We start from the raw sequence: 140,750 nt of genomic DNA, 5'->3' as shown, positions 1-140,750 counted from the left end.
TCACATCGGGCTCCCTGCTCAGGGGGATGTCTGCTTCTCCCTCTGCCCCTCCCCCTGCTCATGTTCTCTCTCCCCACCAACTTTCTCAAATAAATAAATAAAATCTTTAAAAGAAGAAAGAAAGAAGTGGGCAGAAGATATGCACAGGCATTTCTCTGAAGAAGACATCCAAATGGCCAACAGACACATGAAAAAATGCTCAACATCGCCCGACATCAGGGGAATACAAATCAAAATCACAATGAGGAGCCACCTCACACCGGTCAGAATGGCTAAAATTAACAAGTCAGGAAACAACAGATGTTGGCGAGGATGTGGAGAAAGGGGAACCTCTTACACTGCTGGTGGGAATGCAATCTGGTACAGCCACTCAGAAAAACAGTACAGAGGTCCCTCAAAAAATTAAAAATAGGGCTACCTATGACCCACCAATTGCACTATAAGGTATTTATCCAAAGGATACAAAAATAGTGATTTGAAGGGACACCTGCACCCAAACGTTCATAGCAGCAATGCCCACAATAGCCAAACTATAGAAAGAGCCCAGATGTCCATTGACAGATGAATGCATAAAGAAGATGTCATACACACACACCCACACATATACACAAAATGGAATTTTACTCAGCCGTCAGAAAGAATGAACTCTTGCCACTTGCAACAATGTGGATGGAACTAGAGGATATTAGGCTAAGCAAGATAAGCCAGTCAGAGAAAGACAAATACCATATGATTTCACTCAAATGTGGATTTTAAGAAACAAAACAGATGAACATAGGGGAAGGGAAGGAAAAATAAAATAAGATGAAGTCAGAGAAGGGGGTAAACCATAAAAGACTCTTAATTCTAGGAAGCAAGCTAAGGGTTGCTGGAGGGGAGGGGGACTAGGGTCACTGGGTGCTGGGCATTAAGGAGGGCACGTGATGGGTGTTATATGAGACTGATGAATCACTGAACTCTACCTCTGACACTAATAATACACGCTATGTTAAAATGAATTTAAATTTTAAAAAACAGATAAAAAATTAATCAATTAAAAAATAAAGTGTTGTGCAGGGGCGCCTGGGTAACGCGGCTGGCTAAGCGTCCAACTCCTGCTTTTGGCTCAGGTCGTGATCTCAGGACTGTGAGATCGAGCCCCTTGTCAGGCTCTATGCTCAGCAAGGAGCCTGCTTAAGACTCTCTCTCCCTCTCTCCTGCCCCCCCCCAAATAAATAAACTTTTAGAAAATATTTGAAAACATAAAAGGTTGCAGAAATGCCCTCAGAAAAGTGACACATGGGCCCTGGGAATAAGAAATAAGAGACAAAACAATAGGGTCAACAGTAACTAGGCTCCTGCAGGTGCGAGACAGCAGGTGGAGGGAGCAGGGCAGGTGACTTAGAAGGCCACCTGACAGGAGCTGGGACCTCAAATAGGAGGAAACAACCAACCGGGCAAGGACAGAACAGAAATGAGTATTCTGACCTCACTATCCTCCCCTCTCCCTTGTGGCCCGGCCCACTGGATGCAAGAAAGTAAAAGAGAATGGATCCAGCCATCTGTGTCAGCCTCCAGGGTCCGGCAGGGTGGAAGGGACATCCCTGTCATTCAGACAAACAACAAAGGCATTTGGGGTGGGAGTTAAACCACCCACAGCTCTGCATTAACACGACCCTACTATTCCATTGTCTTCATCAAAATAACTTTACTGGTACTCCAGAAGATTCTTGCCCAGGGAGACAAAAGTTGAAAGGTGCGGGGTCGGGGGGGAAGGGGGTCTGGGTGGCTCAGTTTCTAAGCCATCTGCCTTTGCCTGGGGTCCTGACCCCAGGGTCCTGGAATAGAGCCCCGCATTGGGCTCTCTGCTCAGCAGGAAGCCTGCTTCTCCCTCTCCCACTCCCCCTGCTTGTGTTCCCTCTCTCCCTGTGTCTCCCTCTGTCAAATAAATAAAATCTTTAAAGGGGAGGGGGGTGCTGGGTGGCTCAGTTGTTAGGGGCCTGCCTTCAGTTCAGGTCATGATCCCAGGGTCCTGGGATCAAGCCCCTCATCAGGCTCCCTGTTCAGCAGGAAGCCTGCTTCTCTCTTCCCACTCCCCCTGCTGTTTTCCCTCTCTCTGTCAAATGAATAAATAAAATCTTTTTTAGGAAAGGGAAGTTGCGAAGGACTTCACTGTTCATCCCAGGAACTTCCTGAAAGACAGATCATCTCTCTCCTAGGAAGCATCAAAAGACAGTTTATACCCCCAAGGCTCTTTGAAACCTTGGCTGGAAATCCACACTTTGCTGTATCCACCAACCCAACAATTTATTACATCGTAATCCCTACTCCTCCTAACCAAACCCATCACATCCCCCTTGAAACAGCCGTCTTAAACCAGGCTTTGAAGTCTCAGTAAATACCCCAAATCTATCCTCCCTGGGAGCGACACAGAGGCCTTGCAGAGCGGTGATCCCCCCTGCCACAGTGATCACGGAGCTCGGTCCCACCGTCTCACCACACTATTGGGTGAGGTAGAGGAGACCCCATTCAACAGCAGGAAAAGCTATTTGGAGGCAACTGTATGTGAGCCTGAATTACTCAGGAAGATGTCCTTCCTGCTCTAGTTCCGTGGGATGATGGCAGAAATACTCTTTTCCTTTTGCCTATGTGGTGCAAAATCAAGAGTTTGGAGGCTGGCAGGAATTCAGACCATGATCTAATCCCTTCCTTCCCTTATGGATGAGGTTGTGGAGAGGTACAGAGGCGGTCAGCCAGGACACAGTCTGAATCCAAGTCCTACGGCTCTAGGCCAGCAGCCCTGCACATGCAACTTCTCTCCCCAGCCCAGTCACTTTGAACAATCACTTCCTGCATGCTGGGCTCTGTGGCTTGGGACATGCACTCAGGGGCCAGGTCACAGTTTCAGATTTCTGCCCCCTTTGCCACCTGCCCCTGGGAAGCAGATCCTGAGCTCCACATTCCTTCCTCAAGAAAGCAATGAAAGGGCAGAAAGCAGAGACCAGTCTGAGAATTCCCAGCTTCACCTCTGGTCGCTCAACCCTTGCAAACAACACAGAAGCCTATAGGTGACAACCGGACCATGGAGCAGAGGTCTTTCTGGACAGGTGCTGGAGGGGAGACGATGAGAACGAAACAGGTCCCCATGCCACAGAGCAGCAGAGAGCCCCCACACCTCCCAGGACCACATGGACGAGATGGAGGGACTGCTCAGGAGTGAGCTGGGGGACCATTCCCTGGACCAAATGGCCGGGCATACATAGGTCCTGGCACCATTACGACCCCAAAACTTTAAAAAAAAAAAAAAAGTGGGAAGTTGTTACTATCGATAGAGGAGCAGACAGTCAGAGCTGACAAGGCTTTCTCCCCAGAACTGGGTCAAGAGGACAGCGTCTCTTCCCTCTCACCCTAGACTGATCAAACTCCTGACCAAACTCCTGGCCACTCTAGAGGGTGACTTCCTACCCTGGGGTTGTAAGGAACCCTTCCACAAAGAGCAATCCGGAGCAAAAATGATGCAGGAATGATGGATGCCCTCATTGCATTTAAAATAAGCCCTGATCTCCCCAGCAAATGGAGGGGGTTAAGCGGGGGGGTCTTTTGGAGGGAGGGGGGCAGGGAGCACACACAGCCTCACTGCCTCCACCCCCAACCCCAGTAGCTGGTTGACCCTGGTCTGACTCCACAGGTGTTCCCTGCCCCCTGCTGGCTGCCCTCCAGATCTCAGACTCCAGACTTTCAAAGGGGGGAAGGAAGGAAGGAAAAAAGGGGAGGGTAAGAAGGGATCTAAGAGAATGGAGGTGGGAACGGCGGGGAAGGAAAAACCCAAGAAGAGAAAACACAATGAGTAACTAATTATGAACTTGTGGCACCTGTGTCCTCAGGGCTGTGGGTCGACTTTTGCCTGGCTGGGCCTCTCACAGGGGCTCAGGAGGGCAGCGTGCATGATCCCCTCAAATTTAGAGCTCCAAATGAAATGCTGAGAGGCACAGACCTGTGTTTTGAAGACAACGCGCCACCTTCAACTTGAAGGGTGTCGCCATCTTGAACGACTGCAGCCGTGACGCCCTTCAGCTGGTACCATTCACAACTTCACTGAGGACTATGGCCAGTGTTAGTGGCCTAATCTGTGGAAGACAAACATTTAAAATAAATCACAAATTTTATAGTGCTGTTTGAGTTCTACTCTGTTTTTTTAACTGACAGAGGACCTTTAAAAACAGAGGTGACCCAAGTCTACCGCAATCCCTGAGCAGCCCTGATGCCACCTCTCCGGTCTCAGACCCTGGAGGACACCCACACGAACAAGGAAGGCCCCACCAAATGCTTTGGAAGGAAGTCATGGCACCATAACTGCTCAAGAAAAAATTGCTCTGGCACTTGTTAAAATGGTAAGGAAGATTTTATTTAAGGCTGTCGTAATAGGTATCAAGACTGTTACAAGAGGGGAGAGAGATGGGACTCAGCTCCAAACCCAATAAGAACAGGTGGGGTATATAGTCAAGGAGCAGGTTGGAGAGTGGGCATTTCTAGGAGGAAACCTCAAGGCCAATGGGTTCTTGCTTAACCCACTTCATAGGATCCTTGCTGAAGGCAACCTGGGTGATCACACATCAAGCGTGGGGGGATTCTCTCCAAACTGATCTGGCAGGGTTCCTGCTACTGTAACTGGGCTATGCAGGCCCAGCAAGGACAGGGCCAAGGTTGAGGCCTGGTCAAGAAGAGTTCTCAGAGAACCTGACTCAAATATGATCATGGAGAGCCTTTGTCCTTCACAGCCATTTTGTCCCAGGGGGTCCCCCAGCTACTGTGACCCTCCAAGAATTGGTTTTCCTTCATGAGAGACGATAAAGAAATGAGAAAGGAGACAATCTGGATCCCAACTCAGGGAATATTTTGAGTCCTGGCACTGTACCCCATTTGTGGTGGCCCACCCAAGAGGCCGGCCCTGACTCCTTCTTCCCATGAGCTTGCCTCTCAAGGGAGGAGACAAGATGCCAAAGACTTGCCTTCCCAGCCTTCCTTGTAGCTGGAAGCAGCCTTATGATCCAGTTCTGGCCACCAAAAGAGAAGGACAATTCTCCCAAGTAGCTTTTGGGAAATGTCTTCCCATCTGGATGCGGAGTGGGAAGATACCATGCCAGTTACTAAGGCAGTCACTCCCCACCATGAGGTGGCAAGCCTGAGGACAGGGAGCGTGGTGATGATGGAACGAGGGGAGCTGGGCCCTTGGTGACATCGCTGAGCTGTTCCACCAAACCCTGAACTGTCTGCACCCAGACTTCTTAATGAGGTGAGATAATTAGGTGGCTTTCTGAAGCAAGCTCTTCTTTTGTAGGTGTTCTACAACTCACAGTCCCAAACATTTCTAATACCCCCACCCCTGCAAAGCTGGAATCTGTAAAGGATACAGAGACATCTAAGCCTTGGACATTATGCTCAATGTCCTTCAAAATTAAACAACTTAGAATATAAACAAGTCTGAGACTAAAAGTAACAGCAACTCCACTCATGGGAGTTTTTCCTCAGAACATCCAAAGATATCTACTTAATTATAACACATGATAGAGAAAATACAGACATACCCTAAATGTTCCACAATAAGGGTTGACATTACAGCCTGCCAATATATATTGTGAAGTCATTAAAGATGACACTGCACTTAAGAAAGGAATTCTCTAGGCAATAATCAGAAAAAAAAAAAAAACAGGTGGTTATCTTGATATTACATAAATTCCGTCTTGTGCAGAAAAACATCTCCGAGTCTAGGTTATGTGTAAAGCTATCAGCAGTGATTATCACTATATGGTGGAATTATTATTGATTTTAATTTTCTTTACACTTTTCTGTACCTTTCGTATTTGGTGCAATGAACACATCTCTCTTTTACAACAGTTCCACTAAGAATGTTTCGAAATGCAACCGATTGGGAAGACTAGATATCTAACAGAGCACAGTGGAGAGCTTTTAAACATCTAATAAGTATTTGCAGAACAGTATAGTATGAGGGGGTAGGGTGGAGAGTACCAAAAATAGACCCACAGTCCCACACATAGTCGTGGCTTCAAAGACCAAGTGCCTACTTAGGGGAACTAAGACATATGCAGGTGAAATGACCTCATCTACTTCTGCAAGCTATAGAATATGTGTCACATAGCCCATCCTCCCCAATGACATGATATATATCGAAGTGAAACTAAATTGTGTTTGCCTTTTACAAAAAAACTCTACACAAAGATTTTTGTATTATATCTAGTATGGACAGAATGTAATTCAGGCATTGAGTAAAGCTTCTAGGAAATGCTTTCAGGCCTTTTACATTTTGGGGTTTTTAAAAGATTTTTATTTATTTATTTGCTCATTTATTTATTTATTTGACAGAGAGGGAGCATGCGCAAGCACAAGCAGTGGGGAGCAGCAGGTAGAGGAAGAGGGAGAAGCAGGCTCACTGCTGCGCAGACAGCCTGATGTGAGACACGATCCCATGACCCCAGGATCATGACCTGAGCCGAAGGCAGACACTTAACTGACTGAGCCACCTAGGCGCCCCAGGCATTTTAAGTTTTGCCTAAGAATTATTTGCAAAGTCTTTATTTAACGCTCTGTCTGAACCTAATTCACAACAAAGCCTCTTGTATTTCTTCGAAGCATAAATATGTCAGAGAATCTCTCAATTTCTAGAATACTTCCAAATCATAGTGTTATCCCCTTAAACTCTGTCACGCTCTGATCATCGCTTACTCAGTGCGACTCTGATCCTCCCCCAGCAACATAGCTTACTTCCTGAGTTTGACCCTCTTTGCCAGCTTCCTAGTAGATTCTAGCTAAATAAGTAGTCTTCTAGCACCCCTTAGATTGGAACAGCATTGAAGCAATCAAGATTACATTTAACATTTGAGTACGGAAGAAGTTGGTGAAAACCGGCGGAATACATTACCCCAAAATATGCCACGATGGTGTAAGGACTATTTTGAGCTAAAGACACCTGAAGAAGAGCAGATGCAAAAAAGTCATTCTGACCTCCCCTTTTCCGGGAACCAGAAGTTCAGACTCTCATGTGAAAGCTGCCCTCCCTAACCCCAGGAGGAAAGAAACGTGATCATCCCCAGAGACAGGGAATGGAGGCAGAAAGAAATCTGTACAAACAGATCTTTTTAAAGTAACTTATCTTCCTCTAGTCTCCCTGTGTGTTTTAGTTACTTTTCCATAATTACTACTCTCTGATCAAGCTAGTTTATAAGCACTTGGTCCAATCTGCCCTTTGGGTCTTCATTTTCCTCTGGGGGCTTCCATAGCCATGCAAAACTCTGTATGTTTCTCTCCTGTTAATCTTTTTTATGTCAATTTAATTCTCAGGAGCAGCCAGAAACCCTAAGAAGGTAGAGGTAAAGTTATGCCTCCCCGACTACGTTCTACGTTTATTTACTAAAACTGTCAGTTGGGTTCACTGAGCCACCCAAGATCCAGATAGTATTGATTCATCCTGCTCTTGGGGTCACCTCTGGCTCTGAACTGCTTCTGCTGAATTCCTTGACTTTACAGATCATCCTGCCATCCTGTCCCTAGGGCCATTGCTCCACATACCCAGTCCAGGCATTGGCCTCAGACAATTTCCCCCATGCACACAGGGGTGGGCATTTGTGTGTGTGTGTGTGTGTGTGTGCGCACGTGCACATGGGCACACCTGTGTGGGAAATGCTCTGTTAAAAATCAAGGCATAGCCCTCTCACCTCTTTCCTCCCACCCCCAAACGTGGGAACTGGGTTCTCTGTTTGGTCGCTCTGGCACCCTTTGGCCAGTACCTTTGGCATCTCAACTTCTTTTTTATTCATTCACTCAACAAATATTTATTGAAGACCTACTGTGTGCCAGGTACTGCGCTAGGGAAGAAAACCAGTCATGATCCCTAACTTGAGAGCTCACAGTCTCTGGTGAAAAGACAAACCGTATTCAAAGAATGACCCCATCAAGTATAATTCCTCTAAGTGCTTTTTCCTAACTTGGTATTTTGAAATACTTTAGCCTCACAGAGTAATACTATAGAATATTCCTGTGTATCCTTTGCCCAGCTTCCTTCAGTAAAAACATCCTATATAATCATGGTAGATGATCAAAACCAAGAAATTTACACAGACACAATACCATTAACTAAGCTATGGCACTTACTGGATTTCTCTAAGTGCTGTTTATGACCTTAATTCTTCAATCATTGTAACAATCATAGGAAGTAAATACTATCATTGCTCATTTTATAGATGCAGAAACTGAAATTCAGAACAGTTAACTTAGCTTGCTGAAGATTCCAGCATGGAAGTGGCCAAGTGAGGAACAGAAACACGGGCAGCCCAGCTCTAAGGAACCTGCTCCTCCCACTGAACTATATACTACTGGCTCTCAACATGACCCTGGCCAGCCAAAGCAGCTGTCCTTGCTCAAACCTGAAAAAACTTACTCTCATCGCACTACAGTGAATTACGCTAAGGAGCCAGAAGAAGTTATAATCCTTGGATGCCGTCTTTAGAGCCCAAACATTTGCTTCCAACATCAAAGTTTGCTTCGATAGGCTTCCGGAAGGAAATACTATTGCAACCACTGTGGACAAAACAATGTTCTTTAGGCTAACAAAGGCTGACTTGCAAACATTTCCCTCCTGTGGAACATAACTTCAGTTGATACATTTTGACTCTCAGAAGGAAGTTGCTTTGTAAGAAACTGTAAGAAATGCAGATGTAGGTCAGACACTGCCAAAACAAAGGCTTCAGAAAACACTGGCTTCCTCTCAACATCAAACCATTTCCAAGAGTCTCTCTCCCGCGTAGCTCAATCCCGAATGAGACATGCCTTCATGAGTCCGTCTGCACCAGAATCATTTGAGATTAACTTGGGTTTGCTCTTCTCCGTAGCTGCCCTTCCTCCGCTTTCTAGCAGAGAGCCAGGCCCTTTGGAACTGCTTGCCTTCTGGATTTTGGAAAGCGGAATGCACAAGAGCTTGTAGTCAATGTCTCCTTCACTATTTGGGGGGTGAGGCATGTTGGGGGCAAAGAAGTAAGGGAATGCAGTGAAGAGCGGTGTGCTACATCAAAAGGGGAGCGAGGATAGCAAAGGGCAGAAGAGAACCCCCCAGCCTGCAATGTGGAGTCATGCACCTCTTTCTGGCAAGATCTGAAGCAAATGGTGGCTGTCAGGCACACCTTGGTGGGCTGAGTCCTGGGCACCAAAACTTCAAGTCTTCTCAAGGGTCCCTGGCCCCAGGGGCGCCTGGGTGCCTCAGTCATTAAGCGTCTGCTTTCAGCTCAAGTCACAATCCCAGGGTCCCGGGATCAAGCCCCACATCGGGCTTCCTGCTCAGCGGGAAGCCTGCTTCTCCCACTCTCCCTGCTTGTGTTCCCTCTCTCGCTGTGTCTCTCTCTGTCAAAATAAATAAAAATCTTTTTTAAAAAGAAAAAAAAAAAGAGTCCCTGGCCCTAAATGTGGCATAGGGGCAACAGTCTAAAGGGAACTTGGAACCAAGACACAGGGGTCTCAGAGTGGCCAGTGGGATCAACACTGGCAGAGTATTTCAGATGAGGCTTTAATGCTTAAGGTGTTAAGATATTTCTATAACCTGGAGGAGGCAGAGTGCTGTGGGGAACAACCAATAACCACTGAAACTTAACTTCCCACCAATTCAACAGGTGAGAGAAACCCACGTTGATTTAAAGAATACAGAGAAATGTAATAGTCCCGAAAATCTGAGTTTGCAGACTAGCACTCACACCAACTATCAATCCACCCATTTGTTCATCTGACAAAGAGTTACCAAGCTTCCACACAGGTCTCGAACACAGAGATGAGACCAGAGGACATGGTAGTTCCCGAGACTTCCAGTGCTCACACACTCAGAGATGTCCACCCTAAACCAAGGAGAGGCCACTACAGGGTCACTAATGGCTGGAGAAGGTGCCAGGATGAGTTAAGGTATGATAAATGACCCATACCACACTGGTACTCTTGCACTGTGCAGTTATGCATAATGTATCAAGTTTCAAAATTATCTATGGATTTATTCCAATGGAAGAATCACAGATGAAGGCAATGATCTTCCTAGAATTATGGTCATCTTACTGTTTTAATAGCAAAACCCTACAAACAGCAAAAAATAGTTTAGTTAAATATATTACAATATATCCACTCTTTGGAACACTATACAGACATTAAGAATGGTGTTATGGGGACGCCTAGGTGGCTCAGTAGTTAAGCATCTGCCTTTGGCTCAGGTCATGGTCCCAGGATCCTGGAATCAAGCCCCACATCTAGTACTCCTCTCGGCGGGGAGCCTGCTTCTCCCTCTCCCTCTGCCTGCTCCTCCCACTGCTTATGCTCACTCTCTGTCAAATAAATAATTAGAAAATCTTTTTTTTTTTTTAAAGATTTCATCTATCCATTTGACAGAGAGAGATCACAAGTAGGCAGAGAGGCAGGCAGAGAGAGGGGGAAGCAGGCTCCCTGCTGAGTGGAGAGCCCGATGCGGGGCTCTCTCCCAGGACCCTGAGATCATAACCTGAGCCGAAGGCAGAGGCTTTAACCCACTGAGCCACCCAGGTGCCCCTAATTAGAAAATCTTAAAAAAAAGAAAAAAAAGAATGATGTTATGGGTACTACTTTTTTTAAAGATTTATTTATTTATTCATTTGAGAGAGAGAGCGTGCGCCAGTGGGAGGGGGAGAGAGAGACGGAAAGGGAGAAAGAATCTGAAGCAGACGCCATACTAAATGGAGAGCCCCATGCGGAGCTCGTTCCCAAGACCCTGAGATCACAACCTGAGCTGAAACCAAGAGTCACATGCTCAGCTCACTGGGCCCCCCAACAGCCCTATAAGTGATACTTTTCTAATTAAAAATAAAATACTGACAAGTACTTCAGAAGAATATTTGATAACATGGAAAGACACGAGCAATGTATTACTTAAAAATGAGCAAATATGCTCAGATTTTTGTAATAATGACATAAATATATGTATATATATTTGAGGAAATATCACATTTCCGTAATAACGACATAAATATACATATAGTTTAGCAAATATGATCACGTTTTTGTAACATTGACATAAACATGTATATGTCTAAACATGTGCTGCATGTACAGGATATAGGAACCGTGGGAGGATATACAACAAAATATTAAAAGTGGTTATTTCTGCCAGGATTGCATTCTGATTTTCATGGGCCTTAAGCACCTTTGCTTTCATGGTCCTTTCTGCCACAAAAGAATGTTAAAAATTATATTTCATAGTGGCATTGGTATAATGATAATACGGTCCAGGCTGGATTCATTGTTCCATGTTCATTATTATTATATTCACTTTTTTCTTCTCATGTTAAGAGAAATCAAAATGAGGGCACCTGGGTGGCTCAGTCAGTTAAGCGTCTGCCTCAGGCTCAAGTCATGATCCCAGGGTCTTGGGATCGAGTCCCACATCGGGCTCCCTACTCAGCGAGGAGCCTGCTTCTCCCTTTCCTGCCTCTCCCCCTGCTTGTGTGTATTCTCTCTTAAAAAAAAAAAAAAAAAAAAGAGAGAGAGAGAGAAATTAAAATGAAAATATTCGTGGGCGCCAGGCTCTGTGCCTCCAGGGGCACAGACTTGGCCCTCATTTCTGAGTAATGGGATTACTGGATTTTTATTTCCTTTTGGCTCATCTGCATTCTCTAAATTTTCCATACCCTAAGGTTTATTCTACTACCGTAATGACAAACCATTGAACAAGAGATGGGTAAACATGAAAAAAAAAAAAAAAGTCCATTTTATGCAATGCTTACACATAATACTGAGAGTAAAGGCAGCTCCTGGGGGCAACCTGCTCCAAGGGCGTTAAAACCTCCCCAACCAGACCACCCAATACAGCCTGGCATTCATGGCCCTGCTGATCCAACCCATCCAATGATTTCCTTCGAGAACCAACCAAAGAGACAAAACCTCTAGTTTTCAGAACAAAGTCGCTCTCTGGCTTACCAAAGAGAACGGGTTCATGCCTTGTTCTTTACACCCAGGGAGGACATGATCAACCCACACTGGCTTTATTTCTCCAGGGGCACACATGGTTGGCCGTGGTCCAGCTACGCTCTCTGGCCTGGTCCAGGAAACATTTAGACAAGGACAGCAGACTTGGTAAATAGGCAACTAGCCTTCTACAGCCTCATCTGTGGCCCAGGACATCGTAAACCCGTGCTCTTTGCCAAACTGTGAAGTTTGCCAAAATTTAATAGGTTTGATTTTATAAAGTCAGCCTTTCGAGGATGGATTTTTAATTTATACATTCATTTATTTATTCATGTGTTTAATAAATATTGATTAGGCATCCACTCTTTGCCAGGGATTATTCTAGCAGCAGGCGACACAGTGGTGAGCGAGACAGACACAGTCCCTGTTCTCATGCTGCTGGAAGGAGAGATTCTGAACAAGGTGCAGAGTGGCTTGAAAAGGGAGAAGCCATGGGCGTGTCGAGAATGTGTGGCTAGGGGGCGGCACCAGTCTAAGGAGCTGGGGATCCAGGCTTCCCAAGGAAAGAAAAGGTAAACCCAGACCTGGAAGGTAAGTAGGAGTGGATGGAGCAGGGAAAGGGGAGGGTCTGGAGGAGGAACAGTGTGCAGAATAATGCCCAGAATCTATGTTTAGAGTCTAGGAGTCCTAAGGAACTGAAGACATCCAAAAGGGTTGATGAGTATGGCAGAAGGCTGGGTTAGAGTAGCAGGCAGGGGCCAGATGTGAAGGACCATCTTATTTAAATCGGTTTGGGAAAAAAAAAAAATCGGTTTGGGAGCTGGGACTACATCCTTACTCCAATAGGAAGCCATCTCAGAGCCTTAAGCAAAGGAGGGCTTTGGTGCTGTATGGAGAACGGATTGCCTAAAACTCCCGCAGTGGCCCTTGGGTCACGGGTGACGGGTGTTGTATAGCATGAACCCAGCTGTTAGACTTACTCCAGCCTACTTGAAACGACTGAAAGAACCAAAGAAACAGAGATGTACACTGCACCTCTGTGCTTCCCACTGTCCCCATCCCAGCCTTCAGAATCATACAAACAAGGAAAACTTAAAATAAAGGGGGGCCATAGGAGGAACACCTCACTGTCCTATGTACTAAAGCTTTGTAATACTTGATTCTTCCTGCATACATCTTCCAGCATTTGCTTCTTCTAGATTATCTTTATTATTGTGCTTAGCTATTTGAATTTCCATAGGAATTTTATTTTTTTAAGATTTTATTAACTGGGGCACCTGGGTGGTTCAGTGGGTTAAAGCCTCTGCCTTGGGCTCGGGTCATGATCTCAGAGTCCTGGGATCACTTTGTCAGGCTCTCTGCTCAGCAGGGAGCCTTCTTCTCTGCCTGCCTCTCTGCCTACTTGTGATCTCTGTCTGTCAAATAAAATCTTTAAAAGAAAAAAGAAAACAAAAAAAAAAAAGAAAGAAAATGAAGTCATATAGATGGCAAATACATCTTCCATCCAAGAATTATTAAATTTAAACTGATTCCATTCAAAAGTTAGACAGGAAAGAAAGACTTTATTTAAGATGATTGCAAGATGCCCAAGCCTGCTTCGCTTCCTCTCTCTCTGCCTGCCTCTCTGCCTGCTTGTGATCTCTGTCAAACGAATAAATAGAATCTTTTAAAAAAAATTTATTTACTTATTTGACAGACAGAGATCATAAGCAGGCAGAGAGGCAGGTGGGCGGGGGCGGACTCCCCGCTGAGCAGAGAGCCCAACTTGGGGCTCCATCCCAGGACCCTGAGATCATGACCTGAGCCGAAGGCAGAGGCTTAATCCACTGAGCCACCCAGGCACCTCTCCATTTGAATTTTGGAATCAGCTTGTCAATTTCCACAAAACATAACCTGCTAGTATTTTCATCGGGTTTACACTTAATCAAAAAAGTGACTTGGAGAGAATTGACATCTTTGCAGTACTGAGTTTTCCGATCTATGAACATGGTCTAGCCCTCCCTGCATTTAGGTTTCTTCAATTTCTTTCCATAATGATGTGTTCTTTCCAGGGAAGAGGTCATGCACACACTCCATTAAATCTAGCCATGGATATGCAATGTCTTTAGGTGATTATATGGGTAAATACTAAAAAGAGTAATTGGGGCACCTGGGTGGCTCAGTGGGTTAAGCCTCTGCCTTCGGCTCAGGTCATGGTCTCAGGGTCCTGGGATCGAGCCCCACATCGGGCTCTCTGCTCAACAGGGAGCCTGCTTTCCCCTCTCTCTCTGCCTGCCTCTCTGCTTACTTGTGATATCTCTGTCAAATAAATAAATGAAATATTTTTTAAAAATAAAATATAAAGATTAATTAAAGGAAATAATGTCTAGTACTTTGCAAAATGTAAAACACTATATAAACTTGAGATATTCTTTCTCACCGACATTACTGAACACATCCTTTTGGAAAGCCAATCTACACACCCCCTTAAGGCATTTTTCCCAGTGTCTATTGATTAGCCAAGAGGCTAAGGCTATCCAGCCCGAACGGCCAAAAAAACAGTGACATCAGAGGCCAAGAGGAGAGTTACTGACCTGGAATAAACTCTCAGAAAACAAAACAAAACAACAACAACAAAAACGAGTTCTCAATCTGAATTTTAATTTTATCCAAGAGCCACCAGATGGCCTGGGGGTGAAGGGGCAGTTTTTCGAAAAAGCCCATCGTTCAATCAAAACTCAGGGACTGGATACCCTCCATACCAGATCTCACTCAATCTCTGAGCTCCTGACACTGTTGCCGAAAATTGGCCTAGACCATTCCTCAATGGGAGCTGAGGTGCTGTATCCCCTCTTCAAAGAAATTCTCATCTGCAGAACAGACAAAGGCCAAGCCTGGCCTCTTCCTGGGACCTGGCAATGCTGATACTCTCACTCTTAGTGCCTGAGTCTGAACTAGTGATTCACACCCCCTTCTCTGAGCCCAGCCTCAGAGGCTCCCTCCTCCACCTGCCAAGCCCTGCCTGCCACCGACACAGGCCCATGGCTCACCTCTTTCCACCAGTCTAGAGGAGAAAATGGCCAGAATGAACCAGAAGGAAGCCTTCAGGACACAAACACGGTTTATAAAACACACAGGAAAGAGAAAGACCTTGCTGTGATTTACCCCCACGTCATTCCACTCCAGTCTCTTGGATCCCCCCTTGATCAAGGTAGCAATGATTGGTATTCATTGAATCAGCAAACATTTATGGAGCACCGACCATGGGCCAGGCACTGTTTTAAACACCAGAGACCCCGCAACGAACAGCACAATGAAAGGTCCTGTCTCCTTGCAGCTTGCATCTCTTGGGGGGGAGGTGTCTGTGCCCTCGGGGATGGTGGGGAACAGCAGGCAACAGGACCGTCAGCTACAAATCGAAAAGATTTTAGAAGCCTGGAGGGTCCCCAAAAAGGGGACCTCAAGATAAGGACTTGAGAATAGCTTGCTTATTGAGGAAGTGATCCCAGGAAGCGTAGGTGAGCAAACGGGGAAGTGACAGCGAAGAAGGAAGGCCATAGTTTGTTAATGAGACACTTATCACTGTGGGCAGCTGAGGCTCGGTCCTGGGAGACCCTCATAGAGACTGTACAGAATGTGCCTCAGAAGTACCCTGCCCCCCGAGGGGCAAGGAAGCTCAGGATTGACCCATCCACTCCCATCCTCATTAGCTGAGGGTCCCACCAGGGTTTTAAAGCCCTGGCTCCTCAGACAGAGACAAAAAGAGTCCATCAGCAGGCACGGAAGTGTCTAGCGGCAACCTCTGAGATGAGGGACAGGGACGGAGAAGGCACAGGAGGCATGGGCTGCTCCCAGTCAACTTGTTCCCTGTGATAAGCCCAGAACCTGGTGGGGTTTCAGGGACATAGTAGGCAATAAATGTTTGTTGAGTAATTAGATGTTTTATTATCTGGAGATGTCTTTAAGGCTAACCTGAAGTCAGCAGAAGAAAGGGCCCTGGGTGCAAACCTAGAAACAGTGGCCTCAAAGCATATTAAGCTGTGTTATCCTGGGCAAGTGCCTTCCCCTTCCTGATCGGTCTTCACATTCATAAAGCAGAGATGGACACCTGCTTTGCCTGCTCTGTCAAACTGGGATGAGGCGCCAACCAGAGAAACTCTGCCAAAGTGCTTGGGAAAACCAGAATATGTTAGAACGATTTTTCTTGGGCAAAGAGCCTGGAATAGGGAAAGAGATCTGCAAAAGGAGATTCTGGTACAGTAGATTCTGAGTCTGTTTCCTCAATTATAGAAGAGGCACTGTGATAACCAGGCCACAACACATCCCAGAGTGCCATTCGGGGGCTCCAGAGGCAAGATAATGGATGTGGTGTGCTCCGTTCCCTTCCGAAACTACACTAAAATGACAGTAAAGGGATGTGGGTTTTTAAAAGGGGTGGGGGGAGGATCATAAACCCATGATGACAAAGCAACTGGAGAGGAAAGGATACCTACAAAATTTTGGAAGCAGAAGAGTAGATGGCCAATTAGCAAATGGCTTAGCTAGTAGGGAAAATGAAAGACTAAAATCACGCTGGGGAAATCCAAGAAGAAACGCAGCTTGCCCCAAACATGAGGCACCAACACCTTGGGAAGTGAGGGTGGAGGTGGGCAGAAACAGGAAGACTGGGTAAGGCTTTTTAAGAAGTTAGAGTTCCAGATCCCCCACTCAACCCTGGTGGAAACCCTGAGGGGTGAGACTAACCGTTTGTGTGGCGAGGAGCCCCCGGGTTCTGAGACACACTCACGTTCAAGAAGCACTGCTTTAGGGTACCCAGCAAACGCTATCAAGACACTGCTCTATTCCTGACTCTCCTGCAACCTTGGACCCTGACCTCATGTGGTCTGTACCACAGCCTGTCTGGGATGGATGAGAGCAGGTCAGGTCACCCTTCTCTCTCATCTCCAGGGACGCCTCAGAGCGTCCTGTCCCATCACTCCCTCCCTGTCTCTCCCTGCAGCACAAAGGGTTGGAACAAGGGTCCTTTGTGAACTAGAAAGAACATGGATGTCAAGATATCTTAAAGATAGAGTTTCATCTAGAGTCTGTTTGTACCCGCTGGTCTGACTCGGTGGCAGCTAAAATGCTCAAGCTTCAAAATGAATGGTCCTGGGGCGCCTGGGTGGCTCAGTGGGTTAAGCCGCTGCCTTCGGCTCAGGTCATGATCTCAGGGTCCTGGGATCGAGTCCCACATCGGGCTCTCTGCTCGGCAAGAAGCCTGCTTCCCTCTCTCTCTCTCTCTCTCTCTGCCTTCCTCTCCGTCTACTTGTGATCTCTCTCTGTCAAATAAATAAATAAATAAAATCTTTAAAAAAAAAAAAAAGAATGGTCCTAAAGGGACCATGACCCCCAAGAAATGGGAGGACACAGATAAAACGACCTCAGAACCCAGCCCCAAATATTGGGGTTATTTATTCTGTGCCTCCTGCAATAATGGAGTGTTATTTCATTGCTGGGAGATGCAAAATAACGAACCCATTGTGCGTTGATCTAGAGTCCATATGTCCCCCATTTGTCTTGCAGCCTGACTGGGCGCTTTGCCCAGTTCACAGGAAGCCCTCTGATAGCCAAGCACCATACAGACCCAATAATTGCCCTTTGCTAGGGGAGGATCCACCAGCACCACCAGAAACACCGTCCTCCCTCCCACAGCCTTCACAGCCCTCACCACACCACGCCAACCACCACCAAGCATTCTGGGGCTGGCTGCTGCCCATGGTTCTCCTGGGAACTCATCCCACGGGCCCATAAAGCCCAGTGGGCTACCAAATGAGGGAAGGACATTCTTAGGAGGCAGTAGCATACAGAGGTTAAGAGAGGCGACTCAGCAAGGCCTGGGTTCAAATCCTACCTCTGCCACTTTGCATAAGCATGAACTAGGGCATATTGCTTCCCCATCGTCTGGCTGGCTGCCATCTCCCCCAAGGAATGGGGATGGTAAGGAGCCCTTCCTCTTGGGGTGCTGTAAGAGCTAAATGAGTTAACCATTAGAAAACCCTTAACACAGAGCCACAGTCCAAATGAGTGCTGGAGGAGCATAAGTGCTGGTGGTGATGGCTGATGGTGCAACAGATTCTCTAAGAGCCCCACCATGCACCCAGCCCCGGAAAGGGAATAGGGGCCAGAAGATGAAAGTGAGGCATTCACTGCAGGCTGAACAAACAGAGGCCAGGAAGGACCCGGCTCCCCAGGACACCTGCAATCCATCCGGGGCCCCCTTGTGCACCGCGGTCCAATGGCAACCTGATGTGGCTGTTTGCTTTGTGTGCTCACACAAGCAAGCCGTGGGGCCGGGGGGAAGAACAAAGTAGAAAACCCACGTGGCAACTCTTTGTCCAATGGAAAAAGTCATGAAGCCAATGAGTGTTTTCCTCCTGTCTCCAGTTGCCCAAATCCTTGTCTTACCTACAGGATTCTCATAGGCCCAGGTGGAAGACAATTTCTCTCTTACAACCTGTGATTCTGTGCTGGGAGTCACAACAGGGGACTTGCTACTGGTGTTTCCTTGGGAGAGGCCCCGGAAGCTGCTCAGCCCCCCGCCAGGCACAGGGCACCCCCCACAACACAGGACCTTGCGGCCCTAAGGGTCCACGGTGTCCACAGCCAAACGCTGTTGTCCAAATTAAAATGAAGCTCTCTCTTCTCTGTGTTCTGCAAACACCCTGTTTAAGCTTGTGCTGGGCCACCGGCCTGACTCCGCCAGGTATCTAGTTAGCTGGTGGCATCCCGGTACAGTGGGAAGGGCCCAGCTTCTGACCCCAGGCTCAGCCACCAGCTAGCTAAAACCCAGAAATAGTCATTTAGCTTCTCTGAGATCATTTCCTCATTTGAAAAATGGAGAATTAGAATCCTTATTTGCAAGCTTAAGGGCAGGGTTTACATAGAATGCTGTGCAGAACCCGTGGTACGTGGCAAGTTCCCACCAAGTTATCGGGACACATCTTGCTAGATACAACCCAGAAGGTCAGGTAATGTCCTGCATATGTCTGCATCTCAGGCTATACCATGCACGTAGCAGGTGCTCAGAAATTTTTGGACAAAAGGTGAAGTCTTTCCTGGAAGCCAAGGATTAAGAAAGGAACCCAGCCCATCTCAAGGACCTATACATGGCCCCACCACTTTAAATCACTTTTTTTTTTAAGATTTTATTTATTTATTTGACAGACAGTAATCACAAGTAGGCAGAGAGGCAGGCAGAGAGAGGAAGAGAAGCAGGCTCCCTGCTAAGCAGAGAACCTGATGTGGGGCTTGATCCCAAGACCCTGAGATCATGACCTGAGCCGAAGGCAGAGGCTTTAACCCACTGAGCCACCCAGGTGCCCCTAAATCACTTTGATTTATACTTCAGGATATACCATCGTCTCAGCCTCTGTGTCTCCCTGTCACCAAGTCTCAGGCCCTTCCATTGAGTGCAGAGGCTGACACTGGCCTTTTGGTTCTTTCTGGGACTGCCAGAGTCTTGGCCACTGCTTGGGAGCAACATCCGCGGCCCCAGCCATTCCTTGTGGACCAACTCAATAATCCGCCACCTGCCAAACACCTGCCCTAGGGCACGCAAAAGAAAGTCAAAGGAAATGCCAGTTTCCGAACGGGAAGGACACAAGTTTGGATGAGTGTAATCTGCCTGAAAAATGAGAAGGGTCACCCTCCCATCCTTCAGATTGGATGGAGACTTCCTAAACACACACCCAGTCCACACCCAGCTACTGACACAGCCCGGCCACACCTGGAAGCAAATGTGAAAATACAGTCTCTACCTCTTGCCACCCCAGAGCTTTCAGAAGTTCATCTACTACCCCTTCTGCTCTGCTCATGAAGACATTAGGGAAGACATACTGGGCCACGAGAGAGACCTGACTGTGTGATCCCTGCCTCTAACTGGCTGTAATTCAAAGTAAGTCCTATTAGCTCACTGCGCCTCAGTTTCCCATCTGTAAATGAAACCCGGAAAGATCTCTAAGAGTCTTTTTGGCTGTGACATTTTATGCTCTTTCTATGGCCAGTCGTGGCTTGGCTCCCACAGAGACCTGCTGAATGCCACACAGACAAGCCCTGAGGCATTCCAAGGGCAGCCCTTCCTATTCTCCAAGGCCTGGAGCTCCTATTACTATATAAGGTGGCCCGCAGAGAATGGCAGGGGAGACATATCTCCTCCACTATTTAAGTCATTTGGAATGGACACAATGAGTCCTGTCCCTGCCCAGCACCCCCCTGAGGCTAGGCCAGGCAGCCCAGGAAGTATCAGGCAGGGTCTCAGATTACAAAGATACACGGTGACACAGACATTCTGCAAGCCCACGGGGATCCAGGCTAGGAACAGACAATGCTTCCACCAAGCATATATCATAATTGCCAGGTGTCTAAGAGCTCACTGTTCCAGGTACAACACTGTTCTTAGCTGCTTCCTCCAAATCCCTTGGTAAAAGGAATCCAGACGCGACCATTACTTGAAAGGAGAACTCCACTCCCAGTCCCCTCTGGTACTCTCACTGAACACAGTACTTGGATCACATCAGCTCCAGGGTGATCCCTGACACACGAAGGACTGCAGGTCACCTCCACAGAGCTTTCTTCCCTCCGCGGATGGAGCACAATGCCTCGGTCTGCGGGCTGCCCTGCACTCTTGGCTACGGGGTAGGTGCTGGATGGCGAAGGGGAAAGAGTAAGAAATCTGGAGTTGGGATCCCCGCTGTACCAGCTTGGACAAATTATGATCCTTATCCTCTTCGCATCTTAGTTTGCTTCTCTATAAACTGGTGTCTGCGAAACTCACTTTGTAATACTTTGTCCTGAGGATGAAATGAAACTGAGTATGAAGTGCCTGATTTACACGAGGTACTCAGAACATGACGTCTTTTTATAAGGATTTCCCCACCTTGCTGATAAGGCAGGTCCAGGCACCAAACAGGCAAACAGTTTGAGAAAGAAGTGATTTAAAACCAGAAGTCCCTTCAGCACTTTCTTTAAAGGGAACTGGATTCTCTTTGAGTTAAGGAAGAGTTGGCTTGTTTTTCCCTAAGAATTTTGTATTTGATCAGATAAATGCTACATCCATGGAGAGTTCTGATGTTGTCATAGGGACCCAGAGGTCAGACACACACACACACACACACACTCAGGTTTTCAGATCGTCTGAGGCAAATCACTTCCCTAGCCTGACCAGACTGTCATGGTTCCCCAGCCCAGCAACACATTCACATCACCTGGGGAGCTTTCCCACCCTGAGGGTCTGCCAGCCCCATCCCAAACCACTTTCAGCAGGGTCTCTACTGGCTAAAGCCTGGATATCAGTACTTCTAAGAGCTCTCTGATGACTCTAACATGAGATCCACTGGACCAGGACCTCTCCAAAGCCCCTCTCGGCATCCTGGTGCTTACAACAGTGTGTGATTCAAAGAAGACACTTAGTATATGTTTGATGAATAAATTAATGAAGATTCTGACCCACGTTTTTTGTTTTGTTTTGTTTTACTATTTCCCTATTCACAATGTATGAAGTAAAAGAAGAAAACAAACAGGTGAATTGCAAATGAGAATCCTGGAGCAGTGCTACCCAGTAGAAATTTCTGCATTGATGGAAATGTTCTATAATCTGTGCTGTCCAAACCAGTAGCGATAAGCCACATGTGGCTCCTGACCACTTGAAATGTGGTTAGTGTGACTGAGAACTGGATTTTTAATTTTATGTCATATGAATCAAACAGCCACGTATCACTTCTGGCCACCTTACTGAACAACGCAGACATAGAGTGTCTGCCTTTCACAAACATACCTCTAGCTGTGCCCCTCCATGCCCCTCTTTGACTAACAGGGCCCTGTTTTCATTTAGGGCAGTCCCCTGCTCCTACTACCTGTGGTCTTTGTGGGGGCAGTTCATGAAGTTGTCCTGCCCTCTTCCAGCCAAGGGGTAGGTCCAGAACCTCAGCTCAGTCAACCAGATTCTCCTTTCCAGGAAATTGACTGTAGCTTTAGGGTTGCAAGAAAATGAGTTGGAGCAGATTAATACCAATGTTGATTCCCTAAGACACTGTGTATTGGTTTCCAGAACATTACTCCCCAGTGTGACAATAATAAGTGAGATACGATGTGACCTAGGCATCATTATCTTCATCATCCTCATCATCATCCAAGTTACATCATCAGTACCCAGCACCCCTGACATGCCGGGTCCTAAACTGGGTACTTAAGCTGCCTAGCTTCCCTGAGCATCATTTCTGCATCTGCAAAATGGAAATTAACTCATCCAAATTTCTTCGAGAGTTTTTGTAAAGGCAGCGAAAGAAATATTAGTCATAAGAGCTTAGAGCCAAATGAGGGAGTGTCCGAAGTGTCACCAGAGATGTTATTTCCTAGATACAGGTAAGGGGAAGCATGGGAGGTTTTGTTGCAGGACCCAAGATCTGGGCCCCCGTTCACAAGCTCTTGTCCTTTCTCAGCTTTCTGCTAAAATGAAATTAAGACACATCCCTCCCTAGTTTCATCATTTTCTCATCTATTTGCATGCCCCTCCCACCTTGCCTGACACCTGTCTCCTCCTCCTTCTACAAATATATCCCAGAAAACTCTCCAAGCTAGACCATGCTGGCCTTGTACCCAATTCATTTCTTCTTTCCCCAGCAATCCACTTAACTGGCAAGTTGCCCCAGGTGTGCCCTCCCCTAGCTTCCTGGTCTAAGCCTCTGGCAAAGTGCTTTACTAGAATCATGTTTAACCATCTCCTCCAGTGGTAGAGACCGTAAGCCTTTCCAGGGCAAAGCTCACGCTCCTCTTATTCACACCGAATCCTCAGGGCCTCCTAGAGAGCCAGGCACCTAAAAGGTGCCAATAACTACTTCCTGTTGAATGTTCGAATAAGGACTCCAAGTGCATTTTATTCCTTGTCATTTCAGGAAGTGTCATTCACAGAATTAATTAACTAATGCTGCATAACAAAATACCCCCAAAACTTACTGGCTTAAAACAACAACGATCGCTTCTTATCTCTCATTTTCCATGGGAGAGAAATTCAGACAGGGCACGGCAAGGTGGGCTTATCTCTGCTCCTTGTCTGCGACCTCGTCTAGACAACTCAAAGGCAGGTGATGGAATAACCCCAGTTCACCACTTATCTGATGAGTGAGGCTGGCTGGGAGCTGAGAACCTTCCTGGAGAGCCTCCTGTCCTCTCTCCATGTGGCCTGGGCTTCCTCACAGCATGGTGACTAGGCTCCAGGACGGCTGTCCTGGGAAAGGAAGAGACAGAAAGACTGTCTCCTTTCTATGACTTCGGCTTAAGAGCTATGTAGCATCACCTCCACCTTGTTCTGCTCATTACAAGCCAATAGCTAAGTCAAGACCACAGTCAAGGGGAGGGGAATGAGCCAACATCTTTTGGATAAAGAGAAGCAGTAAAGAGCTTGCAAACAGGGGTGCCTGGGTGGCTCCGTGGATTAAAGCCTCTGCCTTTGGCTCAGGTCATGATCTTGGGGTCCTGGGATCAAGCTCCGCATAGGGCTTGCTGCTCAGCCGGGAGCCTGCTTCCCGCCCCCCCCCCCCCGCCTGTCTGTCTACTTGTGATCTGTCAAATAAATAAATAAAATCTTTTTTTTTTTTTTAAGATTTTATTTATTTATTTATTTATTTGTCGGAGGGGGGGTAGAGAGAGAGAGAGCACAAGCATTTCACAGCGTGCGGCTGCAGGCAGACGCAGAGAGAGAAACAGGCTCCCCGCCTAGCAAGGAGCCCAGGGACAGGACTCCATCCCAGCACCCCGGGATCATGACCTGAGCTGAAGGCAGTGGCTTAACCGACTGGGCCACCCAGGCGTCCCTAAATTAAAAAAAAAAAAGAAAAAAAGAAAAAAAAAAGAGCTTGCCAACACGTTTAAACTACCACAACCACTTAGCTAGGGTAAGAGGCCAAGTGCAGGGTGGAAAGGCAAGTAAGTGTCTGAAGAAGTAAGGCTTCAGTTCAAGTTATTCGCTGTGTGAGCTTAAAGGACTTGCTCTCTGAGACTCAAATTCCCCATCCATGCAATGAGTTGGTAAAGGTTGAAGGTGCCTGGAGGTTTTCATGCTCCGAGTCTTCTATCCTCAGTGAGCTTAAGAGGATCTCCTCTTAACTAGCTTTCCTGAAGTCCCATGACCCTTCCCATCACTCATCACCCTTGGTTTCCAATCCTGGAGGCAGCAAGAGGTAGCTACTGGAGCTCAGGGGACCTAGGAAGTTCAGACACGAGGGATAACTACGGAACAGAGGAGGAACCACTGAGCAATTCCGGATTCTCCAAGGCCGCTGCTGCTCCAGCCCAGGTGTAGAAACCTCAGCTTGTCAGAGAGGGGTGGTGGGAAATGCAGCAATTACAGACCTAAGCAATCAGCACCTGCAGGTAGGCAGCCCAGAGCCCAGAAATCTGCTCTACCACCCCACCTCCCTGCCGCCACATTCATACTAACTCCTGGTGGGAGAAAGGAGACCACAAGTCTTAAACCACCCAAGGCTATCTGTCTCCTTTGCAAAGTTCTTTCCCTCGGCTCCCTGTTGGTGCCTATTCCCCGTTGCTGCTCTGTGGAAGGGAAGTAAAAGTTGCCTTGGGTCTCTGCAGTCCTGCAAGCCGTATTTTCCCCTTCCTCTGAGCCGGCTGGATCTTGCTGGACCGTCGCCTCACACTCCCACGGGTCGCGCGGTCCCCAAACCCTGGAGCGCAGCAGCCCCTCTGCCCGCCGCGCGAGGACGCCCACCGCCAGGGTCCAGGGAAGCCAACTAGGGGCAAACTCCGCGCATGGCATCCCCCTCCCACTGATCTCCACTCGGGGTGGAACTGGGTGGCTTTTAACCCTTTCTCTTCCAGAGGTCGGACCCTAACCCCCAGATGTCCTCCTTTAGGGAGCCCGCACGCCAGGAGGACTCTGCGCTCACCGGGTGCGACGAGCTCGGCTGATAGATCGGGAAACCAAGGCCCACTTAGGGAAGCGATCTGGAGGATGTCCCGCGGGAAGTTAGACTCTGACTCCTGTCTAGAACCCGGTCCTCCAAGCCGGAGCTCTCGCGCCGACCCCCCGAGGGCCCCTGCGAGGTGCTTCCTTTAGGAAATTCCCGACCGCGGGCCTCCCGAGCCCGGAACCTCCGTGCAGTTAGCGCTCTGCGCCGCACGCTGTGAACTTCCTCCGCGGTTCCGCGCCGGCTTCGCGGCGCCGGGAGAAAGAGGTGGGAGAGGAGCGGACGACCCCCTGCCTCCTGGAGATAACTTGGGACGCGGGGCGGGGGGCGGGAGGCGGAGAGCCTGGCGGGAACGCGCTGGCCCTTTAAGGGGGGGACGGAGCGCATGCGCGGCGCGGACGGGAGTCGAGGCCGGTGGGCGGCGGGCGGGCAGGGGACGCGCGCGGCCCGAGGCAGCTGGGCCCTGAGGCGGCGGGGGCGGCGGCGGCCCAAGCCTCGCAGCGCAGCCGAGCCGCGACCTGCGCTTGGACCCCGCGCTCGGCGGGCTGCTCTCCGGGGACTAGCGCAGCCCGCGCTCGCCGAGGCTTTGTCACTCGCCTCCAGCTCCATCCGCGGGCTGTGGCTGCGCGAGCCTCGAGCCCTCCCGGTCCGGCGGTCCATCCCCCCCACCTCCACCCCGCCCCATCTCAGCCGGGGCAGCGGGAGCGCGAGCGGACCGCCGCGGAGCATCCTTCGCCCAGGCCGGCCGCGCCACCGCCCATGCCGCAGCCACTCCGAGGCTGCGACCGCGCGGCCGGAGCCCGCCGCTCGGTGACCTCAGCCTGGCCTCTGCGCGCCGCCCGAGTCGGCCCCGCTGAACCCCGGGCCCGGGAACGGGACCCGCGCCCCGCGATGGCTCGGCTGGGGCTGAGCGGCGCCGAGTGCTCGCTGTCCGCCCGTTGAGGCGCGCCCGACTGGGGACCGGCGGGGCCTTGGCGCTCCCCGCCGCGCCCTTCCCCCTCTGGGAGCTGCGCTGCTGTTTCCCGGGGGTGAGGGGACGGGGGCCCGAGACAAAGCCCACTTTGTGCGGGGAGTTGGCCGCGGGCGTGGAATGAGCGCGTCGGCGCGCGCCCCCTCCCCGCGCCCAGCCAGCTGCGAGTCTTGGCTCCCCCGCTCGTCGCATCGAAGAAAGCGCGCCTGCCTCCTCGCCACCATCCGGTTCGGGGGTCCCGGCTCCGAGCTGATGCGGCCAGGAGTCGCCTCGGTACCCCCCGGAGCGCAGGCTGCCTTGAGCGTGCGATATTTTGCAGAGAAATCTGTTCTCTCCAAAACTAGGACTTGGGGAGCCCGGTCGGCCTGAGCACCGGTGCCTTGACCCTCTGTGGCCGCAGGTCGGAGCTGTTTGGCCTCAGTTTCCCTCCGACTTTTCTCTCTGCAAGCCCAGACTGCTGCCGTCATTGTTCTCGCTGTCAAATGGGGGAGCTTTGTGAAGGCTGCCAACTTGGGGTGTGTTCTCTTTATTCCGTTTCACAAAAAGAACAAAGCCTCTAAGGCTGACCCCAGACAACCACCTCTCTATCCCCTACTTCACGTTGAGGCACTGATTTTTTTTTTCTTATCGAGTAGTATTTTATTGTACAGGAGCCACGCCCTGGTTTCTTAAAGGCGCCTTACGCTCTGTTTGGCCATGTGTTATCTCTGCAGCTGGTGTGTGGGAGAACCCCTGTGAGCCACCTATTTTTTTCCTGCCTCCTAATACATACTCCCACCCCCATCAAGGATTTGGGGATGCCCGGGGGGAAGAAAGTGGCGGGGGGTGGCAGCAGCGGCGCTGCCCCCACTGCCTCTGTCACCCCCTCTGGGGTCAGACGTCTGGAGACCAGCGAAGGGGCCTCAGCCCAGAGAGATGATGAGCCAGAAGAGGAAGGGGAAGAGGACCTGCGAGATGGAGGCATCCCCTTCTTTGTCAACCGGGGTGGGCTGCCTGTGGACGAGGCCACCTGGGAAAGGATGTGGAAGCACGTGGCCAAGATCCACCCCGATGGAGAGAAGGTGGCCCAGCGGATACGTGGGGCCACAGACCTGCCCAAGGTGAGGGATGGGTATGTGTGTGGCTTGGGGGAGGGGGGTTAGTATCCAGGCTTTTAGTCATGTTGGGGCTGGGAAAACAAAACCACGCTTTCCTTTGTAGGGTAGGGGACTGCTGGCATGGTAACACTTTGAAAACACAGATAGGTTGTACCTGTCCAGAAGAATTTTCTTTCAGCTGCTACTGAGGTTCTGTGAGGTCCGCATACCCTGTTTCCAGCAGGCACTCTTCCATCTCTTTTTATTTTTTTTTTAAGTTTATTTATTTAAGTAATCTCTACACCCCAGTGGGGCTCGAACTCATGACCCCGAGATCAAAAGTCGAATGCTCTTCTGACTGAGCCAGCCATCTCTTTTTAAATACCCATGTTTTGTGAGCAGGGCAGCAGATTAACAAGTGCACCAGTGTGGCTTACATCTTATTTGCTAAGCCAGTGAACTGTGGGCAGAGAGGTAATGAAGGACTAAGGAGGATACAGGGCTTCAGATATTGAGAAAATATTTTCATGCCTCATCCCTCTGAGTTCTCTGACAGCCTTGTGGAACGAGTGGGCTTTGAGGTCCCATTTTTACAGATGGGAACTCAGGCAGGAACTCAGGGTCCCACAGCTAGTAAGTGACCATGGAGCCAGGACTCGAGACCACAGGTCTCCGGGTTCCATGTCCTCTGCTCTGCTGGAGGCGAGGGCAGTCCGAAAAGGGCCTGTGGAGAGGAGTAAAGTTAAATCATCTTTCCAGCCCTGGGATGGCTGTCCTTCAGTTGTGTTCCCCAGGAAGGCTGAGGCTGTGTCTCATTCATCTTTGTCTTTCCAGGGCCTTCTGTGCACCTGGCACAGGACAGGCACAGGCATGTGTTTGCTGGGTGAAAGAGTGCTTACAGTTTTCACATGCACAGTTTTTGGGTCTTTTGGCATTACAGTTGAGACTAAGGAAACACTCTCCCCAATGCAGAAATGCCCAAAGAAAAGCACTTGGGGCAAAGGTCAAGCCCAGTGCTTAGTCGTGCCTCCTCAGGTGAGTAGGGAGCTAGGGACAGCAGCCCTTCACGTAGAATAGACATGGAGACAGCCTGTTTTGTTTCATTTTTACCAAGTTATTGGTAGAGCCATCAGAAACTGTCTTCTGGGAAAAGGGAATTCAGAGGTTGAAGGTTAAGCAACACCCTCATATTTCCAGGGGAGATAAAATGTGGATTGATTATGTATGGCTCCATTATCGTCCTATGTAGAAACTTGGAACTTATGAGGCTAATCCCCTATGATTGGATATTATTTCTAATATTTGATTCTTAAGATGAACACATGGTGAACATTCTAAAACATACATTTGGGGGTCCGTCTCTGATTATTTCCTTGGCATAAATTCCTGGAAAGGAAGCATTGCGTCAAAAGATATGAATGTTGGTTTTGATCGCCCATCTCCCTGTGTGAACTCAAGCAGATCCTCAACCTGTGTGAGCTAGTTTTCTCACCTGTGCGATGGAGTGGACTGTAGGGAAAATTCAATGAGAGACTATGTGTCAAAGCATTTAACAGAGAGTAGTCTGAAGCCAGTGGTTGTTAACGGATGTTTGTTACCTCTCTGCACATCTTCTATCAGGAGGGGAGGCTAGATTTCCCACAGGGTCGGCTCCAGGAGGGCCAGAGCCCAGCGCTTCTCCCACAGCCGCAAGCGGGGGTTTGGCAGACAGCTCCCCAGCCACCTTGCTTATGTCTCAATCGGGCTGTGGAAGAGTGTGAATGGTTCCCTGCAAAACTGTTACCACTCCCGAAGTCTAAAAAAAATCTGCAAATTCGTTAGCGACTGGTCTGTAGTGTCATCTTGCCATCTTCAGCCTTCGTGTCTAGGAAGGACACCCATGAAGGAATGAAGCTCCTGGCCAGGTGTGGAGGGAATGTTGTGACTGACCGTCTGGTGGAGTAGAAGGGGTTTTGTGAGCAGCCTGGAAAAGTTCCAGTCTCGCCCTCCTTACGCCATGGGACAAAGGTCACAGTCAGAGAAGCTGCACATCCCTACGAGGTTCCTCTTGGACCTTAGCCCAGAATAGAAAGGAGCCCTAGAGTCTGGGAGGCACTGGGGGTTGGTGCCAGCAGCAGAGACAACCGACCCCTGGGCTGGCCCCTCCCTGAGTGGCCATGCCCCTGGAGGTAGCATAGAGGCACTCTCTCACATCATGGCGGGCCCAAGAGCTATTTTGTTGGGATGGCGTACTGTTTTGAAAGATCACTGGAGCCAAAATGTAGAGTTGGGAAATTTCATATAAAGATCCAGATTTTGGGCACCTTTTCAGAAAATGGGATCCGGGAACAGAGAATCTGTGATCCCACATAGCAGCTGGCAGCTGGCCCTGAGGACTCGTTCCCCCTCCCCCGACGGGCCACGTCCTCCCCGCCTGCCTTCCTGCTTTGTGCTCCCAGTCTGGCCCCTGCCCCTTGGCTCAGCCTGGGAGCCCCCCCAGTGTAGCAGTGTGATACAAAGAGCTGGGCAGAAAATTCCAGCAGGGCACAAAATTCCAGCATATGCAAATCCTGATTCTCTCATAACTGTTTTTGTGTGAGGAAGGCACGTAGCTTCCTTGTGCCTCAGTGTCCTCAGCTATAAAATGGGGACAGTCGCCACAGCGGTGTCCGAGGGATTTCGGGAGGAATTGTTGAAGTGGAGCATGTGAAAAGGTGAGCATGGAATATGTGCACCCGGCAAATGGAGCACAGCCCGGGGTTCAGCAGCCACCACCCCCCGGTGCTTTGGGGGAACAGCCTTTAGAGGATGATGCAGTTTGTTGAAGGACAGCCCACTTCTAAAAGGATGTCAGGTGCGGACACAGTGTGTGTCCTTACCTAAGAATCTCTCCTTGATGTTCCAAGCTGCCACCACCTTTAAATGCTCAGCGGCCCCTCCTCCCAGCGCCAGCTGCTGATGGTCTTCTGACCGTGGCTCTGGCCACGGAGCTCCTGCAGAATGGGAATCTAGACATCTCCTCCAAAGAGGTAACACGGCCAGCATCAGCACGTGCTGACCAGTCACTTTGGTCCACACGGTAGTGATGCTGGACAGGAATCGAACCTTGGCCATGTGCCAGTCCCTGTTCTAAGGCCTCAACCTGCAGCATCTCCTTTAGGCTGTGAGGTTGGTTCTGTTACAGTGCCCATTTCACAGATGAGGCCTCTGAGGCACAGAGAGATGTTTAGGAACTTGATGCCAGATGGGAAATGGCAGAGCTGGGATTTGGATCATGATGGTCTGGTCTACCAGCCTCTAGGCCGTCCCACCTCTTGCCCACACCTTCATCTGTGGGCTGTTCTGCCTCCCGGAAACCTCCCTGTTGTGCTGGTTGAAATGGGCTCCACCAGAGAGAATGTCTTCGTAGAGCTCAAGACTTCAGGGGGTCATGGAGCAAGGGTAACCTTTGGCCTTGGTAGTAGAGGAGGAGTTGTCCTGGAAGGATCTGGGTAGCAGATACCACTCACTGCCACATACCTCACTTAACTACCCCTTGACACTTCCTGGCTCCTGCTTTACAGGTGAGGCTCAGGGTGCAAATCCAGGCTCCAATCCTAAAGCAGGCCGTGCCATTTGGGTGTACAGAATCTCTGTGTGTGTATGTATGTGTGTGTGTGTGTTTGAGCAAATGAGTGTGTACGGGAACATTCAGAACGGCGTCGGCCCTGTCTACACTGGTTAACACATAATGTGAGTCATGCAGCTTGTCACACAGCTCCTTCCAGCTAAGCCCCAGTGGTGGGGGCCTTTGAGGCCCTGCTTGTGAATCCCATATCTTTCTCTGCCTCTCCTGGAGTCATTTCCTTCTCCCAGAGTAACCAATCCCTAGGTTCTCTGTCAGGGCAGGCGATGCCCTGATCCAAGCCTGGCTCTGGTAAGCGTCGGTGAGGGACCCTCTGACTGGAGCTCCCTCCTTGTTCGGAGTAGCTCAAGGGAGGGCATCTTTTCAGTCTTTATCCAAAACCCCTGGAAGCCCCTGGATGGCCTCACTCGAGAAGGGGATGACCCACTTGCCTCTTGGAGACCTTCCACCTGAGGAGGTCAGGCGCCCTGCTATTCATGGTTCACTGCAAAGGAATTCTTCCAGATCCTCTCCCACTTCCCCTCCCCCCATATCCTGATTGGGGGGAAGGCTAGGCCAGGCCCTCAGAGTTCTGGAGCTCATCTGGCTCACAGTGGTTAGGCAGGAAGTGGGAGAATGCCCCCCCCTGCCGCCATGCCCAATTTTGGGACTTTTATCCTCCTGGTGACTGTAAGTGGCCACGTCAGTTTGGGCAGCCATGTGATATGAAAGGGGAAGTAGCTTCCTCCAGAGAGAGGTGTCAGCTGCTCAGGACTGCCCAGACAGGAAGGAGGGGACCAGCAAGGAAGAGAAAGGAAGTTCATGCAGAGCTGTTCCTCTGTACTCTCCCAGCGGGGCCTTCCCTCCTGCCTCTTCACCCTTTGGCATGAGTAGGGGTCTGTCCAAGCCTGTCCTTTGTCCCCCTGTCAGCAGTGGCACCCATATGTGAGTGTACGATGATCACTGGCATGTCACCTTCCTCCACATTAGAGCCCCAGACATCGTAGCCCTGTAATTTAGAAGGCTGTGCCCTGTGGGCTCAGCATCTCATGACAGGGAGAACCTCTCCCTCCCCAGCCCTACGCCAAGTTCACACAAACAGGGTTCCTGCTTTGCCCTTTGGCTATCTATCTATCTACCCCTATCTATGCAGCCTGAGACTCTCAGCAGCCCCAGCCTGCGGGGTGGTCTCTGTGTGCCCTGGGAGGAAGTGGGGGTGGAGGCATGGGGGGGGTGCGGAGACCTCTCTGTGAGGAGCCTGAGGCCACCTCCCAGCAAGATGTCCTGGTGGCGGAGGGGGAGCCCAGACCGGTAGGCCTTGTCCGGGAAGTCCAGTTCTTCTACCTAAAGAAGTGTGTTTCGTAACCCCAGACAACCCTAGCTGGCACTCCTCTTGGCCACCTCTGCCTCACTGACTTGTCGCAGCCAAACTGCTAGAATTCAGGCCCCCTGGCCTGAGAAGGGGGCTCCTGTGCCTCCACGAAACCCCTCCAAAGCAGCTAGGCCATGGCAAGTAGGTCCCCAGCAAGACCTGTCCCCAAACCTGTTCCTCCAGCAGCGACCACCTCAGCCTTTCTGGCTGCGGCTGGAAGGGCCGTGCCTTTCCACATGCGGCCGTGATACTGGGCTCTGGAGTGCTCCCCCAGCCCAGGCAGGGCCCTGGGGGGCAGGGGGGCAGGAAGGGACACCAGGTAGATCCGCTTTGATCCCACACTTGAACTCAACCCCAATATTGACATTCTTGTGAAGCCTGGAAGTTAATGAATATTTAAGATTCAAAACAGCTGGGGAGCCAACCTGTGTTTTCCTAAAATTATGGAAGAAGCATAAAATGTAAACAGCAGAGGCTCCAAATCAGGAATGCTGTCAAGTGCCAGGAGGGAGAGAAATGGCCTTGGTGGGGGCGGGGCCGGGGGGGGCTTGACCACAGTCTCCGGAAGGAGTTGCCAAGGACAGAGGGTCAGGACAGGAGGGAAGGGGGAATCTGTCTCCAGGTGGCGGCTTCCCTGGGGGCGAGTCCTTGGTGGCAGGCGGGTGGGCTGGAAGCCCCAGGGTGAGCCTCCCTCTTCTGACCAGAGCCCTTTCTCTGCTCCTAGATTCCCATACCGAGTGTGCCTACGTTCCCGCCCTCTACGCCTGTCCCTGAGCGCCTGGAAGCCGTGCAGCGCTACATCAGGGAGCTGCAGTATCCTCCCAGGTTCAGGGTCACGGCCACGCTCTGGCTGGCTTGCTGGTCCAAAGGCCAAGGCGGGCTCGTCCTCAGATAGGGCTGGAGAGGCATCAGCAGAGCGGCCCAGTTCCACAGTCCACACCCGAGTGCCGTTCACAGGTGTCTCTGTGGCTGTCCAGTGGTCACCACAGCCGGGGCGTGTGAGGGTTTTATCGGAAGAGGGCCGGACCCGCTCCGGCCTCTCCACCACCCACTTCCCCGTCCTCTGGGTGACACGTAAATGTCTCTTGAGGGACCTGCCGTTGAGATGTTGAGATCATCAGGCCTAGATCCCCCAGCACAGACCTCCTCCTCTGCTGGCCATCCAGACCAGCAGGAGGAGAGAGGAGAAGCTCCCTTGGGGCTGTTTAACAGCTGGTTTAAAAGGGATAGGCGGAGGCCAGTGGAAGAGAAAAAGGGTGTTATGCTCCAGGAAGTAACTTCTACATCTTGGAACATTCTCCTAGTTCTTTGCCTTTTTCTTCCCTTGTAAGAGGCCAGCTGCCTAGCATGGAAAGACCTGACCCCCCCGCCCCGCAAGCCCGATTCCTCAGTATCCCTGCTCTGGGCCTCTCTACCCCCTGTGCCTGCCCAGAGCTGTGTGTCCTGAGTCCTCTCCCTAGGCCTTTCCAGCTGCAGATGCGACAGGGATGGAAGGACTAGGCCTGGGGCCTGAGCAGGAGAAAAGACAGACTCATTACAGGAAATGAGGCCCAGCCCTTCCATTGTCCCAGTGGGGACGTTGGAGCCCGAACTGGGGAAGGCAGTTGGCTCAGGAGCAGCTCCTGGCTGTCGAGCTGCACTGGGACCCCCCATTCCAGCCTCCTGTCCATGCACATTGCTCCTCAGCTGGTGGAAAATGTCGTGCTGCAGAGAGCTGTGTGCTCCATCTCCCAGCCCTGGCTGGCCTGGCGTCCTCTCCTTTCCAATATTCCAGTCTCAAGTGCCTTGTGACAGCACTTTGTGGGGTTCTTATCCAGTCTGTACTCCGGGAGTGCTGGGCCCACGGTCTGGGGTAGGGGTGGGGGCAGAGGGATGCAGCTCTTCCAGACCCAGGAAACCCTTAACTGGTACCTGCAGGTACAATCACACAGGAACACAGTTCTTTGAAATTAAGAAGAGCAGACCTCTGACAGGGTAAGTTTGGGGAGCACCCAGGCTAACAGTGCCCCCAGCCAGGTTGGAGTGCCTGGGGAGAGACAGGCGGGGAGCCAGCGAGTGGGGGCAAATACCACCGTGGGGCTCTGAGGTGGTCATAAAGGGGGAACTCTTGCCCAGGATGAATATCCAGGGCTCCCTTGATGGAAAGGAAACCCCAAGATCCTTGCTGAGCTGGGAGAATGATGGGCAGCCCCCCACCTTGCCTTGGTGAGGACAAAGGGTGTCCCAGGTAGATGTCTAGCCTCATCTTTCTCTTTCTCTCTCTTTTAAATTAAGAGGTGAGCTTAGCAGGAGAGAGCCAGTTCTCCCATTCTCTCCTTTCCCTGCAACTGTCCACATACTCCCTGTTGCAGGGGCCTGTCTGCTGCCCCATTTGCCTTATTAGATGCTCTTCTAGTCCTTTAGTACAAGGCCCAGTGTCTGAGAAACAGGGACCCCACTGGAGAGAACACTGCATCTCTCACTTCCCGTTCTGCCAGTCCCTGTAGGTGCCTAGCTGGTTTCACCCCAAAGAAGCCCCAAAGGCACAGGGGTGAAGAGTGAATGCCACTGCTGGGTCTGGGAGCTCAGCCCAAAGTATAAAACCCTGTTTTATTTATTTATTAGAGAGAGAGAGACCAAGAGCAAGTGAGCCCAAGTAGGTAGACTGGCAAGCAGAGGGAGAGGGAGAAGCAGGCTCTCTGCTGAGCAAGGAGACTGCTCTGGGGCTCAATCCCAGGACCAATGACCTGAGCTGAAGGCAGCCACTTTAACTGAGCCACCCAAGCACCCCTAAAACCCTGTGTTTTAAAAATTAATGTGAATTTTACATCTTTCTCCTTGTATAATCTGTCCATGTTTGCTTTCTTATGAAAATACTTAAAATGGTCTCTTTGCTAACTGTCTTCATTACCCCTTCTCCAAAGCCCTGGGTAGAATCCAGCCTCTCTAACCGAAGAGCTTTGCTCTTACTGTCCTGTGGCTGCTGGGTGCTGGGGGCCCCGCTCCAGCCTCAGGGCGATGGAGGAATCCAGCACCCTCCTGGGCAAAGCCAGTGGCCAGGCTGTGTTCCCCAGCCTGGGAGCAGCACTTAATGGCCTCAGGGATAGTCTGTCCCAAAGTGGCCTGAATTGCAAGTTCAGAACAGGCTGGGTTGTCACTGGACGGCTAACTGCCTGAGAGCCTGTGTCTAGGCTCCAGGCAGCTGGCCAGCTGCGGGGGGGCAGTTGTAATCAATTACAAGCTCTTTGGAGAAGCCATGGTTGAGTCAAGAGTGTTCACTGTGCTCTGAAAGGGACAAGAGCAATGCCAAGGTCCCAGCATCCTTGGCATGCTTTCCCACTGGCCCCCGCAAACACCATCCTGATAGAAGGCCCCCAGCCCCGCGGGTGTCAAAGACCTGCCTACCAACGCACCACCACCACCCCAATTCATGCTTCCCTCTCCCAGAAGTCTTTGGAGTGGGAAAGTCTGGGGTGGGAGGAGGAAATGAAAGGAGGGTAGGAAAGGGAGATGAGGCCGCCTCCTTTATCTTTAGTGCCTGCCTCTTCTCCAACCCCTCAGGCTCAGAACAGATTGGGTTGGGGGTTGGGGGGATGCTGGTCCTGAGCTGGGGCTCTCTGTCCTGTAGCACTTCTAGACCACCTGCTCCCTCCTGCTGACCCTCCTCCCACTGGAAGGCACTGGAGGCTGTGTCCTCATCATCATTCTGACTCCCTTCCCCCAGGCTGATGGACCTGGCCAAGGAAATGACCAAAGAGGCTCTGCCAATCAAATGCCTGGAAGCCGTGATCCTGGGAATGTATCCTTCCTTGGCCCTCAGAGACTAGGGGCAGGTGAGCTCGCCTCTCTGGGCTCCAGCTTCCTCCTCGGGAGGGGGAGGGCTGAACGAGCTCTGAGGCCCTCCCAGCCGTCATGAACTTGGTCCCAAAGTGACGGAGCTCTTGGGGGACTCAGTCCCCAACACCTCAGTTGCTGACTTTCCAGGCTTATTAGGCCAATCTTTTTTTTTCCCCCAGATTTTATTTATTTGAGAGAGAGAGAGTGAGAGAGAGCATAAGTGGTGAGAGGAGGGAGAGGGAGAAGCAGGCTCCCTCCTGAGCAGGCGGCTCAGCGCCAGGCTCTATCCCTTCCTGGGATCCTGATCTGAGCTCAAGGCAGATGCTTAACCGACTGAGCCACCTGGACACCCTTAGGCAGGTTTTTTTGAATCTTGTAAACACCGTGACTGTGTTCTCTGAACCCAAAATCTGGGCGTATTGTCTCATAAAGGCTGTCGTGCCATTTCTGAGAACCAGACAGTCTGGGAGAAACCGTTTGAATGCCCAAATGTTGGCATTTCCAGGACACATTGATTCGTGGAGATGATGGATGGGGTCTTTGAAACAAAAATGCCTCTTTAAAAAGGCAGAGTTTCTGGGTCACCCCCATCCAAAGGGCAGACTGAGGCCTATAGCTGGGTCACCAGGGTAGTGAGGTGGGACAGCCCAGCCCTGAGTCAGAGCAGGAGGGAGACAGGTGTTCATGGCCTGTTCTCTGCTCGTATTCGTCTGTGCCTTAGATACAGCCTTTGGTTGTGCTTCATGACAGAAAATGTTAAGCCTGTACAAACGGAACATTATAATGAATCCCACATGCCCATCACTCAGTCTTGCCAGTCTTGATTCATCCCTGCCCAGCCGTCCCATCTCCTGCTTCCCATAGTACCTTAAATATCCTGTCTCCCCCCACCCGCAGTATGGGTGCCTGGCTTAGCGCTGCAGAGAGTCCCGGGGGCGAGCTGCCCACCAGAACAAGGACTCCACTCCCTGGGGAGGAGGACATGACAGTCAGGCCAGGAGCACAGCTTCTCCAAGGAAGACTGTGATCTAAGGGTAACCACCCCCCCAACCCTTCAAAGACACACCTATCTTAAATTATACACCAAGACCCCAGGGGCTCCTCCTTAGCCCCCCTCCCGCAGAGGCCCCCAGAGCTCACTCCACTGTGGTGGTGGTTTGCTGACAGGCAGGCCCACTAGTAGAGCCTGAGAGCATGGCCCTGTGCAAAGGATTCTTGGTGGGGATGCGCCTGAGGCCAGCCTGCAAACTCAGGGCCATTGCCAGCACCCCCTTGGGACCCCACATTGTCTTCTTCAGGAGGCTCCCACCCACACTGTAGGAGGGAAAGGAGGGGGGACTCTGCTTCCTCCCTGCAGAGCTCACCTAAAGCTGGCCCAGGCAGGATCCCACAGTCCCAGAGGCCTTTCAGAGTTTACCTGGGGTCTCCTAGACAGGAAGATGACAAGAGCAGCTCTCATCTGGCCTGGGGCCCCTCCCTCTGGCCCCCACAGAACAGCCACAGCCCCCCTGCTTGCCACGCACACGGCGGGTGCTGTGCTGAGTTTGCTCCTGTGCCTCGTCCTTGGGGCGCCCTGGGTGCCTGCCTTGTTCATCTCTGCACCCTCAGGCCCTCGCATGGAGTTGGGCTCAGTAAGTACCGTAGTGACTGAGAGCACGGACTGTAGGGACAGGCGGGCCTGGACCTTAAACCTAGCTCTGCCACTTACTGTGTGACCCCAAGCTAGCCCCTCAGGGCCCTCCTCTGTCAAAGGGTGCACTGGGCGTGCCTGCCTCGCAAGGTTATTAGGAAAACCGAACAAGTCAGTGCGTGGAGGACCCTTGGTGCAGGGCCTCTCTGGGGCACCTGTTCCAAGCTCTTACCCGTTCATCTCCTTTGACTCATTTGCTCACGGAGTACTACTGGGTCCTTGGCTCTGGGCTGAGCCCCAGACAGGCATCAAGAAACGTGGGCAGACAAAGTCCCTGCTCTCAGAAGTTTGCATTCTGGCAGGGGACACAAGGATAAGCCAGCAGACAAAGAAGTCAAATCATTACAGTTTGCAGTGAGCATGTCATGGAGGAAAGATACAGAAGAGCCCACTCGCATGAGAAGGCGAGGTCAGCCATGACCGCTGGGCCTAAGGCAGGAGAGGGGCAGGCTAAGGTGGGCAGGAGATGGGCCTCTGGTCGAAGGGAAGAGCTGAGCAGAAGGTCCTGGGTGGGAAATGAAGGACGGAGAGACTGAATGAGTGCGGCAGGCAGGGTGAGAGTCCAGAGTGGGCAGCTGGCCCAGGCTGTGCTGGCCTCCTGGGCCCCGGGAGCTTGGCTGTGTGAGGGCAGTGGGCAAGCACATGTGGACTGGGGAGCAGCAGCCAGAGAGAGAGAACAGAACCGTCTGCGTGGGGGAGGAAGTGTGAGAGAGAGAGGGAATGTGAGAGAATGTGTCTGAGAGCGAGTGGGGGGTGGGTGAGGGGACATGCGTGTGGCTAACAGGAGGAGGGAGACAGTGGTGCGGCGGGGGCCTCCTCAGCCTTCCTTTAGCCACCAGAGCTGTGGGGAGCCCTGCAGTTTGCAGCGGGGAGCTCACTGTTAGCTGGTGATAGTTCGTGATCCCCCTTGACATCCTAGCCGCCTTGAATGACTGAGAGCCCTGACCCTACAGGTTACTTTATTGAGCACCTACTGCATGCCAGGCTCCGGGCAGGAGGACAGGATGCCGGTGGGACCAGTCACAGGGGTCGCCCTCTGGAGCCAGGGTGGAGGGGCCCCCCTGGGCTGCGGGTCCCGGGGTCGGGGTTGGGGTCGGGGTCAGGTTGCGGGGGTGGCCCCTGTGCCTCTGCTGGCTATTTCCTTAGCGGGGCTGGCGGGCCCAGTTACCTCACCAACAGCATGCCCACCCTGGAGCGCTTCCCCATCAGCTTCAAGACCTACTTCTCAGGGAACTACTTCCGCCACATCGTGCTGGGGGTGAATTTTGGCGGCCGCTACGGGGCGCTGGGCATGAGCCGGCGTGAGGACCTGATGTATAAGCCGCCTGCCTTCCGCACGCTCAGCGAGCTTGTGCTGGACTACGAGGCCGCCTACGGCCGCTGCTGGCACGTGCTCAAGAAGGTGAAGCTGGGCCAGTGCGTGTCCCACGACCCGCACAGCGTGGAGCAGATCGAGTGGAAGCACTCGGTGCTGGACGTGGAGAGGCTGGGCCGCGAGGACTTCCGCAAGGAGCTGGAGCGCCACGCCCGCGACATGCGGCTCAAGGTCAGTGCGGGCACCGGGTGGGGAGCACCCCCCCCCCAGCTCTGGAAGTAGAAGGGCTGCCACTTCCTCGTGTGCCACATCACCAGGGAAGGCCACCAGCCCCCTCACCTTGGCCCCCACCCCAGCAGAGGTGGAGTGAGTCTCAAGGGATGTGATGGGGGTGAAGAGTATACATGGCCACCCTTGCCCCCAGGTTCCTTCGGGTGGGCAGGCCAGGGAAGGCTCTGGAAGGAAGCAGCCGCTGAGCTGGGTGTGGATGGAGGGTGAGCCTGCAACCTGGGGAGAAGGGCAGGGGAGCGACCCTCTGGAGGAGTAGTTGGTTGGGAAATCAGGGGCTGTCTGGAGGGAAAGGTAGGGGCAGGTGCAAGGAGCCACCATCAGTGCTGCATATCCTGACCCTTGACCTCCCAAATCCTGCTTCAATAAAGGACTAGGGGGAAGTCAGAAATGAGAAGAAAGTCATACCATGGGAAGACCATGAGGGTGGTCGTCCCTTCTCCCTCTTTCCCTCCTGCGGTGAACAGGACAGTGAGGGGCTATTGTACCCCAGCCGGTGGGCTGAGCTGCTGAGAAGCTCGCCCACCCCCAGCCTTACAGTGGGCAGAATCTTGGACTCTCTTTGGGTCCCCCTGGACTGGGGTGCCTCCCCTGGTGCCTTCCTGGCCCCTCCTGGATATTCAGCCCTTCCCCACTGGTCAGTCACTGTGGAGCCCAGGAGGCAGCTAGTGGCAGGTAGGAGCTCTGTTTTCAGGGCAGGAAACAGGTACAAGGGAACCCAAGCGATTGCTCAAGGCGATGAGATCGGACAGGCGCTCAGTCTCGAGCTGGGGAATGCAGGCATGTCACAGGTGCCCTCAGTGCCCCCCGCAGGGTGGGTCAGAGCTCAGCTGTCCTGCTTTGCCAGGCCCCAGGCACTACCCTTGTCCACGGTAGAAGCCAGCTGCAGTGACCCTGTGTAACTAAGGCGGGGCGGTGGGGGGCCCTCCCCCTCCTCCAGCGGCTCCTGTTGCTTGAGTCCTACCAGGTCTTCAAGGGACCAGATTGGACCTAGAATTGGAGCCAAGAGTTTCCTATTCTTTTTTTTTTTAAGATTTTTATTTATTTGACAGAGATCACAAGTAGGTAGAGAGGCAGGCAGAGAGAGAGAGCGCGCGCGGGGGGGAAACAGGCTCCCTGCTGAACAGAGAGCCCGATGCGGGGCTTGATCCCAGGACCCTGGGATCATGACTTGAACCAAAGGCAGAGGCTTTGACCCACTGAGCCACCCAGGTGCCCTAAGAGTTTCCTATTCTTTGGCACTGTGATTCCCAATCTGTTTGGTGCTAAGGACTCCCTACCTTATTTGCCCCTCTCCAGCACCCCCATCATATAACCTGTGTTTTAAAAATTCAGGTCAACCTGATCATGTCATATGAAAGATGTTTCATTTGCTTTTCTCATTTTTCTTAATCATGCATAACTGCCAGTCTGAGCTTCAGTGTGGCTTGAGATTACCAGTGTCCCCCGCTTGGACTGGTTGGTTCCCGGCCCAGAATGCAGAGGCTGCTTCCCCAGCTGTTGCATTTACGTGGCATGGGTAAATGGTCCTTTTCTCCAGGGCTTCTTACAGTATAACGAAGCTCAGCGTCTTCCCTCTAAGTGCAAGCTGCCCGGCTGGGGATACCTTGCCCCAGCAGCTTTAGTTCCTGGGAAATAGGTTTGGGATGACCCCTGGGAAACAGGGCAGCCTCAGGCAGGAGAGACTCTGGGAAGCCCTAAGTGTGTCTTTGTTTCTTCCTCCACACCAAGATTGGCAAAGGGACCGGCCCTCCCTCCCCCACCAAGGACCGGAAGAAGGATGTTTCCTCCCCCCAGAGGGGCCAGTCCAGCCCCCACCGCAGGAACAGCCGCAGCGAAAGGCGGTGAGGGATGGGGTGATAGGGTCGTGCCTGGGGGAGCCTGAAGGCAGCTTTTCCCTCCCATCTACTAGATCCCTGTCTCTCTCTCACCCTTTTCTCACCCTTCCCTTTTTTGTCTCTCCTCCACAGAGGGAGATGACGTGGGTTGGTGGATTGCTGTCCCATTTCCCAGGGGAAAACCACACCCACTGGCTACCCCGTGGGTTAGGGTTAGGTGGGACGGAGGTGGTGATGGGTGGGCTCCCGCCAGACAATGAGTTCTCCCAGGGAGAGGTTAACATCAGATGGCAGCTGGTGGGTGGTTTTGAACCTAACTTTTGCCCTGCAACTCTGGTGTTTGCCTCCATCTAGATGGCAGAAACATCCCATTAAAATACCAGGCCGCCTCCTCTCCTTTCTCTCCTACTGGTAGGTCTGGCTCTTGCTCTAATATCATTATCATTCAGGAGCCGCAGCTCCAGGATGATTAAGGAGCACAAGCAGGCCTCCCGTGGGCAGTGTCAGTCCCTTCCACCCAGGAGGCTCTGGTAGGGAACGGGTTCCCAGTGCAGAGGGCTACACAGTTGAGCTGTTCCTGCCAGCTGCCAAGGAGGGGGCCTCCAGCAAAGAGCAGGACCCTGTAAGAGAGTGTGGGGACCACACGCAGCACGGGTTCCAGGAGCACACTCCCACATGGACTTCGCTGCTGCCTCTAGGGCACCTTGAAGAATGAAGGGGGAGCTCCCAGAAGCAGCCACTCTTTGCTCCTTCCTCCCCCACCTCCCTGCCAAGCCACTCATCCCTACCCCTTCTCCATTCTTTTTTCCCTGCAGGCCATCGGGTGAGAAGAAGCCTTCTGAGCCCAAAGCCATGCCAGACCTCAATGGGTACCAGATTCGGGTGTGAGGCATGGGGCAGTACCCCAGCCTTGCCACTTCCGGGGGCCAGCATCCATCTGCCAGAACCAGCCTCGTTCGTGGGGAGGGAGGGGCTGGTGATGGGGGGGCAGGGCAAGAGGCAGCAGGAAGAGCCTGTCTCAGCTCAGCCACCCAAGCTGCTGCCCCTCTCACTGGGCCAAGACCCCTAACTTTGGGCCAAGAAGCAGTTAGTATTTTATTTGGAGTTTTTAACCCAATAACTGAAGTTTAAAGTGTTTGGGGAAAGCTTAAAAAACTAATGGATCTGCCCATCGCCAGAAGGCCAGTACTTAGGAGATCTAAGTCCCACAAGGCTAGGCAAGGAGGGGTTGCTGGCTCTGCTGGCGTCTCTCTGGGACTTGAATCCATCCAGTCTGTGGGAAATCTCCCAGCCCCACTTAGCCTGCGGCAGGAGGGATGGAGGTGTTCCTCCAGTTCTGCCTGCCGTGGCAGAATCTTGACCCAGGGAACGGGAAGCAGGGTAGAAATCATCCTGGGAAAGGGCTGTGTAGCCAGTATCAGGAACTTGGCACAAGGCCACATCTGCCCCAAGAACAGAGCCCAGGGCCCGGGAGAGCCCTCGTGCCCTTGTGGCCCATGGACAGTGCTGTGCGGGCTATAGGAGAGCCCAGGAGAGACTCTGTGGGGAGAGATCCCAGGCCCCTACCTGGTCCCCTTGCTTAGTCCAGCTCTGCCTATTGCTGGAGCTAGGGGACTCCCTGCAGAGGGGCTGGGCTTTGCCAAAGGCCCAGAACTGCACTGGGCTCAGTGTGACTGTAGGGACTGAGCCAACCTGGTGGGTCCAGGAACTCTGGCTGGGGATAGAGTGGGACACTCAGGCCTGGGGCTATCCCCTGCCAGTCCCCAAGGGTTGGGAAGAGGCACTGCTACTCCCCCCTTTCTGTTACCTCAGTCCTTGCTGTGAAAAGAAGACCCAATCAGGATGCCTGTGCCTCAGGCCTATCTCCCCACATTCAGCAGCCCATCTAGGTTTGGGGGTACCAGGGATGATCACGGCTTGTCAGGGAAGAATCTGAACAGCCGGGAGTCTGCACAGCCTGCCTGTCAAGTGTGAGATACCTGGCGGGCGAGTGAGAAGTGGGAAGAAGTTGGCAGGGTTGGGAGAAGGTTCTAGAAGCTGAAGCAACAAGGTGGTGGTAGGACAAGTGTGCAGCTGGCCACACAGAGGAGCAGAGCCTGGGGACAGGGGAGTGTAAGTGAGAGAAGGATGCGGGGAGAGTTGAGAATCAGGCTGCTTGGGGAATAGTGAGTTCTCTGCTGCTGGCAGTGTCCAAGCAAAGCCTGCATGGCTACTTGTCGGGAAGCTGTAGAGGGGATTCAGGTGATGGAAAGGCAGCTGGGTATGATGACCGGTAAGGTTTCTTTTCACCAAGAGGCTGTGATTCAGCCAGGGCCTGGGCCCTGGAAAAAGGAGGATCAGAACCAGAGTAGTAAGCTCACAGGCCCTCGGGGCCAGGCGGGGGCTGAGGCGGGCTGCAGGGCTGGGTGTGCACTGTGGCGACTGAAGCCGCTACTCCTGCTCCGCTGTTCTCAGAGAGGGGCCCTGCCTCGCCAGACAGTCTGATTTTTTTTTCCCCAGAAGCCAGAACACTGGATTTTTGTGTGAAATATCCTGACTTTTAAATGTTGGCAATCAGTTCAGAAAACTTAAAAACCCAACATGAAAGAGGATGCCAGTTTGTAATCTGAGGTAGAGAGCACTTGTGCTGGGTAGAAGTCCACGGAGAGGCTTTGAGGTGGAAATCGTGAAAGTTCTAGGCTTCCCAGGGCGGGCTGGGCCAGGGCAGGGTCCTTGCCACAGAAGCTGCTCGCAGGGAGGGCAGCTGGCCCATGTCTGTCTTCCTTAGTCTCCTTGCAGACCAGAGACCCACTAGGGTCACCAGCAGGGGTGGAGTGGAGACCGGGGAGATGGATGGGGTGAGAGAACCGGAGAAAAGAGGGAGGGAGGGAGACAGGATGCTTTTGCTAATGCCAGTGCGGTCAGGGAAGCACCGGAGGCTGGCGGCTCTTCACACCAGCAGCTTGGGCCCGGAGCCAGGCCCAGCAGGAAGCCAACTGGGCAGTCCCTCGGGTTCCTCAGGGTTCACCAGGCCCTGCAGAGGCACCTAACCTGCCCCCGGACTGTACCCCAGCCAGGCCAATTCCAGGGCCATTGTGACCCCTGACTCACCATCCCATCCCATCCTGGTTCTCAGGGCGTGGGGTGGCCTGAGGCAGAGGTGGCTCACTTGGGGAGGTGTGCTGCTGGAAACGAGCAAGGCCTTTCCCGGGTCTACATGTGAGTGCCTCGTGCAAGCCACTCATCAGCAGGGGAGGGGACTCAGACATCAGAGGGGAGGAGACGGGAGGAAACTGCTCAGCCCACAGGCTCCTTCCCACAGCGGTCTGGGAGAAGGAAGTGGAATGAGGCCCACCCTGTTGCTGCCCGCAGGAGGGAGCTGATCACCCTGAGCTGGGAGCCCCCAGCACACCCTCTCCGCGCTGAGACCTCGGGCCTGTGAAGGCCACCACAGGATACAGCGGTGCTTTTTAATTTATTTTTAACATTTTCTCCTATGTAGCAAGCCCTCCTCCCCTCCTGAGCGTGTTTACACAGGCTCTGCTCCCCGGGGCTGGCCTGACTGCAGAGTTTCTGGGGAGGCAGAGGAAGGGACCTTGGGGCCTTAGTCACCATCCTTGGTTTCACCTCATCCTACTTCCTGTGAGGAACAGGGGCCTGGCTCCTGACTCAGGACTGCCTTCCAGCACTCAGTGGGGGCTCCTCTGCCCCCAGGAGTTGTGGGGCTGCTGGCCGAGGAGGCCCCAAGGTGAGGTCAGAAAAAGCTGCTTAATGAAGGGTAGGGGTGGCAGTGAGTGCTCCCCAAAGCCCACCTCCTCGTGCTCAGTGCCAGCTCCCAACACTGGGAAGCTGGGTTTAGAGAGCCTTCCTGCCCACCTAACTGCCAGCCTCTCCCTCCCATGGCCTCAACACAGTCATGTTCACCTCACCCATCATGCCAGACCTCATCCTTCCAGGGCGTAGACACGTGGGGAGGGTAGCAGCCCCCTGGCCGGGGAGTCACGAAGCCTGGAGCCGGGGTCCCGAGGAGCAGAAAGGGCCATAAGCCAGCTGTGTCTGTTTTCTGGCCCTCTCTGTCAGCACACACCCTAATTCCTTCCATCTCAAACTTGACCTTCTGGCTCTGAGATGGGGTCCAGTTTTGGTCAGCAGCATGCCCGGAGGCCCATGTGTCCATGTGCACCTGGTCTCCTGCCTGAGTGTCTTTCTGGCTTTGATGCACTAACATCCCCAGCCCATCCTCTGGCCTTGAACTGCAGGCAAGTGCAAGGCAGGCCAGCATACTGTGTTCTTTGTGCCCGAGCACCCCTGTACTGAAGACTCCGTTCGCTCCCGCTGAGGAACCAGCTGAAGGGTGGGAGGGGGCCCGCCCCAGGCCGGGCAGTCTGCTGTGGTGCTAGCTGCAAGCCCATCAGTGTTGACCCCCTTGCCACATCCTAGTGCTCCTGAGCCCCAAGATCCCCTTTCTCTCGGGTGTGCTTGGCCCAGGGGCCTGGTGATGGGGGCCACCCCTCCCTCAAGCTTTGTGTTGGGCTGCCTGTGGGACCAGATTTTGTCCTTCCTGCTCTTTCCATGTCAGTATTGCTCCCTCCTCTCTCACTTTTACACCTCTCTCATCGCTGTGCTCACTTTTTTCCTAAAATGAATAAAAGCTTCCCGGCTCCGGTTGCATGGGCCGGGCAGAAACCACATGGAAGCCTTGTCTCCTTTCCCCTGGATGCTGGGGCTGGAGCCCACCAGTGTCAGCCTCGGTGGCTCCAGGAAGAACCTGGCCAGAAGTGAGGGGAGCCCCAAACCAGCCAACAGGAAAACTTGAGGCCCTTGCAGTTGTCATGAAATTTCTGGGGTCCCAGACTATCCCCCTCAGCCTGCCTGAGCCACTCTGCTCTTGTTAACCCCAACCTGGGAGATCTTTCCTGCTGGCTATAAAGAAACCCTTCCCCTTCACACGGCCAGCTTGAGCCCTGCGGGCCGGCATCTGTTCCTCCCATCCTGGTTCCCAGCAGTCCCCCAGGGACAGAGGAGGAAGGAGGAGTATTCCCCTAGGAGGAAAGGTTATTTCAGGAAAGCATAGCAACAGGGATCTGAAATCCCTCCTCAGCACGGTTGCCCACAGTCTCAGCACGGAATGCATGGCGGCTACAGCCACCGGTCTGGAGAGCACCTCTGGTTCCACCCATCACCCCTGCTCCAGCTCCAGGCCCCTTCCCATGTTTAAGGCTAACCCAACCATGGCGACCGGACTTGCACAGAAATAGCTCTTAGACCCCACAGCCTTGGTTTTCACATGTACCCTTCTTTGCTCTGCTCTCCTTCCATTCAGCTGAGAGTAACACCTGAACTCGTAAGAAGAGGTGAGGTATTGCCTCCTCATTCCAGCCGATTCCCATTAAGTCCTGTGCTAACCAGCAAGACTCCCTCACTTCCAGGGGTATGGTGGTAAATCACGGCAGCCAGGAAGGGAGGCGGTCTGTTGGAATCCATGAATGTCTCAGACTGTATTTTATAGAGAGACAGTTTTGTTCTTTACAGGCTCATTTAAGTCCAATTTAAATGATACCCCCCAAAAACCCCTTCAGTCAAGGTAACCAGAATCTGTGAATAATGTGGATTGTACACCTTTACCAAAAGGCAACATTATACTGTACACATTCAAGTCCAGCTAAAATACCCAGTCAGGGGTCTGTGGGTAGACTACAGTGATATGGCTCATTCACAGTGGTACCCCTGGATTGCTGGTGTACAAATGAGGGGGGTCAGTGCTGGGACCAGAGTCCATCATGAGTTCAGCAGGCTCACTGTGGACACTGCTTAGAACTGACAGGTAAATATCATCATGGACTTCCGGGAGGATCCAGACCCAACTTATGGTGTGTGGTGGGGGTGGGGGGGTACCTCATTTCCTGCTGCCCTGTTTCCTCCAGGCTTTCAGCATGTCCCAGCCTCATTTAGGCACATGATTGATTTGTGTTGGACTTTCAGATGCAGGTGGCATTTCTTGGAGCCCTGAACATGGAGAGGTCAAAATCCTTGTCACCCCCATCTGTCAGTATCTGCCCTCCAGAGTGGTGGTCAGTGGTGACAAGAAGAGGTGGTCATAGCAAAGACCCAAGCAAATGGCCCTGACCTGAGCTGCCTGCTCTTAGTGTTTGCCAAGGGGCTATGGGACCAGCTGCTGAGGCTTGGCAGGTGGTGGAGATGGGCCACCTCAGGTTGGCCAGAGGGACAGCTCTCTGGGGATATGCACTACCTCCAACCCCCAATAAGAAAGGGCTTGGTCATGGGAAAGATGATACCTCCCAGAATTTAAGTGTAGAGACTCCAGTCTTCTCTCCACAGCTGTGTATGGCCTCAGCAGCAGAGGACCTGAGGAGGCATGGGGCCAAAGGCAGAGTCGCCTTGGAAAACATACGCGGTTCACACTCTCCTAACGGGGGTGGAAGCTGGGCCCTACCAGGCTCTCATCTGGCTGGTCCCTGCCTAGAATAGTTTGGTTTCGTGCATTTGTTCAGGAAGGGGGAGGCGCACCAGGATGAGGCTGGAAGTGTTGGGCCGAAGGTCCGCTCTCTCCTCAGGTGGAAACTAGACTGACTCCTGGGAGAAGAGAGGCCACACTGTGCATTACGTACCCAATCAAAAAACAACCCTCTGGTTAATTGTTACACCAGGGCAAGAACTGGGAAGAAAAAACAAAGTTTAAAGACAAAAACCAGCATCAGGCCAGTTGGTGAGTCCCTTCTCCCAGGCCCACCCAGCATGGGTCTGCCTCACAAGATAACCGGGCTCTCCTACTCTGGGAGAGGCTGTGTTCTGAGGAGTGTGGGGTGTCAAGGAATAAAGCAAAGGAGATCTTCAACTTACCCCTTTGGGAATTGGGTTTCCTCAGATGTAAATAAAGGTAATACGTGAGCGCCGGCACTGATCCCACATGGTGTGGTCGACTGACAGTGCATGTGGAAGCACTGTTTGAACTTAATAAAAGCCTGTGCAAATGTTACATGACTCAGGAAAGCCTCCAGGCCAGGAAAGGGGCTCTGAGGATACACCTCAGAGCTTAAGGCTGCAAAATAATGCTTCGCCCACAGGCGAACCACACAGCCAGGCTGGCGAGAACTACCCACCCTCAACGCCTACCATGATACTCTTCAAGTCTTAGCATCCCTTGCTTGCCAAAGCCCAAACAGCACAATTTCAGGTCTGAAAATTCCTCACAAGTGGAAAAGATTATTACTTTAATTCCCATTTCACCAAGATATAAACACAAGAAGGAATGAACTTACCTATAGTCACCAAATGACCAAGCCAACATGACAAGCGGTGTTCCTTATCCCTAGCTGTTTTCTTTTGGCTGGATCCCAGCCCAGGTGGTTCCACAGAAGCACCAGGTAACTTTAAATAATTCAGATTCTCAGAGGCTGATTCAGGCAAGGCAGGAAGCCACACCTAGTTTCAGGGCTTCCCATGGGCATGTGGGCTTCATAGACCTGCTGCCGAAGGAGGCGGGAGGAAGAGGAAAGTACCAGCAGAATGAGGCCCAGGAGGGAAACCTTTTCAGCAACAGATGGGCACAGTCCAGCTCTGACTCCAGTGTGCAGACAAGATGATCAGAAATAGGCACTGAACAAGGGGCAACCGGCAGGCACACGTCGTGCCTCACGCAGCTGTCGTGGCTTTGACCAGGAAAGCGCTGCTCACCCCACGTTCTGTACAGACCCTCCTGAAATGCATGTGGACCAGGGGAAGGTATGGGGGCAGATGGAATGGGAATGAAAGCAGCTGAAAGAGCTGTTCTCTAGCTTGGTGAGGAGGGAGAAGAGAGCTGGACCCCAACAAAAGGCAAGGAAGGAGGCTTCTTCAGACCCTGTTCCTCGCAGGCCTCAGAACAGCAGGGATAGGTGCCGATTATTACAGGGCGATTACACCTTTCTCAGGTCAAGCTTTAGGACCTGATGGTTCCGCCCAGGATCGGTCTCTTCCTCTCGCCCATCTCACTCTCCAGGCCTTCTCTCCCCCATGCCCTTCAGGGTCCTAACAAAATGATCAACAATAGGGGGGAAATGGTAAACCTTTATTCGGAAAAGAGAGCTTAAATGACCACTTAAAACCCCCATTTCATTTCCAAAACAGAAACAAATAAGAAAACAAGAAAAAGATCACCTATAAAACTCCTGCCCTCTGCCATCTTGAGCCGTCTTAAACTGCATTTCCTGGCAGAAGAGAACAGTGATGGGCCACAGTCCTGAAAACCAATAGGACACTGACTTGAGACTATCTCAGGAGGTGCCCAGGGAGAGATGAACACAATGAACGATGGGGGGGTGGGGGTGGTGGACAGGTGGGCCTGGGGCTCAGACAGGCACATGCCCAGTACCCAGTTACAATGTTCAAAAATATACACACACATATAAATTCCCCAGTACCTGGGCATGGAAAGCTTATAACCATGAACACAGCAGCAGAATTCAGGCTGGGTCTTTGGCTTTTAAAAAAAGGGGAAGAGAACCTCTGGCTAACTGTCCCTAATTCCAGCCTCTCCGCCGTTCCCTTCAGTCCCATTCCGGAGGCCAAGCGGGGCAACAGCAAGGCTAATCTGCAAGGACCAGCAGCTACTCTGAGTTGGGGGAGATTCGAGGAGCTGCTGGCCCAGGAAGACCCAGGCCACACCCCAGCTATGAAAGATTAAGGCATGCAGGTGATACATGGGCAAAGGGCACCCCAAATAGGCCAGGGTGGCCCTGTGCTAGGAGGAAAAGCACTGGCAATGAGCAGCTGAGGCCTTGCTGGCCAGAACTAACCTAGCACTGCCACCTCGAATGCTTGGACAGGTTTCGCCCAAGGCCACCTTCTGCAGAGAGGGTCTGGCCTGAGCCACACATCAGGCTGTTTTAGGAGAAAATGGACAGGAATAGGGGAAGCAGTGAGGTAAAAAGTGGTGGGAGGAAAGGAACAGTAAAGTAAACCGCTTCTGAGGAGTGCAGAGGAAGGAGAACAAGTCCCTGAGGTCTTGGGTCCCAGCTGAAGTGTGGCTGCACAGCCTGCCTGCTCTTACCCCCACCAGGCCTCCCAGCCCCCCAGTTCTGCGAGGGGCAGAATATAGTAAGACAAGAGTTTCCTGAAGGTTCTTTCTTGTCCTTTTAAACCTCTTATTTCAGTCCACTGACCCCACACAGGGCTTCACACTTGCACATCTCTCACAGCTGCCTGGAAAAGGGGAAGAGCCCTCGGGAAAGCGTGCCAGGGCTGTGGGAGCTCTGGGTTGGAGGCTCAGAGGCTGCTGGGGCAGGTAGTGCATCCCTGAAGCTGCTGTTACAGGCTATGAGGCCCGTTCATTCCCCGAGGCCAGATGAGGAGCATGGCCTGGGTGGCATGATGAACGCCTCATGAGACACAGAGGATAAAAGGGGAGAAGGGCCCATGCCCCTGCTGCTGCCTGGCAACACACAGCTACCAGGTCATGCTCTCGACCTGTGAAGAGGCCGACAGCCCCAGTGTGGAAAGTGGGCTGGTCGGAGGTAGGCACGGCCTTACAGAGCAGTCCCACCCTGAGAGGACACATGCACGCTACACACCTCACATGTGTGTGTTTGGCAAGAGGGCTGGGCCCAGAGGTCATGAAAGCAGAAAGAAGACTGGGTTAGAAGATACCATCAAGAAACGGCCTGAAAGCAAATAACCAATGAGATCAATAGCTCCCGCAACCCTGGTAATTAAAAATTAAGGGGGAGCACTGGATACATGGAATGAAAGGGGAGCCCCCTTTCTGCCTCTCCCAGGGCCACTGAGTATGTGGCACAGGATTAGGAAGAGGTTGGGGCGGGGCAGGGACCACAGGCAGAGAACGTGGACAGGCCTGGAGAAAATCTAACCATGAGAAAAGGGAAATGGGGGAAAGGAGGGGAGGGGATGGGACGTAAGTTTCTTGGATCTAAGTTTCCAGAAGTATGGGGTATTTCCACAGTCTCTGACCCAGTGAGCTCTTCTGGAAGAGAAGCTCTCTTCCCCTGGGAACCCCATCATGGGGCGGTGACTTCCATCCCAAAGCTGGCCAGCAGGCAGAGGTGGTCTGAAGAGCAGAAGGGATTGGGCAAGCCATTGGCAGCCCAGAGAATCTCTTCAGAGAGGAGGGAGAGACGGCCCAGAAGCTTGAGAGTCCCATCTGGATACAGCCTGCGATCTGGGGCACAAAGCAGAAGCCAGTGAGAGTGAGAAAGCAGCCACGGCCACTGCATGGGGTGACTGGGGTCTGTGGGAGCTATGCTTTAGGGAGGCTGCATCTCCTTGGCTACCCCGCCCCGCCCTTACCTCTCCCAGCTACCTCTGGCTGAGGCCTCCCTTTCACAGATACTCTGGGATGTATCATTGAATGAAGCAGGGTGGGTTCAGGGAGACTGTGGCAACCGAAGAATGGGTGCCCAGGCCCAGCATCTATGAAAACTTTGGACTTTCCAAGAAAAGCTGGAAATCCAGATTTTCGACATAAAAGCTGATTTTTTCAACATAGGGAATCAATTCGAACATTTTAAAAGACATGCTTTAAACAAAACAGCCATGAGGCCGGTAGGCTGCACAGGCTGCCACACGGGCCTGCTGGTAGAGGATGAAGAAACGAGAAACAGGGTCTCGAACCTACCAAGTCCCTCACCAAATGGCTGCCGCATTCAAAGTCCACTAACCTCCCGGTGCTCTATTTTTACCTCGTAAATAGAGATAAGGCTGGTTCGGCCCACCTCTCTCTAATGCTGCGAAGATATACAGGCAGGCAAGTGGCCTAATAAGGGAATTATGATGAGGATGACTAGCGCCAGGGAGATACGAAATCGGCTCTTTGGGGAGTCTGGTCCCAGCAGCCCAAGCCATGTGACCAAACGCCTGACCTTCACCATCAGCTGTTCCCAGGGACTTCTGAGGTGGCTTCTATGAACCCAGGATCCACCAGGCTTACCAGTTCTGTTCCCATTCTCGCAGGACTCAGCTGAGAAGAAGATGTAATCCACTGTCGTTCCAAGACCCAAGGGCATTGTGGTGACCTCTGGGCGGCCATGCTGGGGCAGGAAATGAGTATATACTGAGGTCAGGTGAAGGCAGTGCTGGATGGTGCCTACAGTCCTGCAGGGATGAAGAGGAAGAAGTCAGTCAACAAACATTACTGACCTTTTCTCAAAGTCACTTCCTCTGTGGGTTTTATAGTTTTTTAAGGGTCAATCCCAACTAACTCTATCTCAGCAAATTCCTTCCCATGCTAATAAGAGGCAGATGGTCTTAGCTAAAATCAGCCTAGAAATAGACACATTTATACACAGTCCCCTGACCGTCCGCACCCCACCCCCATCCCACTCTCCTCTCATTACCTGGTGAAGTATACCTAATGTACCCTGTCCAGGGGTGAGCAAGTTCTTCTGTGAAGCCTTCCCCCCTGAGGAAATGTGCATGGGTTCTTCATCTGCAAGAACCTAGGTGGGTCGCCTCTGGCCTCTGCACACCAGCCCTTCCAAAAGCTTAGCACGTATTACGAGAAGAGACCTCAGCAAAATTGCCCCCCAAATCAGCCTGAGGAAAGCCAATGAGAATCTCTCTCGTTCACCCAGATGGGGGCTGGAAAGCAGGCTGCAGGGAAGCGGAAGGAAGATCACCTGGGGAAGACAGGCTCAGGCTCCAAAGTGTCTTCCTCAAGGACAGGCGGGGCCCAGGCAGCAGGTCGCTCTGTAGACCAGAGAGAAGAGATTTTTTTTATTCCCAGACAGTGAAGCAGGGTCAGAACCTTGCACCCTGGGACCCCTCTCAGATTGCTCCAAAAGGGGAAAGGATAAGAGAAGAGGTGATGGGACAAAGAAAACAATGGATCAACATTGTAGGAAGGCAGACAGAGACCTTGAACACAGACATTTCTTCCTTGGCCCAGCACCTTTTTAAATAATTTATTTAAATTTATTCTTTAGAAATAAATTTATTTTTTTAGGCAATAGAGTCACATGGTACAAAAATCAAAATGTAGAGAAAAATATCAGTGAAAAATCTCCCTCCCATTCCGGGACTCCTGCCACTCAATTTCCCTCTCCAGAAGCAACCAATGTTACCAAATTGTTGGTATATTCCTTCAGAGATTTTCTATCACATACCATCTGCTGTGTATGTATATATGTATGTGTGTAATATACATATATATGTACGCACACAATGTAATATGTATGTATACATTCTTAAATACACAAAAATAAGTACACACACACACATGAAGAAAAAAGAAAAAATATACACAGTATCAGGAAAGAAAGAGGGGATATTAATACAGATCCTACTGACATTAATAAGTGTTATGGACTGAATGTTTGTGTCTCCCCAAAGTACGTTGAAATCCCACCCCTCAGTGAAATGGTATTTGGGAGGTGGGCCTTTGGGAGGTAATTAGGTCATGAGGGTGGAGCCTTTGGCCATAGGATTAAGGCCCTTACAAGAGGCTTGGATCCCAGATTGCTCCCTCACCCTCTTTCTGCCATATGAGGACACAAGAAGTTAGCACTCAACAACTCAGAAGAGGGCCCTCACCAGAACTGGACCATTCTGGCACCCTGATCTTAGACTTCCAGCTCCAGAACTGTGAGAAATAAATTTCTGTTGTTTATAAACCGTCTAGGCTGTGATATTTTGTTATAATAGCCCAAAACCAACTAAGACAACAGGGTAAAAAGGATCAGCAAAACTGACAAACCCTTGCTAGACTGACCAAAAAAAAAAAAAAAAAAAAAGAAGAAGACCCAAGTTACTAAGTTACTAAAACTAAGAATGGAAGAAGGGCCACCACTACCAACCCTACAGAAATTTTTAAATTATGAGAATAATATAAACAACTATATACCAACAAATTTGATAACTTAGATGAAATGAACAAATTTCTAAAAAGATACAGGGGCGCCTGGGTGGCTCAGTGGGTTACAGCCTCTGCCTTCAGCTCAGGTCATGATCCCAGGGTCCTGGGATCGAGCCCCACATCGTGCTCTCTGCTCAGCAGGAAGCCGCTCCCCCCACCCCGCCAGCCTCTCTGGCTACTTGTGATCTCTCTCTCTGTCAAATAAATAAATAAAATCTTTAAAAAAAAATAAAAAGACACAAACTATGTAAACTGATTCGAGAAAAAACAGACAATCTGAATAGCCTATAAGCAAGTAAAGAAATTGAATTAATAATTTAAAAAGTTCCCACAGAGAAAAGCCCAGGACTAGATGGCTTTACTGGTTAATTCTGCCAAACATTTAAAGAACAGTAATACAGATACTTCATAAACACTTCTAAAAATTAAGATGGGACATTTCTCAACTCATGCTGTGAGGTGTTACTCAGTTAATCAAAATTAGACAAAACATCACAAAGAACACTATAGAATATCCCCTGTGAATGTCCATGCAAAATTCCTCAATGACTATGACATTATAATTTATAAGAAATATATATTTGGTCTTGTCCACAGGTCCTGACTCATAGCTCCCCAAACCCTTAGAATTTCTCAAGAGATCAGAGTAATAAAGGTGTCTTTTGTTATATTATAAGGTGACTTTTGGAAATCACCTAAAGATGAGGGCTGGTTACCAGAAGAACCAACCTGTTATTAGAGGGTTGGAAATTTCTGTCCCAATTCCCTAAACTTCCTGGGAAGGAAGTGGGCTGGAGCTTGATTCACCAATAGCCAATGATTTAATCAAACTTGCCTATGTAGCAAAGCCTTCAGAGAGCTTCTAGGCTGGTGACTACATGGAGATTTGGGGAGAATGGGGCCTACAGAGAGCATGGAAACTTCCCAAATACATTGTCCTATGCATCTCTTCCATCTGGCTTGTTCCTAAGTTTTATCCTTTTATAATAAACAGGTAATCTAGTGAGTAAAATGTTTCTCTCAGTTTTGTGAGCCATTACAGCAACTTAATTAAACCCAAGGAAGGAGAGTGTCATGGGAACCTCTGATTTATAACAGCCAGTTGGTCAGAAAGTACAGTTAAGAACCTGGACTTATGACTGGTATCTAAAGTCCAAGCAGGAGGTTGCTGGAAGCACAGGGTGGGCTTGTGATTGGTGTCTGAAGTTGGGAAGTGGGGGAAGTCTTACAGGACTGAGCCTTTATTTCACTTGTAATATCTCTGGGTAGATGGTGTCAGAATTGAATCGAGTATAAACACCCTCCTTCCCCATGTTGAAAATAAAGTCTCAGAACACCAAAACAATATATCAGCAAACCAAATCCAGCAAAATAAAAAATGATTATATACTATGACCATGTACAATTTATCCTAGGAATGTAAGGCTGGTTTAGCATCTGAAAAATCTTATGTAAAAAAATCAATGTAATATAGTATATTACTAGATTACTGACAGATAAAAACCACATGATCATCTGAACACACAGAAAAACCATTTGACAAAATTCAACACTGCTTTATGGGGGGAAGAGCAACATTAAAAACTAAAAACTAAACACAGGGGACGCCTGGGTGGCTCAGTTGGTTGAGCGGCTGCCTTCGGCTCGGGTAGTGATCCCGGTGTCCTGGGATCGAGTCCCACATCGGGTTCCTTGCTCAGCGGGAAGCCTGCTTCTCCCTCTGCCTCTTCCTGCCACTCTGTCTGCCTGTGTTCACTCTCTCTGACAAAAACAAACAAACAAACTAAACACAGAAGAGAACTTCTTGGGGGGCGTGGGTGGCTCAGTCATTAGGCATCTGCCTTTGGCTCAGGTCAAGATCCCAGGATCCTGGATCAAGCCCTACCATCAGGCTCCTTGCTCAACAGGAAGCCTGCTTCTCCCTCTCCCACTCCCCCTGCTTGTGTTCCCTCTCTCGCTGTCTCTGTCAAATGAATAAATAAAATCTTTGAAAAAAAAAGAAGAAGAAAACTTCTCCAACCAGATAAAGAGAATCCACAAAAACCCCGGGGCTCACATCACACTTAATTCACAACACACTTAAAAGCTCTACCCCTAAGATCAGGAACAAAACAAGGATGTCCACTCTCACCACTCAACTTTAGAGAGGCCTAGTCAGGGCAATCATGGAAGAAAAAGAAATAAAAGGCATCCAGATTAGAAGGGAAGAAGTAATGCTCTTTCTGTTTGCAAGATGACATGATCTCTTATACAGAAACCCTAAGAAATCCACTAAAAAACTATTAGAATAAATGAGTTCTCAAGACTGCAACATAGAGGGGCGCCTGGGTGGCTCAGTGGGTTAAAGCCTCTGCCTTCAGCTCAGGTCATGATCCCAGGCTCCTGGGATCGAGCCCTGCATCGGGCTCTCTGCTCAGTAGGGAGCCTGCTTCCCTTCCTCTCTCTGCCTGCCTCTCTGTCTACTTGTATTCTGTCTGTCAAATAAATAAAATGTAAAAAAAAAAAAAATTTTTTTTTAAAAATTTAAAAAAGACTGCAACATAGAAGATCAATATACAAAAACTGCATTTCTATACACTAGCAGTAAAAATCCAAAAATGAAATTAAGAAAACATTTCCACTTACAATATAAAAATGAATAAAATAGTAATAAATTTCACAAAAACGTAAGACTTACACACTGAAGACTACAAAACATGGAAAAAAATTAAAGATCTAAATAAATGAAAAAACATTGATGTTTATTGATCATAAGATAGTATTACTAAAATGGCAATACCGGGGTGCCTGGGTGGCTCAGTGGGTTAAAACCTCTGCCTTCAGCTCAGGTCATGATCTCAGGGTCCTGGGATCGAGTCCAGGATCGGGCGCTCTGCTCAGCGGGAAGCCTGCTTCTCCCTCTCTCTCTACCTGCCTCTCTGCCTACTTGTGATCTCTCTCTGTCAAATAAATAAAATATTTAAAAAAAAAAAATAAAATGGCAATACCTCCCAAACTGATCTACAGATTTCTAGATCCCTATCAAAATCCCCCAACTAGCTTCTTTGCAGAAACTGACATGCTGATTCTGAAATTCACATAGAAATGAAAGGGACTCAGAATAAACAAAATAATCTTGAAACCCCACCAAGTCATAGGATGTAACTTCTCTATTTCAAACTTAAACAAAGCTAAAATAAGACACTGTGGTACTGGCATAAGGATGGACATAAAGTGAATGGAATAGAACTGAGTGTTCAGAAACCTGCAAGGCCATGTTCAATTAATGTTTCACAAGGGGAGGGATGAATGGACAATGACTGCTAGTAGATACCGGGTTCCTTTTGGGAGGGATGAAAATGTTCTACAATTAGATTGTGGTGATGTATACACAATTCTGAATAGAATAAAAGCCAATGGCTTGCACATTTCAAATGGGTAGATTTTATGATATATGAATTTCATCACAGTAAAGCTATTTTTTTTAAAAAAAGGGTAAAGGAACGTTATGGACAATTTCATGCCAAGTAATTTAATAATTCAGATTAAATGGAATATTCCTTTACATACTTTACATTTTCCCTGTTGATTTTTTTCTTTTTTGTTGGCATTATAAATAGGGTCTTTTTTTTCCACTATTATCTCTTAACAAGTATATCCTTATTTTTATACACAAATACTATTGTTTTTCTGTATATTCATATTATACCAGCTACTTTCCAGAATTATCTCAATGCCTATAATAGCTGTTAGTTGATTCTCTTGGATTACCAGTTATCTAAAAACATGAGCAAGTAATTAGCCCCTCCCCTCCATTTTGTTACTTCTGTTTTCCCACCCACATTTCTGTTTCTCTATCCTTGGCTGGCATCTTTGAATATGGCTGAAAAACAAGAGTGGCCATCCTTGTCCTACTCCTGACTTTGACAGGAATGCTACTACAGTGTCTTCTTTAAGCCAGATGCTGATACGTGGAGCTGAGTAAGTGCTGTGGTTTGGTTTCAGTTTTTAATTTGCAGGCCTGCAGTGGCTTCGCTCCCCTCCTCCTGCCCCTCACCTCTGTGGCACATTGTTGCCAACATGCACTCTGACAGACCAAGATCATTCTCAAAGATTAGATGGGTTCCATTCCAGACCATGGCGGGAAAGTAAATATTCCAATAAAGCCAGTCAACTGAATTTTTTGGCTCTCTCAGTGCATACAAAAGTTATGTTCATACCATAATGTAGTCTTCTAAGAGTGTAGAGGCATTGTGTCTAAAAAAAAAGAATGTACATACCTTAATGTAAAAATATTGGCTAAAAAAATGCTAACCATCACCCGAACTTTCAGCAAGTTGTAATCTTTTTGCTGGTGGAGGGTCTTGCCTCAGTATGGATGGCTGCTGACTAATGAGGGTGGTGGTAATAAATGGTTTCTCTGTAGCATGTGACAGCATTCTTCCCAGAGAACTTCTTTCAACATTGGCGTCAATCCTCTCATACCTGGACCCTGCCTTATATAATATTCTAAATCCTTTGGGGACACCGATGTGGCTCAATTGAGCATCCGACTCTTGGTTTCAGCTCAGGTCATGATCTCAGGGTCCTGGGAATCCCCACTCAGCAGGCAGTTGGCTTGTCCCTCTCCCCCGACTCCCCACTCATGCTCTCTCTCTCTCTAATAAATAAATAAAATCTTTAAAAAAAAAAAAAAAGCAACTCCTCATAAATTCAAGTTTTATCCTGAGAGTGCAGCAATTCAATCCCATCTCCAGGCTCCATGGCTCTTCTAGTTGTCTTCCTGTTTCCCCCACATCTGCTGTTACATCCTCCATCAAAGTCATGAACCCCTCACAGTCATCCCTGACAGCTGGAATCAACTTCTTCCAAACTCCTGTTAACTAATGTTGGCATCCGACCTCTTCTCAGGAGTCACAAATGTTCTTAGATGTATCTGGAGTAAGGAATCCTTTCCAGAAGGTTTCAATTCACTCTGCCCAGATCCATCAGAGGAATAACTATCTGCGGAAGCTATAGCCTTACAAAATGTATTTCTTCAATAGTAAAACTTGAAAGTCAAAATCCTTCCTTGATCCATGGGCTTCACAATGCATACTATGTTAACAGGCATGCAAGTAATGTTAACCTCCTTGAACATGTGCATCAGAGTCTTGGGCGACCAGGTGCATTGCCAATAATATTTTGAAAGGAATCTTTTTTTCTGGGCAGTAGGCTTCAACAGTGGGCTTAAAATATTTAGTATATCATGTTGTAAACAGATGTGCTCTCAGCCAGGCCTTGCTGTTCCACTGAGAGAGCACAGGCAGCTCATAGATTTAGCATAATTCTTAAGGGCCCTAGGATTTTTGGAATGGTGAATGAGCACTGGCTTCAACTTAGAGTCACCAGCTGTGTTAGCCCCTAACAAGAGAGTCAGGCCTGTCCTTTGAAGCTTTGAAGCCAGGCATCTCCTCTCTAGCTATGAAAGTCCCAGACAGCATGTTCCTTCAGTAGACGGCTGTTCTGTCTACACTGAAAATCCATTAAGCGTAGCCACCTTCATTCATTATTTTCACTGGATCTTCTGGATAACTTGCTGCTTCACCTTGTACTTTGACGTTATGGAGATGGCCTCTTTCCCTATGAACCAACCCCTGAAGCTTCAGGCTTTTCTTCTGCAGTTCCCTCACCTCTGAGCCTTCCCAGAATTGAAGAGAGTTAGGGTCTTGCTCTGGACTAGGCTTTGGCTTAAGGAAATGTGGCTAAACTGATCTTCCATCCAAACCACCAAACTTTCTCCATATCAGCAGTAAGGCTGTTTTGCTTTCTTATCATTCATGTGATGACTGGAGTAGCACTTTTCATTTCTTTCAAGAACTTTTTCTTTGCATTACGAGCTTGGCTCACTGTTTAGGGCAGGAAGCCTAGCTATTGCCTGTCTCACTAAGCTTAATCATTTCTAGCTTTTGATTTAGTGGGAAAGATGCGACTCTTCGTTTCACTTGAACGCTTAGAAGCCATTGTAGGGTTACTAATTGGCCTAACTTCAATATTGTTTTGTCTCAGGGCACAGGAAGGCCTAAGAAGAGGGCCAGAGAAAGACAGGGGAATGGCTGGTCGGTGGAGCCATCAGAACACACGAAACATTTGATGATTAAGTTTGCCATCTTACATGGGTGTGGCTCATGACCCTCCAAAACAATTCTTATAATAATATCAAAGATCACCGATCACCATAACAGATATAATAATAATGAAAAAGTGTGAAATATTGCGAGAATAACCAAAATGTGACAGATACAAAGTGAACAAACAGTGTTGGAAAAATTGCGCTAATAGACTTGCTCAGTGTAAGGTTGCCACAAACCTTCAATATGTAAAAAATATAATGTCTGCAAAGCACAATAAAGTGAACCACAATAAAACAAGGTATGCCTGTATCTAGTATTTCCTTAATTTAAGGGGGGGGGGTCTTTTAAAAAGAATCTAGAATAGATGTTGATTTTTTAACAGTCTCTTGGACATCTATAGGATGCACTTTGTATATTTTAATAGATTTCATATATATTATATGTTAAGTTACATGAGTAGAATTCCCAATATCAAACAATCTTTGTATTTCTGATATACTCCATTTGGTCATGATATACTGCTCTTTCAATGTGCTGCTAGATTGTTTCCTGATCTTCTATTTAAATTTTTTTGCATCAGTATTCGTAAGTGGAGAATTTTAGTGTTGATAGTTTTTTCTGTATAACTGTTGTCAGGTATCAGGGTCAAAATACTTGTTGCACTAAAAATAATCAGCTCCTTTCTTCTTCTGTGCACTGTAATAATTTAAGTAGTGATGGAATTACTTTGAAGGTTTGATGACATTCTCCAATCAATCTGAGTCTGGTGTTTTTGTAGGACTACATAGCTGAGAACTTTATGTATTTCTTCCCTACTTAGATTCTCTCTCTCCTCTGTAACCAACTTTACTAAAATACATTTTCTAAAATTAATATACACCATCTAAATTTCACTCAGGTGGGAAAAGCCCCCTTATAATCCTATTAATTATTCTGCATCTGGATATGTTCCCTTGCTCCTTCCCTGCCCTTCAAAATAGCTTAGATAAAGGGCCTAACTAATTGACAGCTGTCTCTTTGCCCCAAAAAAGTAAGTAACTTACTTATTTTTATCTTGTCTTATCTACTCATGTAATTGTGATTCTAAATATTCCACATAATTCCATAAACTTTTCGCTGAACAGTTTTAGCTACATCCCACAAATACATGGTACTTTCATTATTATTATTTTCTAGATATTCTGCAATTTTAGCTTAAATTTCACCTTTGACTCAAAGGTTGTTTGAAGTTTTCTAGATAACCAGATGATAATGTTTTCTTTTTTGTTTCTAATTTCTATTTTTACTGCATGTGTAATCAAAGAAAGGCTGTATGACTTCTACTGTTTGAGATTTATTGAGGTTTTTTTGGTGGACTAATTCTTAAGAATTTCCTATGAATACTTAAAAAGATGTCTTTGCTCCACTTTCAGTATTCAGAGTTTGATATGCATCAATCAGATTTACTATATACACGTTATTGCAGTCTTCCATATTCTTAGTGATCTTTTTTTCTACTTGATCTGTTGTGGGCTAAGACAGATGAATTAAAACCCTTTACTGTTAGTTATTTTCTGAATACTCTTCCTTGTTAAGCCTGCACTTTCACTTGATGATTGTTGATGTAATGTTACTGGAAGCTTAAATATTTATAATGCTACTATCTTCATTTTGAGTTGTGTCTTTTACATTATGATACACAAGAAAAATCTCAGTGAGCAGCAGGATACTAAAACTGGTTTCCTTCAACATGCGGTTCTGTCCAAGCCGCACTGTGTACAAACAGCACTGTTCTAGCAGTCACACGAGTGCCCCACCAGGCCAGATGAGCACATGGGCCATAGCTGCCTCTACCAGAGCTGCGATCAAACAAGTAAGCTCTTCTTAAGTCCTTGGGAAGAGGATAAATTGTATTCTGGCACGGGCCAGTGGAGAAGCTCGATTCAGAACTTTCCTGGTTAGAAAACTGATCAGACAGCTTTTGGTCAGTGGCCATCTGGTCAGTTTGTAAATAGTGGTTACAAAAATCATCTATTAACCATCGGTTTTTCTATCACGTACTTTACTGGGCACATGGTTTGTCTGTTGTTAAAAGACCTGAAGGTCCAGAGTTCGATGGAAACAGGCAAGTGGTCATGAGAAAGAAAATCAGTAACTCTCTTTCAGGATCTTTAAGACCATACTGGAAAGAAGAAATCATTAGTAATTGAAAATATTTATAAGAAGGGGACCCTTCTTACGAAATACTCCCCCACAAAGGGAGTTGGGGAGAGTGAGAATCACGATGTTTTTATTGCACAACCCGGGCAATGCAGAGTTCTCCAGTGCAGTGCAATGTCAGCCATCACGACCTAGCACTGCAGCTCCTTTAGCACCTCACATGCTGCCTGTTAAATCAGTGTCACGGTCAAGTTGGAAAGTTCTGATGTGCACTGGTGGGCTGCATGACTCTAGTATTAGACTGGAAATATTATTTGTTACCACATCTAAATACATCTTCTAGAAAGAAAGATCACATATGGTCTTATTGCACTTAAGTCTTTCTACTCATGGTCTAAAAATGGTGGCACATTTTTACATTTGGAGTCTTTAAAAGACATTCATGAGATAAACACTTTTCCAAAGAAGACATACAGATGGCCAACAAAAACATGGAAGGATGCTCAATGACACTAATTATCAGGGAAACACAAATCAAAGCCACAATGAGATATCACTTCGTATCAGAATGTAGTCAGAATGGCTAGTATCAAAAGACAAGAACAAGTGTTGAAAACAATGTGGAGAAAAAGGAACCCTTGTGCACTGTGCAGTGGTGGGTTGCCTGACTCTAGTATTAGACTGGAAATATTATTTGTTTACACATAAAACACATCTTCTAGAGAAGAGATCACATATTATGATCTCCTTATTACACTTAAGACTTTCTATTCATGGTGGGAATATAAACCAGTAACTGTGGAAAACAGTATAAAAGGTCCTCAAAAAATTAAAAATAGAAATACCATATGACCTAGTAACTCCACTTCTGGATAATTACCCAAAGGAAACAAAAACACCATTTCAAAAAGATATAAGCACCCCAATGTTTATTGGAGCCTCATTTACACTAGCACAGATATGGAAGCAGCCCTAGTGTCCATCAACAGATGAATGGATGAAGAACATAGAATGTATGTGTACACACACACACACACACACACACACAGAATATTACTCAGCCATAAAAAAAAGAATGAAATCTTGCCATTTGTGACAACATAGGTGGACCTAGAGGGCATTATGAGTGAAATAACTTAGAGAAAGACAAATACCATATGATTTCATTTGCATGTGAAATCTAAAAACCAAAACAAAGAACAAAATAGAAACAGACTCATAAATACAGAGAACAAACCGGTGGTTGATAGAGGGGAGGAGGTAAAGGAGAGGCAAAATAGGTGAAGGAGATTAAGAGGTACAAAATTCCAGTTATAAAGTAAATAAATCATAGGTATGAAAAGTGCAACGTAGGGAACAGAGTAATATTGTAATAATTTTGTACAGTGATAGATGGTAACTACACTTATGGTGGATCAGTGTGCTTACCCAAATTTAATCTCAATTTTGAAAATACTGCTAATTATTTTGCACTGCTAGTGAATTGGATATTTTCCCCCTACACAATGTTTCTAGTTACAAAGTGATCATCAGTATATGTTTTAAAGGTTTCATTTTGTTATTAAATTGAAATGCTTGTTTTATGTTTCAAGTACAATACTGTTTTGTTTTGGTTTTTAATAATGTATTCTTCTTAACATGAAATGTGGGGTCCTACTACTGTCTTAACTTTAGGATTTTGTAATTCTAAAGCACTAAGTCACTGCTCCCCTGCCTGAGTCCACCTAATTCCAGCAGGTCTCTCAGTTCCTGGAGCATGGCAGCTGCTTCACGCATGGGGGTCATTACCATTATCGCTGTTGCTAGAGCTACATAACAGATTGAACTTCACAAGTAAATAAAAAAAAATAAAGCCACTGAAATGTTTGCTTTGTGCAAAATGCCAATTCAAATTAGATTCCTACAAGAAAAAATAAATTCATTGCTTATCACCAGGCCTTCTACTACAGTCATGGCTTGGTTATTTTAGGTTGTTCTCACAGTTTGGTCAAGAAGAGCTTTTGGCTGAGCATGAAATCTTGAATCATACCTTCCTTCCTTGAAGCTCTGTTCTCCTGTCTTCTAGAGTTGAATGATAACTTTAAGAAGTCTGAAGCCAACCTGGTTATTTTTACCCTTAAGAGCAGCCCAATCTGGGACGCCTGGGTGGCTCAGTTGGTTAAGCAGCTGCCTTCGGCTCAGGTCATGATCCCAGCGTCCTGGGATCGAGTCCCACATCGGGCTCCTTGCTTGGCGGGGAGCCTGCTTCTCCCTCTGCCTCTGCCTGCCATTCTGTCTGCCTGTGCTTGCTCTCTCTCCCTCTCTCTCTGACAAATAAATAAAATTTAAAAAAAAAAAAAAAAGAGCAGCCCAATCTTTTTGGTTCAACTGCCCAAAGGATTCCTTTGTCTCTGGCTTCTAGTAACTTCAGTAAGGTATCTTATTGTTGATTCTCCTATGTCATTTACTACTGAAACATGGTACTTTCTCTCAATTGGAAGACTCAAAATCTTTTAACTTTGGGAAAAGTTTTCCTTGAATCATACCTTTACGCATTTCTTTTGTGCCATTATATTGGTTTTCTTCTCTGTGAACTCCAACTTTGTGTATGTTAAGAGTCTCCTGATCTTCCACTACTATCATTTCTAATCCCTGTTATCGTTTACGTTCTTTTTATTTTGCTTTTTCTTTCATGGCCTCTGTCTCTTGGTCTGTTTTCAGCAGTCTCTATTCCCAACCCTTCTTATGCTGTACCAATTTTGTCTTTATTTTATGTGATTTTTAAACTTTTTATTCTTTCCTGGCTCTGCAGCTTCCATTTCAACTTCTAATGTCTTGCAATGTGCCTGGACTTATTTTATAAAGGCAATTATTTTTGTACTCTTATTTTATAAAGGCAATTGCTTCACTTTTTTATTCATGGGAAAATAATCATCATCTTTCATATGCTGCATGACAACAATTTTTATCTTTGAGGTAAGCATTCTTTATCTGCCTTTTGTTTTTCCTGTTCCTTCTGCTTTCTTTCTTGCAATATTCTAGCACAGCTCACATGCTGGTTCCTTTTAAGCGCCCTGGCTTTGAATTAGTTGAGATTTTTCTGTACCAGCTATCTGCACAGCTTCTCTGAGGGAAGAACTGGGTATGCATTCCAAGTAACAGGAATATTCCTGATGACACAGGGTTGTATATGAGTCCTTTTAATCTTTACTTCTCCCCAGCCAAAAGCGATATGCAGCTCTATAAGTATCTCATCGCCCCTCCTGCCACTCAAACAGACTGCTTAATGCAAATAGGGCTTGATTCCTTATCAGGCTTTTCTCCAGTGCCTATTAAGACCAAAGCAGGTTCAGAGAATCTCCTATCACAACCTGTGCATACTATTCTTGCTGATGAAACAAGGAATTTTAATTTTGTGCCTCAAGGTATACTCCGCTCTTTGGAGAAATGTGCTGCGCTGGCTCTTTGTTGAGATCAACACAGCCCCCAGATGCGTCCTTCCATACTTCCCCCAGCACACCTGTACGGCCTCCAGTGCTTCCCGCAGCCATTCTACCTACGCTGTGATCCATGGTTTCAGATACATTCAAGTCTCCTAGTTTTCTCAAAGATGGAGTTTGCATTGCTTTTTTCCAATCCTTGTTGCTCTGGAATGGTTTCAGAGACAAGAAGGAGAAAATGTCAAGCATACTCTGCCATGTTCAATCTGGGAGTTCTCGGTAGGAGTAACTTTTTATCACAAGCAGGACCACTGTCACCTTACGACTTTCAAACCCTGTCATGTCCATCTCCCCTATCTGCTGTACACACATTGGTCACTAGCTACTTAAGCCTAAAAAGGTTACATGGCTCATTCAAGGTCTCAGACATGATTGGAACTCAAGTCTCCTGATTCCTGGTCCGTGTTCTCACTATGCTACACATCTATGCCTGCATATGGATACAGAACTCCACTGACCTTCCTTCTAAGCATGCTTATTACCAGAAGCTGACCTTAAGAATTACACCTACAAAAAGACTAAGAAACCACGTAACTGACAAATATCAGGGGTAAGGAGGAAAGAAGGCTGAGAAAACAAGCTTAGTGTCCATTACCTGGCTTAGTATCTGTCACTCCTTCCATAAGAACCAGTCCGACTGGTCGCTGACAGGCAATGTCGCAGAAACGGAATTGCAGCAGAAAGTCTCGGCTATACTTCAGTCTCTCTGCAAATCAGGAAAAGCCACACAGTGAGAGAAAGGAAGAGAAGCCACATGCTGAAGCAGCCTTAAAACCAAGAAGCTTCCAGTATAGAGACACAGAGGAAGCCTGGCTCCGAAGACCAGCTGATTTTCCAGTAGATAGGATTTAAAGTTGTCCATTTCACTGGGAGGTCATGAGGAGGATGGTGGGAAAAACAAAGGAACTTGCTAAGAGAACTGAGGGAATTACATTTTCTCTTGTCACTGAAATACCAGCTTTCTCCCAAAATGGGCACAGAGGCACAGCCAACCAAGAATGTTACACAGGCTCACCTGCTCTCTTGGGGTGACAGGAGGAGAAATACTGACAGTAGTCAGTGATGCCCAGGGAGCTGGGCCAGAGTGGGGCCTGCAGCTTCCTCTGGTAAAGCTGATGGGAGAAGTCTTCCTGTCCAGACACCTAGAAGGAAAGAGCAGGTGGGAATGATGATACCAAGATGGAAAAAGAAAATAGCCCATGATTTGGGACATGCAGACACACACACACAATCACACACTGTATACATAATATAAGCAAAACACATCAGTTTCAGGGAAGTTGTTAAAAATAAGATGCTAATTAAAACTTATTTTTAAAAAACCAGAAGCACTGAAATGTCCGTGAAACAGAAAGGAGGGCTAAGAGAATAAGGTACGTGAGTCAAAGGAATAGAACTGTATGAACATACGGTCCCCTGAATTTCACCTCAGAAAAATCTACATGATTCTCCACAGGGAGTATCAACTTTCAGGGGCTTTAATTTGCAATGGGAAAAAGTTTCATCTCGATCTTTGGATCTTCGGATCAAGGTCTAGCATCTTAAGTCCATCATGAGGAAACCGCAGGGTCAAACCAAATGGGAAATGCACCAAGAACTTTACCGTATCTACGTCACCATCCTTGGTCAAAGCCAATGAGCAGCCTGGGAACGGACAGAATGTAGTAGGGAAACACTGGGTAACATCAGTCATCTGCATATCTCTACCCTGTGTAGCAAAATTCCCTTTATTTCATCGAACAGCAACAAATATTTTAATGCCAGCTATGTGCAAGACACTAGCTGAGTGTTAGGGAGAGCGCAGTGATAGATACAATCGATCTGCCCTTGAAGGACATATATTTTCAATATGCCGTCTCAAGTAAAACAGACTGAAGATTTAATGGTCACTTTCTAGCTGTGTAACTTTGGGCAAGTTACTTAACCCCAGGGTTCAATATCCTCCACTATAAAATGGGATAATAATATCACCTACAATTAAGAATCTTGATAATAACTGATGGCTGACTGTTTCCTTTGAAGCGGGAACCAGAAAATACTTTATCATGCATTCTTGTGTTTGATCTGCCAAATAACAACAAAACCCCCCCCTCTGAAATGGGTCCCATTTTATCCCTAGTGTATAGATGAGGCACATGGGGCTTAAGGAAGTTAAGTAACTTGCACAAGGTAGCAGAGCAGGGATTGGAAGTCAGGACTGTCTGGCTCTTAATCATTATGCCTAATGGTGCTGATCACATGGTAGGCACTTAGTAAATTCTTCTTCCCACTCTCTGAGCTCCTTGATTAGAGCGCTTTCTGGCAGGATAAGACCTTCCTCTGCACACATGGGAACCAGACATTGCTGACGCTTGAGTAACCTTATTAAAATTAAAGCCCAGAGTACTCAACAATAACACAGCCATTTTTGTGTCCTTTCTCCACTGCGCCTTGCCACTAGTTAAGTGATAAGATGGACAGCAGTGGCCAAACAGAAGAACAGGGAGATTAAGTGACATATAAAGAAATCACCACAAGCTGAATGTCCATCAGCAGTGCTAAATGGAATAAAACTATGAGGTATGTATCCTATCAACATTCAGCAGTTAAAAGGAATGAGATAGATCCATATATACATTGAGCGAAAATGAACAAGCTACAGAACGAAACATACAGTAATGGGTTTACAAACACACAGACAGGAGATCATATATCAGCTCTCAGAAGCAATCACAGCACAGTATTGGAGGGGAAAGGCTCTGGGATCCTGATTCCACCACTAGCTACCTACATGGCCTAGAGCCAGCAAACCGCCAAACTTCTCTACACCTTAGTTTCCTCACTTAAAAAATGAAAATGATGATAGAAATTGTGACAGTTGAGTGAGCTAATTTATGTAAAGTGCTTAAAATAGCACCGGGAACCCAGTAAGTGCCTAATAAGTGTAAATTATAATTACAATATCACAGGAACATAGATATCACTGTAAATGCACACAGAATATTCTGGAACACCACCACCAAACTTCAAACAATTACTACTTCACTCTAAAGGGAAAGGTAAGGAATGTAGGTGATAAAGGGGGTTTGATCTTATTTTATAATGTCTGAATTCTTGCAAGGAGGCACTTCTGTATTACTCACGAACTAAAAATTAATGATAAAAACTAAAAGGATTCCCAGATGCCCAGGGCACCCAGGAATTTCTAACTTCCAGACTTGTGTACACACTATTCAACAGAACAGGAAAAAGCCAGAGGGAGCCAGAAAAGGTGTAGCTGAGGTCACTGCCATGGAAGTTGCCAATACCTGAATCTCTCCCTTGGCCATTCCCATCCCCCCACCTCACCCCTCAAGTGGCCTCTCCCATGTTACCTTCCAGGCTGGCATCCCATGGTACTGGAGCTCTCCGTCCCTGATGAAGTTGTAGAGAGGTGAATCAGGAACAGAATTCAGATCCCCGCACAAGATGATGGGGCAATGGCTGCCATCAGACAACCTGGCTACTTTGTCCACTTCGGCCAAGAGAATGGCCATCTGGGCCAGCTTGACATCACCCCGGCGTGGGTTGTATAAGACGTGGGTATTTGCCACACAGAGGGGGGCCACCGAGACTTGCCCCAGGCCTTCTGGGACTAGTGGCTGCAGCAGCAACACTAAGCCCACGTTGTCCCGATTGAGGAGCTCCAAGCCAGGCCGGAAGTACTCCACAGGGCTGGCACAGAGCAGACGGAATCTCGTGGGCTTGTAGCAAACAGCACAGCCATCTGTCTTACACCCGGTCCTCCTCTTGTAGAAACAGGTAAAACCTGCAAGGAACACCCGGCCAAGAACATGGGTCAAGGACCTCCAAGCCTGAATCCCTCCAACCAGTGGCAGTAGCCGGGGTGTGTGTGCCTATGGCACTGCTCCTGCTGCTCCGTAAGGGGGTTCCTGTCCTTGCCAACTCCTTGGCTCTGCAGAGGTTCCCTTACAGTTATAACCAGATGACGGAGTGGCTAAAGGGGAAGGAGGACAGAAAGGTATGAAGCAGTATCAATGGATAGAAAAAACATGGATTCTAGAGTCAGACAAATTAGAGTCCTAGCTCCACAACCTACTAACTTTGTAGTGTGGGTGACCTTGAGCAAGTCACACACATTTTCAGAACCTCTGTCTCCTCACTATAAAAATGGGGATAACAATAACTCAGCCCCACAGGGTGGATTACTTCAAGGATTAAATGGCACTAAATGTCAGAACTGCCTTAAAACTGCAGAACTCATTCTTTCTCTCACCCATACAAAGGAGCTAGTGCACAGCTGAGACTGAGGATTTACTGAGGCAAAAGAAAAAGCTGGTGCCTTCGGGAGAGAGCAGACAGGGCCAGAGGAAGCAAGACCGGTGAACATGCCAGGGAGCTGCATTACCCATCATTCGCAGAGAAGGCTCCAGCTGCTCCCAGTAATGATCTTCTTGGACTTCCTGGAGACACAGGATCTGGGAAATTGACAAGGAAACCAATCACTACAGAGTACCAAGAGTACTGGAAAGTGACTCCCACCCAAGCTGCTGTTTGTCTCAGGCAGGGTCACACTGAAATTTCCCACATGGCCGACTCTTCCCAGACAGCCACCACCAGCAAGGAAGGGCCTAGAGTTAAGTTGATTAGACTAGATGCCTGAGTTGGATTTTCCCGCTTCTTGAATCCCTCGAGTCTCCCTCCCTGCATAATGGTGCTGGAAATTGTGCACCCAGAGAGTCTTCTCAGCACCTGCCCAAAACTCAATTTACTCCAGGCAGGAAAGCTCCAGCCCTAGGCAAAACCCCAATCCTATAAAAAAAAAAAAAAAAAAAACTATGGGGTTGAACTCATTTTCTAAGAGCACTGGGAAATAGCCCAGGTTCAAAGCAAATACAAGATGGCACTTCCTCCCCTCTTCACTCACATCCGGGTCCCAGTGCTGGAATTCCTGCATGAGGTTCGCAAAGCGATAGTTCCAATTGAGGATGTCCGGGTGGCAATGCAGGTAGAGCTCTGAGCTCTGCTGCATCAGGTCCTGGGCCAGGATGTTATAGGACATCAGAGTGAACTGGAACTGAGGGCCATCCCCTGCCTCCAGGCCCTGAGCATCTGGCTGAGCAGAGAAATCCTCCCATTCTCGCCACAAGATTTCTGCAAAGGGGTCGGAAAGAAGAGGTCCACAACAAGTATGTTATCCTCAGGTCCCACTATCTCCACTCCTGAGTCAGAGCTACTGTGTCTCAAGTTCCTTTTTTTATCTTCCCTACCACCCATCCTTCTCTATGGCTATTTGAGCAGCGCTCATAGGACATTTTCAGACTAAATAATTAGCTCCACAAAGCCAGAGACAATCTTGGCCTGTTCACCAATGTCCCTAGCATGATACCTGGCACCTGGTACATGGTCAATAATTCTAGGCTGACAATCTCTCACTTTGGTAAGTCTATGAGTCTCTGGAGAATCACAGATCAATGTGCTTCACAATCACCTGAGGTTAAAGACATTACTAGGGTAATCTCAGCCTTGAGTGTTTCCTAACCTTTAAATTCAAAAAAGGCTGTGGGGCTATAAACCACATGTCCCCATCTCCCCTAGAGCATGCCTATTTGAGCCACAGAACTCATTCTTCAAATATTAATGGAAGCCAAATATATATAACATAGATAAAACCAGAAGATAAAATTCTGGTTGAGGCAGGGTGTGGAGGCCCTGAGATCTTTCCACCACAACTGCTAGAGAGTGGAGAATCAGAACGAGGGTGTGCTTTCAGTTCTGCCTCTACTTAGCTGTGTGACTTCAGGCATGTCTTGCCACCTCTTTGCACCATGGCTATTTCATCATCTATTTCAAAAAACCATGGGGCTGGATGAGACAATCTCTAAGGCCCCTCTAGATCTGATACCGTAAGATTCTCACAAAAACAGAATGCAACAACAGAGCTCCCTGTCAGAGCATCTTCTCTTTAGCAGAGGCTCTGCTCACACTGGAGACAAGCTGTTCCCCAGGCTCACTCAGCCAGTTGTCAGACTCACCATGATACGGGATTTCCATTGGGGGAGGCTGCAACTGCCCCAGGCCATCAAAAGGCCAGATGGGAGCCTCTTCCTGGGGCAAAGGCTCAGGTGCTATGCTCCAGGCCACCACTGCAGGGTCCTCTTCCCACTGCTCTGCAGCCAGGGCACCCATTGGGAGGACAGCACAGTCTGCATATTGGGAGCCGGTCTGCATGGGGACAGCTGCCCACATTGGGCCCTCGACCTCTGGCAGTGGCTCCTCTCCTAGCACCTCGGGGAAAGGCTCCTCCAGGTTCTCTGCTGCCCGCAGGTCACTCAGCTGCCTGCTGGACCACTTGTCCTCTGAAGCAGCATCCTGTTCTCCAGGATTATCCATCAGGAGCGCCAGGCTGCTCTGGGCTAGTCCCTTATCTACCAGGGGACCCTCACTCGAAGTTGAGAGCACCTGGCTCGACCCTTCTTCTCGCCACTGCTGTAGCAGGCCCTCACACTCCTCCTGGTCGGGCCCCCGAGGGGCCATGGCAAAGTCGCCCTCTACCTGGGTGGATGAGTTCTTCGCCAGGAGGGCATTTTTTCGACATGTGAAGAAAGCATCTAAGAAGCAAGCCAAAATACTGTGTTATAAGATGACAACATGCCCCAACCCATACTCTTCTCTCAACTAAAATGAAAGTCCCATACAAACAAGAATCATATGTACCTTGCCCATTGTTTACCATCACCGAGCCTGCCCATTTTAGGGCCCGGAACACCATTATCATTAGCATAAAGTGCTTTATATACCAGGTGCTATTCTAAGTGCTTTACAAGTATGAACTAATTTGTATGGTAGTGATCTGATATATATTCAGTGCATGAATGAAAGAATGGCCATCCCACATAATCTAGGATGGAGATGGTCACATATAACCACCACTACCCCTTCTGTCTAGAGGTCACGACTCCTATTAAGCATCAACTCTCTGGTTCTAAGGGTCACATTACATTGGAACCAGCACTTGACCATGAATCAGAACTGTGGGTTATGACCTAGCACTGAAACTAACAAACCATGTGACCTTGGACAAAGTCCCTGGTGAGATGGACTCTCTCTTGACTGTAAAGGTGGGAAAGGGAAAGTTTGAACAACATAATCTCCAAGAACATTTCTAGTTCTATAAATCCCCTAATCTATGAATACATTCCAAAAGAAAATGTCCTGGGGGCACCTGGGTGGCTCAGTGGGTTAAAGCCTCTGCCTTTGGCTCAGGTCATGATCCCAGGGTCCTGGGATAGAGCCCCGCATCGGGATCTCTGCTCAGCAGGAAGCCTGCTTCCTCCTCTCTCTCTGCCTGCTTCTCTGCCTACTTGTGATCTCTGTCTGTCAAATAAATAAATAAAATCTTTTAAAAAAATCTTTTAAAAAAGAAAAAGTCCTGAAGTAGACAAAAAGGGTGTCTCAAAATCTATACAATTTATTTCTTAGCAAAGGCCCTTGTTCTTTTTCTCAAAGCTATATATTCTATTCATAAATCTTCACAAACTTCATTATCAGCCTTCCCATTCCATAACACACCAGAGGCTATAAATCGGAAGGTGCCAACGAGTGCATATTGTAAGTAAGAGACAGCTGTCATCTCTTTGCCTCAGCAGCCACAAATGACAGCCAACAGGCAAGACAGCAAATGGAAAAACTCTAAACTTGGAGCCCCCCAAACTCCAAGCACAGTGTTTTGGTGCAAGCAAACACCCACCCTTCACTAAATCACTTATTTACAGCAGGGGACAAGAGACAAGCTCACCCTCAATCACCAGAGACTCATTTTATCAGCTCTATTTTTTCAAAAGGCAAGAAAAGTATCAAAATGGTTCAAATGTTGAAAGATATGATCTTATTTATAGTGTACGTGGATCTATAGTCTATGTCCCTCTCAGCCAGTGGTTTTCAACAAGGGGTGATTTTGCCCTCAGGGGACATATGGTATTATCTGGAAACAGTGGTTGTCAAAACTGGAGGGATGCTGCTGGCATCTAGAGGTTAGTGGAAAAGGATACTGCGGGACATCCTACAGTGCAGAGGACAGCCCACAACAAATTATCTAGGCCCGAATGTCGATAGTGCTGAGATTGGGAAACCCTGCTTTACACCCATGAACTATGTTGCTGGCTTTAATCTCAGGGATTTGCTAATTCCCTGTCCCTTGAAACATCCTCTGCATACCAGATGGCAGAGGCTCTCTGGTTGACATGTGTGAGGGTCCTTGGTTTCAATTTAGCAGATTTTTGGTGGTGGTGGTGGTGGTGGTGGTGGTGGCTGGTTTGTCAACAGGATTGTTTTATAGGAAGGAAAGAAGGGAGGGAGGGAAAGAAAGCAACCCTTATGTAAAAACCAAATACACAAAGTTTTTTAAAAAGTGGTACTACTTTAATGGGGGAGGGAGGGAAGTGGTCCCTCCTCTGAGATCTCTAAAGGCTGACCGCAGGCCTAGAAAACTGTGGACTCGTATATGTCACTATGAAACTACCGTGGTGGACATCCGAAGAGCTCCAGAAATGACAGCAACGTGGACAAAGGAATATGCTTTAATTCTCTGAAAGCAATTACTTCCGTGGAGTTTCTCATCCTGAATCAAGTGCCTACTATATTCTGGGCAGTGCGCTAGCACTAGAGATACAGGGAGCAAAACAGACATGGCCCTGCCCTCCTGGAGCTTGCATTCCAGAGGCAGACACACAAATAACTAGATAAATGGATTTACACACACACACACACACACGTGTAAAGGTCTAGAAAGGAAAAGCACAGAATGCAGGTGACTGCTTATTTCCAAGAAAGTAGCTCTTGGTCTGTCCCGGCCTCTAAATTGCCAGAGAACATTTTGGGAGTTCTGTGGGAAGTGATGGCGTCCGAAGAGCCTCGGGAATTTCACCAAAGACCAGGAAGGCAGCGCAGGCAGGTCATGAAAACGTGAAAGAATAGCTCCCTTCCCCCTCTAAAGTACCAGCGGGGCACTGGCTCCACCCCGCCGCATCTCTAAGGGCAGGGGAGGCTGCTTCAAAGCTGGGGCGCAAAAGGTCTCTGGGTTGTGAGCACCCGTGTTTCAACCAAAGACGCGGCTGGAGAGCGAGCGGAGAGGCGGCCGGGAAAGGTGAGCGCGGAGTAACCCGGGGGAGGGCAGGTGCGTGCGGGTATGCGGCCCACAGACACCACCCCCACCCCCGGCCCCGACAATTCGGGCGTTCGCCTGGACCCGAGTGGCCAACCCTCGCCGAGTCCCCAGGGCTGCGACTCGGCGGACCCCTGAAACCTGTACACCCCCGGGGTCCGGGAAGGACGGCTCCTGCCCCTTCGCCGTCCCCCTCCCGCATTAACTGTGGCCGGACGCCACCAGGCCACAGGCGCGGGGAGAGGCGGGGCGCCCGCGAGGGTCGTCGGCCAGGACCGTGGCCCCGTGGGGTCCAGCGCGGGCACCGGGGACCGAGGGCCGCCTCCCCACACCTTGGCCGGGGAAGGGTGGTCGTGAGGCCCGACGCGCCGCACACCGCCCCGGGCCCCGCGGGACCCCGCCGACGTGGGCCCGGGCCTGGCACCCGCCTGCCAGGACGCGGGGCCGGTACCTGAGAGGGCACGGAAGAGGCGCGCGGCCGGCAGCAGCAGGTAACACAGGCACGACGCGATCATGGCCAGCCGCCGCGCTCGCGCTCCCGCTCGCGCCCGCCTCCCCTCCTCAAGTCCGCCCGCTGGGTCTCTGAGCCCGGCCCCGCCCCCGACCCCGCCCCCGGGCCGGCTCACGTGGTACAGCTGCGCTTCAACAAAAACTTTATTGGGAGCGCAGGGCCACGCGTGGGCCCGCGAGGGCGGGGAACCTGTTCCCCGTGGCAACGGCCGGGCCTAGCTCCCAGAAGCCATCCAGGCGCCCAGTGTGAAAATTGAGCGCCTCGCTGGAGGCTGCATAGTATCATTCCAGGGCCACAGTTTCATTCCCACTTTTGCCACCTAACGAGGGGTCCCCTTGGGGTACTCTCTAACCTCTCTGTCCCGCAGTTTCCTCACGCGTAAAATGAGGCGCTGGACTTTCCCTGAAGCCTCACATAGCCCTGACTTCCATAATCTCTTTCTCATCCCAGAGAAGAGCGCGTGTTCTTCCCCATTAGTTTTCTTTTCCTGACTCTGCTCAGTCTTCCCCAGCTCAGATTCTAGGTCACAAATTAAATCTACAGCTTCGTCTCCTTTCCCATCCTATTCCAAATGGGCCCTCTTTTAACCTAATTTGGAAAAAAGGGGGTGTCCCATTGGTAAGGGAGTCAGGGAAGACTGGGGGAAAAGCTCCACAAGGCAGGCGCTGAGTCTGGTTGGTTGGTTGGTTGGTTGTTCATTGAGATGTCTCTCTAGTGCCTACAACAATGCCAGGCACACAGTAGGGACCAAATCTTTGCTGATCAAACAAAGCACATGTCACTAAACGAAGGCCAGGTCTTCTGTGGATTCTGTGCTACCCGAAGACCTCTTTGAGTCTCTCTTCCCCCTGCCTCACCCTCAGTCTACCCCAGCCACGCTGGGAAGCAAGGACTGTTTAATACTCCCAAATTCAGTACCTAGTGTCTGAGCTGTGTGATTTCCGATTTGTGGCTGGAGCCTCGGTTGCTCGGGGAAGCCCTCTGGGGAGTCACCAGATCCAGGACCAGCTGGGTACATCATAACACTGAAAGGCTAAATAAAAGGAAGAAGGAGAGAGTCAGTCTGGCTTCAACTAACAGCACTCACCCATTGCCTGAGATGAAGCAGGGGCCCCAAGGGCAGTCTGAAGGTTGGGAAGCCTCGAAGAACCTAGCGCACAAATGTCAGCTCTGCCTAAGGAGCCCCCAAAGCCAGACCCACTCTTTTCAGGTCAGTGAAATAAACCTTCCTTGTAACTTCCTTACATTTTGTCCCAATAGTCACCCAGAAGTCCAAGTTCTAAATCAGATCCTAAATCAAGGTACTTACCTAGAGCCTATGTTTATCATTTTGTGAAATGAGGGTTCCCTTATCCCCTTAGAAATGTTTTAAAAATACAAATTCCTAGGCCCTACTCCCAGGGTTCTGATTTAACAGGTCTGGAATGCAGCCCTTAACATGGACCAAGTTATTCTGGTGTACAGTGTAGGAACCTCTGTGGAAAGGACCTGCATTCAACTGTGCTGTTCAACGCGTGTGTGAGCAAAATGTGTCAGGCCAACCGATGCCATACTCTTTTGGAGAAAAGGAAGGCTTTTCCCTGAGGCCAGGTAAGTGAGACTGCTCTATCTTTGTTTCCCAGGCCATAATCAGCTGTGTTGAAAAGTGTAGGGGGTGTGAGCGTCACAAGGTTTGGAGTTAGACCACCTGAGTTTAGATCTGGCTCTGCCTACTTCACACCTGTGGAACCTCTCGGGTTACAGAACCTCTTGGAGCCTCAGTTTCCTCCACCCTAGGGTAAGCTCTTAGTGTTGGCTATTTTTTTTTTTTTAATTTAAGCCCAAGCCAGCTCTGGCTACTGCTAATGTAGGGTCATCTTCTACAATCCCTGGCAGAAATAAGGGCCTTCCAAACTGTAATGTTAAGCAAGCCCTCCCCGTAGATTCCAAGGAGACTGGGCATGGAGGAGAACAGTCTCAGGCTTTCCCAGTCAAAGGAAAAGTATAAAGTACAGTCTGTGCCATCTGCAGCCTCATCATATCAGAAATACTCCAAGAAGAGAGACCGGATGAGTCCCTCGGTTTATCCCAACTGTGATAACAGTGGAGACAATGATAAACCACTGGGTCGTTGCAAGGATGCAGACCCCATCTGGTAGGGCCAGGGGAAGGTTTTGTAATACTTTGAGGGATACAAAGTGTTCTCTTACAGCAAAATTTCCTGTATACAAGAAACATAAGCCTTTGCGGGTTCAAATTGTACTCCTGCCCCAGGTATGTGTGGAAGTGCAAGATGGCTGCCTTTATTCATTTACTGGTAGAACATGCGCATCGCACAGGCTGCATAATCCTTCCTTTCGGGATTGCAGAAGCTACTGACCAAGGCCTAGAGCCAAGCTGCTCGGGAGAAATGCAATGTGAACCACATCTGTAATTTAAAATTTTTTAGTAGCCTCATATGCAAAGGGGGGGGAAGCAGGTGAAATTCATTTTAATAATGTTTTATTTATTTAATAATGTTTAATAATGTTTTATTCATTTTAATAATGTTTCATAATGTTTTATTTATTTAAATGCATCGATTCCCCAAAATTGGGATTTCAACATCATCAATACTTTAAAATGAAATATTTTATATATTTTTTTCTTTTTTGTACCAAGTCTTTGAAATCCGGTGTGTTTTATGTGGACAGCACATCTTGATTTAGACTAGACACAATTCAAGTGCTCAATAGCTACAAGGGGTTAGTAGCTATCTGTTTGGACCTGGGCAGGTCTAGAGGACTCAAATAGCCTCTTAAGATAGGATAGGCTGAAAAGAACTGCTTACCTTTAACGCTTATGATAACCTGAGACCCGTACACTCCTCCTAACCGGGACTCTGTAATCCTAGTGTTTCCTCTGGGATCTCGAGATTTACGGCTAAATATTCCCAGAATGTGCCAGATTGGTCTGAGTTGATGCATTCACATATTCACTGATTCCTGTATTCGTGTATTCATCAGACGTTTGTCAAGCACTCATCAGTGTTTACCCCAACCTCACCCCGGTTTTTCTTGACCTCAGGCCCCCTTCTCCTCTTCCACTGCAGACTCTACCCCTGACTCAGTTTTTCCTACCTCGAGTCCTCCCATGCCCAAAGTCAATGAGTCATCCCAAAGCCTAGAAGCTCACTGGCACCACCTCCTCAGTGGCCTCATTCCCACTTCTGACACCCTTGGAGTATCACGGCCAAGTACTGCTCCACCTCTGAAATCATAAGTTCAGACCCCCACCCCAGTGGATCATCTCATGGCTTTCTGCCTCTCCCACTCTCACTTCTGCTTCAGCTGTTAGCTCCATCAAACCCTGGCATTCTCTCTTCTGTCCTCACGCTTCCCCTCAGTCATCATTTCTTTTTCTATCCTATATGGAATCTCCATGAACTGCCTTTTATCACTGTTCCCAATATCGACTCCCCTGCCCACTGTTCTTAAATGACACCTGTTGAGTTCAGTGAAACCATTCTCCTTCCTGGCTCTGACATCTGGGCTGCTGAGCACTGGAGAATAAAATTACCAACCCCTTGACTGGAGCTGTTAGTGTTCTGGTCTCCAGCCTCACACTTCAGCCCTCAACCCTCCCCAGCAATCCTTTGTTCTTAATTAGCTTTCTCTCCCATTTCCATGATGACAATTCTTTTCTAACTTGTTGTCCTATGATCTCCCTTCTTGTTCTCTAGAGATCATCTCGCTGTCAACTTGAGAGAAAAAAATGGAACCACCAAGTGAAAACGCTCTACTCCTTATTGCCACCCCAGTACACTGGCCGGTATCCATAACCACCTTTCTTCCTTCCTTCCCAGCACAGTGGCTGACTACTCCACTATGCTTGGGATCCCTTCTTCCTGCCTCCTCAGAGATTATGCTCCTTCTGCTCACCCCTCTCCTTTTCTTTCCTGACTCCTTCCCATCAGCATTTAAACATGCTTCAGATCTCTCCTATATGAAACTCTCTCCCAGCCAAAGGCCCCCTCCAGCCATCCTTCCACCTCCCCACATCTCCCTCACAGCCAAGCTTCTTGAGTTGTCTTCTCCTGATATCCATGCTTCCTTTTCATTCATCTTCATTCCACTGAAATATAGCTTCTACTCTCATCACTCCACTGAAACTCCCCACCAAAATTCCCAGTGCCTTCCTTGTTGTCAGATGGAATGGGCACCCTCCAGGCTTTATTATTTCTTGAATGTTCTATAATTTTGCATAATCCCCCTTCTTGTAAGATTTTCTTCCCTTGGTTTCTGCGATATTCTTGTTTTCCTTCTAACTCTGTAGACAATGACGGTGTTCCTAAGATTTCATCCTTGGTCTCTTTCCTCTTCTTACTTTAAAGCCCCTCTTTGAGAAAATCTCACCCCTCCAGTTGCTTCACATACCATCCACATACTGACAACTCATACATCTATGTTTTTATTCCCTTTCCCGAGCCATAGACTCATAAATCCTTTCGCCTATGGACCTCTTCAATGAATGTCCCAGAAACAAAGACTCAACATGCCCAAAGGTGCATTCAGTACTTTCTGCCACCATCCTCCCAAAAACGACAGCCCCTCTGTCCCCTCGGCTCCTCTGTCCTCTTCTTTCTGAATGGCACAATCGCTATCAAGTTACCCAGGCCTCTGGCTTTTTCTTCTCCCTTTGACTTTCATATCTGATCTGCCCCAAGTCCAAGGGATTTGGCCTTCTCTATGTTTATTCAAGGAGTCCACTTCACCCCGAAGCCACTTTTTTTTTTAAATTTTTTATTTATTTGACAGACAGAGATCACAAGTAGGCAGAGAGGCAGACAGAGAGAAAGGGGGAAGCAGGCTCCCTGCCCAGCAGAGAGTCCGATGCGGGGCTGTCTGCCCTATGCGGGGCTCAATCCCAGGACCCTGAGATCATGACCCTAGCCGAAGGCAGAGGCTTTAACCCCTTGAGCCACCCAAGCGCCCTCCTGCAACCATTTCTAACTGGTGTTGATCTTCCTCCTGTCCTCAGTCTGCTTTCCACACTGCACAGAGCAGTATTCTACTCTGTGAATCATGGCCAGTAGTACTGCTGCTTAAAACCTCTCTGCAAACCCCCACCATCTTCAAAATGCAGGCCAAACTCCTTAGCATGGCAGTGAAGGCCCTCTGTAGCTGGCCCCGCCCACTTCCCTGTCTCATCCTTCAGCCCTTCCCTTCTATCACCTCCCCTCCCCCCACCCCAGCCAAGGTGAGGATCCCACTCCAGCAGGCTGCAGGGACTTTATGGAAGTTTTCTTCCCAGCCCCAAATCCCTCTCCTCCTCCCCTGGGTCTGCCCCCTCCTTCTGTCTTCACCGCTTACTGCCTAATGGACCTACAAATCTCAACTTAGACATTTCTTCCTCAAGGAAGCTTTCCCAAATCCCCAGCACCTACCCACACACAAACACACCACGGCCCCCAGTCTGGACCAGAAGCTTCCTCTTATTTGCTTCTCTCACACCCTTGCTCACTCTGGGCCCAACACTGTCACTGTCTCTTTACTCGTCAGTACCCCTCAGCGAACTGTATACTTCATGAGCTTCGCCACTCTGTTCCCGTTGCCTAAGCCAGCCTAGAGCATCCAACACATAGAAGGAACAAACACATAAATGAATAAAAAGTCCTTCTTTCTGGAGAGCGTCAGTTTCATAAGGAAACTGAGCATAATAAAACCCAAACTTGCAAAAGTGGACACATAATGGGGCATTTTTTCCTTTATAATTCTGCAAGGGACTTTCTTTCAAAGACCCCCCCCCCCGTATTTGAAATTCCACTTGATTTACAACTATCATTTTATTTTAAAAAGCTCTCACAAAAAATGAGATATGATTACATCTAATAATAATGGCATCTCTTTCTTTCGTTGGTTGCACTTCCTCAACCTTGCCTCCTAACGTGGTTTCTGCCAATTTTCTTGGATTCTTTTCTCTCCATTCTTTCCTTGGAGACCTAAAATCTTCATCATCTTATGCTAATAGAAGACAAATACATGGGGCGCCTGGGTGGCTCAGTGGGTTAAAGCCACTGCCTTAAGCTCAGGTCATGATCCCAGGGTCCTTGGATCGAGTCCCGCATCGGGCTCTCTGCTCAGCAGGGAGCCTACTTCCTCCTCTCTCTCTGCCTGCCTCTCCACCTACTTGTGATCTCTGTCTGTCAAATAAATAAATAAAATCTTTAAAAAAAAAAAAAGATCAAATACAATGCAAACTTTTCCCTAAAGGAGCAGATAGGAAATATTTTTGGCTTTGCAGGCTAGGGGTCTCAGTAGCAACTTGACTTTGCCACGTGGCTGCATGAAAGCAACCACAGAAATACCTAAATGACTGATAATGACTGTATTTCAAGAAAACTTTGCTTACAAAGCAAGCAATGGACCAGATTCGGTCCTCAGACTATAGTTTGGCAACTCCTGAAATCTACCCCCTGAGCCCAGACCCTTCTGAGCCATGAATGGAGAACAACCTTGTCATGTTAAACCACCAGCAAGGGGGCAGTGTAGAGAGGCAGTATGGGCTCTGCAACCAGACTGACCTCATTTATGTCCCAGCTCTGCCACTTTCTAGCTCTGTGATGTGGGGCCAGTTACTTAGCCTGTCGGTGCTCAGTTTCCTCCTCTGTAAAATAGGAATCAAACATAGTATCTCATAATAGCATAATAATAGATGGTTTAAATGTCAATTCCATTGAACAGTGTCTGCACTTATAACTGTTGTGTAAATGGTACCTTATAGGATAGTTAAGGGTCCCTCTGCTGTGTTCCCCACTAGTGGAAGTGTTATAGCAGTGAGACTGACAATAAAAAAGGAAATTTTCATTCTCTTAGTATTGGGCCATACCGTGCCCAGGGTGATATTCTCTTTGACTCATTCAAATCAAAACCGAGCCTCCCCTCCTCCCCTGGGACAGTATCTTTTGTCCCTGGTCTGTGGATTAACTCTTGAGTCAGTTTACCTCCCAACTTTTAAGTGCCTTATGCCTACCTCCCAGTGCCACAGGAGCTCGTCGCCCAAATTAGTAGTTTAAAAGTACAACATTTTGATTAGGTGGGACATCACACGCTGGGTATATGGTTTCTGAAATGCTAGCCCCACAAATAACCCTGAAGGATACATAGAGTCAACAGACTTTTGACAGTGGTAAAAAGGCAATTTTCACCAAATGGTACTGGAACATTCGAACATCCACACGCACAACGAATCTCCACCCATACCTCACGAAGGTACCTTTTATGCCTCATGCAAAACGGATCCTAGAAAAAGCACTGTAAACAGATGGTGGCGACAGTTATGCAACATTGTTAATGTACTTAATGCCACAGACTTGCACATTTTAAAAGGGTTAAAATATAAATTTTTTGTTGGCATATTTTACCACAAAAAAAATCAATGGATTGTAGACCTAAATGTAAAAGCTAAAATCATAAAACTTCTAGGATAAAATATAGGAAAAAATCAACACGACCTTGGGTTAGGCGGAACGTTTAGATATGATACCAAAAACATGATCTGTAAGAGAAAAAAATGGTAATTTTGATCAATTTTGAAAATTTTTCATTTATGAATTTTGAGGGGCGCCTGGGTGGCTCAGATGCTTAAGCATCTGCCCTCGGCTCAGGTCATGATCTCCGGGTCCTGGGATTGAGCCCTTTGTTGGGCTCCTGGCTCAGCAGGGAGTCTGCTTCTCTCCCTCTGCCTCTCTCCCCTGCTCATGCTGTCTCTGTGTGTCTCTCTCTCTGTCTCAAATGAATAAATTTTTAAAAATTATGAATTTTGAAAAATTATCAAAATTATTCAACGTTATAAAAATTGAAATGCATACTCTGAAAGACACGATAAGACTAAAAAGCTAGGAGCACCTGGGTGGTTCAGTCGGATAAGCATCTGCCTTCAGCTCAGGTCATGGTGTCTGAGTCCTGGGATTGAGCCCCACCACATTGGCCCCCTGCTCAGCAGGAAGCCTTCTTCTCCCTCTCCTACTCCCCATGCTTGTACGCTCACTCACTCACTCTCTCTCTCTTTCTCTTTGTCAAATAAATGAATAAATAATAAAATCTTAAAAAAAAAAATAAGAAGCTAAACCATAGACTGGGAGAAAATATTTGCAAACCACATTTCTGACAAAGGGTTTCTGCCCAGAATATATCAAGAACTCTCAAAACTCTGTAAGAATTTAAACCATCCAACTTAAAATAGGCAAAACATCTGAACAGTAAGAAAGATATATGAATGACCAAAAAGCACATGAAAGGATGCTCAACATTCCTAGTCACTAGGGAAATGCAGATTTGAACCACCAGGAAATACCACGACATCAAGAGTTGGCAAGAATGTAGAACAGCTGATGCTACTGTATATTCCTAGGGGAAATTCAAATTAGCGAAGCTCCTTTGCAATTTGGGTAACAACATGGCTGTTTCTCACAAGGCAAAACATGTACGTGCTACATACAGGCAGCAATCCCACTTCTAGTATCTACTCAAGAGAAATCTCTGTTCACACAGAAACCGTATAAACCCGATTGTTTATAGCAGCTTTATGCATAATCACCAGAAAGGGAAACTATGAAGATCTAGCAGGTAAGTGGATAGTATGTGATACATCCTACAATAGAATATTACTCTGAAATATGAAGGAACAAACTACTGCTTCAGGCAATAACATGGATAAATCTTAAATGAATTTTACTAAGTGAAAGGAGCCAGACCCCCCCACCCCCGAAAACCTACATCTTGTATGATTTCATTTATATGACTCTGGAGAACGTGAACCTATAAGGATGGAACAGTGATTTCTAACATTGGCTTAGGCTGGGAAGGGGTTAATCATAAAGGGACAGCATGAGAGAAATTTTCAGGTGACGGAACTGTTTGGAGTGGAACCATGGTAGTAAATACATGACTCTCTGCATTTGTCGAGACCTACAAAACTGTGCTGTACAAGGTGAATGTTGCTGTATGTAAATTAAATAAAATCAACCAGGATTTGGGGGCGGGGGGATGAAATGCAGGCAGTTACCAGTGAACCTATGTTACAAATGAATCAAATAACCACATTGAAGAGGCTAGGAAGAGCAGACCTAGATAATTTGCCCGGGGAGGGGGAGGGGTGCGGAGTGTTTTAACTGGATACATAAGGACACACGCACACACACTATATAATTACAGACATTGTGTTCTAGTTGGTAAATTTGTTTCCCCTGTTATGGTTTAGCAATTGTGGAATTACTTTATATGTATACTAGAGATGAGCAAAGAGGTAAATACATTGTAGAAAATGGGAGCAGGTTTTCTTGAGGAGAAAGAAATGACAAATATGTAAAGGGGGAAGACAGGTGGTGGTGCTGAATCGGAATCAGGGGGTATTGGTGTATTCATGGCTTTGTTTAATATATATACAGATAGACGGGTATGGAAATAAATACAGATGTGTGTTATGTGTGGCTTAGTGTATATGCAGACAGACAGAGGTGTATTTCCTAGCTCTATCCACTGGGAAGGACTAGAAGCAGTGCCAACCCAACAGTGATGGGCATGCCAGCACTCAGACCTAGGCTTTCACTCTCCTTGGGAAAGTGTTTGATGCCTGTGGCGCCAGAAGGGAAGAAAGGGATCAAACAAATAAAAATAAAAGGCGGGGCACACGTCAATAGGGCACAGCGGTGAATCTGAATGAGCTCCCATAACCAAAGCTGGAACTTGAATAGCAAAATAATGGTAGCACTGTATTGAATAAAATAAGCCTCCATGATCCCTGTGAAGATAAACAACTGAATAAGCAAACAAATAGGGGAGAAGGACCACTCTCTCCCACAAAAGAATTCCAATCAGGAAACATAGAAGGACTGTGGGAAACAGAAAATCACCATTGAAACATGACAGTAATAAGGGTTGAAGCAAGACCTCAGTAAGATCACGGTATAAGATGTAAGATCATGCTATAATTATTGGGCAGAATAAATAAGGTATTGGGCAAAAAGTTTAAGCAGAAATAGGATATTTGCATAAAACATCTCCAAAATATGTAATAATTACAAAGGGGAAAACAGTAACTTTATAGTAGGTAAATCTGTCAGATACCACCTTGACCAAGACAACAGCGTAATACATATTGACATCATGTGTCCCTGATATGTGCTGAGAAGGGCATATCTGCTCTGGCACCTTTCCCAGTAATCATGACAAAACACCAGACAAACCCAAACTGAGGAACATTCCACAAAACATCTGAGCAGGACTCTTTAGAAGTGTCGAGGTCATAAAAGACAGAGACTGAAGAAAGGTCATATCTTGGGAGAGATAAAGACATGGTAACACAAAGTAGGGTCCTGAATTGGATCCCAGGACAAAGAATGGGCATTAGTGAAAGAATGGGTAAAATACAAATGTGATCTGTAGTGGAGTTAATAACATTGCACCAATGTTAATTTCTTACTTTTGATAAAATTTTGCTATGCAGGATGTAAAGACAAGGGGAAGCTGCATAGAGTATACCGGAACCTTATTATTTTTGTGACTCTGATACAGTCTTAAATATTTCTCTTTTTTTAAAGATTTTATTTATTTATTTGACAGACAGAGAGATCACAAGTAGGAGAGAGGCAGGCAGAGAGAGAGGAGGAAGCCCGCTGCCCGCTGAGCAGAGAGCCCGATGCAGGGCTCGATCCCAGGACCCTGGGATCACAACCTGAGCCGAAGGCAGAGGCTTTAACCCACTGAGCCGCCCAGGCACCCCTTAAATATTTCAGAATTAAAACTTTAATTTAAAAAAAGGATATTCTATGGGGCGCCTGAGTGGCTCAGTGGGTTAAAGCCTCTGCCTTCGGCTCAGGTCGTGATCCCAGGGTCCTGGGATCCAGCCCTGCATCGGGCTCTCTGCTCAGCGGGGAGCCTGCTTCCTCCTCTCTCTCTGCCTGCCTCTTTGCCTACTTGTGATCTCTGTCAAATAAATAAATAAAATCCTTAAAAAAAAAAAAAAAAGGATACTCTGGGGCACCTGGGTGGCTCAGTCCATTTAGTGTCTGCCTTCAACTCAGGTCATGATCTCAGGATCCTGGGATGGAGCCCCTCAAGGAGCCCACTTCTTCCTCTCTCCAACCCCCAACTCGTGCTCTCTCTCTTGCTCTCAAATAAATAAGTAAAATCTTTAAAAAAATAAAAAGGATACCCCTCAGTAATAAACTTTTAAAATAACATATAAAAAGAAGTTGCAGATAGATTTTATGATATTAAAAAGAAAGAAAAGTTTAAAATTATGGTTCTTGAACATTTTTATTTCTCCAGAATACTCTTTCCCCCGAATAAATAATTGCTGTCCACCATCATAAAAAGAAGCTCTGATTAAATCACGCTCCTGTTCAAAAATCTTCAGTGGCTTCCCATTGACTTTCCACTGCATTGAATCTATCCCTGAAATTGCTCTGGTATTTGTTGCCTCCCTTTTCCCTGCTACTCCCTGCACCCTATACTCCCCCAAACTCACCTGGGACTCTGCTGCTTCCTTTATTCCGCATTCCTGGAAATGCCTCTGGCCAGGGTGCTACTTGCCCAGAGCCCACAAATGCTCCCCAGCCTGAAGAAACCTCACCTTCCCTTGAACTCAGTCTCCCTCATGACCATAATCAATTTCTAGTAACTGCCTGGTACCTCTGCCCAGTGGCTATTTAGGGTGTTGTCCTCCAAATTTTCTAAGTCCCTCTTTGTGCGTGAGACCACGTGGTGGTGTCCAGACAGAGCACCTAGAGTTTAGACCAGGACCAACATACTTTCCAGTCCCCTTTTTTCTCCTTTAAGGATACTTCCGTATCCTCTGCACCAGCATGGGAGTATACCAGATGCCCGAAGAGTCTCCAGGACACATGCTTACCAATTCATCCTAGAAGCCAAGCACTCCCCCTGGTCTGCTTGGTGTTTCTTTCAAGGAAACACATGATATTTAACCACGGGAGAATGGTGTTGCCATGCTGATTTAGGGTGACCCAGATTTGTTTTATGAACGGCAGCTCTGCCAAAAATGTTTGTGCATGACCCTTACACCCTAGGGGTAGCTGTGTCAATTTCTGTCTTGTATGATACTTGCCCTGAAAGGTCCAGTCCATAATGATGTCTGTACCCCCTCCCCAGAGTGGTTGCCTACCTCAGTGTCTCGTACATAATAGATGCTCCCTAAATCTTACAGAATGAATCCCTGAAGGAATGAGTAACATCTCAGATATACATGTTTCTTTTGGTCCAAGATTCTAACTACGGCTTCTCTAAACAAATTCCTAGATTGTCGTCATTCTTCCGAGTGGCAAAGAGGGATTTCCAACATCCCCCAGCCCTCCAGTCACTGACCTGACCGTTGATGTGCTGAAAGCTTATCAAGAAGGAACAAACACGCCTCCAGATTCTCTTGAGAGTAAACTGCAAGTGAACTTCAACTCCAAGGCATGTGAAAACAGCCCAGCATGTGAGTGATGGTTGAGTGGTTTCAAGTTAGGCAACCCGGTAATTTGGATTGAACAGTGCTTTGGCTGCAACAAATTGTGGTGATAGAACATATGTTTCCCGGGCTTTGCTTTTGATCTTCTGCTCCAAGGTTGAGGACACTCTCCCGAGGGGGAAAGAAAAAAGGAAAGAGAACTGGGTGGAAGAAAACGGACTTCACCCATCATTGAAATATTTCGTACCTGAAGCACAACCACCTTGAGAGAAGAACATGGTGGCCGCTCTTCACAGTCACCTGACTAAGGGCCTTGGGCTTGCTCCTGCCCTGGAGGGAAATGCACCACCACGGAGAGGCCCGCCCACAGCACCAGCACACTCACAGCCAAGCCTGGGCTCGGCCCCCACAGACATATGAGAAAAGAGGGCCTGCCAGAGCCACCAAGAGGGTGGGAGGCTGGCTGCTGTTGCCAGGTCCACCCGCGTGGATCACAATGACTGCATGAGGTCATGGAATGTTGAAGAGGTGAGATGAAAGCGGCTCCTGAGTCACAAAGTCGCAGGTGGATGGGCGTCCTTTCGACGGGGCTCCCAGGAATCGGGCTGTACCACTTTCCCTGATGTTCCGGGGAAGCAGCGACTTCTCCCAGACAGAGTTGGGGTCCACTCCATGCCTATCCTGTTCCCACCACAGCCCACTGTCCCTAGGGCTTGCTGGGATGGAAAGATAACTCCAGGCCCCCCTGGGATTTATCTGTGCGAAGGGCAGGGTGCACAGACTTTGAGACAGAAGTGAATGGACAGGTGTGCTTCTTAGGGGAGCAGCAGAGAGGTGGGGAGAAGCTGACAGCAGCCACCAGGAGGGCCCTGGAACCATGGACAATGATGAGCCTCTTGAGCCTGAGACACAAGGTGAACAGGCATCCTATCTCTCATCTCTCAGGTCCTTCTGGGCAGTCTCAGTGTAATACCCAGGGATCACATGGACCCCGAAGCCCCCTCCCCTCCTCATGTGGGACCTCTCCTCTAGAAGCGGGATGGAGTATCACAGTGACTTGGCTTCAGGGCTTCTCAAACAGGGAGTGAGAGAGTTGGATGTAATGATCTTCTGGAATTGGCTTGTCCTAGCTCTGGCTGATTTTCTTTTTCATTCTGTGAAAGAATGGGTAGAATACAAATACGGTCTGTAGTGGAGGTACTCAGCCATGTTGGGAATATTTACACCACCCAAATTGGCTCATACTATAAATCAGGATTCCGCACCCCTGCCCTGCCTTGAGAGCCAGTTAAACATCTACGAGCATTCTACGCATTGGATGGAATTCTCAAATTGTAGGACTAATGAGGATATTAAGACTCAGAAAGTCATCACTTTTCGATGGCTGAGTTTGATGGCTAAGCCGCTGTATGTCTTCCAACTGCTGGGCTATGGCTCCGTCCAGCCCTTATCATGTAGACCTTGTCTTACCCTCTTGGAAATAAACACTGGAGCTTGGGTTTATGGATAAGGACTAAGAAAACACAGACCTGCATGGATTCATTAGGAACCCACTATCTTAGAACCTAGTGGGTTAAAACTTGGGGCCACCACCACAAATGCTCAGCCCACCCAAAGAGTATATTGGCCAAGTTCTGATGGGCTCCTGGTGGCAGAGCATGGCTCCCCAAACATTTCATCCCACAGAGGTGGGATGACTAGCTCTGGACCCTTGTGTGAGGTTTTCAGGAACCCATGCTGATCCCAGATCAGTGGTCCACTGGCAGAAAACCCATGTCCAGCGAGTGTAGGGACTGGTGGGAGGAAAGCAAAGGGCATAGATACGTACTCAGTAATTAATTTCAACCCCAGCAAGATTTTGCAAGTCCTTCCTTCTTCGTGGTCCTAAAATGCTGGATTGGAAGGGAGAGAAGCTAGGTCAAGTTTTTAGGGATCAAGTTATCCTTCTTTCTCCTTGGGACTGTTCCTGTACCCCCTCATTTGACATTTGACCCAAGTCACCTGCCCTACCCTGCCCCGCCCCGGGCCTTCAGCATGGCTTGTGCCCGCCAATGAGGAAGCCTAGGCATCGGCACACATCCTCTCCCGGGAAGAGTGAAGCAGACCCTGAACCCCACCCAACCCAATGAGAAGGAAAAGAATGAGCAAGGAGCCAGTCTCCGAGATGGGCCCAAAGCAGCGAACCGGGCAGGAGCAGGGCGGGTGTTCAACACAAGACCCTGCGGGCCATCAGGGGGCAGCACTGGGTCCGGGAGGGACGGCCCGTGGAACGGAGCCCCCTGGCGGGACTGAAGGCACACTGCAGTTCCACGGCTCCCCGAGCCCGGTGAGGCGGGGGCGTCAGAGGCTGTGGCCAGGACCGGCTGACAGAGCAAAGGAGCCAGGTCGGGCTCCACGTGAAAGGCCCACAGCTTTCATTCCCAGCATCAGGAGATGAGTTTTTCTTCCAGATGAACCCGAAACAGACCCAGCACCACAGAACAGCGATGAAACCCTTTACTGTGAGGCCGAGGCGTCCGTGGGTGTGGATAAAGACAAGGCCGCCCGGGAGAGCTCAGAAACAGACCTGGAGATCGAAGGTGAGAGTGGGCCCTGGGTGCGTGGGGTGGTGGTGCGACCCCTTCCGCAGGAGCTGGAGGCTCTGCTCTCCGGGGTGGGCCATGGCTCTGGCCAGCGGGCTGTCCTGCACAAGGAACGGGGCAGCAGCATGGGGTCCTCCTCGAGGCCGGCCCGGTGCCGTAGCTGTAGCTGCCCTGTGCTCGTGGCCTCCCCGGGGAGCAGAGCGGTCACATCAGCTGGTTGGAAGCCAAACCCATACACGAATGGGGATTTCTGGCTTTCTCAAGGTTTCCGCATGTGGCATCTTCTGTCATCTTGGCTAGCGTCCCAGGAGGTAGTCTTATTACCCGCCTTTTAAAGAGGAGGAAACTGAGGCTTACGGAGATTGTGTGAGTTGCCCAAGGCCACGGAGAGCTGCTACCATTCGCAGATCCCCTGTCTGCCCCACCCTGCTGATCTGCTTTCCTGCTCCGTGTTGTGGGGTCCCCGGAGTGTCTGTGGCCCACCTTGCCTCCTGGTGGCTTTCCTCTCTACTCACATTCAAGGTCTCGGTTCTCCTACTTGAGAGTTCGCCCTGGACAGATCGAGTGTGCCTGGGAGGGGGGCGGACGGAGAAGGAGGGAGCTCTCTGAGCTGCCCCAAGGACTCTGTTATCGCAAATGCCTTTACTCTCTCCCTCTCTGTTTCCCCAACAGGGAAGTGCCCAGACCCCTTGTGTAGCAAGGTGAGCTCTGTGCTCACCCCACTGATGGGCTAGCCTGGAACTTCCAGCCTGAGGCTAGCCCAGTGGCCTTCCTCTCCTGTGCTCTGGCCTCCGGGTCAGCGAGTTTGTAAACCTCCCCACCCACGATCAACACACAGCCTCCCCTCTACGCACGCCTCCTTCCTGACCCCAACCCCACCCCACGTCTTGTTGCTCTTTTTCCGACTTCTTTCCATGTCCAGACGTACTGATTAGCATTTTCATCATCAGTACGCTAATGTACTGATGTTTTCAACGTGGAACTTTACCTGGCTGGAGGGGGTGGCAGAGAGAAACTGGACGTTTTCTCCCATTTTCCTGTTTTCACCCCATTCTTCTCCCCCACCCCCCAACTCCCCACAAGAGATAACACTGTTGCAAGCTGCCTCGGAAATACAGTGCTGGTTGGTGCCTGACTGGCTCAGTCTGTTCAGCGTCTGCCTCCGGCTCAGGTCATGATCTCGTGGTCCTGGGATCGAGCCCTGAATCGGGCCCCCCATTCAGCGGGGTATCTGCTTCTCCCTCTCTCTCGGCTGCTCCCCTAGCTCATGCTCTCTCTCTCACTCTGTCTCTCAAATAAATAAATAAAATCTTTTTGAAAAATCAGATGAGGGCGCCTGGGTGGCTCAGTGGGCCTCTGCCTCCGGTTCAGGTCATGATCCTAGGGTCCTGGAATCGAGTCCCACATCGGGATCTCTGCTCAAAGGGGAGCCTGCTTCCTCCTCTCTCTCTCTCTGCCTGTCTCTCTGCCTACTTGTGATCTCTGTCTGTCAAATAAACAAATAAAATCTTTTTTAAAATAAATAAATAAATAATTTTTTTAAAAAATCGGATGAAATCCCACCCTAGTGACCACAGCTAGAAAGGGTCAGCAGAACGAAACAAAGCAGAATTAGTGCCAAGGACAAAGGTGGGGCTTACCGACCCTGCCGTGGCAAACAGACATCTCCAATGGCAACTGTGCTGTGCTGGGACAGAAACCCAAGGCCCAGCTGCTCTGGCTTCTCATGTCCCTGCCTCGGGGACTGAGGTGCTGGGAACAGGGCGGGGAGGGCTTCCGGGCAGGCCCGAGACACTAGCCCAGGTGCAATGGCAAGCTGGCGATGAAGCCACGGAGGAGGGAGAGAAAGCAGGACAAGTTGTCACCTGCCACATGCCATTTGTCCTGTGCCGCAGTGGTTGTCACTTGGACGCGATTTTGTACCCCAGGGGACATCTGGCAAACGGGGCCAGGGCAGGGTGGAGGATGCTACTGGCCTGTCACTGGCAGAGGCCAGGAATCCTGCTAACTATCCTTCAAGGCGCACGACAGCTCCTCGCACCCGAGAATTAGCCGACTCCATTCTCTCGGTAGTGCGGAGTTTGAGAGACTCTGCTCTCCAGCCATCCTAAGGAGAAGGCCAGTTAGGAGCTGTGCCTGCAAAGTCAACTTCCTTGTAGGGTTGTCCTTTCACCAACAAAGCTCTCATTGTCTGCCCCAGAAATGTCCGGGGTGGGTTGGACAAAGGCTCTGGCATCCGAAGGAAAAACAGATGCAGGCTTTAGACCCCGGCGGGCCGTGGGAAGCCTTGCCATCGAAGGGGCTCACTTAATGAGGGGACAGCTGCGAGGGCGTACGGAACCCAGGGAGGCCCACTGCCCGTCGACCACAAGCCAGGCAGGTCTAAAGCCCAAGAACAAAGACCTCAAATGGTTGGAATGGAAAGATAAATCGCCATATTCTGCTAGCTGGTTTTAGCTCTGATCAGCTCTTTGTGATTCAGGGCTAGATTTGTCCTTGGTAAAGGAGTCATGACTGTCCTTTTTGGGAGGAAAAATGACATGCAAGTCTCTGAAAGAGGAAAGCCCCCTCAAATTCAAGTTTGTTCGTTTCCAGCTGATTTGGGGTGGGGAGGGGGTCCTCTCCACCTTGCACTGATTGGTCACCTTGAGACGCCCTCTCAGTCCTGCTTAGGGATTTTAAAGTTGGAACCTCTTGAAATCTTTAGTAAAGCTTCCCTTGTGGCTCTCATTTCAACCGTGGTCGTGAAACGAAAACTGAATGAAGGCTGCCCGTTTCACAAATGAGCTTCTTATCTGTTTGGCCTTTCAGAGCTGTCCCACGGTGGGCAAGGGAGCTGGGCCTTTATGCATCCTTGATAATCAGTCCCGGATGCGGGCAACCCGGGAAGGTGGGCGTGGGCCACACTTCTTCTCCTAGGAAAGCTTGGGGCCTAGAACCAGGGGCCTTGTCTCTTCCCCAAAGGGACACGTCCATCTGGGACTTTCTGAAGTTCAGGTCTCCTTCTCCCACCTCCGGCTGCTTTTGAGATTGGAGCCACCCTCCTGCGCACACAGCCACAGGGACATCCTCAGGCAGAGGGGACACCAGGCAGAAGCACACCTGGCCCCGGGGTTAGAGGGGAATAAGGCAGAGGGAGAAGAGAATCCCCACTTCATTCATTTGCATCTTTTTGTGTAGATACGGAGAAATTTTTCACCACCGGACAAAGGGAGCTCTACCTGGAGGCCTGCAAACTGATGCGCGTAGTGCCTGTCTCCTACTTTCTCCGGAACATGGAGGAGTCCTACATGAACCTCAACCACCATGGGCTGGGCCCCAACGGTACCAAGGCTATTGCTATAGCCTTGGTGGTGAGCATGACAATGGGGGCACATGGAGACTGGTAGAGGTGGGGGTTGATGGAGTGGGGGGCCCAAGACTCAGAGAGATCCTCCAGGGGACCTTAGATTGCGAGCTTTATGCCCACCCTACCCCAGGCTCTGCTTGACTGCCAGTTGATTTACCTCATAGACATGTGTGCCCCACTAGCTCCTGGGAAGGGGGCTACTAGGGACCGTGGCCTTGGAAGCCTATGATCTTTCTGATTCACGAAGCAAAGGCAACAGCCCTGGGTAAGTGGCCGGGCTGGGCACTCATGCAAGTGCATAATACGAAATGTCAGACTGGATCTCAATTCCAAAGCTCACCTTTGCTCTAAGTAGGTTCACTACTGAGCTATTGTATTCAGTGTTTGCCTTTTGCAACATTATAATTCTTAAAAGATCACACTGTAGAGTAGATCATGTTTTCCCACAGGAATAATTCTCTCTCTCTCTCTCTCTCTCTCTCTCTCTCTCGGCTCAGCATGAGCAACCAAGGACTTGACCTTGAATTCATCCTGGCTTTATATAATTATAATTGATTGTATACAAACCACCTTGCATCCCAGAAAAACAGAACACGTGACGACTGTAGGTCAGCACAACACTGTTCATTTAAGACAGTAAAGGGAAAGTTTGATTAAAAAAAAAAAAAAAGCACTCATTTTGGGAACTAGAACAGCATTTACGTTTAGCATGTGTCCATTAAGAGGCTACATGAAATGTGAGATTGTGCTGCTTTCTGGAGGGGAGGGAAGAGGGGAAGAGCAGAGAACGAAAAGGCCGTCTCAAAATTTATTGAGTGTTGAAAGACTGATTAATGAGGTGTTAGGAATGCACCATTACCTCATGAGTTTCATGGGGGAAAAAACAGATAATAATGCATTCTCTCAGGACTTGGGCCACTTATCTCTTAGTAACAAGTTTCCATCTGGGGGGAGTCTTCTGTTCTCTGATTCTCTGTGTCACTAATTTGACAGTTAATCACTGTGACATTTCGGCGGACTGAACCGCTCTTTATCTTTTGTACTGTTCAGCTTTGCACATGTTGTGTTTTCCTGGCTTAGCTTAAAATCTCCCTGATAGTAGACGTCGTGTTTCATGGGTCTAGTCCCTCCCTCCCCTGCCCGCCTCCGCGCCCTTGGACTTGGTGGGGTGCAGAGGTGCTCCCCAGCAGTGGGCACAAAGAGTAACCAGTGGCTACTGGCCTGGGTGAGATGAATGTGGATATGCCTTGGGTCGGGGGCTGTCCCCTGCCCCCCACACGGTGCTGCACCAGGACCTCCGAGGTGTGGAAGGGGAGAATAGCCAACGGTGCTGCTTAGATCGGACCCCTGGCCCTCTTGCTGCGAGTCACTTGCTCTGACCTTGCTGCCTGTGGGCATGCCGACTGACTTGGATGTAGATATTTAAGACTGAAGTCCAGGTCCTTCCAAGCAGCCCTGGGGCCACATTCTGACTAAAGAAACGTGCCAGATAAGCCAGAGCCTGAGCAAGACCTCTGGAGGAAGCCGGCCCAGTAGACGCCTTCTGTTTTAGTACTGGATTAAATGCATCAGTTTCTCCCTAATCTTAGAGTAGGTCACAGCTTCTCTCCTCCAGGCTAAATAACTACACTCTGTGTAGCTCATCCCTGTGCCCCACATTTTTCAGGGACTTCATCGTTTTAATAACCCCTTTCTAAATTCCCCTGCAGAGCCCCCTTTGGTGGAGGTGCCCAGAATAAGCATACCGTCCCAGCACGCCTCGGCGGGATGGCTCATCCCTGGGCGTCCTCCTGCTCCTGTCCATTCTCCAGAAGTGCTGGCCTGCAGCTCTGTGCCCTCTGAAAAGGCCAGGATGTTAAGGGAAAGGACAGGCTCGGGGCAAGGGCAGGGAACTGATCGGGTCACCGACTCCCTCTGTCTTTCTCCCCCTCTTCTTGTGGCGGCCAAAGTCCAACACGAGTGTGGTCACCCTGGAGCTGGCAGACAACTGTCTCACGGAGGAGGGTCTCCTGAGCCTAGTGGAGATGCTGCAAGAGAATTACTACCTGCAGGAGATGGTACTGTGGCCCCTTTGCCGGCTCCCATTCCTGCACCGGGGCCCTCGACACCACCTAGGATGGGCCAGAGACCCCCCCCCCCGCCCCTCGGCCCCGGCCAGCCTCCAGCTTCCTGCGATGGGCCTGGAGGCCCCTCTCCTCCAGAGGTGACTTCTCAGAGGAGGGCCGCGCGTCAGAGGCTGGCTGGGGGGTTGTGTTCCCCGTGGCCCAAGGAAACTCTAAGAAACCAGTTCTGTCTGGACCTTATAAGCCCTTCCGCAAAGTCACTTTAAAGTGAATTTAGAGAAAATAAAGGCACGAAATACTTCCTTCAAACACAATGTGTCTGGAGACAGATGATGGCGAGGGTTGCATAAGCATGTGAACATACTTCAGACCACTGCACAGTACCCTTAGGAATAGTTAAGAGGGTAAATGTTGTGTTATGTCTAGTTTACCATAATTTAGAAATGGGGGAAAAAAGAGGAGAAACAATTAAGATCATAAGGGCTGGTTTGTATAAAGGTCCCTCCCACAAGCCCTAAAAGACTGTGTCCATTTGTATCCCTGCGTGTTCCTGGCACAGTCATTCATGTTTCACAAATCAGTGAATGAAATTTACAATGATGAATTACTCTGAAGGAATCTTTCAATTGCTTTACGCCGAACTCTCCTAATAAAGCTGTCTTAGGTTTCAAAAAAATGTACAGTAAGTTTATCTAAAGTACTAGGGCTGAGGCGCCTGGATGGCTCAGTTGTTAGGCGTCTGCCTTCGGCTCAGGTTGTGATCCCAGGGTCCTGGGATTGAGTCCCACCCTGGGCTCCCTGCTCGGCAGGAAGCCTACTTCTCCCTCTCCCACCCTCCCCTGCTTGTGCTCCCTCTCTCACTATGTCTCTCTCTGTCAAATAAAATAAAATCTTAAAAAAAAAAAAAAAAAAAAAAAAACGTAAAGTACTAGAGCCAAACCAGAGAAGTGGGGAGTCACCAAAACTGACCAGAGAAAACTGAGACCAGCAGGCAGGCCTCCCAGCCAGGTGTTAGGGAAGCTGAATTCTCATCGTCCTCTGCTCCTTTGCTCTTCCCAATCCTTCCTCCCCTTTCTCCCCTGCCCCTCTCCCCACCCAGCCCTACTCCCCAGTGCAGGTCTTGAGTAAGCCCCTCCTGGACACCATTTGTTAATGAGGGCGTGTGGGTGGTGTATTCAAAACACACCTAAGGGTGTTCTTGCTTTTTAGAATGTTTCCGACAATGATCTTGGCTTGAAGGGGGCCAGAATCATCTCAGAATTCCTTCAGAGAAATATCTCTTCGCTCTGGAACCTCCAGCTTTCAGGTGAGCCCATGGAAGACGAGGCAGGAGAGGACAAGGGGATGAAAAGGAGAGAAGGGGTAGAGCAGAGAATCCAGGGTCTAACGGAGCCAGACCAGGTTCCAGAACACTGTGTCTGCACCCTGTTAAGCCCTCTGGTCATCTTTTCCCCTCCCCATGGCCACACTGGCTTCCTGGCTCTCCCAGACAAGAGACTTCTGACTCACTTGGCAGCATGCCAGCCTCCGCTTGAAAAGTCTCTACCCGAGGTATCTGCATGGCTCATTCTGTTGCTTTATTCATGCCTCTGTTCAAATGTCCTCTCATTACAGGGGACTTCCCTGACCTCCCCTCCATCTCCATCACTGTCCTGTTTCCCTGCATTTCTTAACAGCATTTATTGCTACCTGATCCCCATTGTACACTCAGTTTGTAATTAGTCTGTTATCTGTCTCTCTCACAGAAGAAAAACAAAAAAAACAAAACTCATTTGAGAACTCTAGCACCCACAGACTTGTCCTCACTCAGGTTTGTGGTTTGGGTTTATATTATCTTCAGGGTCCTGGAATTTAACCTAAGTGGTCCCATGCTGATAATGCCCTGGGGCATGCAACAGGAACAAAGAGAACACCCCACTGGAGGAACAATCCCTTGACCGAGGCTCCAGGCTGTTTGGAATTCTCACAGATAAAGCTCCACTAAAGATGGGCTCACAGTCCAAAAATGCAAAGCAAGGAAACAAAACACTGTGAGAGCTGTCCAATTCTAGTAAGTGGCAGCATCAAGAACTTGAGAAAATAGAATTATTAGAAATTGGAGTGCCTGGGTGGCTTAGTCGGTTTAACATCTATCTTCAGCTCAGGTCATGGTCCTGGGGTCCTGGGCTGGAGCCCCACATCAGGCTCCCTGCTCGGTGGGGAGCCTGCTTCTTCCTCTCCCTCTGCCCCTCCCCCACTCATGCATGCTCTCTCTCTCTCTCTCTCTGTCTCTAAAATAAATAAATCTTTTTAAAAAAGATAAAGAAGAAGAAGAAGAGGATCATGCCAGGGGCACCTGCTGGCTCAGTCAATAGAGCATGCAACTCTTTATCTCAGTGTTGTGAGTTAGAGCCCCACATCGGGGGGTAGAGAGTACTTAAAAAAAAAATCTAAAAAAAAAAAACAAACAAGAAGACTATACCAAGCTATAATTCCACCAATGGAATATCTGTTTCCTGGTTATTAGCAAGTTTTTGGTGAATTCCTGGTTATTAGCAAGTTTTTTGTGAATCAGAATAATTGAGTGTATAGATGTTGAAGTCACAGGGGAGGGAGGGACGAGACCCATGAAACATGACCACTACTGTCAGGGCGCAAATCCTGGCTTTGACACAAGGCAAGTTATCTAGCCCTTCTGTGATTCATTTTTCTCATTTATAAACGAGGGAGAATAATATTACCTACTTCAGACAGTGACTGCTGAGATCAAGTGAATTAAAATTTAGAACACCTAGAACAATACCTAGCACATAAGAATTCAATAAGAGTTCATCATTGTTACTATCTTTATTACATCCCCACATTACTACTGAAATAAAACATCTTTTCCAGATGCTCATTTCCATTTTTATTTTCCGCTATGAAATGCCAGTTGTTCTGTGGGATTGTTTGTATTATCGAGTGTTAGAAACTATATATTATACATATTCACACTTGAATGTTAGAATGTTACCTATGGCTTTGCTTATGGTGTTTTCTTACACAGATTTCTTATTAAGTTTGTATTTTTTACTATTGTCAATTCTTTTTTTTAAGTGATTTTTTAAAAAGATTTTATTTAGGGCGCCTGGGTGGCTCAGTGGGTTAAGCCGCTGCCTTCGGCTCAGGTCATGATCTCAGGGTCCTGGGATCGAGTCCCGCATCAGGTTCTCTGCTCGGCAGAGATCCTGCTTCCCTCTCTCTCTCTCTCTCTGCTTCCCTCTCTCTCTCTCTCTCTCTGCCTGCCTCTCCATCTACTTGTGATTTCTCTCTGTCAAATAAATAAATAAAATCTAAAAAAAAAAAAATAAAAAAAAAAGATTTTATTTATTTATTTGACAGAGAGAGAGAGAGAGAGAGAGAGATCACAAGTAGGCAGAGAGGCAGGCAGAGAGAGAGAGGGAGAAGCAGGCTCCCCACCGAGCAGAGAGCCTGATGCAGGGCTTGATCCCAGGACCCTGAGATCATGACCTGAGCCGAAGGCAGAGGCTTAACCCACTGAGCCACCCAGGCGCCCCACCATTGTCAATTCCTTAAAAAAAAAAAAAAAAAAAAAGTTCATCATACTTTTTTATAGATTTGATTTTTGTAGTCCTGCTCAAAAAACTGTTTTCTACTTTGAATTTTAAAAATGTTTTCCTTAATTTTCTTCAGATGTTTTTGTGATTTTGTTTTTTCATCCCTAATCTTTAGTATATCTGGAACTTGTTGTTGTTCATGGCATGAGGAAGAGAAAGAATCAAACACTGTATCTCCAAAACCAATAGCCAGGTGCCTCAGCGTCACCAACTAAATAATCTAGTCTTTACTGACTAATCTGAAATGTCACCTTTATTTTATATTAAACTTCCCTATAAATACAGGTTTCTTTCTAGATTTTCTTTTCCATTTCATTAATCTCTGTGTCTATATCTATGTCAACACCACACTGGTTTAATATTTGTTTAGAATATTAAAATTATATGCCATGTGTTTTAGTTTAATGATTATTTGTAATTAATAAAATACATCAAGTATACAATATGTAATATATTAGCTGTATAATTATATGACACAATATGTTTCATATTTGAGTGGACAAATTCTGACCTTCTTTTTCAAAGTAATCTTGGCTATTCTCATGCAATTTCTCCTCCAGCTGAATTTTAGAATCATCCTGTCAAGTTCCGTAAAAAAAAAAAAAAAAAAAAAAACAGAAATGAAAAAACCCAAACTATTGCGATTTTGCTTGGGGTTATATTTAGATTAGATTAATTTAGGAAAGAATTGATGTATTTGAGATATTTAATGTCTTCACTTAAGAAGACAGTAGCAGGGGGCGCCTGGGTGGCTCAGTGGGTTAAAGCCTCTGCCTTCAGCTCAGGTCATGATCCCAGGGTCCTGGGATCCAGCCCCGCATCGGGCTCTCTGCTCAGTGGGGAGCCTGCTTCCTCCTCTCTCTCTGCCTGCCTCTCTGCATACTTGTGATCTCTTTCTGTCAAATAAATAAATAAAATCTTTTAAAAAAAAGAAGAAGACAGTAGCAGGTTACAATTCTACCAATGGAAAATCTGTTTCCATATACGGTCTCCATTTTGGCTCTCAGCAAGTTATCTGTAAATGAGGATGGTTAAATGTGTGGATGTTGAAGTCAGTGCTTGGGAACAAATCCCAAGCACTAGGTTTGTCTCTATTTCTTCAAGGCTTTATCTTCTTCAGTAAAGTAGTGTGCTTTTATTCCATTAGAAGTAGAAGTCTTGGGGCGCCTGGGTGGCTCAGTGGGTTAAAGCCTCTGCCTTCGGCTCAGGTCGTGATCCCGGAGTCCTGGGATCGAGCCCCGCATCGGGCTCTCTGCTCGGCAGGGAGCCTGCTTCCTCCTCTCTCTCTGCCTGCCTCTGCCTACTTGTGATCTCTCTCTCTGTCAAATAAATAAAATGTTTAAAAAAAAAATAAAAAAAAAGAAGTAGAAGTCTTGCACATTTCATAATAGATCCAGGTGTTTTATCATTTTATTCCTGCATGAACAGAATGCCTTTTCTATCATATATTCTAAGTGGTTATTACAGATATGTCTGAGAGCTATTAATTTCTGCACGTTGATACTATATCCAGTCACTTTATTCATTCATTCATTCATTCATTCATTAATTTACTTAGAGAATGCAAGTGGTGGGGAGGAGAGGAGGAGAGAGAGAGAGGGAGAGAGAATCTGAAGCAGGCTCCTCACTCAGCGCAGAGCCTGACATGAGGCTCAGCACCCCGAGATCAGGACCTGAGCCGAAATCAAGAGTCAGACGCTTAACTGACTGAGCCACTCAGGTGCAAACCTCACCCCCGCCCAGTCACTTTATCGAGTTATCCTACTAGTCCTAACATTTTCATCAGTTAATTTTCTTAGATTATTTAAGTAGGTGATCCTGTCTGCAAATAATGGGAGTTTTGTCTCTTCTTTCCAGTATTTATAGCTTCCAGTGACTTTTCTAGTTGCATCGGCTAAGACTTCTAATATAACGTTAACCTAATACAGAAACCTCTCTAAAAAGACAAATTACCCAGTCCTATTCCAGGCTGCTGAATCAGAGTCTTTAAAGGAAGGGATCTAGGCATCTGTATTTTATCAAACTTACAGCCAGCTCTACTATTTGTAACCATTGATGTAAAAATAATTTGAATAGCTAGAAACCTAATTTTATACCTAGACTAGCTTATTATCTCATTTTATTGCACTGGTACAGATGCAACCAAGAAACATTTGTGTCTCAGTGGATTCATTCATTCATTCATTCATTCATTCAGTAAATGTTGACAGAACACTGTTAGGTGCCAAGCACTGTTTGGGTGTTAAAGATACACAGATTATTAAAAGTTTAAAGGAGAAATTTGGGGATAAACTTCTATGTCATTTATTTTCCAGAAATCTTTTTTTTTTTTAAGATTTATTTACTTGAGGGGCGCCTGGGTGGCTCAGTGGGTTAAGCTGCTGCCTTCGGCTCAGGTCATGATCTCAGGGTCCTGGGATCGAGTCCCACATCGGGCTCTCTGCTCAGCAAGAAGCCTGCTTCCCTCTCTCTCTCTCTCTGCCTGCCTCTCCGTCTACTTGTGATCTCTCTCTGTCAAATAAATAAATAAAATATCTTTAAAAAAATATTTTAAGATTTATTTACTTGAGAGAGAGTGCGTGTGAGTGGAGGAGAGGGGGAAAAGGGAGAGAATCCTCAAGCAGACTCCCTGCTGAGCACAGAGCCTGATGCAGGGCTCAATCCCAGAACACCAAGATCGTGACCGGAACCAAAATCAAGAGTCAGATGCTTAGCCAACTGAGCCACCCAGGCACCCCAATTTTCCAGAAATCTTTTAAACTGTCTAGCAGTGCTGGGCTGAGAGTAAAATAAGGAGGGCACATGCCTCAGTCCCAGAATTTAAGGGGCACAGAAAAGCTCAGTAACCAAGTAAGTAATACTGTGTTGCAGTGTTTATAAAAGTCAAAAACTTTTTATAAAAGTAAAAAAAAAAAAAAAGTCTGTGCTGAACAAAATATCAACACTTCCAATATAAAACAAGATCCAAAAGGAACAGATTGTGGTGAGGTGAGTGAGGGCTCGCCATGCAAGGGCAGGGTCTTATCCTACCTTTATTTAAAATTTTAAAACTTTGTTCATCCTAGAAGTGTTGCATTAATTTTTATTTTTAGAAATATTGCATTTTTAGAAATATTGCAATATTTCTAAAAATTCTTTTGTGAATAAATATATTGCTCATTGCGCTTAGGGAGCTGGGATTTTGGACGCAAAGGGCTCGCCTCAGTTGGTCCCCTCTGGTCCTGCGACTGTGGTCTTATTTTTTTATCACACTACTAACTTCAGGCACCAGAGTAGGGTTTGGCGCCACCAGGGGGCGCACAGGGGCGGGTACACAGGCTCCTGGAACTCCTTGCCCTATCAAGGCAGAGAGAGCAAGGAAGATTAAAGAGAAAGGCAAACAGTTGCCTTCTTTTCTCTTGTTTTCTTCCATATCCATATATTTGCTTAAGTACTTGCCACCTTTCTTATGGCTGATTGTTCCAAAAGGAAGAGCCTGGCAGGGCCAGGACTCGGGAGGGCAAGGGAGCCCTAGTCTGGACAGCCTTGCAAACGCCCCCCCTCCCCTCACCTTCACTGCAGGAAATAACTTCAGGGACAAATCCGCAGAACTGTTGTGCCAAGCCTTGTCGGTAAGAAGTGAGGGGCGGGTGCCACTGAGAGCCCTCTGGGCCATGGCCCTGGGCCATGTGGGGGGCCTGGCGGGTGGCTCTGGGCAGAGAAGAGTGAGTTCCACCCAAAAGTCTAGGGAGCTGGTGAGGATCTGGACTCTGCCGAGCCTGACAACAGCCACGGCAGCAGCAGGGCTGTTTGGAGGGGACGAAACCCTCCCAGGGGTAATCAACTGTTACAGAAAATGCGCAAGAGAATATCTTCCGTCTAAATGCTCTGGTCCACTCAATTTTTGGTGTGTGGGAGCCCTCCATCACACGGCCCTGAGATGAAAGAGGTATTTGCAGCCATAGAGAAGACAAAAATCACCTCTCTACACGGTTTCTTTCTCCAGGCCAATTACCAAATCAAGACACTGGATCTCAGCCACAACCAGTTCTCTGATAAGGGAGGAGAGTACGTGGGCCAGATGCTGGGTGAGTCCCCCACCGAGGGAAGGGTCCAGCAAAGGAGAGGCACTTGGCAGAAGGTTGGTCACCTGTCAGGGCTGCATCCCCCTGTTTTTTATGGTTATTGAATGTTCAAACCATAAAGTGATGGAAGCCACACCCCAGACATTTTAAGTGGAGCCGACATCTGAATGTGGGTAATAACACTTTACAAAGATCAGAAAAACATACGAAGGAATAACTTGCTAAACTCAGGGAGGCTAAGGGTGATTAAATAGGCACAGCAGGTAAAAACTGTAACCAAAATGATTCATTTGTTTGACAACGATAAGTTTAAAACTTGCCTCTGATAAAAGATGTTATGGGACAATGTGAAAAGACAAGCAACAGAGAGCACACACTTGCAGCATCCTATCATATACAAGATTTGTGTTCAGAATATTGATAAAAGATCCTACAGATCCTTGGACAATGATGAACACTCCCAGTAGAACAATGATCCTACAAAAAGCCAAATGCCTAAACTCTCTAGCAATTAGAGAAATGCAAAATAAAACAATGAAAAGATCCCCCTTGTCCTCTACCAAAGCTGCAGAAATTTCAAGTTAGAGAATACCTAGTGCATTGAATCCAGGGGAGAAATAAGAACTCTCTGAAGCTGCCAGTTTGGGGGAGCAGTTTGACAGTATCTAGTAAAATAGAAAATGTATATATTCCATGATACAACAGTTCACCGGTGCATGTCTCAGCGACGCTCCCACGCGTACATAGAGATGTCTGAGGAGGCTCACTGCAGATTTGTTATAAGAAAAAAAAGAAAGAAACTAAATGTTCATTCCTAGGGGAAATGAGTGGAAAACGGCATCACCGTTGGCGGGAGAGATGCTACTCTAGGTGGGGTGGCGAGAAAAAGCCCCACAGGGAAGGTGGCTTTTTGTTGAAACCTGACTATCAAAGAAGAACCAGGTTCTGGAAGCTCAGCATGCCAGGCGGAAGGAGCAGAGCCTGGCAAGTCTGAGGAAGGGGGGCGGTGGGACTGCGGCAGAGCAGGCAGGGGAGAGGGGAGGAGAGCGGGCAGGGGAAGCGAATGGAAGGAGGAGGTCAGCGCGGTGGCCTGCCATTGCTCAGCCGGGGCTTGGTGGGCTAAGACATCCATGAAGTCGTGTTCATCATCACATTCCCCATGTGATGGAAGTCGGCGCAGGTTGTTAGCATCGGGGAGTGACACGGCCGGCTTCGCAGTTTAGAGGAACTGTTTTGTGAAGTTTATGCAGTTTTATGAAGAACACAGCTGAGGACAGCCAGACTCTTTTTTTTTTTTAAGATTTTATTTATTTATTTGATGGACAGAGATCACAAGTAGGCAGAGAGGCAGGCAGAGAGAGAGAGGAGGAAGCAGGCTCCCCGCTGAGCAGAGAGCCCGATGCGGGGCTTGATCCCAGGACTCCGGGATCACGACCTGAGCTGAAGGCAGAGGCTTTAACCTACTGAGCCACCAGGCGCCCCGACAACCAGACTCTTAAATACAGAGAACAAACTGGTGGCTGCTGGGATGGGGGTGGGGGGCACGGGTGAGCTGGGTGGAGGGAATTGAGAGGTACAAATGGCCAGTTATAAAACAAGTGATGGAGATGAAAAGTATAGCATAGAGAACATTGTCAATAGTATCTTAATGGTGTTGTCACTATGGTGTCACTATGGTGACACTTGCCATAGTGAGCGCTAGGTAATATATAGAATGGTTGGATCGATACGTCATACACCTGAAACTAACATAACACTGTATGCTAATTGCACTTTAATTAAAAAGAAAAAATGTAAGAAAGGTCAGTTAGGAGACTAATACTGCAGTCCAGGCAAGAGGGGACCATAGCTGGAGCTGAGAGAAAAGGTAGTAACAGAGGGGAGTGGAAGGATCCAGAATGGACTTTGGAAGTAAAGCCAAAAACACTTGCAGATGTGGAGAATGAAGGAAAGGGAGTGAGAAAGATACATGCCTGGTTATTTTGTTTCAGGAACTGGTTGGATGGTGGTGCCATTTACTTAGAAGGGGAAACTCAGGGAGTAAATATTATGGAGGGATAGGAGTCAGGAGCCAAGACTTCCGTTTTGGTCATGTGATGTTTGCCATGTCTGTCATCTGCAGTGAGACATGTAGTTTGCTACATGGGTTTAGAACTTGGTGAACAGGTCAGGACTGGAGATCTGGACCTGGGAGTTAGAGGCATTGCAATGTATTCAAAACCATGGGGCAAGATGAGATCATCGAGGCAAGGAGTGTGGATGGAGTTAAGATGATGGCCATTGGACCAGTCTGACACCTTCACGTGTCCCAGAGGGGGAGGAGGAGCCTGAGCAGGAGTGGTCAGCTAAGTAGGGGGAAGTGAGGTATCAACAAGCCAAGTAAGGGTTGCTTTCAGGAAGGAGAAAGTGGTCTCAGGTGGGTCAAGTGCTGTGTAGACATCAAATAAGATGAGGTCAGAAAAGTGACTACAGGACCCGGCAGCATGAAGGTAATTGGCGACCTTGATGAGAGCTGTGTTAGTGAAGGATGTGAGTGTGAGGATCTGACTAGAGAAGGCAGAACTGAAAATGGGCTGCAAAGAAGTGAAATGGCAATGTGGGCACTTCCAGGAGCTTCTCGGAAACGAGGCTGGGGCAGAAAGATGGACATGGAGGCAGGAAGGCTCGTAATGTTGGAAAATACTCATAGGAAGGAAAGAAGAAGATATGGGTCGTGAGAAAGGAAGAGGAGGTAGTTGCAGAACAGAGTCCTTGAGAAGGCCGACAGAGGAGCTTTGGGGAAGCGAGACAAAAATAAAACCAGATGAAATCAGAGAGGGAGACAAACCATAAGAGACTCTTAATCATAGGAAGCAAACTGTGGGTTGCTGGAGGGGCGAGAGGTGGAGGGATGGGTAACCGGGTGATGGGCATGAAGGAGGGGACGTGATGTCGTGAGCACTGGGTGTTACATACAACTGATGATTCACTGACCTCTACCTCGAAACTAATAATTCACTGTAAGTTAATTAACTGAATTTAAATCAGAAAAGAAAGAAAGAAAATGCTGGCAGCCATGGAGTGAAGAACAAAGGGGTAGGGATAGCCTCTGAGAAATGTGTTGAGAGAGGGAGGACCCAGAAAGTGTGTGCTCGAGGTGACAGATGTGGGGGGCGGATAGAAGGGGTAGGGAGTGGAGGAAGGTAGAACTCTCCCATGTCACTGCTGCCACCTGCTCAGTGAGGTGTGAACGACATCTTCCCCAAAAGAAGGGTCCAGGCCGATAGGTCAGAGGGGAGGAGCATAGTGCACCAGCCTTGTGGGGCAGTTTGAGTCCAGCTGAAACATGATGTTCAAATACGTTAAAACTAAATTTTAGGGGCACCTGGCTGGTTCAGTTGGTAGAGCCTGTAATTCTTGATCTTGGGGTTATGGGTTTGAGCCCCATGTTGGGTATAGAGATAACTTAAAATTGTTTTTAAAAAACTATAAATTTGGGGTGCCTGGGTGTCTCAGTTGGTTAAGTGCCTGCCTTCACCTCAGGTCATGATCTCGGCATCCCAGGACCGAGTCTCGCATAGGACTCTCTGCTCAGGAGGGAGCCTGCTTCTCCCTCTCCCTCTGCCCCTCCCCCCTGCTTGTGTGCACGCTCTCTCTCTCAAATAAATAAATAAAATATTTTTAAACAATAAATAAACAAATAACCCTAAATTTTAAAACAACTTGAAAGTGAGACAGACTCCTGTTGTATATGAGCTTTTTAAAAAATATTATTATTAAGGCTGCCAGTGATTCAGTGATTGTCATGGGATAGACGTCCTGCTAGACGTTTTACATCGGTTTTCCCCCAAAACCTTGTATGGGTTACTACCTCCAATTTCACAGCTAAGAAAACAGAAGTAAGGGAAGAATAAGGAGCCCACTCAAGGTCACACAGCTCGTCAGGAGTGAGAACAGAAGTCACATTTAAATTGTGTGGTCATCGAAGAGATGCAGGTGTACGAGGCACAGTAAGGGAGGGAACTGGCAGAGAAGAGGGAGTAGGGATAAGAAGAGAATGAAGGGGGGAAGTTTGTTCTCAAAACGGTGTAAGGTATTGGGTATTTTACTCAAAGTCCGTCCTGGGGGTTGACCCAAGAGACAATCAGTACACAGCGCCCTGACCATGGAAAAGAACATCGAGTAGGACATTTTCCTGGGTCTGAGGGTGAAGGCCCTCCCTCCGGCCCAGCCAAGTTTCAAGGGTTCTTCAGCCCCTTTTCAACGGTGTCCTCAGCATAGCCGCCCTCCCCCAGTACAAATAACCATGATCACGAGTTTCAAGAGGATGTTTTCCCAACCCTAGGTAGCACGTAAGCAAAAATATTTTTTTAAAGATTTATTGATTGATTTTAGAGAGAGAAAGAGCTGGCGAAGGGCAGAGGGAGAGGGAGAGAGTCCCAAGCAGACTCCCCTGCTGAATGCAGAGCCCAAAGCAGGTCTCGAACTCACGACCCTGAGATCATGACCTGAGCTGAAACCAAGAGTCAGACGCTTAATAGATTGTGCCACCCAGGCGCCCCCAAAATATTTTTAAGTTAAAAAAAAGTACAACTTCTATGCAAACCAGCTTCTAGATAAGCCTGGTGCCTCACCACTTAGAACTGATGGTGTCCCTAAAGCTTTCCGGAGCCTCCTCTGCTCCGTAGTTCTCCAAGAAAAACACATCACGTGATGCAATAGGCCATCACCGCCTCCCTGTGTAACTACAACCCTTGGGTTCCAACCATCTCAATTAGTTGAATGGGCTGCATTACATCCCGCCAGATGGATGTTTGTTATGTACTTGACCCTTCCCCTGTGAGTCACGAATGTTACTTTTCTAAGTGAGGCCACGGTTAAACACCTGCAAGCATGGGACTCGCCTCACATCCTGCACCGTCTCCTTAGGAAGGGTCTCACAGGTGACATTGCTTGCATGATGGGACACACACAGTCGAAGAGCCAAATATCTGTGACCAGATCACATTTGCCAATAGATTGTAGCCATCTGCTTGCCGCCTGCAGTGTACGAGTGGGATTGTTTGACCGCCTTGTTGCCGGCTTCGGGAGTCCTCTGACAATTTTGTCTTTCGGTGAATAACTCAAACATTATTGTCCCAGTGTCTTACTTCGCATGACCGTTGAGTAGTCCTTATTCCCCGATGTCATGGACATCTGTCAACTCTGAGAATGGGTTCCCTGGGATTTGGGGAACACTAAGATGACTCCCTCCCTCCCCCAGCCCTCAATATAGGGCTCCAGTCACTGGATCTGAGCTGGAATCACTTCCACGTACGGGGAGCTGTGGCCTTGTGCAATGGTCTCCGGGTAAGGCGCTCCCTGGCAGTGGTGTGTTGAGGCCAGTGAGGACGTCCAGGGCCTCCCATCCCGCCATCTCAAACCTCTTCCTCATGACCCCGTGGATGAGCACACCCCATGGTTGAGCTCTCATCCAATGCTTTCCCGTTGTTAGTGTCCCTCCCACAATTCCTGGATGTGCTTTATTCCTTAGTATAAATCCTACTTTGGCAAATGCACCTTGCTGGGGTCTCGGTGGCATCTTTGGGAATACATCAAGAGGGCAGTTTCATTAGAGGGTAGGGAATGACCAGGTCCTGACTCCCTCCACCGGAAGGGATCTGGAAAATTCTGGTGGAGCTCTCCCTCCTGGAGACCACGGGGCACCCAAACTGGACAGCAGCAGGGGAGAGAAACCAGGGCCTGGTGGCTGGTGGAGTCACCCGCAGCCTTGCTGCTGGCGCTGTTCTCTCCCCTCCCTGGAGGTTAATACGACCCTGCAGAAACTGGATCTCTCTATGAACGGCTTTGGGAACGAGGGGGCTACGGCCCTGGGGGAGGTCCTCAGACTCAACAACTCCCTGGTCTACCTAGACATCAGCTGCAATGACATCACCAACGACGGAGTCTCCAAAATCAGCAAAGGGCTGGAGGTCAATGAGAGCCTCAAAGTTCTGAAGGTGAAGTCTTTACTTAAGCTGGGAGCAGGGCGTTTTATGTGTGTGTCCGTGTGTGTGTGCACACGCATTCAGGTGTGTGTGCGTGCATCCGTCTGTGTGTGTGTGTGTGTCTTTGTATGTTGGGCGGGGGCGGCAGGGTGATGGGGTTGCATGTTGCTGGGAGAATTATTGGGAAAATTCACCTTGGGCTTCACAACTCTAATGTCACCCTCTGCTGTCACCTGGCGCATGGGCTCATCTCCCAACCCGTCTTCCTTCCTCCCACCTGGGACTTCGCTCCACCCTGAAGCCAGAGTGTGCGTTTTGAGCATAAGTCTGACTTCCACCCCGACCCACATCTAGTCCCCTTCGGCTTAGATCCCCGCCTGGCTTCCTATGGTTCAGAGCCGGTTCTCTCCTCCCGGCGTGCTTCTCCGGACTCAGTTTACCCCGTGCTCTCCCTTGCTGTCCAACCATGGCCTCAGGAGCTGCTTTCATCTCCCCCATCCCAGGGCCCGGCTCTCCCGACGGCCTTGGCTCAACCTCCCCTGTAATGCTCTCCCGCACTGTTCCCTGCCCCTACCTGAGTCACTGCCCCAGCTCAGCACCCTGCTCCGGCTGCCGTCCCCATGGACCCTCAGATCTCAGCTCACCCCTTCATGCAGAACTTGCCAGGTTCCTCCCTAGACTCTCATTTCAGTGACTTGCTGACTGTCTGGTCACCCCCACTGGTGTGAGAGCTGCACCAGACCAAAGACGCTGTTTTCTTCTGCCCATTATTTTACCCCTTGTACCTATGGACACATAATAGATGCCCAAGGAATGTCCATTAATGAAAGAATGAAAGCATCTTTCATTTTATTTTTAAAAAGATTTTATGTATTGATTTGACAGAGAGAAACAGGGAGAGAGGAAACGCAAGCAGGGCAGTGGGGGAGGGAGAAGCAGTCTTCCCGCTGAGCAGGGAGCCTGATGTGGGGCTCGATCCCAGGACCCTGAGATCATGACCTGAGCCGAAGGCAGATGGTTAACAACTGAGCCACCCAGGTGCCCCTACATCTTTCATTGTAAATTGATTGGCTTATAGGGATGCCTGCCTCTGCTGGTTGCCCCCACCCCCAGCTTGTATGCACTCTCTCTCTCTCTCTCTCTCTGTCAAATAAATACATAAAATCTTTAAAAATAAATAAATACATAGATTGGCTTATAGATGCTAATATCTAACATAGAGGCTCCTGGGCGGGGCGCCTGGGTGGCTCAGTGGGTTAAGCCTCTGCCTTCGGCTCAGGTCATGATCTCAGGGTCCTGGGATCGAGTCCCGCATCAGGCTCTCTGCTCGGCGGGGAGTCTGCTTCCCCTCTCTCTCTCTGCCTGCCTCTCTGCCTACTTGGGATCTCTCTGTCAAATAAATAAATAAAATCTTGAAAAAAAAAAAAGAAGCTCCTGGGCGGTTAGAAAACAGATGACAAAGGAGGCCTTCCATTACCAGTTTCCCTTTCTGGGGCTCCTGCCATGAGGCAGGTGCCTATTAGGGGGCTGGTTTCTTGCCCCCCACGCGGCCCTCCAGCATGGGCTCCATGCGCACCACCTGTCAGATGGGAAAGCCGAGCCTACGTGACCGGCTCAGGCCCTGCAGATCAAGAGACGCAAAGAAGTCAGCCTCGCCTGGCTTCCGGCTACAACCCCAAATTCCTCAAGATGGGAAGGGAGGTGATTCGGGGGGCCACAGATGTGGGGGTGCTGGTGGAGAAGGACAGGAGTTAGACGTCAGTGACAGTGAACTGTCATCTCAGAGGACAAGCACCTCAGCACTGCAAAGAGGAAGCCCGCTTCCCAGCAGTGGAGGGAGCAGGGAGCACCAGCTGGGGACCTCGAGAGCTGGCAGTGAAGTAAGTCCGGCCCGAGCCAGAGGAAGAGTAACTCAGAGAAGAGAGACTGACCAATGCAGCCTGCCTGGGACTCAGCCTCTGTGGAACCATGAAGCCAAGTTCAGAGCACCCGAATCGTAAAAGATTGAAACGTTGCCTCAGCAACATGGCAACGGGGGTTTTCTCTACTTGGTGGGCACTGGTGATTTTAACATTTTTTCTACCTCTCTTTGAATTTCTTATATAATGACCATGGGTCACTGTTTAAACGTTTAAACATATTGTCATGTGTTTAAATATATGTAAAATTCGCTTAATGTTTTAAAATGAAAGGAAAAAGTTTTAAACACAACTTACAACCTACCTCTCAGCTGGGGCGTAGGTGAGAGCCACATGAATCTTGCGCCTGGAATGATCTCCTGTTCTCCACGTCGAGCACGGCCCTCCTTTCCCTACTCTTGGAAAAATAAGGATTTCCCCAGGGAAGTGAGTCAACCAAAGGCTTCTAGAAGTTAAGCTTTACGAAGTCTGTGTTTTCTCTCTCGAGTCCGTCGGAGCCGGGGAAATGCCGGACACAGAGTAGGTGCTCAGGGAAAGTTCTGGCTGCCTCATGAAGACACCACCTGGCAGAAAGCCTTCAATAATAATAACTAACATTCATTTGCTGCTTAGTGGGTACAAAGCATTCTTTTGAATGCTTTGCTTGAATTGATTTATTGGAACCTCAGAGTGGCCCGAAGCAATAGGTAACCAGCAGTCAGGGAATTAATCCAAGGCCAGCAAACTAGGAAGCAGAGCCACTGGGCTCTGTGTTCCTTGCTGTTAACCACTACACCAAGCTTATGGCTCTCAGCTGCCTTGGGATCATGCCCTACGTGTTCAGCTAGGCCTTCATGGTCCCTGTGAAGCTCTGTGGCCTCATTCTTCCGGCTCCTGCTCAAGAGATGTTTGCCATTGCCCAAACACCTCTGCACCTTTGCACTTGCCTACCCTTGTCTACTTTGGTGCATCTCATTCCCTCTTCAGGTCCTGCCCCCACTTCTTCCAGACCAGAAGAATCCCCATTAGTTCTGCAACACTTACCTCAAGTGTCCCCTCCCTGGTGTTGGATGCCCCTTTCCTGGCTTCCGCGGTACCAGGGTGTGCCTCTGTCACTGCCCTCACTGCACTCCTGATGCCATTCATGCGTTTGCCTGCGGCCCCCTCTAGACTGTAAGCTGTAGAAGGGCAGAGACCTGTCCTGTCTGCCTGTGCGTCCCTTAGCACGTTTCCCAGCAACTGGCACATGGTAGGTTTGCTGGCTGGATGGACGGACGAACAGATAGATGGATGAATGAACAGTGAGATGGACAAGCAGATGGATGCCTGGACAAACAGACAGGGAGACAGGTGCTTACAGAGAAGTCTGGGTGGAAGACAGAGATGACAATTTGATGGGAAGTAACAGAAGCCATGCTCTGAGCCAGCCTCTCCTGTCCCCACCTTATCCCCCGCGTCTCTCATCCCTCTTCCCACAGCTTTTCCTGAACCCTATGAGTATGGATGGGGCTGTTTCACTTATCCTGTCCATCAAGAGGAACCCCAAATCCAAGATGGAAGAGATCGACATTTCTGTGAGTGATCAGACGGCGTTTGCTAGCACCAGGGCACACATCAGGGGCACCAAGAGCTCTATCCCTCCCACAAGTGCTCCATGACAAGGTCACTCCTTTTGGGGTACAACTTGGCCCTCTCTCGGGGTCCTTTTAGCAGGAGTAGCCACTGCGTCAGTAACTTCACGGTGTGACGTCCCAGACCGGAGCCCGGGTGGGTCTGGGAGCAGAAAGAGCCGAGACCGAGAAGGGATCCCCAGAATAGCCTTTGTTCACCGCCAGCCCTGCTTGTGGACAGCCCTGGGTCCAGAATGGTTCCAGAATCGCAGAACTTTTAGAATCTGTGTAGTAACACACACATAATCTGTATTTGTATCTCATGACATGGGCCCCCTGAGAGTAGAAGGTAAGGGTTAACCCCCGATAGAGGAGGGAAGCCCGAAGAGGAGACGACACTGGGCCAGGTGTTCTTGCCTGGATCATGAGACAGGTGGTGGCTGGTCCTCCTCTTTACACCGGTCCCCCCGGCCCCCAAGTGAGCTTCTATGCCCCAGCTCATCGGACCACACTCTGGGAGGTGAGTGGAGTGGACTCATGTTCCAGAGCGACCTTAAACACAGTATTGCCGTCCGGGGGCTCACACAATAGAAATGTATTATCTCACAGTTCCGTAAACCAAGGCCCAGGATCCAGGTGTTGGCAGGATTGGCTCCTGCAGAGGACTGTGAGGAAGAGGGTGTGATGCGTCTCCCAGCTTCTGGCCGTTTGCTGGCAATTGTGGATGTTCCTTGGCTTGTAAGAGCATCACCCTGATCTCTGCCTTCAGCTTCAGACGGCACTCTCCCCATGTGCATGTCTGTCTCTGTAACCAAATGTCCTTTTTAGAAGGACACCAGTCACAGTGGATTAGGGCCCACTCCAATGACCTCATCTTGACTCCATCCTCTAAAAAGACCCTATTTCCAAATAAGATCACCTTCCCAGGTATAGGGGATTAGGACTTCAGTATCTCGTTGGTGGGAATACCGTTCAACCCATAACAAGAACTTTTCCTCATCCTTTTATATATAAGGAAAGTGAAACAGAGAAGTTAGGTCACTTGCCCAGGACCACATAGGCAAGCAAGAAACTCAACAAAGGGTAAACCCAGGGTTTCTGCCTCTTACTCTAGAGTTCTATCAAGAGATGGTGTTAAAGTCATGTTGCATTATTTTAACGTCACACATATATGATGTTTTGCCAAGATTTTGAGTATTTAAGCCCAGGCTCCTTGGAACTGAGTAATAAGTGAAATTTGGACTTAGGTTCACCACAGATTATAAAACCCTGGAAAAACACCCCTGCTTTTCTTTTCCCTTTGTTCCCTTCCCCATGCTCCCTTCCCTGGGGTCCACCTTTGCTCACAGTCTGTCTCCTCGGGAGCCTCTGCCCACTGTCACCCAACAGCTCTGGCCTTGCACCGCCCATGCTGCCTTAGCCCCCACTCCACCCTGCCTCTGGGGCATTTGCTCTCCCCCCAAGCCTGCCCCAGTGCAGGCTGGAAGGCATGCCCTCAGGCACTGTCTTGCCATCTGAGGGAACGTTTAGAAGCGGTGCTATTTGGCTAACCCCAGACGGCACACGACGCCACGAGCTGGGATCACCCTGCCCCCTTACAAGCCTTTCAGCACTGACAGGTCTGAATTAGACTTTTCCCTCCCTTTTATCATCTCTCCTGATGTAACTCTAAACAGTGTTGGAACCCCTTCATTGTAGATGAACTTTCTCTAGAATATCTACAAACTGGGATGAGGTAAGCCTTCAGCCCTTAAGCATGGGTTTAATTATCTGAAGTGGCAAATAATTCCTCAGAACCACATCTGAGGAATGAGACGGGCTCACCCAACCAGGGGAGGCTCGCTTGGGACAAACACTGCTTCACAGAACACGTCTTCTCCCATGGCCTATCACCCCGCTCTGAGGGCACTTCCAAAAGGGGAGTTCCCAGTGGGTTTTGAGCCAGGACAGGGTGGTTGGGATGAGGAATCCTCTTCCGGGGCACCTGCTCCAAAGTCCAATATGGTGTAGAAACGGACATTTCAGGGCTTTTGTCTCGGGCGCCGTCTCCTACCCCATAGCTGAGTGTCATCTGTCACACGCAGACACTGAGGCTCGCCCTCCAAGAGCCGAGCAGACAGTGTGGGGCAGGCTTGCAGCCCTCAGCCAGAAGAGCCGATCAAAATCACATGCGAACCTTACAAGTCAAATCACAAGCTCTGAGAACGACGAAGGACTCCAGGCTAGGAGCAGCACTGCAGAACAAGCTGGAAAAGACCCCCCCCCCAAAAAAAAAAAAATCCCCAAACTAAAACCTCTGCTTTTGGCTTGGATGCGCCTGCTGGTCTGAGGGGGAGGAGAGGTGGGGGGGGGGGGGCCTGGGGCGTGGAGATGGTACAGTGGATGGCTTCCTCATGTTGGGTCCCCTCTCTTCCCGCCTCAGAACGTGCTGGTGTCTGAGCAGTTCCTAAAAATATTGGACGGGGTGTGTGCCATCCACCCCCAGCTGGATGTGATGTACAAGTCCGTGCAAGGCTTCTCTGCCAAGAAAGCGCTCCTCCAGTGGACGAACCCCATGAAACTGATCCAGGTGAGCCCTTGCCTTCCTCCCTGAGACCCCAAGGACCCAGAGGCTCCCCTCCCGCAAAGCGTCTGCACAGTCCTCTCTGACAAGGAACGTCTCAGACGTGGAATGTTCCTTGTGGATATTGGTTCCCCCAGCAGTGCTTCCCGGCTCCCCAAGGAAGGGGCCATCTGGGACCTGGCTGTGGGGGAGGGGAGGGCCGGTATTGGAACAGGATGGTTTCTACCAGCCAGGCTCCTCCAACCAAGGCAAGTCACTGTGCTCTCTGAGCCCCAGTATCTTCACGTGGAAAACGGGTAGAACAACATGACTCACCCCAGGAGGGCTATGGAGAGCCAATTCTGTTAAACACACATGAAGGGCTTAGAGCCATGCCTGGCCAATAATAAGCACCCAGCAAAGGCAAGCTCTTGCCAATGACTGGTAAGGATGGCCAAGATGGTCCCCGGGCCCCCCACCCCCGCCGTGGTGAGGACAGCTATTGGATGGCTCTGGCTAAGGAGAGACTCTCAGATCCTTTCTATCTTGTGGCTACCTGCTCCTAGCTCAAGTCTCAGATCACAGGAGGCAGATGGAACCCATGGAAATGAGAAATCAGTTTTAGAGCTGCAAGGACACTCGTCGCGTCTGATCACCTCACAGAGGAGCGTCCAGCGCTGGCTGGTGTTCCCATTCCGGGCTCTCGCTGGACAGGCCCCTGCTGGGTGCACACTGGCTGCTATCTGGGGGTAGCCGATGGGGCCGATGTGGGTCCTGTGGGCTGCGTGCTGCTGGGGAAGCTTCCTGCTCCTTGGTTGGTCTGCTCTGTGCCTTAGCCTCTAGGACTAAATTGAAAAGCTCTGTGTGCAAAATATTGTTGTGTGGAAAGTTCTAGAAGGCAAGGGGGTATCAAGTATCTTCATGAGTCAGATGACATCAGATGGAACCAAGGGAAAACCACAGGAACGGAGTTCTGAGATGCGAAGTGGGGGCCCCACCCTGTGTTTAAAACAGCATAGAAATCTTTAGGAATCTCATAAGAATTCCAGATTAGAGCCCAAATCTGATGTGCGATGGAAAACAGAGTCCTTCCCCTCGGGGTGGGATGGGGGCCAACAGTCTGGTTGGGAGGATGGGACAGATGCAGTAACTTTTCACAGGTATATGATAAATAATAAATGAGTGCCAAAGGCAGCAAATTTCATTCAAGTCCAGAGCAGAGGCCACTGTGGGGTTAGGCAAACAGAAAAGGACACGTCTTGGGGAAGGGCCTTGAAGAGCAGAAAGGATTCAGGTGAGTGACAGCGACAGGGAGGAAGTTCTGGGAATAGGATTCCCACCAGCAAAGGAGCTGGGGGTGGTACACACCATGTGCTTGGGGGATGGGCAGGACCACGCAGCTCCAGCAGAAGAACCATGCGGTTCCAGGCTCCTGCAAAGCCTGGCAGTCAAGGCTGCGCAGGGAGGCTGGGGCTGGCTGGGGCTCAGTGTTGGGGTTTGATCCCACAGGGCGTAGGGAGCCAGCGATAGTTGCTGAGTAGTGGGCGATGTGAATTCAGCAGGACTCAGGGATAAGTTTTCAGGCAATGGAGAGGAAATGAACCGAAGAGGGTAAAGATGAGAGTGGGAACGCCAGTGAGGACACTGTGATCGTATGCTAGGTATGATAACAGCTTCTAGAATGGTGCCTTGCCTGAGAGTGGCAGTGGAAGTGGAGGGACTGATGTGGCAGATCCCATTATGGGGCATCTCCAGGATTTGGTGAATATTTGGGTACACGGTGCATGCGTGTGAGTGTGTGTGAGCATGTGTGTGTTCGGAGAAGGAAGGCTTATTGTGATAGGAGAGACCAAAGATAACCCCAAAAGTTCTAACCCAGGTGACTACAAAAATTGGCAGGGGAAGCAAAGTCTTCTCTGGCCGCACCCTCTCTGCCTGCCCCTCCCCACTGGCTCTGCACAGTTGAGCCCCACGGGATTTCTCCCTGTTTATCTACACCAGTTCTCGCTCAACCCTAGGCCGGTGCACATGCACGTTCCTCCGCCTGGAACACCCTTCCTCCTGCCTTCTATGTCTCACTCGTTCCTACTCTTCCTCTAGGTCTCTACTCAAGTTCATGTCCTCGGGAGACCCTTCCAGATTCCCTAGTCAGGAGTGCTAGCCCCTCTCTGAACCTGTCCAGGGCAGGAGTGATGGTGGGTTGTATCCATAGCACCTACCAGAGCCACGGGCCCTTCTTGAGCTGGTCCAAGTTCTTGTTGTTGACCCCACAATCCACTCTAGCTGGGTTAAGCAAAGAGGGATATATTACCAGAGACCGACCCCAGAAAGGTGGAGGGGGGCTGAAGAAACAGACTCCTACTTTAGGTTCCAGAAATGGCTCCCCAAATCCCCCACGTGGGCTGCCAGTGTGGAGGCAGCTTCTGCTGTGAACGGGAGGCTGCCCAGTGGGGAATCAGCTGCCGAATCAGGACCGCCCCACAGCTGCCTCCGGCCTGCTCCCTCTGAATCAGACCTCTCACACAAGCCTCCCCTGGCTGCTTGGTGAAATGCATCCCATTCAGTCGCCTAGGTGAAAGGGAGGTTAGGGAATGTCCATGTTTAGCTCTGCAGTGTCTGCCTCATGGAGCTGCGTGTGTGGAGGGGACGGGATTCATGGCGGCTCACCTGTGGGGTCCCCCACAGGGCTGGCAACCGCTGGGAGGGTCGAGCTGCCTGAGAGTCACCTGGGACGTGTTGGCTTGTGGTGCCAGTGGGTGTCAGCATGGACTTGTGAGCAGCTGAGCCACTCAGGATGCAGAAGTAGGGTCCCTCCAGGGGGACAGGCAGTGCACCCCAGAGGGGTTAGTGTGGGGAGGCAAGAGCAGGGGACTGAGGACTGGTTCCTGAGGAGTTCCCCAGCCACCACGCCATCTGCGGGAATGTCTGTCAGTCCAGCTGGGCCTCAAAGGCCCCTCGAGAGTGGGAGGGGAAGAGAAACGTAAACATACTTCAGAAGGACCCCAAAAGAATGTTTGAATGATACAGAAGAGGTGTTCACGGTGTATTAGTACAATGCGTTCTGTAAAAGAGTATGGACGGTAGGAAGATGTTGGATGGATGGAGAGACAGGTAATAGATGATAAATGAATGATAGATACACAGACAGACAGAACAAACAGCAGAGACTCTAATCCTTCCCTCCTTGGAGTTGTCTGGAGATCCTGCTCCGTGGAGTGCGGGCTCCTGGAAAGCGAGCAAACCCCCAGAGCCGTCATGGCAGGCAGCTCGCCACGCCTCACCCTGTGCGGGACTCCTGGGCTTAGGCAACCGCTACACACAGGAGACTTGGGCTCCCCCATCTCCTTCGTATACCTCCCCTCTGCTTGCCAGGCTGCCCTTTGGCAGGGGGCGGTGGGTGGGGCAGTGGGTGGTGAGTAGGTGTTCTAAAATCAATTGTGTGCTCCTGGTGTCTCCTGCTTCTCTCAGAGCTACGCTGACCAGCACAAAATCACAGTCCTAGACTTCTTCAAGAGCTTGAACCCTAAAGGAATGATGACGATGCCTGTGGGGGACTTCCGGAAGGCCATGATACAGGTGTGCTGACCCCTGTGGCTATAGCCCAGGGGGGTGGTGGGGGGTGGTGTCTGTGTGTCTGTCCGTCCATGTGTCTGTGTGTGTCTGTGTCTGCATATGTGTCTGTTTCTGTGTGTTTATGTGTCTGTGTTTATCTGTGTCTGTGTATATTTGTGTATGTCTGTGTATATCTGTGTGTCTGCATGTGTGTGTGTATCTCTGTGTCTGTCTCTGTGTGTGTCTGTGTGTGCCTGTGCTGTCTATATGTCTGTGTATCTGTATGTGTGAATATCCGTCTGCGTGGGTCTGTGTGTGCGTGTGTGTGTGTGTTTCTGTGTCTGTGCATATCTCTATGTCTGTCCATGTGTCTGTGTGTCTGCATGTCTGTCTGTCTGGGTGTGTGTGTCTGTGTGTATGTCTGTCTTTCTGTCTGTGTCGGGGGGCTGCTGACCTTGCACGGTCCATCCACCCCTTCAGCAGGACAAGGTCCCCGTAAACCTGCACCAAGTCAGGGAGCTGATAAAGAAGCTGGGTGACAAGACAGGCATGGTGAACTTCAGGTCAGTGTGGGCCTGGGGGCCATCTGATCCCGCTTCTGCCCAGGAAGCCCTGTTGCCCCCACCCCCCGCAGGCGCCCGGGCTGAGCAGGGTGCACCCTGCACTCCATGAGGCGACCTCACCTCCATGGAAGCAGCTGGCCGCGCTCTCCAGGGCTCCCAAACCCGCCCCACGGTCTGCCCTCTGCCTCAGCTTCCCCTCAACCACGGACTGCTGGCTGCAGGGCCAGACTCTGGGGACACAGTTGAGGTGACACACCGGAGTGCATGGCTAGACCCCGGTGTGTTGGGAGGGGTCTGCAGGTCCCCTGGGAGCCCAAAGAGGAGGATCACTCCGGCAGGAACTGTTTTGGTTCGGTGGTTTGTGACATAGTCTCCATCCCTTAAAGAAACAGGAAGGGGCTGGGATAACAGTCATAAGGATAATGACACTGTCCATGAGCCCTTTCCATGGGCCCTGTACTCTGTGGGCCACCGGACCTGCTCACGTGTCCTACCTCTCACAGCGCCCAACAGCGGCTGTCGTCGCCTGCACGCGGTGACGGACACTGAGCTTTGGAGAAGGGCAGCACGGGAGCTCAGTGCGCACACAGAACGAGGCAGCTGTGGCCTTTGAAGCCAGGCCTGTGTGCTGGACCTCCTTGTTGAGGCCTGCCAATTGGGCTCCCGTCTGGCCCCATAGCTGCGTGTCTTACAGTGTTCTTCGGGAGCTCTAGCCAAGGGATCCCCTCTGGCCCTGCCCCATAAGCCCTCCCCAGATACCTCCATCCTGTGCCCCGATCAGCGTGTGTGCGGGTGATATAGTGGTTTAAAACGGGCTCCGGGGCCAGACCACCTGAGTCCCCAGGCCAGCTCCACTCCTGGGCAAGTTACCCATTCTCCTCGGGCTTCAGTTTCTCCATCTGTACTATGAAGCTCATGATAGTACTCACGGCTTTGGAGTTTTTGAGGAGTGAATGGATGAACGTCTGTAAAATGTTAAGAACATTACCTGGCATGTGGCAGGCTCAGGGGACACATATGTTTTCTTATATATTACTGTACCCTCACACACACACTGTTTCTTATTTCTCGTAAATCGAACCACGTTATCACGTTCCTCTGAACTTGCTTTGCCTCCCAGTCTGTCTTGGCAATCTTTCCAGGATTGTACATTTAGACCCCTCTCCGTCTTTTTAAATGCCATGTGCTAGTTCATAGCACAGACATCTCATCCTTGAAGCTCAATTTTATGGACCTTTAAGGCATTTCCATTGTTTTGCCACCACAAATAAGACTGTAACCAGCATCCTTTCGTCTCTGGCGTTTGCCCCAGTCTCTCTCACAAGGGCTCGGTGCAGCGGATCCCGCGCAATCCCTGTGCCGAAGGGGGTGCATGTTCTGAATGTCAACCTACTGCCAAACCCTTGCCAACAACGTGAACCAGCTCATTGCCCCCTCCCCGGGCCAGCACGGAGACTTACCTGAGTTCAACCCTCTGCCACCAGGAGGGATGGGCGGACAAATGGTCTCTCGTGGATCGGAGTCTGCCTAGACATTCCCGCCAGCCTACCACGAGCCTCCACTGACACTGTGTATCCCCTCACCTTTCAAACCAGTCTCCTGAACACAGTGAAGCCATAGCAACAAGTCTGGTCTGGAAAGAAGTCCTGGCGACCCAGAAGTCCTGGCAAGTCAGACGGTGGCAGGGAGGAGGCGGAGATCTGTCTGAAATCCCCGTAGACACACATCAAGGCCAGGCCGTGAGCGAGCCAATAAAGTCTGCCTGGGTCTCCACGACTCTGGGCTGCTGGTGGTGTGCCCTTCCCCCGGGGGCGGGCGGGGGGGGGGGGGGGGGGGGGGGGGCGGTGGGGGAGGGCAGCACCACCTCGTCTGAGTGACCAGCAGGGGGCGCATCCTCAGCAGCCTTGGTGGGACCTGTGAAAACAAATTGGGAATGCGATGGGGTTGTTGCTAGGCAGCGAGAGAAAAGCGGGGAGTGGGAGCAGGGGAGACCAGTGCAAAACAGTGGTCATCATAGTAAACGTAAACTGTGTCCAGGAGAGGGATTTCTGAGATGCTGGAGGCAGCGGTTGAGGGAACAGATACTCATGAAACAAGATCGGGGACCTCTGGAAGCAAAATGCTGAGGGGCCACATGGAGAGAGCCCAGGGAGACCTGGCATGTGGTCGTGGCCTGGCGCTACCTAGCCACCCGACCTTGGAGCCTTATGCTTCCATCTGAAAAGTAGGACAGCTGAACTAAAGGCTTCCTAATCTGTTCTGGGGAATCCATTACTCTGCATTTCTTTTCTAAAATTCCTTGGAAGCTTGGGAGAAAAGAGCTGCTTAGCATAAAAGGAGGGATAGTCAAGACCAGCCTGAGCTGCACAGGTAGGGGGATGGGTACCTTAAAGGGTTCTGATCAACCTCGCCAGTTATCTTAGTGGATGAACAAAGGCAGGGACCAAAGCATGCATTTCTGTAGCACCACACAGTGCCTGGCGCTTGGTAGATGCTCAGCAAAACCCACGGAACGAACAAATGCACTCACGTGGCGATTGTTTTGGGCCGGTGATGGGAAACTGGGAAAATTGGGGGTTAACCAAGAACCAACGCTTTGAGCACCAGTGGAGTGCCAGACCGGAGTCTAGGCACCCAGTTACCACCCCGGGTTCCACTTTGCGTCACCGGGGGTCGAGCTGATGCCAAGGCCTCTCTGCCCATGGGGCAGTATCGTTATTCGAAATAATTTATGCCTCCTCCCCACAGTGCATTTTCCCCTTTCCCTTCCTTAATCGACGTGTTAGCCTGCGGTTGAATTTCCATTGCTTGGGTGGCATGGGCGCTCAGAGTCAAAATGAGGATAATGAAAGAAAATAAATGCAATAAGGGATTTGAGGGCTGAAGCTCACATCTACCATACTCCTCAGGGTATGTCGATGTCTTGTGCTCTGACTCCACAAATAAATCGAATCCCTTTGAAGTCAGGCTATGTCTTTTAAGTTTATTATAATCTATAAATTTCTCCATCAAGTCTCCTGCCCATACTGAGCATCCAAAAATTACTGGTGTCTGGTGGAACCCTGAGGATGATGAAGCCACAAAGTATCAGAATTTGAGGACTGTGGGCCACGGATCAGTAAAACAGCAAAGTTTTCTCAAGATGCTTTTAATCCATCTCTTGCATAAAAATGAAAAGGCAGCAATCCTCTGATCAAATGTTATTTTTTGTTTGGGTAGCTTTGGGAGAATTATGGAGATATAGGGAAGCTAAAATCCACCCCTACCACCACACCCGACCTTCCAGGCCTTCCCTTGACACTGCCACCCCCAAGTGGGTGAAGGATTGCCAAGCCAAAAAAACCTGCAAGCCTTGTAACTGCCAGGAAGCCGTCCCAAAGTGGGAGTAATTCCCACGAGTGGCCACTAGGTGTCAGGTCAGCTCCAGAAGTCCTGGTGAGCACGTCTTTTCCAGATCTTACAGACTGTCCTGCGGGCTTTGCCACCCACTTTCTATAATTCCCCCATAAGACCCCCACCTGAAATCTGAGCCCCGTAGGGTCCAGCAGCCTGACACTTGGGCAAACCTCTCCAAGGCTCAATGTTGTCCTTGTGAATTGAGATTTCTTTTTTTTTTTTTTTAAGATTTTATTTATTTATTTGACAGAGAGAAATCACAAGTAGGCAGAGAGGCAGGCAGAGAGAGAGGAGGAAGCAGGCTCCCCGCTGAGCAGAAAGCCCGACGTGGGGCTCGAACCCAGGACCTGGGATCATGACCTGAGCCGAAGGCAGCGGCTTAACCCACTGAGCCACCCAGGCGCCCCTGTGAATTGATATTTCTAACACCTATAGTTTCTCCCTTGCTGTAAGGAAGATCAGGGGCTGGTAAAAACCATAAACATTCAGTCCCCTCCCTTATTCAGCCCACCCTGGAGCTGGGCAAGACCCAGGAGAAGACAGTGATTCACTGCGGAGGGCAGACTGCATATGGAACTCATCCTCTGACAATTGGCTTGCCAAGTCAGGAGGCTGGTGGGCAGGAGGACCCAGGCGGGAGCTGTGAGCCCAAGGTGGAGGTAGAGGAAACTTGCAAAAGTAGGAGAGGCTGGCAGGTGGAAATGGCCCAGAGGGACTGGCCCCGAAGCGGGCCCAGTCCTGCAGCCCCCGGAAACAGCACCCTGGGTGTGACCCTCCTTTCTTGCCCTAACTCAATTAGCTTTGTGTGCTCTTTGCTCCTCCCAGAGACCCTGTATAGAAGATCTGTTCCTATCCCCATTTACAGTTGGGGAAATGGAGGCATGGAGAAGTTGAGCATCTCACTCAAGGCTGAGAATCAGACCCTAAGGATACTGCTGTGGCTCCCTGGGGTCTTAACCACTATGCTTCCTGCCCCTCTGTGGCTTCCAAGCGGCAGTTTCAGATCAAGACAGGGAAGTTGAAACGCACTTACATTGTTTATACTCCTTCTGCAACAAAGTGAGGAATAACCAAACCCATAATCAAGCGTGAGCTCCTGGCCAGGCTAGACTAGCCAATGGGAGGGAAGCAAAGGCGGATGGTAATGCTGGTTTGCAGCGGATTTCCGAAGGTCAGGTTGATAGGCTCTCCCTGACCCCTGCATCGCTCAGGAATTGCACCAAGGTCGTAGGATGGGAGAACAGAAGGAAGTGTCTGGAAAGTTCGGTGTGCCAGCATCATAAAGTGGCGAAGCACACAGATTCTGATATGTGGCATCTCTGGGTTTGAATTCCGCCTGGCTTTACCACTTGCCAGCTCCGTGACTTTGAGCAAGTCCCTCAGTCCCTCTGAATCTCAATTTCCTCATCTTGGACAGAAACAATAATGGTATCCTGCCCCACAGGATGCCTGTGAAGATTGAATGAGCTCATGTGTGTGAAACACCGAGCCCAAGGCCTAGCACACAGTTAGGACCTCTTATAAGGGTGACCTCATCACGGTGGGCGTTCCTTTCAGAGAGGAGGGATGAGAGGAGCCCTAGGTCCAGCAGGCACGGTAATGACCAAACCAAGAAGCCGTCTTTGAATTATCCAAGTACTGGGTCTTTGAAGCACCATGGAAGCATTCTAGTCTCAGGCTTTGGTTAAAGACTTGCATAAAAATCGGAAGAATTTGTTCAGAATCTTTTTTTTCAAGACTTTATTTATTTATTAGAGAGAGAGTGAGCACAAGCCGGGGTTGGGGGGGAGGAGCGGACTCCCTGCTAAGCAGGGAGCCTGACACAAGGCTCCATCCCAGGACCCTGAGATTGTAACCTGAGCTGAAGTCAGACTTAACCGACTGAGCCACCCAGGAGCTCCTGTCCGGAATCTTAACTGGAGGGATGCGGGGAGGACCAGGAACCAGCAGCACTGTGTGAACGGTGCAGGGGACACAGTAGACATCCAGTATTTTTCTCAGCTGCTGAGGTCTGAACCCCTCTTTCTAGGCTGAGAAGGCCTCGCCTGGGGGGAGGGGCAGCTGGGACTCCCAGCAGGGACTCAGAAGCATGCCCACGCCAGACAGCGACTCTCTGAGCTGGACTCAGGAGCTGACACCCAGAGCACCAAGGCCCATCATAAATTCTCTCGAAGAGCTACAGCACTGCAGCACCGCAGCACAGCAGGATGAGCCCTGGGAGCAGGCGTGACGTTGCTGGGGTCGGCGAGGACACAGAGCCCGCCTGCAGGTCAGCCGTGGGAGCGGCAGCCCCGGCTGTGCACTGTGCAGCCGTGGCGACAGCTGCTGTGTCCTCGGGGGACCGGGCAGCCTTGCCAAGAGGGGGCTTGGGTTTGGTTTTGTTTTGATGGGTTTTGTGTTCAACAAAATCAAACAATGAGTGGCAAGGCCAGCCTGCATCCTAAACACTGGCTGCAGACCAGTGGCCTTGAACTACAGGAAGGGAACGTTTCTCCTTCAGGAAGCAGCCGTCCTGGAACGGGAGGGACGCCAGGGCCCGGGAGGCCCACCTTGAGGCCCAGGGGTTTGCCTCTTAAGGAAGGTTGGTGGCGTGGCCCTTGGAGGGCTCCTTTGACTGCTCTGCCCCCACCTTAGGGAGTCTTGGGGGAGCCAGAGTGGGGTTGACGAGCGGGTGCCGTGGTGGCCAGGATGAAGAAGACGGAAGTCTTGTGAGGATGTACATGTGTTGTGGTATCATCGAGAACGTACGAGGTCTTTCTCCCAGTTCCTGCTACCCACTTTAAAAACCCATGGAGGGCAGTTGTGGGACGCAGGGGGTTAAGCGTCCAACTCTTGGTTTTGGCTCAGGCTGTGTTCTCAGGAGTCATGATCCAGCCCCGTGTCTGGCTCTGCGCTCAGCCCAGAATCTGCTTGAGACTCTCTCCCTTTGTCCGTCCCCCTTTCTCTTTCTCTAAAACAAATATATATATATATGTATATATATATATTTGTATATGTATATATGTGTGTGTGTGTGTGTGTGTGTGTGTGTGTGTGTGTGTGTGTGTATAAACACCTCTTGGAATTTCCTGAGTGGCAGGAGTGTCTTTGTTATGCCGATGAGGCAACCCAGGGTGGGCCCCCTAGACAGCTTTGGGAGGCTGGTAGCCTGAACCACCAAGCTGGGAACAGAAGTTGGGACTTTCAGCAGATGGGAGAGGAGGTTAGGGATTGAGTTCAATGACATGGGCAGTGTTCAGTCATTCCTACCTAATGAAACTCCAGTGAGAACTCTGGACAGTGAGGCTCAGAGGAGCTTCCTAGGAAGGGACACTTTGCCTGCCTTTTAGATCTTGCCTTAGACACGTCTTCATGTGCCAGCCGCTGAGCCACAGCTTTCATAATAAAACTGTAATCTGAACTATAGTGCTTTCAGTGATTTCTGTGAGTTGTTCCAGGGAATTATCCAACCTGAGGGGGTCCTGGGACACGCCCACGTTGTAGCTGGCGGATCAGAAGTGCAGCTCTCCTGGGGAGCCCCCTTGCAGCTGGCATCCGAAGTAGTCTGGGGGACCAAGCCTGTGGAGTCGGACGCTCAGTCCGGCGGTGCTGCCCCAGCCTCAGGTGTGATGGACATGGAAACTGTGTACATGAATGAATGATCGTGTCTGAATTACAGAGACAATGTGTGCGCTCAAATATGTGCATGACCGACAAGAGGGTGTCTGTGCCCAACAAGAGGGCTTACCTCCGTCCTGACCAGGTTGTGTGCTAACCAACCTGCTTTGTTGCCCGCATCCTTATGACTAAAACTCAACTCACAGCCACTCCCAGCTTGTACCGCTCCTGGCCGTACCTCTGATTTCCCAGAAGAGGGCGCTTCAACCCCACAAGTTCTCCCCCTCGGGAAAGCTGCAGCTCTCTAATGCGGACGTTGGGGGAGAGAAAAAGAAAACAGGACCCCAGACTGGCTCCAGGAAATCAGATTCAGATGCCCCAAAAAGGGCTGTCGTGCAGCTGGCTTCAGCGACACTGGTCATAGCAGAGGAGCGTGGGCCAGAACTCTCACCCTGTCCGGAGAGCAAGCTTCTCCACCCAGGGGCAGGGACAGGTTCTGTGGGGGCTGAGCTACACCATCTGAGGGAACCTCTTTATAAAAACATACACTTAGGGGCGCCTGGGTGGCTCAGTAGGTTAAAGCCTCTGCTTTCGGCTCAGGTCATGATCCCAGGGTCCTGGGATCGAGCCCCGCATCGGGCTCTCTGCTCGGCAGGGAGCCTGCTTCCTCCTCTCTCTCTCTGCCTGCCTCTCTGCCTACTTGTGATCTCTGTCTGTCAAGTGAAATGAATAAAATCTTAAAAAAAAAATACACTTACAAATGCAACATGAGGTACAGCAAGTGGATGTTTATTTAGAATGAGGGAAAAGTCACAACGAAAGGCACATTTTCTAAAAGCTCTTAGCGGTCTGAATGTCAGGTGGATCCAGGGCCCTGGTGGAGCATCTCACTGAGGGAGGGTCCCTGCAGCTCCAGCCTCTTCGGCTTCTTTAGGGGTGCAGGGGACTCTGCCTCTGCCTGCATCTCCTCCAGCAGCGACTGGCCGCCTCCAAATGAGGAGTCCGGCCAGCTTCCTGCCCATCCTGCCATGAAAACAAGACGCAGCTCCAGCCAGCCACCTGTCCAGGTCTCAGCACCACGCCACAACCTTGTGCCTGGCCAGCTGCCGTCCCTTCCCTTTCTGCCACACCCCGGAGGCTGCCACCTCTATCCCTTCTGCCTTTTGAGGCACCAGCCGCTGCTTCTCCCTCCTTGAGTCCTGGCTTCCCAGTGGGTTTTCCATCCCCCTGCCTTTCTTTAAAGATTATAGAACTCACAGCCTCCAGAATGACTTTCCTAAGGGCACTGTGCTACAAGAAATAACCTTTTCTTAAAATTAGTGGGGAATGCAAGTTTGAGGAATGGGGCTAGGGAGAGGGATTATATACTTCAGTTTATACTGAAGTGTAAGTGACTTCAATTAAATTCAATAAACATTATGAGCCTCCCCTGTGTGCAGTGCTATTGTGGGTATGCTTGGGATACATCAGTGAATAAAACAAAACCTATCTCTTACAAGGAGTTTACACTCCAGCAGGAAGGGACCAGCCACAAACAATATATACATCAGTAAATGAGTCCTACAGTAGTGTGAGAAGATGTTTAGAGCTATGGGGGTCGGAGATGAGCTGGGGAGGGGTTCGGGAGAGTCATTGCTGGGTGTGGGGTGTGGACTTGGGGAGGTTACAATTTCAGGCCCGTAAGAAGTGGTATTTGAGCAATGACTTGAAGAACATCTGGGGGAAGAGGTTTCTAGGCTGAGGAAGGACCCCAAGACAGGAGCATGCCTGGGCAGGACCTGTGAGCTGGCCTGTGCAGGCCTGTGGAGCAGAGAGAGGGGAGAAGACTGCTCAGGTGTAGGGGTGGGGAGGATGGGAGGAGGTCAGAGGGAAGGGTCAGCCCAGGTGGGGCCCTCAGGGCCACTATGTAGAACACAGGGTCTGGGTGACGGGGACCCTTGCAGAGTTTGGGGCAGCAGAGGGCACACTCGGACATCATTTGAAGGGATGTTTGGGCCTCGATGGGTGAAGCTTGACTTTAGGGACTCAAAAGTAGAATCAGGAGAGTCACTAGGGAGGCCATTAAAATCATACTGGCGAGACCTGAAGGGAGAAGCTGTGGGGGTGATCCAGTGCCAGACCCCAGTTGTATTTAAAGGGGGTGCCAACAAGATTCCCCAACGGAGAGGATATGGACTGTGCGAGAAATCAATGCTCCAAGGTTTGGGGCCCAAACACCTGGAAGAATAAAGTCTTCATCGCTGACTCAGGAAAGCCTCTGATGGAGCAGATTTGGGTGTTGGGGGTGGAGAGAAAATCCAGAATTTATTCAGGGGTGTTTTGGGGTTTTTTTAAGATTTTTTTTTTATTCATTTATCTGACAGAGAGAGATCACAAGTAGGCAGAGCGGCAGGCAGAGAGAGAGAGGGAAGCAGGCTCCCCGCTGAGCAGAGAGCCCGATGCAGGACTCGATCCCAGGACCCTGAGATCATGACCTGAGCTGAAGGCAGCGGCTTAACTCACTGAGCCACCCAGCGCCCCTATCCAGGGGTATTTATAAGCTGTTGTAGGGGGAGTCACGCAGGCCTTCAGAATCCAAGAATGGGTTCTGTGGGAAGGATCAGGAGCAGGGAGTGTGTTGGGAGGCCTGGGTGTCAGAGAGATGGCGTTTAATGGCAGGAGAACAGCGGAGGCCCCTGCGGGTCTTAGCGTGGACAGAGAAGAGAGGGAGAGCAGAACCGGCATGAGACACTGTGGGAGGCTACCCCAGCCAGGAGAAAGGAGGTCCCTAGAGTGCAGGACCCACAGGGTGCTTGAGCAAAATGGTCAAGCCCAAGAGACTCACCCCAAGGCCTCTCCCAAGAACAGTGTGGGTGAGTGAGCAGGACGAAGAGAGCTCAGGCAGGCTGAGGGCAAAAGCCATCAGGGAAGAAAGGGACAGGAGAGGGTCCTCAATGGCTTATCTGCCAGGGCCCCTCAGGAGTCTTAGCTCCGTGCTGTCACACCAGCAGCCAACGGGACTGTGGGCTGTCAGGCTGGGAGGGGATCTGTGGCAAAAGTCGTAAACCTCATGGTCTCTAAGTCTGCCACAGCTGCCCAGGACCCCTCCCTCCGGCTCTGTGCCCACATCACTGGAAAGTGGCCCCCGCCACAGCTACCGTCATCAGGCGCGTAGCAACGCCGTTGTCCGTACCATCTCAGAAGCACACAGAGCAGTGGGGAGAACAGCTGGGGTCAGACCTTTGTGCCACCATCCATAGCTTCTCTGAACCTCAGTTTCCTTACCCGCAAGTGAGGGGCGAGCGCTTACTCCTCTGGACTGCGATGAGGAATAAGTAAGATTAAATCAACAAGAGCGCATTTCGAACTATAAAGCTGTACACAAATGTGAGGGATTAGCCCTCCCTGTTTGCTGGAAGCCTGACATGAGTGAGGAGGAGGGAGGAGCCCTTCACCTTTCTCAGCCAGGTAAGCCGTCCTTCTCCACGGCTCAGTCAGGGCAAACCTTCCTTGTCTCCTCAGCGTGGCTTGAAGACTAGATCCGTAGTTCTCAACGGGGGTGATCCTGCATCCCCGAAAGGACATTTGGCCACGTCTGGAGATGGTTTTCGGTTGTCACAGCCTGGGGAACGGTGCATCGAGCAGGTAGAGACCAAGGAGCTGCCAGACACGTGATGCACACAGGAGCCCTGCCGTGGGGGGAATGTTTGTGTCCCGCCCCCAAATCCGTGCGTTTCAATCCGAACCCTCAAGGTGAAACCCTTAGGGCCTTTGGGAATGATTAGGTCATGAGGTAGAGCCCTCATGCGTGGGAATAAGGCCCTTCTAAAGGAAGCCCCAGAGAGCGGGCTCCCTTGCCCCTCCCCCATGGGAGGACAGAGAAGACGGCCACCTGCACACCAGGAAGCGGGTCCTCACAACCACAGACCTACTGCCAGCTTAGCTTTCTGGCCCCGCGCTCTCCCAGCCTCCCTTGCAGCTAGCCATGCCCCCGTGACCCAGCTGGGCTGCGAGATGCGAAGGGCAGGCAGCTACAGGGTTGTGGGAAAATCCTTCCTCCTGGATGAAAGGAAACAGGCACAGGGAGACTCTGCCCCTCACCCCTCCCCACTCTGCTTCTGGGCATGACTGTACGAGGTTTCAGTGTCTGTCACGTGGGCAGGAGGTGGCATCACCAAAAATGCTGAGGATAGCAGGGCGGAAAGACAGGGATGAGCCTGACTTCAATGACATCTTTAAGTTGCTAGGCAACCCTGCCACACGCCCGCCCTGGGAAGTGAACCAGTAAACGTCTTTCTGCCCAGGCTTCTTTGAGTTGAGTTTTGTTACTTGAACCAAGACATCCCAGGAGTCTCAGGCCACCCTTCCCATGCTTCCTGTCCCCACTATCACAGGTGTCCCTCCCCTACAGGACTAGGAGCCCCTTGAATCTGGGACTGTGCGCCCATCTGTGATCTCCAGGCTTAGCAACATGCCTGGGACAGAGTATATCTGGACTCAGAGATATCTGATGGATACATTGAAAGAATGGAAGACAGAGTGAGGGGATCTGGGCTCTCAGCACCCCGGCTGCTGGGTTTCCTGAGAGCTGCCTCAGCAGACACACTGCCCTCCAGCAGCCCGGCAGTGCCCGTGTGTAAACACGCCCACAGATGCCTCAGATGACAGGAGTATCGGCCCAGAGGCCGCGGGTCCAGCTCCAAAAAAAGCAGATATTCCAAGGGGGAACAGAGGACTGAAAGGCTCCATGGGGCCAGACTGGAAGCAGGCGATAAATGCACGTGTTTCTTCTAGAAAAGGCCTCCCTGCGGACACCCACCCTGCTGCCCAACCCCTACAGAGTTAGACTCTTTCAGCTGCCAAGACCCCAGCCTCACAGGGGCAAGAAGTCAGCCAGGAGCCAACTGGCCCAGTGGGCTGTCCCCTGAAACCTCAGTGCTAAGGACCCCAGACTGGGAACTGAGAGGGTGACAAGGCCTTTTCCTCCTTGTCCCAAGCTCCTTCCATGATGCCAAGCTCAGCCCTGCCCCCTTCAGGTGTGCTGCAGGGACCCACATTAGCCTGGCAGGAATATGACAGGGGGCTTCGGGTGAGGAGCTGGTGCAGTCCAGCGGTGGGGGCAGAGGCTTCGTGTCAGGCTGGCCTGTGCTGGAATGCTTGCTCGGCCACCTCCTGCCCCCTCATCCTCTGTGGAGGTCCCACTGTATGCCAGGCACTGTGTGTGGCACCACCGGCGTGACGACCGACCAGATGTGAATTCAAACAGCAGCTCCGCTCAGTGACATGGAGCTTAAACCCCAATCAGGGAGGCACACAGGAGCAGAGAGCCACCCAAGCCGGGCTGCGGTAAGGACTGCCACCAAGGAGGAGTGTCCAGGGACGAGGTGGCCACCGTGGGGACAGTAGCCAGTCACTCAGCTCATCAGACTCTTGTTATTGGAACAATAGGACCCACCTCTGTGGCTTTTGTGAGAAGAAATGGGACACGGCCCATAGGCCACGAATGTCCTGGCCAGGCCCTGACCAAGTGCTTCCTCACAGGGGGGTGGCAGCTGTCCCCATCAGGAGGCTCACGGCCGGCCTGGAAGCCTGGGGATGAGGCTGCAGAGAAAGAAGGGTCTTGCACGGACTTGTGCCCTAGGGGACTGCCAGGGCAGAGCAGCGCCCGTTTCTGTTCCTTTCAGGCCCTCCTCCCCTCCGGCCTGGCGTTTCCGTGCAGCTGGACGGGGACAGCTGTCCCTGGGCAGGACCCGCCTGCTCTTCCTGACCTCAGCTGAGCTTCGGCTACTGGAGTCGAAACAAAACTCCCGAGTCAGTACACTCCTGGACCCCAGGCCCACCGTTCCTCTGGCTTGGGGGACTCCATGACCCCAAGGCCAGGCCCCTGCCAGGTGGCAGCTGGTCAGCCTCTGTGAAGTGGTGACAAAGGACAAAGCAACCCAGCTGGGCTGCACGGGGGCCTGGTCTGGAGCTGCCAGAGCGGCACCCTCTCCCCCAACTCCTGCCGCTCAGGAGGGATGCCACTCATGGGGGACAGAAGGCCAGGGCAGGCACTGGGACACCTGACCTCACCCCCACCCACAGCTCTGGGGCTGGCATGCCATACGAGCAGCTAAGGGGAGCCCCTGGGCCCAGCCGTCGCTGCCAAGCCCTCCCCTCCTGTCTGAGATGGGCGGCACTGCATGGGCCCATGAGGCCCCAGTCTACTGGCTGCCTCAGTTTCCCAGGGAGAAACATGAGTGTGGGACCTCATACACCGCCACTAAGAACAGCGTAAGCTATAAAGGGGCAGAGTGGGTGGATGTCTGCTTGGACCTGCTTTCCAGCCACCGACAGGCCCTGGTCCAGGAGGGAGCTGGGGAGGAGCCAAGGAGGGCCAAGAGTGTTCTGGGAGCAGGGCTGGTTTTATGGGTACAATGTGTGCGGTCACATGGGGCCCTGTACTCAGAAGGGTGTGGGGCTTGGTTTCATGGTCCTTGTCACCATCTTAAAATCTTTGCTCACTTTTTTGACAAAGGGACCTGCAAATTACGTAGCCAGTCCTGTCTGGGAGAGAAGACATTTGCACACGAAGGGCCTCCCTGTCTGGGAGACCGAACGGGAGGGTGTGGGGACAGCCAGCCCACCATCCACTCCCCAACAACTCAATGAAGATGCAGAAACTGGAGCGGCCTCGTCTCTGGACAGATGGAGTATGTTTTCAGAAGAGCGGGGAGATCAAGAGCGGCCCCGACTTCAACAGGTTGCCCAAAAGGCCAAGAAGAAAGAAGGACAAGGGCCAGGGGAAGACCAGTTCCTCCTCCTTGAGCCCCGGCTGCCTCTTCCAGAAATGGGGTCATGGGGCACCTGGGTGAACCCCTCCCCTGGAACACGCCATTGCAGGAGGCGAAGGCAGAAGGGAATGGAGGGAGGAGGCGGGAGGCAGTCAGGCCTGAGAGCCAGGAGAGAGGCTGCTTGAGGTCTTCAGCCAGCAGGGCCAGCCCAGGCCTGCTCCAGCCTCTGGTCTCCAGCCAGTAAGTAATTCAGAAATTCCTCTGGAATGCTGCGGGGGCCTGCTCGCCCTGTCCCTCCCCCCGCCCCCAGCCTGAGCCCTGCCTGCTTGGTCCAGGCAGACGGTTGGTTTCCATCTCCCAGAGGCTGGCTAGCGGCTCCAGCAGCCTCCCTACCTCCCTTACAGCTGGTCCAGGGTCAGCCGGTGCCGGGAAAGAGCTGGCGGGAGGGGGAGTGGCCCTGGGTCCCGGGCCAGGGCTGGGGAGAATCCAGGCTCCCCAGAAGAGGGTGGAGAGGGGGCCCAACCCTGGGTGTGTTGTTGGGGGAATGAAGGAGATTCGGGGATCTGCCTGGAGCCCAGCCTGGAGGCTGGCCTGACTCTCGGAAGCCAGGCCCAGGGAAGTCCGCCCTCCCTGGCACACACTGGCCAGGCTAGGCAGGAGCCAGGAGCCCGGGCAGCGCCTGTCTCAACACCCCCACCTTCTGTCCCTGAGGCTGAGATCTGGGCTACTGGAGACTCCCTCCTTGGCATTGCCCCCAGATCGCAGGCTGCTAATCCCCTCCCATGAAAATGCAAACTGTCCTGGGAGGTCTGGAGAGGGCCAAAGAGGGGCGGGCCTCACATCAGGCTTTCATCCTTCACACTTGTGGGAAGCTTGTGCTGGGCCAGCCTCAAGTAAAAGCCCGAGAAAAGGACCAGAGAGGTCTTCAGTGACATTGGCAGTGAAGACTTGCTTTTGCAAGGGAGGAAGGATGGGCAGAAGGGGAGGTGAACTTTGCCATTTCAGACCTGTGTCCCGGGCAGGCTTTCCTGCCGTGGACCCGGGTCCCAAGGCTCACAACCACACGCAGGTCTCCACCTCCTTTCCCCTTCCTTCTCCGGGCTCAGGCTGGCACTGTGGTTCCCTGGGGACCAGGTGTTTGCAGACACGGAAGTTGAAGCCCCCAACATGCGGGGGGAGGTCGACAGCTTAGTGTCTGTGTAGAGCAAGGCTCCTGCTGCCTGCTTCTTGGGGGGCCTTCCTGGGCAGGGCCAAAGAGAGTTCTGGACTCAGATCTCAGTTTTGCCACTTACTGGCCTCAGGGCCTTGGGCCAAACACTTGACACCCCCTACCTGTAAGGGGAGAGCTAACAGCCCCCTGCTGGGGGTCCTGTGAACCCAGACCTCAATAAGGATGATGGGGGAGGGGTCTGGCTGCAGGGAAGTCCTCAGTCAACAGGTCCTGCCCCTTTCCGTGGTGATTTCTGTGGCAGAACTCTGCCCCCCAACCCGGGAGCCTCCCCCACTTTCCAACAGCCCAGCGCCTACTCCAGGCCTGCTTCTCAGACTCGGCGTTATCAAGCCACAGAGGATCTGAACCTGTCCTTGCAAGAGCTCCCCGGGCCCTGATGCAGCTCTGGCCACCAACACAGTGGCATCCCCCTTTCCCTCCCTGGAGGCCTGATTCGAGCTCCTTCCATTGTTGAAAGAATCTAAAGGTTACTGGGCTCGTCCCTGGGTCTGTCATTTCTGCAAGAGCTACGGAACACAGATCTTCATTCATCATCTCCTTTCGTTTTAAAAGGGGTCCTCTGGATGAGCCCCCATTTCCCAGAGCTTTTGAGGGTCTGAGCACAAAACACAGTCCTCTGCTTACCCCAGAAGACAACCCTGCTGGCTCTTCCTGCCTGACCAGATCATCCTCGGCGACCGCGGCCCTGGCCTGGCCCTCTGACCTCCACCACCCCCACACCACCTGCTTCTCACAAACCACAACCAGCTCCCTGACTCAGTTTCCCCTAAGCTGATCCATCCCCTAATTGTGTTTGTCTCCTGGTTTGGCCTCTCTTTCTGCCTGAGGCCTGACCCTTGGTCCCAGACCTCCAGCCATGACCTCTACTCATCTGATCTCTCTCTCTCTCTCTCTCTCTCTCTCTCTCTCTCTCTCACACACACACACACACACACACACACACGGAACTGGTGACCCCTCCCACCTAGGCCCTGGTCTTCCTGATACTCACCTCTAGTCACTAATGCAGGACCCAATGCAAAGTGCCCCAAGTCTTATCAATAACTTCTGGAAACTTCCAGGCATCCTGCATGCATTTGCAGACCTGGCCATTTCATCACCATATGGTACCTGTGGGTTAACTCTGTTCTGTCCCTATTCTTAGGGACACTGCCCCTCTGTCAGTGACAGTCGTGCTGCTGTCCACACACCCGGTTGCAGAGGGGAGAATCTCTCTCCTTGCTGCGTCTCACTCTGTAAACACCCCCCAAAACAGGGCTGCTTCTGCTCCCAGGGACGCAACCATTTTTAATAAGAGAATGCTTCCCGTGGTAATTTTCCACACCCGCTCCACGTCTGCCTCAGATTTCCGCATGACTCAAATGTGAGGGGAATCCTTGTCACTTGTCACTCCCCTCACGGCGCCCAGAATTACCCCTACCCCTGGACGCCTCTAGGTTCTAGCATCTGGGGCCTGACCCTCTCCCTGGAGATGAGTCGGATCCCACACACCCCTCCGCTGCTCCTGCAAACACGTTTCTAGAAGGCCTTCCTGCACAGGCACATCTTGGACTGAGGCTGGGACCCTGCTACACTCCCACAGCTCAGCCCTGCTCCAATCTTCCAAGTCCCGCCCTCTGCCCCCGGACTCACACTTCCATCTTTCCTTCCCCATCAGGGCTCTAGTCCTTAATCCTTCAGCATCCAAGACATTTCATCTTCATCCCCCATCTCCAATACGACCCGTGTGAAAGACCACGTGACGATGCCCCACTCCCCATCTCTGTCCATGTTTCTGTCTCTCCCATGTACTATGTCTTTCCCCACGTAGCAGCTTCTAGAGTCAAGGATGGAGTCCACTACTGTGCAGAGTGAAAAGCCAGTGCAGAACACAGCATGAGCTGTAAACCTGGCAGATTGCTCCTTCTTTCCATGAATTAAATGGGAGACCTGCCCAGGGACCTCTTTCTCGTCCACGCACTCCCCATACTTTCCGTCTCGGGGGGAAGCCCGGGTGTGGTGTGCTTACTCCCCAAGATGACTTAGAGATATTTCAAAAAGAGAAGGGACTACTCTCTTCTTACCATGGTGATGGCCCTTCCCATGTCAGCACATCTAGAAGGTGGAGACCATTACCCCTCCAGAAACAAACCCAGCTAACATCATGATCACATGTGTCCTATGGGGAGCTCCACGGTGAGGGGGCACCTCGGAGTGCACAGGATTGTCCAAGAGAAAGTCCCTGTCCTTAACACGTTTCTTAGTACGTTCTGGACACAGAAGCTTTTGAGAATCTGATGGAAACTGGGTATTTACCCCAGGAAAATGCACCCTCCCCCAATTTTGCATAAATTTCAGGGGGTCTGCTGACCCTCCGTAGACCGTCCTCGGACGTCCCAGGGGTGCATGCCACCAGGGTTAGGAATCCTTCCTCAAGGCCGCTTCCGATCGTCCATGGAAGAACACCAGATCGGGCTTTCAAAGGCATGTCGGTGTGAAGCCAGCCCTCCGTACCAAGAGAAGAGTGCTGTGAGGTTGTAGTTCGGAAGGCAGGACCCTCTGAGGACTGGACTGGGAGGAGCTGGCCTGGGCTGGCCCCCTCAGACCGAATTCTGGGACAAGGAGGCCAGAGTTTGCATGCAGCGTTGCTGAGCATGTGGGGTCCACCCTGAGCTGAGAGGGAAGCAGGAGGTAACAGGCTCCGGGGACTCTGCAGGGCTAGAGAATTTCAGACCATAGCTGCAAAGACAGAGCTCCATCTGGATGTCCTAGGGGAGAAGGTTAGGAAGCTTATTAGAGCACGTGTTCACTTTCTCCAAAGTTCTCAAACTTCGGTGTGCATCAGAATCAGAGGGGAAGGGAAGCCTGTTAAAAGTGCAGGAATAGGGCGCCTGGGTGGCTCAGTTGGTTAAGCAGCTGCCTTCGGCTCAGGTCATGATCCCAGCGTCCTGGGATCGAGTCCCGCATCGGGCTCCTTGTTCTGTGGGGAGCCTGCTTCTCCCTCTGCCTCGGCCTGCCACTCTGTCTGCCTGTGCTCACTCGTGCGCGCTCTCTCTCTCTCTCTGACAAATAAAAAAAAAAAAAGTGCAGGAATAATCCCTTCCCCCTCCATCCTGGGGCCCCAGCGGGGGGTGGGGGTGGGGGGGGTGTTCCCTTTGAGTGGGGAAAGCTCCCGCATCTACAGGGATTCTTCTATTAGGACTCCCTTTCCCTCTGGGTGCAAATCACAGATCCCCTCCCCCGACATGGCACAGACATAATTTACCATGTCTTCCCATGGGAAAACCCACTGTCTCCTGGCCTGTGGGACTTGGAGCTTCTGATAGAAAGGTGAAGGCAGGACCACCTGGCTTGCCTGGGTCTCAGGGAAGAGGGGAACTAGGAGTTCGGTCTCTGCCAGCACCCCAGGACAGGCTGCTCAGGAGGGTGGGGGAAGGGGCCATCTCCCCCCTCCAGACTTCCCCTCCCACTGCCACACACCAGCACTCCTTCGTAGTTGGTTATGTCCCTCCAGTCCACCCTCATCAGAACTGCATTCTGGGAGTCTCTGGTCTTTGTGCTTATGGGGGGCTCCCCAGCTGGGATCTGGCAGGGCTGAGCCTGGGACAGGGGCTGGGGGAGAAGGTAGGTGACAGTAAGGAAGGGGGGCTGCTCAGGGGGAAGCAGTCCCGCCCAGCTCTGTGGCTCTGCCTGGGGAAGCCCTCGAAGCAGACAGAAGATCTGAGGCGCTTGTGGTTGTGAACTGGCCCGGGGGGGGATGGGGATGGGACATAGAAAGGGGCTCAGGGACCATCAAACCAGGGGTCACCTCGTTTGAAAGTCTGAAGGTATGGAAGGCAGTGGGTCTTGTCCCTCTTGGAGATGAGGCTCTGTGGCAAGGAAAGTGGGGATTCGCCACCTCCCACACACGTACACACCGGTTTTGGGGAGAAGGCGGAATCCCAGGGTTCTATCAAAGCCTTCAGAGCTCCCCTGATCCAGCGCCCTCATTTGACAGATTAAGAAACTGAGACCCAAAGAGGAGAAAGACTGTGTGTCCAAGGTCACATTGTTCACTGGTGACAGAGCTTAAAGTCAGAGTCCCTAACTTTCCTCAAAATGGTGTTGTCTCAATACTGAGACAATAGGTCCCACCAGGGGTGATATTCAAACATTTTAATGACCCCAAGGGCACAGCCTCAGTAGTAAGAATGGGGCATTGTCCTTGGCACGGGGTCAGGGTCCTGGAGGCCCCAGAGATGTCTCTGTAGTTGTGGGATCTGGGAGAGTTCCTCAGGTTTCTAGGGGAAGTGACTGGGACAGTAGTGGGAGGGTTTGGAGTTGGGGGGGTGGCAAGCATTTCAATGCTGTGCCAGTTAAATGTTAACCAGGGGAGCCAAGGGTAAGAGAGCCCCCGCGCACTCCATTTATTTATTTATTTTTTAAGATTTTATTTATTTATTTGACAGAGAGTGAGAGAGCACAAGCAAGGGGAGAAGCAGAGGGAAGGGGAGAAGCCGGCCCCAACGAACAGGGAGCCCGATGTGGGGCTGGATCCCAGGACCCTGGAACCATGACCTGAGCCGCAGGCAGATCTGAACCGACTGAGCCCCTTCCCCACCTCACTCTTTAGAACAGGTCCCTTGGGAAGGTAAGCGCGACACTTCCCTCCCTCTCTGGGAACCGAGCCCCTGGCTTGCCATTTACATGAAGTGAGGGAGGAGATGGGGTACCTGGCCAGGTCTCCCACCAATGGATCATCCAAGCCCAGCCTTCCTTTCTCTGTGGCCAGCAGCCGCTTTGTGTGTTCAGCCTGGAAACACCTGATAAACCGGGTGTTCTCAACTCTGGGCAGTCCTGGTGTCCCCATGCGGCTGCTGAGGGGGTGCCGAGTGAGACCGTGTGGGCTCCTCTGCTGTCCTGACTCTAGGGGGTGCCCAGAGGCTGGGGTGACTCAGCTCAGCATGGCGGGGGGGGGAAGCTCCGTTCAAGCTCTGTGATGCAGCGGGATGCAGACACCTGGGCAGGGGGACCTACAATCCTCCAGAAGATGAGGGCACAGAGGACCTGGGCAGGGAACTCGGACCCCTCGTGAGAGAGCCAAGGGGGCAGGAAGGGCACAGACCAACAGGGGGTAAATCCTGACTCAGCCACTCACTGGTTCCTGTGACCTAGACCTCACTGAGCCTCTGTTTCTCCATCTGTGAAATGGGATCTCACAGGTTGCGGTGAGGAGTAGATGCGGGGCGCAGTCCTCAAGTGAGGTGGTGGGTTCCCCTGTGGCGTTTGTTGATTTTGCTTCATAACCTTTACGTTGTCTGCGACATCCGTGATCTATGAGGATCGAGCTCACGTGGAGTCCAGCAAGGTTCTGAAACACAGTGGTGCGTTAGGTCTCTCCCCAGGGGCTGCCATGACATGTGAGTTCCTGAGGGACAGATTTACTGCGGCGTCCCCCTGTGGGATTGTCACTCTCTCCTTCCCCTGGGGGCTAGAAAGCCTCCCCTACATCTTGGCGGAAAGAATCACAGGGGAACCCTTAGCTTAGACCCTCAGAAGTTCCCTTGGCGTCAGGAGATCCAGAGAGGTTGTCCTGGGGCTGAGCGGGAGCTCAGCCTCGAGGATCCGTGGAGAAGGCCGGCCTCAGTCTTCCAGGGACATCATTCTACATTCCTCATGCTTTGACATGCAAACATGTGAGTTTTCTTTTTCTCATTATTCAGCTTATTTTTATCATAAGCTGCATTTGGCCCCATATTATCTCAGATAACATTTAATCTGATAACTTTCAGATAAACTTAGTCACTGCAATAATCTCTAAGTTGCTTCTTGTTTAAACTCCAATAAAATCAGGATTTCTCTCTTTATCCTCCTCCTCTCTGGGGCTGATTATCCAGGGTCAGTGTTTTGGGGCTCGTGGCTCAGTGTGGATCCGCCCCGTGTGGGCTCACCCTCCATCCCCATGGTGTGCCTCCCTCATCAGGGCCCTCCAGCCCTTAGCCTCACCTTTGTACAATCCTCAATTGTGCAGAAAAGCCTTGGGGTGCATCTCATGGGGGGAGGGTGGATACTCCGGGTGAGGACAACCAAGGACCCCAGGCGGCCGTCACTACATCTCTGGGGCTGGCGGACCTCCCAGAGCTACAGCCAGAAGGCAGAGCACCCGTCCCTCTACTCTTGATCCAGACCTAAGTGGGGCTTCTCATGTCTGCCCTGCTAAGGATTCAGTGCCGCTAGGAAGAGGTGACATGGTCTAGGCAGAGTTCCTCACCCTGCATCCGGCCCAGATGGTAGCTGTCTCACAGCAGCTGCCTTCTTTCCCTCTGATCTGAAGACCTTCTCTTTCCGGGGTCTTCCTGGGAAAGGGCGCAAAGGAAGGGGTCATAAGTCTTGCCCGGTCATATCCCCCAAATCATTTCCTTTTTTTTAACCTTTAAAAAAATGTGAAAGCCCCAAGTGGATTCACTGTCTTGGCTGTGAGACAACTGCGGAGTGTCCTAGGGTAAAACCACTGGCGGGCGCCTGCCTGGCACCGTGTAGCCCCGGGAGAGGGC

General features: G+C 49.9%; 4 protein-coding genes across 18 annotated transcripts in view; 2 read left to right on the top strand and 2 right to left on the bottom strand.

The window, feature by feature from the left end:
* Positions 1-24,871: 24,871 nt before the first annotated feature.
* Positions 24,872-45,509, top strand: VASH1 (vasohibin 1). Of its 3 annotated transcripts, XM_047737994.1 has the most exons (8): positions 24,872-25,160; positions 26,577-26,963; positions 32,619-32,707; positions 33,809-33,868; positions 35,598-35,672; positions 38,565-38,946; positions 40,735-40,847; positions 41,657-45,509. In XM_047737994.1, the coding sequence occupies exons 2-8, from the start codon at positions 26,661-26,663 to the stop codon at positions 41,727-41,729; spliced, it is 1,095 nt and encodes a 364-aa protein (XP_047593950.1). In that variant the 5' UTR covers positions 24,872-25,160; positions 26,577-26,660; the 3' UTR covers positions 41,730-45,509. The 3 variants fall into 3 exon arrangements, with proteins under 3 accessions (XP_047593950.1, XP_047593948.1, XP_047593951.1); XM_047737992.1 differs by lacking the exon at positions 24,872-25,160 and having other exon boundaries at positions 25,329-26,963; XM_047737995.1 differs by lacking the exon at positions 24,872-25,160 and having other exon boundaries at positions 25,331-26,963; positions 33,812-33,868.
* A 3,363-nt stretch (positions 45,510-48,872) lies between these two features.
* ANGEL1 (angel homolog 1) lies at positions 48,873-87,814 on the bottom strand. 3 transcript variants are annotated; one of them, XM_047737384.1, is made up of 11 exons: positions 87,725-87,814; positions 75,967-76,081; positions 71,410-71,985; positions 70,302-70,528; positions 69,783-69,852; positions 68,749-69,182; positions 66,411-66,537; positions 65,991-66,101; positions 52,451-52,520; positions 51,763-51,926; positions 48,873-50,994 (listed from the first exon to the last, which is right to left on the bottom strand). In XM_047737384.1, exons 2-11 carry the CDS (start codon positions 76,067-76,069, stop codon positions 50,834-50,836), a joined length of 2,043 nt encoding a protein of 680 aa, XP_047593340.1. In that variant the 5' UTR covers positions 76,070-76,081; positions 87,725-87,814; the 3' UTR covers positions 48,873-50,833. The 3 variants fall into 3 exon arrangements, with proteins under 3 accessions (XP_047593340.1, XP_047593341.1, XP_047593342.1); XM_047737385.1 differs by lacking the exon at positions 87,725-87,814 and adding an exon at positions 87,390-87,473; XM_047737386.1 differs by lacking the exons at positions 75,967-76,081; positions 87,725-87,814 and adding an exon at positions 74,989-75,134.
* LRRC74A (leucine rich repeat containing 74A) lies at positions 75,104-121,071 on the top strand. 10 transcript variants are annotated; one of them, XM_047737396.1, is made up of 15 exons: positions 75,104-76,258; positions 76,682-76,825; positions 87,324-87,504; positions 89,928-90,056; positions 93,240-93,412; positions 95,358-95,465; positions 96,681-96,777; positions 102,629-102,678; positions 103,053-103,134; positions 108,374-108,459; positions 108,915-109,109; positions 112,474-112,569; positions 115,028-115,174; positions 118,616-118,723; positions 119,180-119,749. In XM_047737396.1, exons 5-15 carry the CDS (start codon positions 93,299-93,301, stop codon positions 119,369-119,371), a joined length of 1,275 nt encoding a protein of 424 aa, XP_047593352.1. In that variant the 5' UTR covers positions 75,104-76,258; positions 76,682-76,825; positions 87,324-87,504; positions 89,928-90,056; positions 93,240-93,298; the 3' UTR covers positions 119,372-119,749. The 10 variants fall into 10 exon arrangements, with proteins under 10 accessions (XP_047593352.1, XP_047593354.1, XP_047593349.1 ...); XM_047737393.1 differs by lacking the exons at positions 75,104-76,258; positions 76,682-76,825; positions 87,324-87,504 and adding exons at positions 88,013-88,391; positions 120,858-121,071 and having other exon boundaries at positions 119,180-119,262; XM_047737398.1 differs by lacking the exons at positions 75,104-76,258; positions 76,682-76,825; positions 87,324-87,504 and adding an exon at positions 87,873-88,005.
* Positions 121,072-136,389: 15,318 nt separating this feature from the next.
* The window catches only part of LOC125105020 (uncharacterized), a 9,623-nt gene continuing 5,262 nt past the window's right edge, over positions 136,390-140,750 (bottom strand). The window contains exons 2-5 of one of the 2 annotated variants that reach the window (XM_047738030.1): positions 140,468-140,552; positions 139,355-139,567; positions 137,698-137,829; positions 136,390-136,985 (exon numbers count right to left, since the gene is read on the bottom strand). In XM_047738030.1, coding sequence (XP_047593986.1) covers positions 136,818-136,985; positions 137,698-137,829; positions 139,355-139,567; positions 140,468-140,552 — 598 coding nt within the window. In that variant the 3' untranslated portion in view covers positions 136,390-136,817. Of the gene's footprint in view, positions 136,986-137,697; positions 137,830-138,928; positions 140,553-140,750 lie in introns of those variants that run through there. The other variant, XR_007128786.1, reaches the window with a different exon arrangement.

This window comes from Lutra lutra, chromosome 7 (genome assembly GCF_902655055.1).
Source record: "Lutra lutra chromosome 7, mLutLut1.2, whole genome shotgun sequence".
Classification (NCBI taxonomy): Eukaryota; Metazoa; Chordata; class Mammalia; order Carnivora; family Mustelidae; genus Lutra; species Lutra lutra.
This window is presented reverse-complemented; position numbering and strand designations above follow the sequence as displayed.

Bases quoted from the DNA above. Each gene is read 5' to 3' on its own strand.
- VASH1 (XM_047737994.1), top strand. From the start codon at position 26,661: ATGCCCGGGGGGAAGAAAGTGGCGGGGGGTGGCAGCAGCGGCGCTGCC. The intron at 32,708-33,808 runs GTATCCTCCCAG...AACTGGTACCTG, and splicing joins CGCTACATCAGGGAGCTGCA to CAGGTACAATCACACAGGAA. The intron at 38,947-40,734 runs GTCAGTGCGGGC...CTCCACACCAAG, and splicing joins CCCGCGACATGCGGCTCAAG to ATTGGCAAAGGGACCGGCCC.
- ANGEL1 (XM_047737384.1), bottom strand. From the start codon at position 76,069: ATGATGTACCCAGCTGGTCCTGGATCTGGTGACTCCCCAGAGGGCTTC. The intron at 70,529-71,409 runs GTGAGTCTGACA...ACCCCTTTGCAG, and splicing joins AATGGAAATCCCGTATCATG to AAATCTTGTGGCGAGAATGG. The intron at 66,538-68,748 runs GTAACATGGGAG...CTTTCCTTCTAG, and splicing joins ATGGGATGCCAGCCTGGAAG to GTGTCTGGACAGGAAGACTT.
- LRRC74A (XM_047737388.1), top strand. From the start codon at position 93,634: ATGATCTTTCTGATTCACGAAGCAAAGGCAACAGCCCTGG. The intron at 96,778-102,628 runs GTGAGCCCATGG...CCTTCACTGCAG, and splicing joins CTGGAACCTCCAGCTTTCAG to GAAATAACTTCAGGGACAAA. The intron at 108,460-108,914 runs GTAAGGCGCTCC...CCCTCCCTGGAG, and splicing joins CCTTGTGCAATGGTCTCCGG to GTTAATACGACCCTGCAGAA.